Source organism: Pseudorca crassidens, chromosome 4, assembly GCF_039906515.1.
Source record: "Pseudorca crassidens isolate mPseCra1 chromosome 4, mPseCra1.hap1, whole genome shotgun sequence".
Taxonomy (NCBI): Eukaryota; Metazoa; Chordata; class Mammalia; order Artiodactyla; family Delphinidae; genus Pseudorca; species Pseudorca crassidens.
In genome coordinates, this window is record NC_090299.1 from 82,489,006 (window position 1) to 82,633,184 (window position 144,179).

The following is a 144,179-nucleotide window of genomic DNA, read 5'->3' on the forward strand; positions in this document are numbered from 1 at the left end:
ACACCCTGTTGGTAAGCCACTGATGTATACCCTCTCAAAATTCAATGTCTTCAGTAATACTGTGAAGATTTGGAGCACATTAAATGAAAATATGTAGTTCCCGATTGTCAATAAATGTTAGCTTATCGCGTTGTTTTGATTTTATCATAATACATGTTAATATATAGATGTGTTTTTTCTTTGTGAAATATATATAAATTATAGAGGTATATATTTCACAAAGGATTACTTTATTATATATAAATTATGCATATATGATTTTTTACCTGTTTGAAAAATAAATTACGAATAAAGAAAGTTGTGATTATGTTAGATTTTTGTGGGAAATGGAAGAATGAGAAGATGATTTACGCAAGTGGGTGGGTACAACTCTGTGTTTTGAGATGATGGAGATGGCAAAGCCCCAAGAGGAAACAATAATTATTCTTGTGAAACTGGAAAACTCTGAATAATTCTGTTAAATAAAGATATGCTAATTAGATGATGGAAACAGTAAATATAGGTGTGTATTGAATAAATAATTAGGGAAATAAGAATATAGATGTTGGAGCTGGAAAAGAGATGCCAAGAAGAAAAAGGTTGTTACAGTTCTCTACTTAATATAAACAATACTCCACATTGTTTTTTGTTTGTTTGTTTTTGCATCTTATCTAGACTGCAGGTGATTATGACCTACCGTCAAAGAAATGGAGCCTCAAAACTAAAAGAAACTCTGTTTTTACCTGTTATGGCTGGGAAATAAGAATTTCAGTGTCTTCTTTACTTTGGGCTGCTATAACAAAATACCATAATAGACTGAGTACCTTAGGGGGAAAAATATTTCTGCCAGTTCTAAAGGCTGGGATCAGGGTACCAGTGTCATAGGGTTCTGATGAAGATATTGAAAGGGATGAGGATGTCACAAAATTAGAAAACTGTGTGCAAAACTACATGAACAATATTAATCTTGCATGTTTTGAGTAAAAAAGAAAAAAAAACAAGAATAAATTACAGCAATTGTAAAATTAATCTATATTAGAAGTCATACTAGTTTTACTTTTGGGGAGGTTAGTAACTACAAGGTAGCAAGAAGGGGGGCTTCTGGGATGCTGGAACATTCTGTTTCTGAAATAATCTGACTATATGCAGATTATACTTAGAATAATGTATACTTTTTGCTATATATTTTATGTACAAAGGTGAATTTTAATATAAAGTAAAATAAAAAAGATCTTTAAGAGAGTTCATATTATAAAATGAAGAACATATACAGAAATTTGGCCATATAAAATCACTTGAAAAATTCAATACATTTTATGTTGATCAGTTATTATTTAAACGTAGGGAATATGAGAAAATATGTGTGGAGATTACACTAGAAAAAAAATGCAGGAACCAGTTCTTAAGGAATCTGTTGTGTTTAATAAAGTTGTTTAAAAATTTATAATCGATTATACTTGTTCATGGAAAACTATCTGGAAAGCATAAAACAGACAGGAAAAAAGTTTTTTTAATCCTCCTAGCCTAAAATCATTGTGAATATTTTGATATCATTTGTGGTATTCTTGCTTTTATATTATGATTTAATATGTAAATAAATTTCTTTTGTCTTCTTTGGTAGGTTTATTTTTTTATTATTTTAGTTTTGTAAAATACCTACAGGATAATTGTTTACCTATTTTTACATTTTATTTAATCTTTCATATGAGGATTTAATTATGCCAATTAAAATTCCTAGAATATGTATTTTAAAGGCTACAAATAACTCCATTATTTAGCTATAACATAAATTGATTTGTTGGATCCTTTATCCATTCAGTCCACACCTGATGTCTGCCTGAACATTATCATGCATACATATATACATTATCATGCCTGTCTCAATTGTTTCTAGATAAAATTCTTGATACTAAAATAGTGTTTGATGCACAGTGCTAAATTTGAATATACAGCTGACCCTTGAACAACATGGGTTTGGGCTGCATGGGGTCCACTTATACAGGGATATTTTCAATAGTAAATACTAGAGTACTACACAGTCTGTACTTGGTTGAATCCAGGGATGTGAAAGAACTGCAGATAAGGAGAGCTGACCATAAGTTATATGCAGAGTAACATCTACCTTTTTCAAAGGTCAACTGTGTATCATAATTTTAGGGTGTAATAAGTCTGATTGATTTTGGTGGGAAAATTATTGGAGATTTCTTTGGATCTAAAATCAGAATTTAAAATTTAATGAAGGTTGATGAATTTATTCTACCTCTGAACCTGCTGTAGCACTTTCTGTACTCAGTGTGTCCAGCTTTTTATGTAGCAGTCTCATATGGCTAATAAGATCAGGACAGTTTATCTTGATGGTTACACTGTTCAGACTGGTCAGTACATACAAAATTGTTTGTGTGGGGGACTCATCAGAATTGTATGGAGTGGTATCTTCCTCAAGACCAGTTTGTGTATCTGGAAAAATCAGGTTTTGGGTCCTTTCAGCCTTTTCAGAAAGATGCATTTGTGCAGGCTCATAGGCTTTGATAAAATCCTACATATTCTAACTAGGAATGTTGTTCTGGGGCATTTTTGGCAAATGTATGTATGTGAATGGGCATGGGAAGCTCTTACTAACCCTTTGAAGGAGGGGTTATTGACACTGAAGTGGTTTTTGGTCTGCTTACTCAGGGCAATAAAGGGGCTTCTTAAATAATACTTGAAATCTAGGCCCATCTTGCCCTCACTCCAATCCTTCCCTGTAAACTAGAATGTCCCATAGATGGTGGTGGGGATCCCATAAATTTTCTTCTCTCTATAGCAAAAGCAAAACCCAGAGCATTCATGACAACTAAATGTTTCTCCCCTTGGATATTACTGGATTCTTCTAAATGCATTCCTATGTCATCTCTTTACCCATAACAATTTGTCCAGATGAGATGGAATAATACATTTTAAAAAGCATATCAGATTACATTATAATATTTATTTGCCCTGAATAAAATTTTTCTTTCAGTTAGAATAAAATATAAATTCTCTACTATCCTCTTGGAAATTATCTTGATGCAATTTCATATGTGTCTCCTCCAACTCCTCGTTTTCTTGTATTCTATGACAAAATTGAATATTCTAAAATAAGATATCAAAGTAACATAGATCTAGACTGGTCTAAGAGCCATGCATGACATGTCCTTTCAATACCTCTCCAAATCCAGGATAAATGACTCTTTCTCTTACTCAGTATGTTCCAACTACACTGGGTGACTTGCTGGTCCTCAAGCACACCAAGGTTTTCCTGTCCCAGTGCCTTATATAAATCAGTTTTATTTGTCTGAAACATTCTTCCAGTAATCATTCACCTGGCTAAATACCCTAAAAGTGTCAGTTGAAAGGTCACCCAATTAGAGAGAAAATTCACAATCTCACCATCTGACTCATCCTGCCCCTCATATTACTCAGTCAAATAACATGAAAATACGTCTTCTATATTCTCAAGGAAACAAATCTGTTATGATTATATTCATTTTAAAAAATATTTCTGAGCATATTTTTCTTACATTTTTTAAGCACCATTATAGAACTACAGCTAAAAGCCAAAATCCCATTTTAGCAGGGAACTTCTGCCTCCAAAAATGCTTTTGTACATTTCCATGATCAAACCTCCTCTGAGGGAAAGCTAATTATAGGCTTCAATATGCACCTGGGTGAAAATTAACTTTTAAGCAGCCTTTAAAATGGTTTTTAATTATTATCATTATGCAAAAGCTGCATAAATGCCTTTAATTGTACTTATAAAGTAACATTTGCTGTAATCACCTCTAATATTCAGGAGCAACTACAACAGTTTTCTTTTTTATTAAAATAAAAATATAAGTAACCCTCATTATTGATTCACAGGTCATTTTATTTTATGAGCACAAATGTTATAAATGAAGTACAGCAACTGCTAAAATTTAACATGCATTGAATGATAGTTACTCAAAATTGAGCTTAAAATATCTTGAAAATATGTTTAATTACTGGAAGATGATTAAAGGTCAATATACAAGATATTCAGCTATAATGTTGAATTTTATGATTTGATTACCCCTCAGTATTAGGCATAATATCTTTTCATAGAGAAATATAATTGAACATGCACATTTAAAAAATAAGAATATATTTCATTTATTTTAAAAAAATTTAATGCTACCATATTTGTATTGTCTCTTTTAAGAAATGGTATTGCTTAAAATTTCTCTGTCTGTGTCTGCGTATGAGTTAGAGAATAATTTTCCACAAAACTCTTGCTAAAAGACAAAATGTGTTGAGTCTATTTTTATTTAAATTTAGCCAGAAATTAAAAAAAAACACACACATGCAAAAAAACCCAAAAACACCTTTAAAGTAGTAGCTTTAGGGAGAAATGATGAAGGGGTGGGGAAGTGAGGCAAGAGGCTGTGATAATACGGGGTGGTATAGCAGCTGATTCAACTTTTGTACTTTTGTTTTTCTTTTGATTTCTCTCCCTCTCTAGCACTTTTTATAAGAAATGTATAAAAGATGAAGATGTGGTATTTTAAAAGCACTGTTTTCAGTTTTCATTTTTGGATAGAAAAAAATCATTCTAGACAATTATTTAAAAATTAACTATCAATGCCTAAATTAATTTAACTATGATGCTTCTTTGTAATACTATATGTAATCACAAATCTAATATCTGTCAGAAAATTCTAATGTTAATTTATTAAATCTTGAATACTTATTTTCAAAAAATTTAAATACATTATTAGCTACCATCCTAATATTTAAACTAATATTTAATTTAAATTGAAGATGCAGAACTGTAGCTTGCCAGGCATCCTAATTGTTACATTAAATGATTTGGAGGCAGAAGCTAATATCTGTGTCCTGTGATTTTATTTTTCCACTCCTGCTTAAGATTATTTCCAGCATTTGTTTGGAATGGGACCTTTATTAGTAAAGATATAGTAAGTTCTACTTGGATGAGGGGCAGATTTATGTGAAAAACTCACTCCTTACTTGGTCCAGTCTACTTTGAGTACTTTCCTCCTGAAGACCCCTTAAACTGATTCACATATAAATATGTAGAAGAGAGTTACTAAACACAAAGTAAATGAATGGATAACTCAATCTATGAAGATATCATTGGACATTAATTCATATATCTATGCATTTTCCAGAAGAAATATTCATAGTATATTTTTATATACCAACCAGTAATGGTATATTTTCAGTTTTTTAACTTTTGAGGGTTTTGTTTCTTTTGATTATTAATGGTATGTTCTGCAAAAGTGATAGAAATGGAGAGCAAATGCATTCTAATATATTATCATGGAGAAATGGCCTGAGAGAAGACTGATCATGTGAACCAGGACATTTAATACAACCAGGGCAGATAATTTTTAACAGGCATATACAGGTTGAGGTAATATCCATTCCTTTATATCCCATGTAGCCCAAGGAATAAAAGAACAAAGACTAACTTTAATATTGTCTTCATACATGTTTTAATTAATTTCAATTAATGCTACTAACAATTCATTTTAAGAATTATGTTGTCTTTTAACTAAGTAAACTATCTAAAAAACAAGGCCTGCATTATTTATTCCCTTTTCTGCTCTCATCTACTGTTTGTCTACAGTTGACATTTAGTTCCTTTAACAAATCTATCAATAAATAGAGTATGAAAGTTTGAATGTTAAATGGCAGTATTTTAGTACTGTTTCCCAGTTGATATGGCCAATCATAGCATTTAACTTGTTCCTTTCCCATACTACAAGCCTTCTTTTGACCAATCCCATATTACTTTGATGATGATATCATGCATAGACATACCTCATTTAAATTAGAAATAAGACCTATTTGTCTTTCTCTATTGAAAGCAGGGAATTTATGAGTTGCTAATATCATCATAACCTTTACATTGACATAAAAATCACAATTGTTGAAAATACACACAAAAGAACTTTAGAATTTGATAATGTAATTGCATCTCATTTATAAGATGAGAGTAGTCACATTTTTCGGGAATATAGTATAATGAAACATATTTGGGATAGCCTATTACATCAACAAATAACTATGATTCCATACTATTTTGCTGAATGAATATTAGTGAATTAAACTTTGTTGTTGTCTTCCCGTGAGATATATTAATACTGTGCATTTGGGAATGATAAAGCTTTTAAATGGGTGCTTCTTTTATATCTTGAAAGTTGGTCACGTATATTAACAGTAAACACCCACAGAATGCATATAGACCTACCTTTACCAAGGATATTTTGTCATATATGTATATATCTAAATGCTTTAATGAGGATATATTGATATATGTATATCCATCTATCATCTATCTATCCATCTGTTTATCTAGATACATTTATATCTAATAATTGGAAAGGCTCTAGAAATTAACCAATGTAAATAATCCCAATTTAAATATGAATAAACTAAGATTTTAAAAAATATTTACCTAATATGTATTTAATTTTTGTAATATCATCCCTCTCCTTGTCAAAATATATATGCATATTTACATACACACTCATACACATACCACACTGACTTTGAGAAGACATAAGAATTTAAAAATATGAAAATAAAGCAAAAAATCTTTCCACTCTAAATCTCAAAGTTCCAATGCACTCTCTCTTCATCATCACATATAATCCATTTGAAATATATATATATATTTCTATATATATGCATATATAAATATGTATGTATAAATATATATTTCAATATAGTATATTCAAATGATTTAATAAGTAATGTCTAGAAAATATTTTGATTGTTATAATTTCAGAATGATATACAATGTATATGTTATGAGTAAGATTCATGGCTAATTAAAAATATTTAACTTTTAATATAGGAAATTGAACTACTGACATAAGACATTTGATATTTCTCAATAACATATTGAACAATAAAGAAAAAAATTAAATTACTATCAAAATAATATGTAAGATTCAAGTGATTTAAATGTTACAACTTTTTAAAATATTTACTTTTTAAAATTCAGATATTCTAAATGGTCTTAAGCAAATAGTTATGAAATATTTAATGCAGTAAGAACATTTCATTCAAGGATCAGTCTCTTGCAAACATACTGGATGCTATTTACCATTAGTTATATCGATAATTTCTACTTTTCATTTACCTCAAGTTTATTACTCTAAATTCAGCTAGAGTCTACCATTTTGTATTTTTACTCAAGCAAAAATACTGTTGTTTGTGAGTTTCTGGAGCATAATAGGCAACTATCCTTTATCAAGTTTGATTTAGTGAGTTTATATACTGCTTTCTGTATATGAGATAAGATCACTTATTTTTTCTTACAGTATAAATGGAATCATTGCTGATTTCCTATGCATATAAGAACTGAATTTCTTCAGATACATCTTATGTTTCTTTTGTGCCCACAAAGACATCTGGATACTCATCAGAAGTGTAAAAATCCCAACTAGAAGAAAAAAGAAATAATTGTTCTTTATTTCTTATTTTTATTATGGATGTAGCAAGCTATATTAGAAAAAAAATCATATATACTTCTTAAAATATTTCTCGTGTTGCATAGTTCTCTATCAATTTTCTTTACTCATGTATATTGCCTAGCATCATATACATTCAATCAATATTTATTGCATAGCTGAATAAACATAAAAAGTATATAGAGATCAAAATAAATCTATGTTTTTTACATCCCACTGCCACAAAATACTCCCAAATAAGGAATTTAAAAATATCCTTGAATTTTTCAATAATAGTTTTTCATATGTGTATAAAATACTTCTACACACACATACACACATACGACAAGCAGCATTAATTTTAATCCACATTTTTGTACAGTGGAACAAAGAATTGATGAAAAGGATATGACACATATCCCTTTAATACATGGAGTTCATTACAATTTAACTTCCTTGTGTGTTAAAATGACCAGCGTTCAATATTACACATTCATGCTCCCAGCTTTCCCTTCACAGATGCATATGAACACTGGAAGACACAGTACATGCAAGTCTGTGCACATGCACAAGAGAGGGTTTAAAATGAAGTGTATTATTATTACCACTCCTTTTTAACAAAAGCTTGTTGCTTAATAAATATATTTGGACTACATTTTCTAGCTTGGATTAAGCCACAATTATATAGAGATGCATAGTAAATAATGTTCCAATATATTTTAATACTGCTAAAAAAATCCAAACTAAAAATAAAGGCAAAAAATCCCTTTACAAACATGCCTAATTTTAGTACCATACAATCTGTTCTCAGAAATCACTTCTCCTAAAGGTGTATCTACTTCAATTAAATGTCAGTAAACACAGATCTCACCTGGCAATGTTTGCGTCATGACTGTGAAACTAATCCATGATCCAATCTGTTAGATTAAAACATAAATTAACAAATATTGATAGTCAGTCTAGAAATTTGTTCACTTGTGAAATTAAATAGGTAATTTAAAAACTAAACAGTAGGAAAATTCTAAGTAGAAGTAAATTTCCTAAAGACAATAATTTTGTTGTTAAATATAATAAAGTTATTAAACAATCCCATAAAACAGTATCATATTCATAAGAAAATGAGACATTATTCCAAAATTTTTGATAAAAAATAAAATCCTGAAGCTTCTCAAGACATTTTATATGATGATTATAAAATTTTCTTTAAATCTAGATAAATATATGCACATATATTCTATATTCTGCAGGGAAAATTGTGGTTGAACTATTCCAGTTTCCTATGCCTATAACTTAAATTGAAATCTATATAATCATCTATATCTTTGGCTATACCTATATCTACAGATAAAACATATACACATATTATCATATATATATTAATCTATAATACATGTAAGTACATAAACACATGTATTTAGTATATTATCAGATAAAGTTCAGTTACTTGCATACATAGCGAGCATACCTCATAGGTGTAGTTAGGACATGAAACCAGGAAAAACATCCACGTAAAGGGGTTATAATTTGGACTTGGAAAACAGGCATTATTTCCTTTTAAAAAGTAGAGTAAAATGTCAATGATGTTACATATTGCAAATTTGATCACATATTTATTGTATAATTCTAAATTCCCTAGAACAACTATATACCACATGAAATGTCATCATATATTTACAGAAACCTATTTCACAAATTACTCAGAAGAGACCCAGTTTCAAATGTTATAACCTTTTGACTGAAATAGAATCCCTATCATTTTCTGACCATGTCTACAGCTATGTTGCTGTAAAATTACAGAATACCACCATAATAATCAATTGTTTAAGTTTTAAAATCAAACAATATATAGATATTACTTTATCAAAGTAGAGCAGCAGTATTGCATACTGAGATTCATAAATGTGTTTTCACAATTGCATGCCTCTTCCTATTCTCCTTTTAGTGTCAAAGAATATATTTTTGGTTGAGAATATTAAATACCTCAAACCTCTTTCTATTAAATTACTGAAAATCCAAAGAGAAGTTCATAATTATGTCATTTATATCAGAAAAGTATGAAAATCGCTCATAGGAGGATTACAGTGAATATCAGTATAGTTAATATTCAGAAATACCATATAAATTATTTCTGCTCAGTAATCAGGATTGTTATTTACAACTCTCATTATACTTAGCATATTGTCACTTGATTTTTGTTAGCTACTTTTTGCCTTTCAAATTTTTTTGAGAAATATTTTGGATAACAAATTTATAATGATTTCAAGTTGAACTTTGAGCTATGACATTTTGTAAAAGTAAATATGAATTATAAAATTACTGTTTATTCTCCATAGCAAGATTTAATCAGATAACACATCAACTAATCTCTTTTAGTTGTAATTCTAAAGTCATAATGAAATGTCAGTATGTTGTTTTCAAAATTGTAACTATTGTTGAACTATCACAGTGAAAAATATATTAGGCAATGTGCAGATTTCATGCATTGCTCATTTCAAGATAAGGATAAATATGTACGCCATTTAATAGTACAGATTCTCTTGGTAACATTTATGTAAACATCTTTGTGTAGCCTCCATATATTCATCAAAAGAAAGATAATTGAGGAACCTACCCACGTTATAGTAAGTGACTTTCAGGTGCAGAATGTGCACACAAGGTAATTTGGGTTAAAGCCAGTTTATGACTGTTCAATTCCTGGAGGTAGTGGAATGATCAGGATCCACAAACACACATTTCTTCCAGATGTGGTTTGCAGATTAAATAACCAATGTGTCTTGTGACACAGAAAAACCTAGTTTTCTTTCCCAGTTTTTGGACTTAAACTAGTTAAACTCATTGATGGAAGAACAGTCTGGGACCCCAGGGAGAAAGACTGCAACATGGAAACAACTGTATACATATAAGGATTCTCACAATCATTCATTAAAATAACTTCACTAAACTATCTACGGTCATCTGTCTGGGGAACTGTATACTAGTGAGAGTAGACTATCCCTACATTTTAAGGACTGCTAAACACAGTTAGTCCACTGCTTCATAGGGGTTATTTCCCCAGACACTGAATGAATAATTGGAATATACATACTTTGTAGTTTGCATAATCCCATTGTGCATTGATTTACTGGCCTTTGGGGCAAGAGCTAGTGGGGAAATCCAAGTGGAAGCCTCTGAAATTGCACTCATTCTTTTGTAAATATAAACAGTCTGCCTCCCAATGAGAGATTAATGCTACATTTAAGATCTAAAGTATGTTTGTATGATATTCTCCATTATATCTCCATTTAATTCACTTCTTTAGGTCCTGCAGAAGCCAGATGTATTTAGGAGGGTGACAGTGGAGTACTGCAAACTTGATCACACATTATCCACCATTGCAATTTATTACCAGATATGATATCTTTACTAAAGCAGATTAACCCAAACTTGGGTCTATGGATATAGCCACTGAATTGACAAATGTATTTTCCATCTCTAGTAGAAAGGAAGGCCAGAATTGTTTACTTTTCTTTAAAATGGGAAATAGCATAGAGTTTCAGTTTTTGTTTTGTTTTGTTTTGTTTTTTCTTTAACTGTTTAATACTCACACCCTTTGCTAAAATATAGCTCAAGAAGACCCAGGTTGGTTGGGCATCTCACTGAAAATCACTAGATCAATAACATTATGCTATTCATACTGAATGAGTAAGAAGTGTTTAGTATGCTGGTGGCCTTACTAAGACATGTGTGGTCCACAGAAGGGGGGTTGCTAATAAACACTACAAAGATTTAGGGGCCAAATGATTGTGGGGCAACCTTTCCAAAACAGAGAAAATGTGTGACAAATTGAAACCCATATCATTAAGAAGGAAGCAAAGTGCCTTGTAGGCCTCTTCTAGTTTGGCAGGTATATTATACACCAGGGAAACCTCCTCTGAACTGCACACCATGGAGTACAAAAAGCTGTGAAAGTTTAGTAGGGCACAAGGCAGAAAATTGCAGCAGGTTCAAGTTTTACTGCAAGCACTCCTGCACTTGGACTTATAATCAGGTAGACTCTACATATTAAATTTATCAGTGGTGGAAAAACTTAATATGTGGAACTTATGGTTAGCCCCAATGGAATAATCACAATCCTGAACCTTGGTATTCTAGAGCAGGCCATGGCTTTGTAGCACAGAATTATATCTCTTTGACAAGATAGTCCTGGAATGCTATTGAATCCTGGTATAATTAAGACTCTACTTTAGGGACACCAAGTGACCATGTGGTCCTAACTGAGCACTATAAGCTGAGTTCTGTTAGATGTACCAAGTCATAAGGTTAGGTAAGACTAGTAATAATTCATTTTAAGATAGAAGTGATATATTCAGAATGAAACTGAAAATAGGCAATAGGATACAAACAAGCTGCATTACCAGGCATCCAGACATGTCACACACCACTGTTGAGCCAAAATGTCTCCTAACTCACATGCATGAAAACCTTAGGTATCCCTTCAGGCCAGCTGAAAAGGAGGAAGACCTTGAGCTTAGTTCAGGGATGAGTTGGCTGGCATGTGGGAGGAAGCCAAAATGCACAGCGGCTACAATAGAGTCACATTTAGGGGTCACACCCTAAAAGACAGTAGTGAGGGGTAAATTCTCCCAGTGGGCAGAGTCTCTGTAGTTGAACAAAATATATCCAATCTACATTATACATAAAATAACAGGCAGTGTCAAATGGACAAACTAGTAAGGATTGCAAGACTGCCCATGAATATGAGTGGTCATGAAATATGAAGATATGTGTACCACATGTTAATGCCCCAAAGGGAGCATCAATGATGGAAGAGACAAACAGGTAGAAAATTTGACTTAGCCAGTCACTGTCAGCCTGTTTCTGTAATGGATTACTTATTGCTAGTATGGGTGCATGAATGGAGTATGGTGGCAGGGATGGAAGCTATACTTGGCCTCAATAGCATGAGCTCCCACTTACCAGGGCAGATATAACTACTGCCGCTACCAAGTGTCTAAACTGTCACCAATAAAGAACACCAGTTAGACTGTAACAAGGCACCATTCTGCACAGATATGATCTAGTAACCTGATGGCAAGGTGATTTGTTGAACACCTTCTATTTTTAAAGAGGCAGCAATTCATATTTGCAGGAAATGACACATACTCTGTGAATGGATTTCCCTTTCCTTCCTTTAGGTCCTGAGTCAGTCCTATTATCTGAGGATTTACACAGTATTTGATCAATTAACACATCTCTTCCACAATACACTATTTGTTTGTTTGTTTGTTTTAACATCTTTATTGGAGTATAATTGCTTTACAATGGTGTGTTAGTTTCTGCTTTATAACAAAGTGAATCAGCTATACATATACATATATCCCCATATTCCCTCCTTCTTGCATCTCCCTCCCACCCTCCCTATCCCACCCCTCTAGGTGGTCACAAAGCACCAAGCTGATCTCCCTGTGCTATGCGCTGCTTCCCACTAGCTATCTATTTTACATTTGGTAGTATATATATGTCCATGCCACTTTCTCACTTCGTCCCAGCTTACACTTCCCCCTCCCTGTGTCCTCAAGCCCATTCATTATGTCTGAGTTTTTATTCCTGTCCTGTCCCTAGGTTCTTCATAACCATTTTTTTTTAAGATTCCATATATATGTGTTAGCATATGGTATTTGTTTTTCTCTTTCTGACTTACTTCACTCTGTATGACAGACTCTAGGTCCATCCACAATACACTGTTACTTTAAGAAATCCATTTTTCAAAAAGGAAGTACAGAAGTGGGCCCATAACCAAAGGAACAATTTCTCATATCAAATACAGCATCATCAAAAAGTTGCCAACCTCTTCCCTGGTGGCGCAGTGGTTGGGAGTCTGCCTGCCGATGCAGGGGACATGGGTTCGTGCCCCGGTCCGGGAAGATCCCACATGCCACGGAGTGGCTGGGCCCATGAGCCATGGCCGCTGAGCCTGCGCGTCCGGAGCCTGTGCTCCGCAACGGGATAGGCCACAACAGCGAGAGGCCCGCGCACCGCCAAAAAAAAAAAAAAAAAAGTTGCCAACCTGATGGATTAATTTGCTAATCTGTTGAAGGCACAGTTGAAATGCTGACTTAGGGTCAAAGTACACCTTTAAATCTATAAGATAAGGTTTATAATTGAATAGGAATCAACCCATGTCCCATGACAGAAAATTCTCCACTTGGAAACAAGGATCTTAAAACCTGAAGACCCCAGTGTTGTGGGGAATGAATCACTACTCTTGGCAGAGTAATTGATCCTATCATGAAAAGGAGGTAAACCTGCTGTTATACAGTGGGGTAAGAAGAGTATATTTTGCCTCTAGTATTTGGACATCTCTGGTATTCCCTTGACCCATGGACAGGGGCCATGTCCATGTCCTGATAAGGACCCTCAAGTGAGGGTCCATGTCATACCACAGATAATCCCTGAGTTGTTAAATGTGTCAGTTGAGGGTGAAGGGAATCTAGAAGTTTGTGGAGGAGGAAGATGGTACAAATCAGTTGTTAGACCAAGGCCATGTGCAGCAGTGAAGGCTGTGTAATTTCCCACAAATATGTCTCTTTCAAATTTCTTCTGGTAGCAGAAAGCTTTCACCTATTACACCCTCTGAAAGGATGGCCTTGACAAAAGAGAACTGCCTTATCCTAGATAATTTCCCCATTTCCAGGGAGCCCCAAATCCAACCTACCTTTTCTCTAGTCATTCCAACTTAGGGTAACTCAGAAGTGTTCTCCTAGTTTCAGATAACCCTAGAGAAATGACTGAGGCCATCCTTCAGACATCACAACTCAGTTTCCTACTAGGCACAATTCTTCCCTTTTTTTCAGTACTTTGTAATAAGCATTTTAAAAATGTGTTCTATATCAAATTGTGTTTTCTGGGGAACACATTTTGTGACATCTTGCTTAAACAGTCAATATAAAATGGTCCCCCAATCCATAATTCATGCCTAAAGCATATCTAAGGTACAGATATTACTACAAACTTGAATTAATATGTAAGTGGGGAAATAAAAATCCAAGAGCAACAGAGACTCATTTAGAGGTGACACAGGAACTGAGAGTTGGATAAGGATTTTATGTAGGGAAAAAGAGTGCACTGTGTATGCAGATATCAAGAATTCATGATCAGAAGAAGAGGGTTTACTCTGAGAAAACGTCTGAGACCTGAGGTTATCAGGACACTGGATACAGAGAACTGAAATGAAATGATTTGAGAGTAGTGAGTCCAGAGGTTTTCATATTAGAAGGCACTGCTTCTAAGAAAGGAGAAAATACTTTGAAGGCTTAGAGGGGAAGGGAAAGAAGGTAGTATTTCTGGGAATTAAGGAATTTAGAAAACAAAGGAGTGTATAGAGGATCAAAAGACACAATGAAACACCCCATCCCCTCCAGAGCACACTTTATTCTTTATAGACTTCACTTCAATCACCCCATCTGTAAAAACACTTGTTATTTCTCTTCAGGGACAATCTACACTCTTAAAATGAATATAAGTTGATCAGTATTCACATAAGGCTTTTATATGAATAAAAACAAAAGCCAGAACTTTTTCCAACTGATAAAAATAACTCCCCCAAAAATTAAAACAGAGAAAAAATTTAATGCATAGAAGCATTTGCAGATAACAAAGAATATAACTGTTAAGAAATCCCAGAACTCAAAATAGGTATGGACAAAACAGGAACAAAAAAATAGTTGATTCTTCTCAAGAATTAAATTGTAGGAAAAAATCACATTACTAATATGGTACATATTTTCAGTTTGCCTAAGGGTAGAATGTTCAGTAGAATAGGGGATATTAAGTAGATGAACAAAAACAGTGAAAAAAAATCTAAAAAGTTAAAAACAGAAAGTGATAGATATATAAAATAGAGGCAGATGTAACATGCGTGTAATGTAACCCCACCCTCTCCACACAGTCCACAATGTAACAAACCAAATTTTCAACTATAATACAAGAAAACTTTCTAGAATTAAAACAAAGACATGAGTCAACCTACTAGAAGATTACATCATGTCTCTGGGAAAATTGATCTGGAATTATCAAATCTAAGACACATCCTGCAAAACTCTGTACAAAATTAATAGACTTCAGTGATAAAGAAAAAGTATCTTGAGTCTAGAGGCAAAAGACCAAGCCAATTAATCAAGGAGGGAAGATTAGATTGGCTTCTGACTTGGCAAGAGCAACATACAAAGCAAGGTAAAGGGTGGAGTAAAAGCATACACACACACATAGAAAAGTCTTTCTCACATAAACATTTCCAAAGTTTGACTTTGAAAACGTGATGATTTAAAATTTTCATTTTCAAGTAATGGCTGCATATACCAGATAGATGAAGAAACTTGAGCAAAGTCACAGTTAGAGAGTCAGGGTCAAGACTAAAAGTTGTGATATTCATAACTTTGGCAATGTTAGCATTTTTGTAAAATTGTGTTGTGTTCTGCTTCTATACTTAAAAAAATCAGACTATCAGAAGTTTTTCATCTGGGCTTCACATACTTCCAAAGAGAAATCAGTAGATCTATGAATTTGGATTAGATAAAAATGGCATTTAACCTCTAAATAAAATGCAAGATTTACTTCAATACAAATGCAGACAACAAAACACAATACTATTTGCATTATTCTGTTAATTTTTTTCAGGCAGAGATATTTTCAAATAATATTACAGTTGTTTTAGATTTCCATATATATAATTTATGGTTATCAATATGGTACTGATCAAAGTGTTATGTAATGTAGGAATCAAAACATTTATGTTATATATAATATTACAGCTTTTATGTGTTCACAAATATTCTAATATAATAAATTTCTTTTGTAATTTTATGTGTTATAGAAAAAAATATTCTGGAAAGTGTTTCATATATTTCCCCAGCCTGCCAGAACTGTTCAAGACAAGAAAATGTTAAGAAATTCAGGTAGATTCAAATTAAAACAAACTTGAAGAGACAGACACAACTTTATATTTGCAACTAGATTGATAAAAACATGAAATCCAAATGTTGACCACTGCTATTGGAAATTACAGTTAAATTATGTACAATGTACAGTAAGCCATTGCGAATCCCTACCTATAATTTAACCTGAATGAGAGTATTGATTTACCAAAAATACCTTTAAATTATATAGACAGTGTAAATTTTTTCAAATCTTTTGGCAAACCAGTAAATTCAAAATGTTCTCCCAAACATTGCTATTTCACTGCCGTTGAATTTGTCAGAGAAAATTCACTTTTATTAGAAAAAGTTTAAGAAGTCATTTGAAATACAGTGGGATTGTAACATACTGTGCAAATTAGATTAAGAATTGAAAGTTAACCTAAGAAATGTGGATATTCATCAAAGGATTTCATACTTCTTTACTTCTTAATCATGTTTGTTTCTTCATATATTTAAATGAGAGAGACAGAGAGATTGTGTGTGTGTGTGTGTGTGTGTGTGTTTGTGTTTGTACATGCACACTTCACTTTAGAGAAACCATAATTAGGGAATATAATATAGTTCAAATATTTTGAAAACTTAGGCATAAAAGAGCAATAATTGGGGAATACTAATCTTAAATGTTTCCAACTATTGCTTTAAAAAATAACAATTAGCATAATTCACTCTAGAGGAGATTAAAAAAAGTGACTAACCTGTGTGATTGGGATGAGCCAACACTACATTGATGAAATGATTTCCAGCTTCACAAATCTGCAAAACATTTCAACCTTTTCAGTGTGATATACTTGTCTTTTTAAAAAATACATTTTTAGATATACAAATATCCATGTAACATATTGATTCTAAAGATCCAAAAATATACTATTACTCTAACTGTAAGAAGAAGAAATTTTGTATTTTAACAATGAAAGAAGCTGCTGTGGACATATGTAGAATCAAAGGAATGAGTTACATTGAGGTAGAGATTTTGAAGGTATTCTTGATCCCTTTTGATAGTTATGTTCAAATTGCCTCGTTAATCTGGTCCTGTTGATTATCTGCTTTGTATTTGATACAATAGGTAAATTTTCACAGCATGAAGACACAAGCCGTATCACTGAAAGATATATTTGGCATAGGTTTATATATTCCAGGTTTACTAACACAGTAGCAACCCTTCCACTGCAAGGGTAGTAGTATGGTTCCTGGTTGGTTTCAGCTCAGTTTAGAAAATGTATTGTAAGCAGTACTGCCCCACAAAGTCACTTGTTGCTTGTCTGTCACCTGACCCCTTAATCATGTACACTCCACTAGTTGTCCCTGTTTAGTAGACAACTATGACCCTCTAAGAAGCTTCAGGGTTAACAATATCTCCTGGGCTAATACTGTTTGAATTTGCAACATATAGCCTCTGAAGATAGGACTGTTTCCTTTGTCTGTCATATACACCTTACCTGATTCAATGCAAAGTATGTATTCAATATATAAATACTACGTTATTAATAGCAGGTTATGCTATCCAAAATATAAGCAACCCACAGATATTACCAAAATTTCTTTAGTTGTGAAGAACAAGATGGGCTAGATTTTAAAATTGCTATCACACAACAGTATGAATATACATAACACTACTGAACTGTACACTAAAAATGGTTAAGATAGTAAATGTTATGATATTTTTATTTTTACCACAATTAAAAGTAAAAGAAGCCACTAGGTAAAATGTTTTAAGTGAGAAAGAACATTAGAATGGTAAATGATAAAAATTCAAATAGACTTGTACCTGGATGCATATGGGTGGCTTAAAGTAAATTTTAAAATATTCATTTGTGCTTGATTTTATAAAAACTTTATTGACTACTTGTTGCTTCACAGTAGCATTCATTTGAAAAATGATTCAATAGTCCACTCTCTTCTTCAGAGTTATCATTAGGTGAATAAATAAGAAATATGAAATTTCCAGCTAACAGAATTGAAAAAAATCACAGTTTTTACATGGAAAAAATCATCATTTAAAAAATGTTTTGATTCAGAATGTAATGAAAGCATTTTTACTTCTTTCAGCACCCTTTGTACTCTCAGTTCGTTGAGATTACAATTTTATTTTTAATCAGTACGCCTAAACATTTAACAATGTACAATGTGGGGAATGTTAAATTTTAATAAACCACAAAGCACTTTGGTTAATATATTAGAAGTGACATATCATGCATCACATTGTACTCCACAGATTTTTCTGAAAATATTCCTGATTAAGTTCTACTGTTTTCAGGTTGAAAGACATGATTGTATCAGAATATATAAAATTTCAGCAGTAAGATTCTTATTGTTTAATACTAGGCACAGTAGCCCCTCCCCCTTATCTGCAGTTTCACTTTCTGTGGTTTCAGTTACCCACAGTCAATTGAGGTCCAAAAATATTAAATGGAAAATTACAGATATTAATTTGTATGTTTTAAATTGCCCTCCATCCTGAGCAGCATGATGAAATCTCAGGCCATTCTAATCTGTTCTGACATTCTCTTGCTGTGCTTAATTTATAAATTAAACTTAGCCATAGTTATGTATGTTAAGAAAAAATACATGATATATATAGGGTTCAGTACTATATGAGGTTTCAGACATTCAGTGAGAGCCTTGGAATGTATCCCCCACAGATAAGGGGAGATGGTTGTATTGTGACTCAGTCATAGCATGTTGGCATTGTAGCAAAGATGCCAGTGGCCAATGACCAAAACAAAAGTTCCAGGGAGACCAGCTTGAAGGGAGATGTATATCTTGCTCTTCCTAACAAGTTTCATCATGTTAAGCATTCTCTGCTTTAAATAGTGAAAGTGATGTGTCTTAGAAAAACAAACAACAGCAGACAAATGCCCTAATATAGAATTTGTAGCCATCAATCAAGTAGTCAGGCTGTCATATTATCAAACTAAAATACTTTTAGTTTCCACAGCAAAAACAAGTAACCTTTATTCTGTGATCTCATAATATTTTTAGAGGATGACCATAATCTATCTTTTTTCTGCATATGTTATCCCTACATTTTTATATGCATTATTATTAATTATTGGCAGTTCTAATATCTTATAACTTTATCATTTAAGCAATGTGATAATCATTTTACTAATTTATATGAAACAGAATCTGCTAAAATATTTCTAACACTCTTAAGCTTGAGTTTCGGCTATTTTTTCTCTATAATAATGATAATAACAATAATTATAATTTTGTTATATTTATTTTACCTTAATAAACATTTCAAAAATAAGGAAAATCTAGGCTAAATATATAATTACAAAAAGTTTCACCTGTAAAATACATCAACTCCTCTGATCTTGGGAAGTTAGTTTCTCTTTTTTTTTCTTTTTGGAGAGTTAGTTTCTACTTTAAGGGATAAGGTATATCACATACACTGAAATACTGTTTGATACTATAAGCCAATATACTGTCTCAGCATTCATTAAGTCATAACTTATGATAATTTATATTACTATGATCATAAAATTATAGAACTTTATTCTAATTCCTAATCTCTACTCTTTAATTATGAAACCCACTTATATGTGATTCCATTTGTTTATTCCATTTTTTAAAAAGGATAATATACATGTGTTTCAGAAGAAATATATTCAATATATTAATTATTGGTTTAACAGAAAGTGTATGAATACCAACCTATGATTTTTTTTCATTAAGACAATTTTTTTAGAGCAGTGTGAAGTACACAGCAAAATTGAGGAGAAGTTACAGAGATTTACAGACTCCCTGCCAATACATGCATAACCTCCTTCATTATCAACACCCACCATCAGACTGGTACATTTGTTACATTTGATGAACCTACATGGACACATCATTATCAACCGATGTGCACAGTTTACATTACAGTTTGCTTGGTGTTATACATTCTATGTTTGGACAAATGTGTGACATTTATCTATCATTATGGTATCATACAGAGTATTGTCACTGCCCTAAAAATCCTCTGTACTCCTCCTGTTCATCCTTCTCCCCCAACTTTTGGAAACCACTGACTTTTTTTTTTTACTGTTACCAGAGCTTTGGCTATTCCAGAATATCATAGAGTTGGAATCATACAGTATATAAGCTTTTTAGATTGGTTTAAATATACATTTAAGGTTCCTCCATATTTTTTTCATGGATTGATAGCTCTTTTTTTTTTTTAAACACTGAATACTATCCCATTGTCTGGATATACCACAATTTATCCATTCACCTACTGAAGGATATCTTTACTGCTTCCAAATTTTTCCAATTATGAATAAAGCTGCTGTAAACATCCCTGTGCAAGGCTTTGTATAGACATATGTTTTCAACTCCTCTGGGTAATACTAAGGAGCATGATTGCTGGATCACATGGTAAGAGTAAGTTTAGTTTTGTAAGAAATGTCAGTCTTTTTAAAATGGCAGTGCCATTTTCATCAGCGGTGAATGATAGTTCTCATTGTTCCACATCCTCACCAGCATTTGGTGTTACCAGTGTTTTGGATTTTGGCTATTCTATAGGTGTATAGTGGTATCATGTTGTCTTAATTTGCATTTCCCTGATGACAGATGATGTGGAGCATCTTTTCATATGCTTATTTGCCATCTGTATATCTTCTTTTGTGAAATATTGGTTAAGGTCTTGGTTAATCTTTTAATCAAGTTGTTTGTCTTACTGTTGAGTTTTAAGAGTTTTTTTTTTATATTTTGGATAACAGTATTTCATCAGATGTGTCATTTGCAAATTATTTTCTCAGTCTATGCTTGTCTTCTCATTCTCTTGACATTGTCTTTGCATAGCAGTGTTACATTTTAATAAATTAGCTTACCACTTATTGCTTTCATGGATTGTGTTTTGGTGTTGTATCTAAAAAGTCATTGCTATACCTAAAGTCATCTAGGTTTTCTCCTATGTTATCTTCTAAGGATGTTATAGTTTTGTGTTTCACATTTAGGTCTGTGATTCATTTTGAGTCAATTTTTGTGTTGAGTATAAGTTCTAGGCCTAGATTTTTTTTTTTTGGCATGTGAATGTCTAGTCATTTCAGCACCACTTATGACTGTCTTTGCTCCATCGTATTTTCTTTGCTTTAACCAATATACTTTTGAAAATGAAAAACTGAAAGATTTTTTAAAAAATTTCAGACATCATATTTATATTATTGTATGATATGAATGATAAATTTTACTAGTTCTTTTAGTAATTTATTTTTTGCATGAGACTAATAGTTTATTGCCTAAACTTTGCTATAGGAGAGGATATTTTCACTCATAAATTGTAACCCGAAGTCTGATTTTGGAATTGATTTAATGTTTAAAAATATTTTATTTCTCTGATCCATCTCATTACCACAATTTTGGGGATATCTGAATTGTTTTAATCCATAGAGCTTTCATGAAATATTGTATAACAAAAGAGTGTGCACATATAGCATAACAATATAGTATAAGAATAGCACAATAGAGTAGAATTTTTTAAATGAATATTATTTTTTTAAATAAATATATACTATGTAGTTAATTATTGTTAAAACACTTGTCATTATTTTGGGGATTCTTTTACATTAGCTTTGATATTATATATTTATATATAATTTATAATTATATATTTTGATAATTATATATCAAGATGATAATTTTTATGGTTATAGTAACTGCTGATTTTATTTTAAATCACTACTGTTATTAGGAGTAAGTCAGTTTTAGCTGAAAAACAACAATAATTATAACAAATTATAATGAAATAGCAAAATATAATATGTATTAATTTTATATCATTAATTTCTTAAAACTAGTTTTCTAAATAAGTTATTTAAGAAGTGAGCTCAAATTTAGGTATAAATGTTGATTCCTATTTATGTTATTATTTATGTCAGATATTTCAGGGGCTTTGAGAAGAAGTGAAAATGATGAGAAAACAGAGTCCTAGATTTTAAGTCTGCAGTAAGGAGTAAATGTAGATCATTTTATTCGTATCTCTCAAGAGTTGGCAGAGGATCAGAAAAAAATTGTCATGACCAAATCTGAGCAAATTGCTGAAAATATTTAACTGTGGTACATCTTTTTTTCCCCTCATTCATCTCATCCACAAATACTAAATACTCACAAGCACTTCACTAGCCTTTCTGTGGTTTCCACAGCAGGAACCCACTCTCCTCCACCCTTATTAAAAGCTATGATATATCATTCCCAGAATCCTCTCCCCTAATCAAAAATCATTGTACTATGTACAATGTCCTTTTCAGCTAAATGCTACAAGAGCAGGTGTGGCTTCTTGATAAGAGCCTAATTTATTATTTCTCTAAGAGTATTTGCATTTTAATAATGAGAAAACAAACTCAACCTAAATGAGTGAATAACTAATTGTGAGAATGAGGACACAGAGGTAAAACCACGGAGAAAAATTAATGTCACCACTTTTCAAACCATGTCTTATGCATTATTATCTATTCCTCCCATTTTGTACATTATTGAAGAGAGTAAGAAAAGCAAGAAAAAAAAAATATTTTCTGATGTAATGCTCAATGTACAAAGAATTGACAATCAGTTGCTTCTGGAGAGCAAAAATAAAGTTGAAAGAAAGAATGGATAAAGGAAACAAGATTATTATTTATGTAAAATATATATTGTTTTGCAATGGTAATTTTGGTGTTTTGTGGGTGAAGTTGGGTTCAGAGGATAATTAGGGGAATCATAGAAATATGAAGAGCCTGGATTATAGTGTGTCTCAACAATATTTGCAGCAGAAAAATCAAAATTACATCTAAAAGTTTTGTAGAGAGATATTCTAAAGTGCTTACAGAGTTGCATATAATTGATTTTCCATATTTGATTTTTTCCTTGTAGATTTTGTGATACCAGAATATATTCAAGGGAAATAAATTGTGTTGCAAGTCAAAAAGAATTTATGCAAAAAGAAGGGTGATAAAATACTTCTTAGAACATAGTTTAAACATGTTTAAACATGACATAGTTTAAACATGTCAAAACTCAGCAAAATCAGATTTTCCACAAAGAATCATTACCTAATTTTGGAATATATTATGTACACATTGTGAAGTGTCTTGTTTTGCTTGACATATTTTGTTTAGTGTATTAGGGAACTCAGAATATTAGTAGAAAGAAAATGGAGGGAGTAGAAGAAAAAGTTATAATTGTTAATGGTTAGTCTGCAAAAGGGATGATTCATCCATTAATAATTAAGAATTAACTGTAATCATATTCAGCACAGTTCTAACATATTATCTTCTTACCAAGTGGTAATCTGGCTCTACATAACTACAGAAGGTAAACCAACTTTAATGAATAATACTTTTCTTCTTCTGTGTTGAAAGAGTGTATAGATCAATAAATGAAGAACATGAAGTTTTGCAAACATAACATTTTATTAGCAAAAACATTAGCACTTGCAAATAGGATACATTTTCTGGTTGAATTTTATATTATACAAGATTGACCCATGAATTTCCCCTTTGTTTCTTCTATATAATTGATTCTACTATATACTGGTAATTTTAATATAAAATAATTTAAAATAGATTAGACTTAAAAACAGTTTGCTTATTTTTTCTAAACTGTTTGCACATATGTATTTGTGATAAACCTGAAACTCACACATATGTTTTCAGTTATTATGAATGAAAAATTTAACCTTGAACTATAGGGTGTTATGCTCATAAGAATATGGTAGGAATCTTCAATTTAGGTGATTATATACAAGCTCAGTAAACTCACTAGTTGTTATATTCTGTATTAGAATCAATTTCCTAAAATGTATATCTTACTATCATATTTTATTAGTAAAAGTTCAATGTGTCTTGCCTACATTAAGAAGTTCCAGGATTAGCAGGCCTTTTAATTATATTTACTTATTTTTATTCTTTTCCATTATAGTTTATTACAAGATATTGAACATATTTCCCCATGCTATACATTAGGGCCTTGTAGTTTATCTATTTTGTACACAGTAGCTTGCATCTGCCAATCCCAAGCTCCTAATTTATCCCTTCCCCCACCCCACTCTCCCCTTTTGTAACCATAAGTTTGTTTTCTAGGTCTGTGAGTCTGTTTCCGTTTTGTATCATATTTTAGATTCCACATAAAAGTGATATCATATGATATTTGTCTTTCTCTGTTTAACTTACTTCACTTAGTATGATAATCTCTAGGTCCATCCATGTTGCTGCAAATGGCACTATTTTATTTTTAATGACTGAGTGATATTCCATTTTATATACCACATCTTTGTTATCCATTCATCTGTCAATAGACACTTAGGTTGCTTCCATGTCTTAGCTATTGTAAATATGCCACTGTAAACATTGGGTGCATGTATCTTTTCGAATTAGAGTTTTCTCCAGATACATGCCCAGGAGTGGCATTGTTGGATCATATGGTACCTCTATTTTTAGTTTTTTAAGGAACCTCCATACTGTTTTCCCTAGTGGCTGCACTAATTTACATTCCTACCAACAGTGTAGGAGGATTCCCTTTTCTCCACACCCTCTCCAACATTTGTTATTTGTAGACTTTTGAATGATTGTCATTCTGAATGGTGTGAAGTGATACATAATTGTAGTTTTCATTTGTGTTTCTTTAATAATTAGCAATGTTGAGCATCTTTTCATGTGTTTTTTGGCCATCCGTATGTCTTCTTTGGAGAAATGTCTATTTAGGTCTTCTGCCCATTTTTTGATTGGGTTGTTTTTTGATTTTGTTGTCGTTGTTGTTATTGAGTTGTATGAGCTGTTTGTATATCTTGGAAATTAAGCCCTTGTCTGTTGCATTGTTTGCAAATATTTTCTCCCAGTACATAGGTTGTCTTTTCATTTGTTTATAGTTTCCTTCACTGTGCAAAAACCTATAAGTTTGATTAGGTCCTATTTGTTCATTCTTGCTTTTATTTATACTGCCTTTGGAGACTGACCTAAGAAAACTTTGCTACGAATTATGTCAGAGAATCTTTTGCCTATGTTCTCTTCTAGGAGTCTTATGGTGTCATGTTTTATATTTAAGTCTTAAAGCCATTTTGAGTTTATTTTTTGTGTGTGGTGTGAGGGAGTGTTCTAACTACAATGATTTACATGACACTGTCTAGCTTTCTCAACACCAGTTGCCAAAGAGACTTTCTTTTCTCTATTATACATTCTTGCCTCCTTTGTCGAAGATTAATTGACTGTAGGTGTGGGAGCTTATTTCTGGGTTCTCTGTTCTGTTCCATTGATCTATATGTCTGTTTTTGTGCCAGTACCATGCTGTTTTGATTACTGTAGCTTTGTAGTCTTGTCTGAAGTCTGGGAGGGTTATGCTAGAAGGCCTTTTAAATTTGTCATCACAATTTACAATTTTAACAGAGTCACAGTGGAACTTATGTTGCTTTGAAATGTGGAATTAAAGTTCTTACATTTACCTAGTATGTCTGTATTGGACATAGTCTATGCTACTATTACTTGGTATTTGTGTAGTTTGGTGCCTTGGCTCCTATAAGACAGCAACTGTGATAAAGTTTTCCTATTTGCCTAATTCTTCTTGTTATTATTTAATAAATGTTTTCCAGTGGATAATGTATAAAATAGCACTGACTAATAAAGGCATGTATGAGAAGGAAGAACTAGTATATTAATAAAAAGGGCATATTTTTAAAAAATCTTTAGGGGAAAATGTACATAGCAAACTATTAGAATTTTGATTATTTCCAATTATGTATCTTTTCACTTTTTAAGAAAAATATTATAACTATTATGACATATAGTGTTTTAAAAAGTTAAAATTTTTCTTTCACACCAGAGCCATGGATTTATAACCATATCACATTTGAGAAAAGGGAAGAAATCAAAAATATTATATAAAATGGGAGCTGTGTAAATATTTACAATGAAATAAATGACAGTAAATGAGTTGCAAAAAAAAGTAGGAGATATCTTAAGGAGGAAAAATAAAACAATCAGATATTAATCTAAATACATATCTGAATAAATAGCAAGTGTGTGGTTATTATTTTGTTCACTCATCAATTTATTCTTCCATTTGCTCACATTTACTGAGTAGTTAATACACAGAGAACATTAGACTTGGTTCAACATAGGTTAACAATGAAGGCATCAAAATAAATGAATTGCAAGATTGCTGACTATAAACAATATGCACACATGGAAAAGTAAAAGGCAGTGATATATTTACAAACTATTTGCTTTAAAATTCTAAATAAAATAATTTGTAATTTATTCAAGCAAGTGGTGAGTACACTTGTACAATACTAGGTGCTAAAAAGATAAAAGCATAACCTGCCCCTCTCAGAGCCAACACAGTAGTGGATGTTATTAACTAAATTATTAATTCTATACACATATATATCTATGTGTATTTACACACACATACACATAGAGGTTCATATGAGAGCTTTTTACAAAGTGTAGTGTATAATCTGTTCCTTGTATGAAATGGTGGGGTATAAGTTGTTCAGTACAAACTTCACAAAGGATCTTGTCATGTACGTGAGTCATGGGTGTTTATTAATGTATCAGGGACAGGAATAATGAAAGTTAATCTATCAAGGGCAAGAATGAGGGAAAACATGACTAAAGAATGAAATCATGGAGTTATATGGCATGTGGAGCTAAATATATATCTAATAAAATAATGCATTTCAGAAATAATAAAGAATATTTTGTAGTCAGATTGATTTGTATCAGATTCAGACAATGCATATGTGAAGTTAAATAGAATGATCTAAAGAACTGGACTGAGGACAATTAGTATAGAGCCCTGTTTCATTCACAAAAGTAGACTTTGTTTTCATTCAGAATTACTTAATAATTACGCCAGAGTTTTCTGCATAATCATCAGGTAGACTTGTAAAACTTTCTGCTTTTAGCAGTTTGTAAGTTGGTAAATGTGCAGACAATTGGAAGAATTACTGAGTTTAATTTTTCCCCCAAATTTTACTATATTTCAAATAATTCTAATCATCCTTTATAGATGAGTAGAACATTTTGATGAAAAGATTTAGAGAGCTAATGACTTGATTATGGGAAGTTATTTGATTTATTTAATTTAATGCCATTATGCATATAATATAAAAATAAATCATATTTTCTACATGACAAATCCTTAAATGCAATCTATTTGAATGCTTAATAATGTCACAACTAGAGCATGAATAGCAAATTATATAAATAATACATACCAGAAAATTGATAGTAGATACTGTGACTTGCCTGTTTCCAAATGCTAGAAAGCAGAAGAAGATGTTATGTAAACACTCATTTTTTGGATTGGCAAACTATAGATATAATTCAGGAAAGGTTTATTGGATATCACTACCCTCTAATAAACAGTACTATGTGATATGTGATATGTACTATCTGACCTTTTGGAATGACACTTTTGCAATCTAAAGAGATGACAATATTTTGCTTTCTATGTATACTTATCTTCTAGTGACCTAATGATATTTAGAATATAAATGGAGTCTATTTATAATTTTTATTATTAAACTATTTGAAAACAGATTTAATATACCTTGTTTGTCATTTTAAAAGCATATTAGTATGACCTAGTGTGTAATTGCACTCAATAATATCTCTTCTTTTTAAATGTTCAACAATAAAAAGAAAAATGCTAATAATAGTAATTTTTATTTTTGCATTGATGTTTTGCAACAGGCAATATTTTAAGTGTTTTATATATTTTCACCATAAAAACAAACACATGAAGCAAATATTATTGTTCTCACCTTACAGTAAAAAATTATACTTTATATAACTTGCCAAATCATATAAAGAGTAATGAACAAAATGGAATTTGAAACAGAGTTCTAAATTCACCTTGTTTATAGAGGAGAATTTGGAATATACAAAAATAATGAAAAATAAAATTATCTAATAAGCTCATTATCTGTATTAACAGTTGCATTTCTTCTAGTTTTATGTAAATTGCATTTATTTATATAAACACATCTACAAATAAAAATTAATGTAAATACTCATTTTGAATCGGGTTTTTTACATAAGAATATATTTAAAGACTTTTACGATATTATTAAATATTCGTGGTCAAAGGTATGATAGAAACTACATCACAATGTATAATGTGGCTAGTCTTAAAACATTAAATATTATCCAATTGCTGCATAATTAGAATTACTTTAATTTTATAAATAATAGTACTGTTTCAAACATCTTTCCATATAAATCTTTTATTTAAGTTCTATTTCCATGGGCTAGAAACTTAAGAGGGTAATATAGTTAAATTTTATATAAGTATTTATGCATGGATATATGTAAAACATGTACATGTATTGGATTTTTTTTTAATAAAGTACATATATATTATTATAAAATAAAATATATTAATGGAGACATTTTTGAAAGACATAAAAGTGTAAAGGGAAAATAAAATTCATCCATGGAAAACCAGTTAATATTCAGATTTTTCCCTTTGGAAATATACATATTTGTTATATACTTTTACCATATTTGATAGAATTATTTTTTAATCACTTAGTCCCTTAATATTATGTTATACACATTTTGCCATATAATTAAATATTTTTCTCTAGCTAAATCATAATAATTAGTTGGTATTCATCCCTATAGAGCATAATTTTTAAAAATTTGTATCTACTACTAGACTAAACTTCACTAATTCAACACTAGTTTTTAGTAATTTATATGGCAGGCTGTGTGACTGTGGATAAATTAATTATAAATAAACACAAATGCAGCCCTTATCTTAATAGAAATTATTTTCTGACAAGGAAACAAATACTCATCACACGCTAACAAATGAAAGCATGCAACTTTAATGTGTTACTGAGAAGGATCTATGCAATATTTAATATAAGAGCTAAAAAGAAAGATTTGTTGTAATCAGGGAGATCAGGGAGAACTTTGAGTACATGACTGAACTTTTATCTAAAAAAATGAATAGATATTAACACAGGGATGAGAGGGTTCAGAATATTTCATCAAGACTGTGAAGATATGCCTTGTTTCAATTTTTTCATGAGAAAAAATAATGATGTGGTATAAAGGTACTGGGCCAAACAGTGTAATTTTAAAGTATTTTTATATTTATTTCCAAAAAAAGTTACAGATAATATAATTTGAAATAAACTTTCTAGAAAAAATGTTAGATACCATTAAAACCTTATATAATGTTTTTATAATTTGTATAATATTTCACATTTAGATAGGCAAAAATATAGGTCATTTTTCCTTGACTGTTTTTGATACTAAATATTTTTGTATTAAACTTCCTGAACATATTCATTCCAGTTTATGGTTAATGGAATATTCCTGCCATTGGGCAGTCCAATTATGATAATATATTTTTCTTATTTATTTTAAATATTGTTCAAGTATGTAAAGTGACCTCTCTAATGGTATATGCGTTGGAAATACATACCAATATGTTGTTTTTCATTTAAGTACTTTGTGTGTGTAAATGTGCAAATGCTATTTATTTTGTGCAGTCAGATCTGTTGAGAATAGGGCTATAAAAAATGTGAAACTGTTAGTGTAGAGAATACAGAAAGAGGTGAAAAACAAACCCAATTGATGTAAGGGGCAAAGCACAATGTAAATTATGACAACATAAAAATAACGGAAAATTAATTATCATATCTGTAGTAAGGACAAAATATCCTGAATTAAACACTTGAGTATGTAAGTCAAAAGAACATATACAAAGTGAAAGCACAGAAAAATATGATGAAAAAATTAAACACGCATAAAAAATACAACCACTGTTTCTTCTAATTGTGAGGATGAAATGAAGGAAGATTACATTGTAAGCATTCAGGTTTTAAAGAAAATTTTCAAGGGAAATAATTTAAAAATTGGCTCAACTATTCTACAACTCTTAAGTACCTGAACTTAATGCAGCATATAATTTGAGTACAGTGTTTTAATATAAAGGAATTTTTAACTTGTTTAATTAGTATGTTTGTTTCATTTTCCTTAAATATGATTATTTAATAAGATTATAACTACTTGGCTAAAAAAGCTCTGATATGTACTGGTTACTCTTTTGTCACTTTGTCATTGTCTTTTCTGTAATGTATTTTTACTTTTAAATTCAATAGTTATTTAGGAATAGGTTTTTAAGTATCTAGTTTTAAAATTTTTATTTAAAATTTTTTTATACTTATCTATGTTTTCAGGTTTAGTTCATCTCATCTAAAGATAATGTAGTTTGTACCGTTTTTTTCTTTTTTTTGGATTCCACATATAAGCCTATTTACAAAACAGAAATAGAGTCACAGATGTAGAAAACATACTTATGGTTACCTAGGGGGAATGTGGGGAGGGATAAATTGGAAAATTGGGATTGACATATATACACTACTATATATAAAATACATAACTAATAAGAACATACTGTATAGCACAGAGAATTCTACTCAATACTCTAATGACCTATAAGGGAATAGAGTCTAAAAAAGTGTGGATACAGGTATATGTATAACTGATTCACTTTGCTGCACAGCAGAAACTAACACAACATTGTAAATCAACTATACTTCAATAAAATTAATTAAAAAATAAAGATAGTGTAGTTTGTACTAGTTCTACTTTGAAGGAACAGCATTGGATTTTTACAATCTAATATATAATCAAAAATTTTACTCTATAAATTCTAATCAAAGAGTTATAAAAGGGGAAGAACAATCTTTAAAAATCTTAGGCAGAGATAATGAATGCAAGGATCGAACTTTTTGTAGCATTTATGCAGAAAAGTGAAATTCTAAGGAAAAAATAAAACCTAACAAATGTCATAATCACATGACAACTTAGATCCCATTATTTGCCTGCAATGTGGGCTAATTATCCTAGGCCCCTCACCACTATTGCTATAGACTGAATGGTGCCTCTCAACATTTAGATGTTGAAACCACAATCTTCAATATAATGGTGTTTAGAGATGGACCTTTGGGAAGTAATTAAGTTTAGATGAGGTCATGAGGTTAGGGCCCTTTTGATGGGAATTAGTGTCCTTAATAGAAGAGATGCCAGAGAGCTTGCTTTCTCTCTCTCCACCACGTGAGCACACAGTGAGAAGGGAGCAATCTGCAAGTCAGGAAGAGAGTCCCCACCAGGGAACCCAATCTGCCAGCACCTTGATCTTGGACTTCCCAGACTCCACAATTGTTCCAGTTATTTGCTGGTTGTGAGTGAACTGAATAAGAGATGTGCAGTTATCAACCACCATCAGATGTCACTGACCATGATGTGCATCCATTATTTATAGAGTGATATGTGGACTAAAGAGCTAGCTGCAATTGTGAAATTACAATTAGGGTATGTGGTAACTGAATTTGAAGCATGGTTTTAGGGGCTGGTATTATTTAAATAAACCATAAAAACTGAAATCCATGCATATCAGAGCCATGCAAAGCATGCAGTGCATGTATATGATATTCACCCTCCAATTGGAATAGGTATTGTAATGCTCTATATATTTTCACATTATTTGAGTCCTACTTACATCATATTCATTTAAGAGTCTTAAGCACAGTAAAATTAAACTTTCAGAGCCTTATTTTCCTAATATATAATGGGGAATATTAACACCTACATAATAATATTGTTTCTAATTACAAAAGAAATAGCAATTTTACAGTTCTTGACAAACAATAAGTGTTCCATAAATATTTTGCATATATGACACAGTTAACCTCTATTATTTTGTATCAGATATATGAATGTAGCATTTTTCAGAGGCTCCTCTTTTTAAACATACTATGGATAAAAAATATCTTTTAAAAAATTTTTCTGTTCATGTTCTAAACTTAGAAGGTACATCTTCTGTTAAAATATTTTTAAAAATCAGCTAGAGTTTTGTGAGATCAGGGAATTTTCTCCTTCAATATTCATAGTTAATTTGTTAGTATTTAGAAGAGTTAAAGTTCTGAACATTGCAATCATTTACTGTGATTGCTGAACTAGATTTGCTGATTTTGGCAAAAACCCTGAATAATGTAATTCTCTGTGTCAGTGCTTCAAGAAAAGATATTAATTTATTTTAATGTCTTTAAGATTTATGTTATTTTATAAAATCTAAAATAAAGCTTGAATACATCATTTATATCCATTTATTTTCAAACTTTATAAACTAGAAATAGACCACAAAAAATAACTCTCAGGGGCTTCCCTGGTGGCGCAGTGGTTGAGCGTCCGCCTGCCAATGCAGGGGACACGGGTTCGTGCCCCAGTCCGGGAAGATCCCACATGTTGCGGAGCGGCTAGGCCCTTGGGCCATGGCCTCTGGACCTGCGTGTCCGGAGCCTGTGCTCTGCAACGGGAGAGGCCACAACAGTGAGAGGCCCGCGTACCGCAAAAAAACAAAAAACAAAAAACTCTCAGTTAAATATGAAATGTCAACACATAACAATAGGGCTCTGCTGTGTGTGCCTTGTGAGCTACAGTAAAAGCTGAGAAGAGAAAGGTCCACAGAAGATAAAAGAAATGTAATTCTTTGATCAGGACAGGTATGTTTCCCCCAAGATAAGGAGCTGAGGATTTAGATTTGGTTCCAGTGTGCAGTTCACTAAATTGCTTCATCTGAGTCAAGGGACAAGACATTTAATAAAGTTATAAATAGAGAACAATATGTCACAGGAAAAAAAAGCCTCTATTTTTTTCTTTTGAAGTTATATTTAAAATAATAATTTATTTATTTTAAAAATCCTGATGGTTGTACATGATTATGTGATTATATGGCATGTTTCTTTTTCATCTTTACTCTTTCATTTTACTGTCTGTCATTTTCAAGGTTTATAATCAACTTACATTTTTTGCTAGAGTTTCTATGGAAAGAAAATAAATCAAACTATGTCAGTCAAATTTGGTCTTTTAAGCCTACATAAAAATTTAATGGAGTATTATGAAAGCAATTTAAAATTGACATTATTTTCTTATTCCTCTATATGTGCCATGTCGTTCATTATCTCTATGTAGTTTAGAACAGAGTTTTGATGTTGGCAATTTAGTATGGGTATAGAAGAATAAATTCTACATACATGGTGGTGTATACCGTGGGTGATTAATGTAGTAGGCAATCCAAGAAGTGAATCCCCAATAAAAGGCACAACTCTACAAATAAAACACAATAAAAGTTAGGGAATATATATATATATATATATAATATATATATCACATCATTTGAAGTCACCCCATACATTTATATGCCACACTGCAGCATTTTGGTATAAAAAATGTTATAAATTTTCTAAGCTAGTTAAATGGAATGCTTCTTCATTCAGTAAAGTAGCATTTTAAAAGTACCTATTTGATATCACTAAGAAAATGCATTTCTTTGCTCAACACTTGTTAATATAAATGAGGATTTAGAGAAATGTAACAATATATTTTATGAAGATTTTTCAAGAATAGCTTTTGTCTATCAAGTAGTATATAGGAGTGAAGTAATAAAAATAATAAACAGCTATTTTCCAACAGTAAATGAGTAAAAGAATGAATTATTTAATCATTAGTAATAATGTTTCTTGATTGATTATAGAGGGAAATGGCCTCATTTTAGGTGTACTAGGCTATGTTGCTGATCTTACATGACGAATTTTAATAACTTCTCTCAAAAGAGAAGCTAGTCTAAATGATTTTTTGAGGTTTGTAAAAGTTCTAGAGTTTACTGTTTCATTATAATGACAACAATAGAATGTCTGCTTGTTGAAATTCTAAGAAAACAGATATTTGCTAAAACTCAGGAATATTTTAGTAAAGAAATAATTCATTCTGAAACTAAATTTTAAATTGGAAAAAAATTAAAATAAATTTTACTTTGAATTGGAAAACTGAATTACACCATGTTATCTAATGTACATTTCCATTTCAATGTTCCAGAACATTTCCCGTTTTCTTGATAGTTAATTGATGATTAATAACATTTGTATTTACCATTTTGGGGAAGAGCAAAGATATTGTCATTACACTGACACCAATCACAATTATAGGGTGTAGCATCATCATTTTAATCACACAAATGTATATTTATAAGAGGGTTTATATATGAGATTCTTCCTCTTCAAGTGGCACTTAATCTGAATTCAGTGCTAAGTATTTCCAAAATTAAAGGTGCCTAAAAGTATGTAACTTGTAACGTAAGGTCATGCCAAATATTTTATGTAATGTTATTGGTTGAGGGCAGTTCCAATGAACTAGATCGCTCAGGAAATGACATTTCAGGAGCGGAATGTTTAAGATATGCTGATAAAGCTGAATAGAAAAATCTAAGCTTGAGAGAAATAAACATGATTTAATGATGATGTAGATGATCCAATACATAAAATTTCTCAATAACAATTAAAATTACAAAACGTATCAGTTCCCACCTTTATCAAATTTTTCAAAGGTGTATGTCCTGCGGAAACCTTGTGAACAAATAAGGTTTCCAAAAGGTATCGGATATAGTGTATACAATGACAGAAGCAGGCCAAGCTAGAAAGAAAATAAAACACAAACACATTAAATTTCCTTCCAAAAAATCTGGGTCACCTTATATATAAGATGTTTTAATTTTTTTTTTTTTTTTTAGTTTACTACAACTTTCTTTTTCTTTTTTTCTTTTATTATTTTTTTATGTGGACCATTTTTAAAGTCTTTATTGACTTTGTTACAATATTGTTTCTGCTTTATGTTTTGGTTTTTTGGCCTCGAGGCATGTGGGAATCTCAGCTCCCTGGCCAGGGATTGAACCCACATCCCTTACATTGGAAGGCAAAGTCTTAACCATTGGACCACCAGGGAAGTCCCTTTTTCTTATTTTTGAAGTTACATCTTTTTTAAAATTAATTTTTACTGGAGTATAGTTGATTTACAATGTTGTGTTAGTTTCTGCTGTATAGCGAAGTGAATCAGTTATACATATACATATATTCACTGTTTTTTAGATTCCTTTCCCATATAGATCATTACAGAGTATTGAATAGAGTTCCCTGTGCTATACAGTAGGTTCTTATTAGTTATCTATTTTATACATAGTAGTGTGTATATGTCAATGCCAATCTTTCAATTTATCCTTCCCCCACTTTTCCCCCTTGGTAATCGTAAGTTTGTTTTCTCATCTGTGACTTTATTTCTGTTTTGTAAATAGGTTCATTTGTATGCTACAACTTTCTATTTATCAGGAAATATTGTTTCTGGTAACCAAAACACAAGTTTTTTTGATATTTTTATTTTCTAGAAAATTTCTAAATTTATTTAATAATAAAAGTACTGTAACAACAGTTTCTATAAATTTACTTCTGATGACTCTCAAAATATTTCATAACAACAGTCATTAACTGTATGTTTACATCTGCCCAAGGAATATATATATAAATATAATAATTGTAAATATGCTCATTTCAAAATGCCTTAAGACTGAAGCAGAAAATTTACAACTTTAAAAGTATTCAAAACATACTTACAATGCATTTGACATTTTATAATATCCAAAATACTTTTTTCATTGTCTGATTGTCCTTTAGCAAGTACCATAGACTGAAAAAGTTGGAATTTCCTTTCCTATGGAGTCAATGCAGCTTTTGTTTTGTTTAGTTTGTTTTATGTTTGGTCTTTGACTGCCTAACATATTGCAGTATTTTGTGTTGCTTTGTTTTTGTTGCTATTCTAACATATCACCTCTTCTTGTCATTTATATAACTAATATTTAAAAAGTAAATGTCAAATATGATTTATAGAAGCATGTTTTCTTGTTTATATTTAAAATATTTTCTATTAAAATATGCATCTATTTTATTATAAATAAACCTGTAAAACTTCAAAAACTATAATTGTTTTTCAAGAAAATCAATAAGGATCAAAGATCATATACTTAAATGTATAAAGGTTAAGCATAAAAATAAGCATTTCATTTACAATATGTAAAATCAAACATTGAGTCTACACTGTAAGTTTATATTAAACACAATGAATTAATGATTTCTGGTATTAATAAGAATGACTTTAGGGAAAACAAATAATTAATCAAACAAAAACAAACCAACCTGGCTAAATCATTAGGGAATAGATCATTATTCATTAATTCATAAAAATATAATTGTGCACCTATTATGGGAGAGACATGTTCTGTGTGATGTGTATATCTAAGAACAATAGACAAATTCTGAAAGAAGTGAGAAAACAAAGTGTAGATATTTGGGGACAGAGCTTTCTAGACAGTAAGAGAAGCAAAAACAAACATCCTGATATAGGAGGTTGCATGTGGGTTCAAAGGACTGGTAAGAGAATCAGCATCTCTCTTAACTTCTTGGTTCTTTTGAAGAATATTTATATAAATACTTGAGTAGTAGAATTTTCCATTTTGTAAGAAAGCAGAAAAATTATCTTATGCCCAGCAATGTAGCAGAGCACTGAATGAGAAATTTTAATTTAAACTATGATTAAATTAGTTCACATATTTAATTTATATTTCACCATTAGGGCATAGATATTAGCATAGCAGCTAGCTATGACTTAATATCTGGATATATACCACTTTGCACATTATTGGACTTTGCACTTACTAAGTTTGATTTCATTCCAAAATATTCTATTTAATTATGGTTGACCTCCCTTCAAACATCAACTCTTTCTCTTTCCAGTGCTAAACTAATTGAACATCCATAAATAGGCTTGGGTCTCTTTTTCCCAAATGTAATGTTTGAAAATATCTTATGTTTCATCAAGTAAGTTTCAAGGTATGAGGACTGTGAAAAAAGACACTTTATAGAGCTGCAAGGGAGGCAGTGTACCAGGTTTCTGTTGAGGAAGAATATGAAGGCAATGCTCAGATAAAAGGTTGACGATATAAGAAATTTGCTAACAGTGGACTTTGAATTGCAGAGGGCACAGTGGAAGGATTCCAGGAGTTGAGAAGGGCTCAGGAAAGGCAACAAAAAGAAGATTTTAGAGTTTTTTTTAGATGGAGTGTGGTATATGAGGGATGACCTGACCTCTACTAGACACTCAAATTTCAAAAGTAGTTTGTGTGTTTGTGTGTATCTCCTCTGAATGATTTAATATAAACTTCACATATTTGCTCCTTAGGAAGAATGTGGGACAGATACATTTATCACTGAGAAGTTATAAAACATGCTGTGTTTGTGTTTAAGAATAATAACCAACTGTCGGTCAATTCCTTTGAGAATGCTGCTGGGGGAAAAAAAAGTGTTCTTTTTTCATGCTGTGATATATATCTGGTACACATTATATGTTTGATCTAAAAAATGAGGGCAATTACATTCACCTATGAACACTCCATCCCAGACTTTCTAAATGAATTGGGCATTCTCTTAACTTAAGAAAAAGAAAGGTAGACTTTAACATTCCAAAAGGCCCTGAGCAACTTGCCAGATACTGACCTGACTATGATCCCTGAGATCCAATCTCCCCTTGCTTCTCTGTGCCTCTACTCTCCTAGCTTTCTGTCTGCTCCTACAAAGCATCAAACTGCTATGTACCACAGATAATTTCCATATGAAGATTCCTCAGATTTACTAGTTAAAATCTGACACGTCCCTTCAGAAAACAAAGAAAAATGTTCAAACATAACTTTCATAGAAAAGCCCATTTCAGAACTCACATCCAGATCAGGTTCCTCTGTTTTTATACTCTAAAAGTGCCTAATATAAAATAAATTTTCATGTAACTGGTTCATGTATTTATTCATACAGAACATTACTATTGAGTATTTTTTATAAATCAGGTAATGTGTTAAGCAGCAAAATTGACTGAGCACCAAAAGACACCCGTTATAGAAATTAAACTCTATAGAGGGAAAGACACAAATGACTATGTAAATATATAATTTTAAAGTAATAAACTGTATAAAGGAAAAACATTTTAGTAACGTATTTCTCATTGAAGGAATAGGAATGGCTAATACTAAGTAATATTGAGCTCTATTTGAAGTTTGAAAAAAATAAAGAAGAGGGAGGCAATGGAGGAAGAGGGATGGTGTGTAAGGGCATGGTAGGTGTCAGGACAAGGGTGGTAATTGTGGCTGGAGTACAGAATTAAGAATGAAGGAAAGACAAATCTGAGATGAGAAATCCAGGAGTCAAATTATTCTCTGTCTTCTAGCATCCTTATGACCTGAATTTTGCTTTTTAATTCACTTAGAGTTTAGTCATTTGTCCAGGTTCCTTTTTTTTTTTTTTAACAAATTTCTAACTCTACATGTCAATGTAGCATCTTGAATGATTATTCTTTCTCTTTAATTTGTTATTTGATATGAAGAGAGAAAGAGAGAGGGAGACTATTTCCACAATACGTGAAGAACTGTAGTTATATATTCTGCTTTGATAACTGTCCTGGTTAAAAGTAAAATTTAATTTTGTAATTTTTAAAACCTTTTTCTTCCAGTTTATTAGTTCAGTCATTATTTCTTTTCTACGCAATGTTGCCCATGTTTTTAGGGAAGTATTAATATTTTGAGTCCTATATATGGCCTCTCAACTTTGTAATATTAAGCTTTTCTCTTGTTGATTGTGATCATTATTAACTGAAATTACCTCTGCTTTAAGGTATACTTAAAGTATTAAGTATATTAAGTAATAGTTCCTGTTTATAAACTTAAAAGTTGGCATGCATACATTACTTCTTGTTATCTAAAATATATTACCCTAAAATTCAATCCACTATAATTGTGTTTACAAAAAATATTTATTAGCATAATGTCTGTACTAGTTTGTCTCCTCCTTAATCTATATGTTCCATGTATATGTATTACTTACTGTACTACTGGGTGACGTAATCTTCTAGAGCTCTCTTTCATGTCATATATATATGGGATCCTCAAATAAAAGAGGAGATATATTAGCAGAGGTCCTGTGTATTCAGCCAAAAATACCTAAAAAAAGAAGGTGATTTAGATTAAACAGTACATTTTATAGATATGATTAAGATTTACTTAGGACCATAATAAGCATGTCCACAGACTTAGCCTGCTACGTAAATTGGTGAAATGGACAGGTGAGCATCTATTCTTGAAAAAGAACTAAATTAAGTGCTATCACAAATAGCAAGAAGTCTTCCTTGGAAGAATTAGCCAAGTGTTAAGGAAAAGGACAATCATAAATGGTTAATTTAACTAAAAATATTGAACATAATGATTTCTTCATAAATAGTACACTGGAATTTTTATTTAATCAAACAATCATAAATGCATTTCTCATGTCTCTCCAGCCCCATACAAATGAATCTTCTGTGTTAACTGTCTTTGTCATTGAATGGAATGGGAAATAGTTTCTCTTTCTTTCTTTTAATCTTTTTATGGCCATGTCATTTTGAACTCAATGGATTTGACACTTATTCAGATTGAAATAATTTACTTCTCATTTTTGGAAATTTTAGATTAATTCTAATGAGTCTGAGTGAGTAGTTTTATAAGATTGACTTCTGAATTCTGGAGCTAAGTGGCAACCATGTATGTGGAGAGAGATATCCAATCTACAGAGACACAATCATAAAAATTGGAAAGATAATTGAAAATGAGACCTTGTGATTGCAGAAAGATAATTGACTTGTTTTCTAATAGTTTTCTGAATCTGGTGACTGTCAATTATTTGGTTTTGTTTTGATGCTAAAACCAGGTTAAAGTCACATTCTGAAAATTTCAGGCAAAAAAGCAAAAATAATTTCCTCTATGGGTGTTCAAAGAGAAGAGAAAGAATACAAACATGACAATGATTAATTCGACTGCCGTTACTACTTTGCTTTGTCTTTGCCAATTTTTATCATTTTTCTAAGGTAGGAAACTTGAAATTGTACATATTTTGCCCAAAAATACAGGTGTTCACATTGATTATTAATTATGCTCTTATCTCTGGTGAGAATTTTGTATAGCTACATGGTTAAAATATATGATATATGAACATACATATATAATTACATATATATGTATATATACATACGTGTAAATTGCTATTTATACATGCAGGTTTCTTCAGTTATACTTTTTCTAAATGATATTTATTCTCATGAGGCAAGAAAGACGTCTATGTGAGGATAAGAACAGTGCAACGTCCAATAAATTCAGTATTAAAGCAACATTTTTACTGAGAGAAGAGACTATATTAATTTATGGCATACAACATTCCTGATTATTCAGATATGGAATAAAAATGTTTATCACTTTTTTTTTTTTTTTTTTTTTTCGGTACGCGGGCCTCTCACTGTTGTGGCTTCTCCCATTGCGGAGCACAGGCTCCGGACACGCAGGCTCAGCGGCCATGGCTCACGGGCCTAGCGGCTCCGCGGCATGTGGGATCTCCCCGGACCGGGGCACGAACCCGTGTCCCCTGCATCGGCAGGCGGACTCTTAACCACTGCACCACCAGGGAAGCCCTGTTTACCACTTTTGAATATCTGATAATATAATCTAGTTAATAATACTCTAGAACAATTAGGATAGTGATTGTTTTATTACAACAAAAAGTTTAAAATATCTATTTCAATGCCTCTGACCTAGTCAAGTCAATTTTGAGCAAGTTCTATTGTAATATGTCAGAAATGAAAAATGTTGTAAACAATAGTTAACCTGACCAAATGTCACTCTTTATTAAGTTAGTAAAAATGTTATCACAAATATGAAACTTTTTTGGATCAGAGAAAATTAAACTACAATCTTGTCTCCATCATCTCCTAAAAAAAATTAGGGGAGCCTGCTAGCTTACAATAATATGTTCTAGAAGACCCAGCATTTTATCACAAATATTGTTCATGCTGAAACATGGGGGTTAAAAGAGTACCGAAGTATGAAGGATACATCCGGACCTGAAAGAACTGGAGGATAATAACAAATAACTTTTAGACAATGCATCTTTCAAGCAAAATGTCTATTTGGGTGCAGATAGAAGGAATAGAGATGTTTGATTATATTTAGGAAGTAATCAGAAAATAGATTTAGAGTAAAGAAAAACAAGAGCCATGCAGAGAAATATTAATAAAACAGACTTCTGAAACAGGAATTGCTCTTCTTCTACCAAAAAAGAGTAAAAACAAGACTAAAGCCAAAGTAAACATACAAACATATGTATTTACAGGTATACAGCCTAAGCAAAGCAGGTGAATTTACAAAGACTGGGAATTCCATAATCTAAAAGTTTAATAGAGAGTCTATATTCAAAATAAGCAGATGCACTTTCTTTTTACTTTGAAGATATATACTACTTTTAAATTCCAATTTATTTCTGACATCAAGTTATTTTCATGCATCTCCTTATAGAAAGTTCTCTGTTTTAAACTTAGGTGTTGCTTTAAATGTAAAATCCATTATTTCTACTAGGCAAGCTATGTAATTGGGATTTTTGGAGCTTCTGTGGAATATTCAAATTGGTATATATCTAAATTGAAAAGGAAGAAGGCAATAAGCTGTTTAGAGAATATAAATTGAAACATTCCGCTGCAATTGTTGTGAACTGATTAAGACCCTTGTACTTAGACTGCACTTAATGTATTTCATTCTCCCTTAATTTTTTTTTTAGTCCTGTCATTATTAGGGTGGTGTTGGCTTTACTTATTTTCTAAAATAGCAATTGACAGTCAAAAGCAAAATAAATTGCACATTTCACAGTTGTTGGAAATTGCTGACAAAAATAAAGTAGTGCCAACCTTAATTTTCCAAAGATAGGAGAGCTACTAAGTAAAATTACAAAAACATTTCCCAGTAGTAATATCACTTTTTACTCAGTGAATACTATTGAAGGTAATATGATACTAGAAGGGTTTTCTTAAAAGAAAAAAAAACTATTATATGTATAACATATAATGGAGAATTCTATTCCCATGTTATTCAAACAAACCATCCTAATGAGATCAGCAAGAAAAATTGATCGAAATGTTTTTCAGCCTCCAAAGAGCTACTGAGTCACTGAAGAATTAGAAGGTCAAGATGTTTTAAATGGAGCTCCAGAGAAGTGATTGACCTGGGATATGAAGCTTGGTAACAGCCTGATAAAAAGACCAAAACTTTTGAGGGTGCTTGAGAATGGAAGTACAAAAATTATTGCTTGGTATCTTTCAAAGACAGAGGTGGCTCTATAAAATCTCCAGGATTTGGGCTGGGATCTAGAAGAGTTACAACTTAGGAGTGAAGATGAGGCAGAAATAGATCTGTCTTCATAGATACTGAAGCTCAGTCTGAAATCATTTTAATCATGGATTGGAATGAGATGACCTGTACACAATAGTGCCATTAGTCCATCTGCAGAATGATAGATTATCTTTGAAAGACAATAACATCATCCTAGGCCTCAAGTTATCTTTAAATTTATTCACATAAATTTTCCCACACTAAGTCAGAAATATGAAGGTATACAAGGAGTGAAGATATTATGACCATAACGAAGGACATTGAAAACAGGAGAACTAAAGATTCACATAACAGAATTATCAGTTAGATTTAGAAAACAATCTTTTAATGTTCAAAGAAAAATAAAAGATTGAGAATTGAGGCAGATATTTGAAAACTCTGAAAAGTATGAAAACGTAATATAAATCCCAGAAGGAGAATACAAAGAGAATAACAGACAATCAAAAGATGACAAGATTATGCTAATTTTTCAAATTAAATATATATCAAACCATAGACTCAGATAACACATAAACCCAAAGCAGGATAAATAAAACCACAGTCATAGCTATGTACACCATAATCAAACTTCTGATAATCAAACAAAAGTAGAATTTTAAATAAGCCAGGGAAAAGACTTAAGGAGTACAGTAGACTTTTCAACAAAAACAATGGGAGTCAGAAGTCAAAATAATGCAGTTTTGTGAAGTAAGGACAAAAATAACTGCCAACATGTATTTTTTTCTGCAAAAATATTCTCAAAGAATAGAAGTTAAATAAGTTCAATAAATACATTTTAAGATGAACAATAATTGAGAGAACTCATCAAAGACAGAACCAGAATAAAGCATTAAAAGTGTTTTTAAGGAAGAAGGAAAATGATACCAGATGTAAGCTCAGTATTAGAAGGAAAAACGAAATTGCAGTGAAAAGGATAAATTTAAATAAAGATTGGCCACGTGATATTATAGTAGTGGATTTTAACTTTAAAGTATATAATTAAAATATATCACAGTAATAGAAAATTCAGGAGGAGCCTAAATACCTTAAAGGTATTCAACTCTCTGTGAAGTATTTTCACATTAATAAACAAACAATTTTTACTAGTATTTAATATTTTAAAGATGCACATTATAATCTCTTGGGTAATCACTAGAGTTAGTGAAAAATAAGATATAACTACCAAAATACCAGAGAGGCTAATAGAAAAGATAGTATGACAATTAATCCATATGGAGTAAGAAAAAAAAAATAGCCAACAATAGATTATAGGACACATGAGGCAAATTAAAAATAAACATTAAGTTTGACAATTAAAAAATAGATAATTCTTTATAATAAAAAACTATGATTAAAACGTAAAATATTAAACTATTAAACCATTAGAAGAACTCATAAAAGAAAAACTCCTGGCAAAAGTTTCTTACATATGATAGTGAAGGCAAGATCCTTAAAAGAAAACATTACTAAATTAGGTTGCATTAAAATTGAAAACTTTTTGTACAGCAACAAAAGTCCTGTTAAGGGCTTCCCTGGTGGTGCAGTGGTTGAGGGTCTGCCTGCCGATGCAGCGGACACGGGTTCGTGCCCTGGTCCGGGAAGATCCCACATGCCGCGGAGCGGCTGGGCCCGTGAGCCATGGCCGCTGAGCCTGCGCGTCCGGAGCCTGTGCTCCACAACGGGAGAGGCCACAACAGTGAGAGGCCCACTTCAAATAAAAAAAAAAAAAAAAAAAAAAAAAAGTCCTGTTAAGAGGGTGAAAAGACTAGTTAAAACTGAGAGAAAATATTTGCAAACCACGTATCAGACAAAGAACTTGTATGTGGAATATAAATGTTACTCTTAAAACTCAACAGTGGTCCCAGAGAAATAAAAAACTATGTTCATACCAACACCTACACTCAGATAGGTAGTAGCTTTATTTGTAACAGCAAAATACTGACAACTAGTCAAATGTCTGTCAATGGGTGAATAATTAAACAAACCCTGTTACATACATACAACTGAGTACCACTCACCAATAAAAAGAAGCTAAGTATTGATATACATGCAACAGCCAGTATGGATCCCAAGGGCACTATGCTTAGAGAAAAATAAATGTCAATCAAAAAATATTTGATTCTGTTTATATAGCAATTGCCACATGACAGAAATATAGAGTTGAAAAACAGATTGGTGGTTGCCCCAGGATAGGAAAAAGAGTGTGTGAATACAGAGGGGTAATATGAGGGAGTTCCTTTGTGGGAATGAATAATTCTGTATCTGATTTTGGTGGTGAATACATGAATCTATGCAAGAGATAAGTTGCATAGGACTATATACACACATGAATGAATATAAAAATAGTGAAAACTGAATAAGATCTTTAGTTAATAGGATTTGTGTGATGGGGATTATTATATTATTATAATAAACCTTTCTCCTAAGTCTTCCAATAAGTTCCATGAGGCAAGAGTTTTCTCAATATTCTGTAACAAACTCTTATTTCATGAAAATTATTAAAATCTTAATTTTGACTTTGCTAAATTGAAGAGATTATTTCTTACAAAGAGAATACTTAAGATAGGGCTTCCCTGGTGGCGCAGTGGTTGAGAGTCCGCCTGCCGATGCAAGGGACACGAGTTCGTGCCCCGGTCCGGGAAGATCCCACATGCCGCAGAGCGGCTAGGCCCGTGAGCCACGGCCGCTGAGCCTGCGCGTCCGGAGCCTGTTCTCCGCAACGGGAGAGGCCATAGCAGTGAGAGGCCCGCGTACCGCAAAAAAAAAAAAAAAAAAAAAAGAATACTTAAGATAATGCTTTTATTATAGGAGTACATTTTAATATTTTATGAATGTGCAAGAACGTTATGTGTGGTAAAAATATTGCTTTTATTGTATAATTTGGTTGATATAAAGTGGGTGTGACTGCAATATAATGTGTATATTTTTAGCATTTAATAGGACTGACTCATTTGGAGCAAAAGAGTGTGTGAACCATAGGGTTGATTTTAAAATATCCAGCCTATTTTCAGAGTTCTCTTTGTCACCTAAATGACTTTCTTCCCAAATAAGCTATAATTTTCTAGTACAATTATCATAGAATTCTACCTTAGCACTTTTTCTCCTCAGTGCTTATCCAAATGCTGCAGCTGGAATTTCTTATGAACTCACAGTTATTGTCACTCACTCTGATATTATTTCTGTAGACAGAATTCCCTTTTCATTATAAATGTGGACAAAGACTCTGTGAATATTTTAACCTTCGAAAATCAAAATCTGCTAGACTAAAATCTCTTTTAGCAAAGGTCTGTAGATATCACATTTAAACACTAAGCCCTTTGCTTATTTGATGCATGTATTAGTAGGTTGTTTTGTAAACATTATGATATACTTCACAAGGATTCAGAATACTATAAACTCAGTTTTTAGTGCAACAAATTAGTACTCAGAGGCTCAGAAAATCTTGGAAACTAAAGGAACCATTTAACCAAACACACTAAAAGAATTATCTAAATCAGGAAGATAATGTATGTTAAAGGAGAAATTGCTGGAAAAGTAAAGCATGTGACAACATTTTGATTAATGAATGTAAACTGGAATTTCTCCTTTTGAGAATTAAATAACAATGTATAAATTATCATGTGTCTGTAATAATTTTAAAAATTGATTGTTTAACTATAAAGGGAAAACTCAAAGCACTATGCTGGCAAAAGAAAGCCATTTTGAATAGAAAATATTGAAAGTAACCATATCACAAATATTAAATAGAAGGTAATCAGAAAAAAGCTTTTAAAATCTGAACAATATAAAAATAGGTTTAATTTAATTGAATAATAGAATGATTGCACTAGTCAAAATTATTTATCAGATTAACTCCTTAACTGCCTGTCACTAAATATCACATAGCTTCATAGCTTCTTTCTACTGAAGATATTCCATCTATTCCATTACTCATGAATATGTCAATACTTGTGAAGTAGTGTCAAGTATTTTATGTTTCTTAGTCCTCCTGTTTTTTAATATGGTCTTCATTCTTCTAATGTTATTGGATTCAGTTGCCACCACTTTGAAAACACCTCCTTCAAGAAAGTCAAAAGAATGCCCCACCCTTCACAACACAAAGAAGTCTTACTACTTCACTCTCAGTCTTTAAAATGTCCTCCCCACTGCCTTGGAACATTTTTTATTGAATATTCTCTCTCCACTCTTTCCAAACAAATGGGTCTTCATTATCCCAAGGCTCTTAGAAGGAAAAGTTGAAGAAACACTATGTAACTGACAAAGCATAGGGAAAGCAGAAAGCCATCGGTCATAAGATAGATTGACATTTAAAAAGGGATTTATCCTCCTTCCAACCATGTATTTTCATTTCTCCAATTCTTGAATGGAAATTTGGCCACTGATCATAGTAAGAATGGAAAATTTAAAATACCTTTAGTGCAATATTTTGTTTCGCTATGAATTTATTTGACAGAAAATGTCCTCTATGTCAACAAATTATGTCAAAATGTGGGACATGTTTATTGCATTTCAAATCGATACTTACTGTAGTCCAACTGACTTGTTGACCTAGGTCTGTAAAATAAAGTGTGACAATGGAGGAAGATGCAACACTTTGAATGGTTATGTAGTCCTTCAAAAAGGGCCCACCTTAAACGACAAGGAAATATCATTTTAATACAATTTCAAGGCATAATGGTAAATAATTTTAATGCGAAACCAGTGAAAGCTAAGGATGAATTTTACATAGAAATTGCAATTTACAGTAAATCTTTAAAGTAAGATAACGTGAATAAACCCATTTTATAAAATATATCTGGCAAATTTTCAAATACACAGTGGTTTCCCAATGCTATTTAAACAAAGTACAGACTACCACTAGCTACTATCATATTGTGTTCTGAGAAAATGTAATATTAGGTGATATCATAATCAACTATGATACAAGGTATTTTTAAAGTATAATTTTGTGTGTCAGTAGATACACATATCCGTTCTATAAATGATTTTATTATAAGATAAATTATTTGGAGTAGAATGATTTTAAAAGTCATTGCAAAGCACCTGGGGATAGGCATGATTCACCTTTTTAAAAGATGGTTATGGGTGCTGTGTGGTAACTGGGAAGAAAGGGAGCAAGATTACTTAGGAGGAAGTCAAAATTCGTCAATCAGGGTATGAGGTTTGTTTGGATTAACATGGCACTGGTGGAAATGTTAAAATTTCATCAATCCCAGACATATTTTGAACTTAGAGCAGGTTCAACTTGAGAGAAAAGGATTCAGTGAGATACAGGCAGTGCTTATATTTTTGACCTGAGCACTTACGTGCATTGTACTCTCATTAACTGTCATGAAGAAGATTGAGGAAAGAGTGGGATTTGGGGTGAAAATGAAAATTTCGGTTAGGGTGTATTTAGTGTGTGATATCTATTAGACCTGCAAGTGGGAGCTGTCAAGTAGGCAGTTGGGTAGCTCTGTAGATGATTTAAAAGTCATTAACAGTTAAAGCCATGGGGCATGAAGAGACTATTTATGCATTCAGTTTGAAAAGGAAAGATAGAAACTAAGACTGAGATTTCTAGCACTCCAGGCTTTTGAAGTAAGAAGACATATATACCGCAAAGATTACTGAGAAGGAATTTCTCATTAAATAGGAGGAAAATAAACAGAACATGTCAAAAGATGTGTAAGGGAAATGTTCTGTTCTTAAAAATAAACACTAGGTAAGTCTGGCAAATGTGTCCTGAAGAATATGTACAAAGATGTCCTTTTTAGCACTGTTTGTAATAGCAAAACATTGTAAAAAATCTTGTGTTCATAAATGAGATATGGATAACTATATTTTGTTTTATTTTTTTTAATAAATTTTTTTTAATTTATTCTGTACAGTATACTGTACAGAAAGAAAAATGAGTAGATTAGAGCCATATGTACCAACACGGATGTATCTCACAAGTATAATGCTATTAGTGTTGCTGTTGTTGTTTTTATTTATATTGTAGTTTATGTTAATCTATTTGTGATTTATATTATCTCCAGTCATGTACAGGTTTCATTTTATTCTCTATTATTGAAAGAAAGAGTAAGATGTTAATTTATGACTATCATTAGATGATTTTCAAAATCCAAGACATAGATTTACAATTATAGGTATTTTAACGTAACATAAAAATATAAAATTGTTATATATTAATTTTGATAAATACAACATGAATATAATAGGCTATCACTTCCTTGATTAGGTTTTGATATATGGCTTCAAAAGAGATCATCTAGGTGGGCCTGAGTTAATAACAAATTCTTTAAATCTGCATGAAGGAGTCAGAAAGAGGGATGCAGAGCTTCAATATATTGATACTAGTTTTACAGACTAGGGTTCTGGCCTCCTTAATCAGTAGTAATTTATCAGAGGCCAGACAAGAAATTCAGGTGAGGTTTTATTGGGACTCCTGCTACAGCAGGGGGAAGAGAGAACAAACAAAAGATTTCCTTGCATGCCCGCTCCCTGAGGCGAGGGAGTGCTTGTTCCTTATATGGGGTGAGGGTAGGGGTGTGTCCAGAGATAGGGCCAGAGGGGTGGCTTAGGTGTTTTGCCCACCTCTTAGGTGGTGTTGTGTGCAGGGGGCATGCGCAGCACCCTGCTCTTGCTCCCGACCCCCCCGGAATATGTGGGCCCAGGAGACCATGCCTAATGGAAGCCCATCCATCTATATGATACTTTGACCATTTAAGACCACTGAATTTTCTGCCTGAATTAACTCAAGTAATACATTTTTGGGGGGCATTTTCTCCCAAGAATGGGCCAGACACTAAGGTGCATACTTCTAACCTTACGGGTTTGTCAAGGCTGTTTTATAATGGGTATGGATGGTTGGAGTCAGGGATGGGAAGAGAAGGACCAACTCTACCCATGCTTCAACTTTCTGTTGAACAAATCTAATGGTTCTAAGAATTAGAAATTCAACACTGTACTTCCAGGACATTATGAAGTATATTAATCGCAGTAATAAGAGAGAGCACATTTTAGTTACCAGTTTGTATGACAGATTTATTGCAATAATGACTGCAATTATTCACCATTACCATAACACCATTTGCAATATAACTTTTAGTTCCTTCTATTAAGAGTTGGTGTCTATTTTCCCACCCCTTGAATATAGGCTAGCCTAGTGTCTTGCTTTGACAAATAGAATGTGGGACAAGGGATCATATCCCAGTTCTAAGCCTGAATCTCATGAATTCTTGAGTGCTTGTGCTCATTTATTTGCACCTCTGACGCCACCATGATAACAAGCCCAGAATATTCTGATGAAGCATAGAGCAGAGAGGAGTGACTGTAGTCGTGGCCATCTTAAAAAGGTCAGTCTTCAACAATCCGCCAGTTGACTGTAGCTATTTGAGTGAGATTAGCCAAGCAAAGCCAAGTTCAGCCCAGCTCAGCAGAAGCACTGAGCTAAATAAACCTTTGCTATTTTTCACATAAAAATCAATTGCTTACTCTTTTATTTGTGTTTTAGCAGTCTTTTGTGTCAGGAAACTGTAAAGGACTCTAAATTCACATGGCATCATTACTTATAGTGCAATCATTCTGGCAAATGTATTCTGGCAGCAACTATAATGTAAATATTCATGCCTTGCTTTGTTTTGGTGTTAAGTCTTTTTCCTTAGTATTAATAGTTACAACTATGTTCAATGAAGCATCTACCACATACAAATCATTATAGCATTTTATAAACATAATCCTATTTAATACTTACAAACCTTCCCACCCCCCCCCCACACACAAAAAAAATGTTAGGTTCTTTATTAGCTCTACTTTATAAAAGAAGACTCTAAAGATAAGTAGAAGAGTCAGGTTTAAAATTCTGCATTACTGCAAATAACCTCTTCTTTGCACCATGTCCTGCTTGTATTACTAAATGCATTGATTCGTTTTTTAAAATATGCCATCATATTCCTATCAAAGAACACTTGGAGGGTTATACTTTATTCAGATCACACCCTGGAACACTTAACCAGGTATATAAGTGAGGGGAAAGTAAAAAGTCACATTCACCAGAAAGGGTGAAGTAACAGAAATCCCCCAGTCCCATATAGTGTCCTTCAAATTGAAGTTACACTTGACATTGATGCCTGTGGCATTCTCAGTTTTTTTTATATAAGAGTCAAGTTCAGAAAACAAAACCACTATTTCATTTTATGTTATTTCAGTATCCGTGTGTTGAAAGGTATTTATGTGCCTGGCACATACTATGCCCTGCAGAGGCAAAAATAAACAAGACAATGATTCTCTTTTAAACTCTAGCCAGATGGGAATTTGTCTTGAACAATTGAGTTTGGAAAAATGTGAGACCTTAAGAAAGTGTGACTTTTAAGAATGATGTGGATTCCTATGTTTTCAACATAGACATCTCATAGAAAGATGGAATATTTAAGATAACAATGAAAACAGAATATCTTAGAGAAATCCAAGAAAATCATCATTTGTCCTTAAGTGAATGTGATATCTAAGAAATGATACACTGAATATTAGGAAAAGCAAAAACTGCAGAAAAATAAAATTCAGTTCACAATTGAATGGAAAAATTTAGATATTGAAATTCCTTAATAGATGCCTCTTGTAGACTTACTATCATGGACCTGAACTGAGTAGCCCCCCCAAATTTACATTCTACCCACAGTTTTTATTTAACAAGTCCAAATTTAAGGTCATGTTGATGCAATGTCAAAAACAATGATTCTAAACAGGATTCGCTTTAGTGTGTACATTTATAAATTTTCTGAATGGAGAATAGGGTTTGAAATTTTGAAATACTTGAGGGTTATTAATGGATACAATACTTTTCCCTATAATTCATTCATTCTGTTCCTCCTTACCTCCCTTATTCTGTTTTTAAATAGAAAAAAAAAGGAAACAGAGCTAAGCTGTGTCCCTGAGTATATATCAGGAAGCAGTAGATTGCAGGAATATAGCAGTAAAAGCTTTTGATACAGATGTTAGTTCAGATCCTGTCTCCAATACACACTGACAGTGAATGTGTGAAATTTATTTCTGTAAGACTAAAATTCCTTGCCCATAAAAGGGGAACATTACCTTTTTGGGAGGATCAAATGAGATAATATATTTAAAGTATTTATTACAATACCTGCCATTTAGTAAGTGATAAATAAATATTATCTATTGAGACAGCAAAGGGACTCAATTAAATAAATAGATTCGTGAAATTGGTTCTTACCACGTTCTAGCTGCAGGCCCACTCGAGAAGGGTACCACTTTGGACCTATTCAATGAAAAATAACATTTAATTGTAAGCACAGGTGTAAACACATTTTATTTATTTATTTTTTAAATAAATACATTTATTTATTTATTTATTTATGGCTTCATTGGGTCTTCATTACTTCTTAGGGGCTTTCTCTAGCTGTGGTGAGAGCGGGCTACTCTTCGTTGAGGTGTGCGGGCTTCTAATTGCGTTGGCTTCTCTTGCAGAGCACAGGCTCTAGGCATGCAGGCTTCAGTAGTTGTGGTACGTGGGCTCAGTAGTTGTGGCTTGCGGGCTCTAGAGAGCAGGCTTAGTAGTTTTAGTGCACGGGCTCTGCGGCATGTGGGATCTTCCCACACCAGGGCTTGAACTGTGCCCCCCTGCATTGGCAGGCGGATTCTTAACCACTGTGCCACCAGGAAGCCCTAAACACATTTTAAAAGCAATAGTTTCCATTGGAAGACAGATTAGATCTCAGGAAGTGAATAAAAATTATCATTCAGTGCCAGAAATGGAGATAGTGGTTATCCTTTGCAGGGTGCTGAGAAGCACTGTGGATAGTTCTGGAAGAAAGCATGATGGGAGCTTTAGGAGTGGTGTTTTTCTGCTTTTTGATCTGAGGACTTTTTAAGTAGTTGCATTCAATTTGTGGACATGTTCTAAAATAAGTGACCTATGACTTGTGTGCTTTTCGAAAATTATTCTTCAAAAAATAATCTTAAACATCTTCATTTAAAACTGGAGAACTCTGACTTCATTTAAGATTTATTTAACATTAGCATGTGAAAGTGAGTTATTTTCTCTATCAGGAGTAAGACACTCTATCAGAATAATATATACCATCGACTTTTAGTATTATGGGCATATTAATTATAGCAGAATCATCACTTTAGTATCTTCTACTTATACTACTATTAGTAATACATAGATTACTAAAAATTCTGTCTGGTTAGGAAAATCAAAATACCTTTATTACACACTGCCATAAAAAAAATGTTGGTTCACAATTACCAGAATATAATTATTTTCTCTTAAAATGAATTCTATGTTACTATTTTAAAGTCTCTATTGAAAATTTAATTCTTAACTTTGAAGTACAATTTTAAGCACATTCAGTTAATAAAAAATAAAAGAAGAAATCATCAAAAGAATATTCCACAGTTGTTATTGCATTCTCAAAACATTACTTTCTAAAGTGTCAGAGTAATTAATGATAACATGGCATAACTAGACTATTGGGATCAATTATTTCTAAATTTACTGCAAAAAGACAACTATACATGCAAGTTCTCATGGACAAAAAACTCATAAGTCAAAACTTGTAATCACAAGTTAAAAGCTATTTAGGATTATATCTAAACAAAATTTAGTAATAGCAAGGCAAATGAGGAAGACACAGACATTTAACTCTGACATTTGATTCTTTTTAATTAGAAAATATGCAGGTAAAGAGACTTTATTTTTGTTTTGTATTTACTAATAATTGTTATTATTTATATAGCCATTTGTTGTTCTGAAATGCATGTTAACATCATCTGTTGAAAAGCATTTATAAATAGCTATCTTTATTATTCATACTGAAAATCTGCTGCCAAAGAAGCATAATGGAAACAAATGCAAAGAGATGTCTACAGTTTTAATTGTTTCCAATTATGGATATTGAAGAAAAGACAAAACTTATAACATTCCATTTATATTTGACAAATAGTCATTGAGCACTTATGATTAGTGTGCATAAGCTGTCAAGTTCTGTCCATTTTAACAATATTCATGTAAAACATCATTTTTAATAGCACTTTATGATGCCTTTAATGGTGGAAATGCCAACGCAAAACTTACTCTATCATTTTAGGCAAATAGATATGTCTATGAACTAGATGAATCAATACTGGCTGAATCCACAATGATCAGTCAGAGGAGTCAGAAGCTCTAAACACCTTCAGGGAAAACCATGTCCTTCCAACTCTCTCAACAAGGATAAACTATAAATCTACTTATGAAATAAACCCGGCACTTAATGGTTGTGATCTTTGAATACTGTGTCCTAGTGAAAGAGAATTAATAACTGCCTATTAAAGCTATAGATTAGTTTCAGTCATCTTTTCAAAGAGCAAAGCATACATTTTCTGAAATGCTCTGTGATTGTTGGGGTGAGATGGAATAGGCTGGAAGAACAGCAGAGAAAAAGACAGTTTATAAGGGATAAAGGACCCATGTTGTACAAGGTTTTTTAGCATATATGAATGGTCTAGAATATTATTTATAATGCTGAGTACATTTGAATTTGGACAACTGGCTCACAGCTGAATTATGACTGTGTAGTAGATCTAATGCATCTGCCAGTATCTTAAATTACTTAAGGTATTGAACTTGACTTGTGTAACTCCTGTCATATTCTAGGCATGACTTCGCGTTCTATCCTTGATGAATGGAAGTGTTCATATCACTATGTAGTAACATCCTAAATAAGTAATGTCTGCATGTAATTCAAATATATTTATTTTAGTAAGATAGGGTTTTCTAAACTGCTTGTGACCCATTAGTAAGTTGAAAAATAGAATTAATGTTATTCTCAGCATTATATAAAGGAGTAGAATAGAATAAAGCAGAAATGGATTGTCATGGCACTGGATGTCATATATTAGGATAAACTCTGGATAGACAGGTTCAGTATTGTTTCTTGAATTTTTGTTTCAATAACTTAAATTGTATAGATACATTTGTGTTTTTATAAGATTAATGTTCATTCTTTATTCTGAATAATATGGATCTAATATATATATATTGTATTTTATTATAAAATAAAATACATTTCCTAAAGCTCTGTATTATAGAGTTTTTTATAAAAATTGGCATCAGTGATTGAATTAAATCCTGTAAGATAAATAAAACAGATTTAAAGGTTTGAACATTTTCTTTCTTCAAAAAGATTTGTTTTAAAATTTTGAAACATAAAGGAAGAGGGCAATAATATAATTATATTGGACATAAATCATCTAAAATATATTATAAGCTACATACACTCAAGTACATATGCCAAGATGTACCTAAGAACATGTTGACTGCCATCATTTTATTATGATTGGAATTCCTCTTATAGAATATTGATCAACAGTATAAATGTTAACTGAAATGCACCATTCATATTTCCAGGTATTCAATTTTAGAAATGACAAAAGTCAGCAATAGAGAAATATTTTATTCTTGACTCACTGATGGCATGTGTTCTATCTTTGTGTATATGAAAATATAGAGCCAATTAGTAGTTACAACATACAGACTAAAGCATGCATAGATTAAATTATTTAGTGTGGTATAGTTTATAAGGTATTAAAATTATTCTTGTTAGTTCTTGATTACACATGGTATTGAATACTTAAATGAAACATATGTGTCATATTAATACTGAAAGAGGAGAAATTTAGAAGAAAAAGTACTATAGGAACTTTTCAGAAATAATTAGTATCCTTCATGGCCTAGAACTTGACTCCCTTACATAAGACTCTAGGTAAAACTTGCCCCCTAACCTCTACCATTTTCTTGATCACCAGTCCTACTAGGAGGGAGAAATTCTGAGAACAGTTAAGGATTAATTAAAGAAACCACTTAATTAACATGGTGGAATATTCATAGCGGACAACAGAGACGTTTGGGGAAAGAAAGCAGTGATTTATTTTTGTTGTTTACATCTTGGGTTCTTTGTGGCTGGTGCGGTGAGATGGGATGAAGAGTAAAGAGAAATAGAATGCAGTTCTTAAGAATATGCTATGCAGAGCTGGCTGTGTTCAAGAATTTAGCATAAGTAAGATAAAACAATGTTGTACAAGTTTCTATGCGGCTCAGTTCAGTGCCTCAAAATTCCATAACTGCATGTAGGAGAAAACAAGTGAATTTGTCTGGGTTGTTCACTGTGACCTACCACTAGATACAAGTGTTGCAGTCAGAGTTAATCTGGGAGATGACAGTTCCAGAGAGGAAGAAGCAAAGAAGGCCCATATTTTCTAAATAATTGATATATACAGGATATTAGGAAATACATTTGAAATGTTCAGAAAAATAAATATGTGACATGTCAACAAAACCTTTAGGTAATAAAGCCTCAAAAATGTAGCATCATAAATTTAAAGTGTATTAATTGTTATTTTCAATAACCCATTTGAAAAGTGAACTATATATAATTAATGTGTTTATATGTAATATAAATATGTTATATATTAACTTTTTTCAAATACAAGTACATATAAAAGGACTATGTGTATATATGTATAAAACAATGCAGATTCATTTTAAGGTTAAAAATATAAAAAAATGGAAAAAATAGTTATATGAATAGATGACTAACAAGACATTAATACAAAAGAACCATTTAGAATTCTATCTGGAATAATAAAGTCTGGCATAATGTGAATATGTACTAAAAGTTAATATAATGCAAAATCTCTTAATGATATTCCCTATATGAAAATTAATAAAGGAAGGATATCATCAATATTTGATGAAGAGGTTTTCATGGTAAATTTCTGAGCATAGAACACTGCATTTCACCTTCAATAGACTTTTTTCTTACCCCAGAAAATGACAGTAATACTATAAATGCTAAAATAAACATAATTAGAAGACCATTAAAATCCTATAGGAAAGAAACATTTTTTTAAAAAATCTCTAAAACTTATGAAATCAACTTGATTTAATCTAAAATGATTTCCTGAAATGAACTAAAATAACTGCAAGTGTAATTGAAAAACAATTGTGAACCAGTAGCTGCTAAGTGCATTTCAAATGGCATCCCATTTCAAGATAACCTTGTAAGGCAAGCAAATAAAACCAGAGTGTAATGAGAAATAAATTAAAGGAACTATAAGCATGAGGTAAAATAAAGAAATTAATTTTCCAGAAGAGGGATGGTAGTAGTCTCCTGTGCTTAAATTCTATGACACCAGATCTGAGTTTTGAACATACATCTATACACAGCACTTTGAAGAAAAGATAACAGGCAAGAGGCCATTTGTTGAAAACATCAAGCATGATGATTGGTCTTGAAATGCTGCTTTTCATGAGGTGATTCTGAAACATTGTATATATTTTATCTAAAGAAAAAGATTTAGGGGAAAATGAAAGTAATTTTTAAATACTGAAAAATTATTAAGCAGAATAAAAACAAGGACTATTAAAAACACCTTTAGGGTTAACTGGAAGAAAGAGTATTTGTGCAAGGTAAGAATTTCACTGAAAGTGGTTAACCACTGGCTTCCTCTCATAGATATGTGTAATGTGAATATTTAAAAGGTAATGTAGCATAAATTCCTCTATTTTGTGGGGAGGTGGACTGAAAAACTTTTAAGATACATATCACTTCTCAAAAAAGCATTTATTAATAATTCTGTATTATTAAAAAATGAATATCTGAAACTTTGTATCAGGTTTTGTCAATCATCCTAATAATATATATTTTTAATCCTTGCTTAAGGTAAATTAAATTAAGAAAAATAATTGGCATAATAAGCATAAACTATATAACATGCATAATGCTTGTATGTATAATAAGCAGACATAAAATTTTTCATCATAGAATATTCATACTGTAAAATTCTTCAAAATATATCTACTATTAATCATAACAATGAAAAAGATAAGGCCAAGTATGATGAAATTATTTGCCTAAATTAAATCAATGATTTAATGGTTAAGTCTGGTCTAGCACCCAAGACTCTCAATTCTCAATTTACTAAACTTTCTAATATACCGTGTTTTATTTTTTTTCTGATTCTTTTAAATCAGTAAATAGCATGTCAAAGAGTAGTAAAAGGAAAGCAATAAGTGAAGGACAGGAAAATGAATATATGTAGCCACTCTTATTCCTCAATCCCTTGATTGTTCTAAGCCTTAACTGGGACTTTTATTTTATTTATTTATTTCTTATTGACATATAGTTGATGTACAATATTATATACAAATGTACAATATAGTGATTTGCAATTTTTAAAGGTTGTACTCTATTGATAGTTATTATAAAATGTTGGCTATATTCCCTGTGTTGTACAATAAATCCTTGTAGCTTATTTTATATATAATAGTTTGTACCTCTTAATCCTCTACCGCTATGTTGATCCTCTCCCTTTCTGTCTCCCCACTGGTAACCACTAGTTTGCTCTCCATATCTGTGAGTCTGCTTCCTTTTAGTTATATTTACTACTTTGTTGTATGTTTTTAGATTCCACAGATAAGTGATATCATACAGTACTTTTCTTTCTCTGTTTGGCTTATTTCACTTAGCATAATACCCTCCAATTCCATCCATGTTGCTGCATATGGCAAATTTTCATTCGTTTCTATAGATGAGTATTAGTCCATTGCATATATCTATATCACATCTTCTTTATCCATTCATTTGTTGATGGACACTTAGGTTGCTTGCATATCTTGGCAACTGTAAATAATGCTGCTATAAATTTTGAAGTAAATTCTTGTTTCCTCTTATCTTTTTTTCTGTTATGCATATTAATGTCTTTGAAATTGAAACATTTCAGTAGCAAATTTAAAGGACAAAAGAATCATGTCAGTTATAAATGGTTTAAATGGCATATCACTGTTTGTATTGCATAATCTGTGGACTCTCTCTGGATGGAAACTTATTGCAAGTTTGCCAAATATATGATCATTTACCTGTGTCTTTTTTTTTTTTTTTTTTTGCGGTACACGGGCCTCTCACTGTTGTGGCCTCTCCCGCTGCAGAGCACAGGCTCTGAATGTGCAGGCTCAGCAGCCATGGCTCACGGGTCCAGCCGCTCCGTGGCATGTGGGATCTTCCCGGACCAGGGCACGAACCCACATCCCCTGCATCGGCAGGTGGACTCTCAACCACTGTGCCACCAGGGAAGCCCTATCTGTGTCTTCTTGTTTATGCAGGAATTGAAATGCACTGCAATGTTATAAATTATATTTAATACATACTAAGTGCCCACTTATACACGATAAGAATCTATATGGCATGATTACCATTCTTCAGTATTTTATAAATTAAAAAGAACAACTGATGACTCAGAATGATGCACATAACATATTTTACAATGTCATTTTTAAGAGACATTGGAATTCAGAGAAGCCTGAAGTGACTGAATACTGGAAAAGCATGGGAGTATTTCATGGGCAGAGACTTTATTAACACATAATATATAACTAATTAGAAGAAAATAGGAAAGGTCAGGTGAGAAATATATGTGGAAAATTAAAAAGATACATTGAATCATTTACCTTCCAATATGTGTGTATATCTTCAATACATGCACTGAAGTAAATGTAACTTTGTAGAAAATATGTTATTTCCCTAAAAATAACAAATTAAAATAGCAGATAACAAAGCTGATGGATTCCATTTAGGGATAAATAGTTTTGTGACTTTCCATAGTCAATGATTGCATTTGGTTGGAAACTATATTTCCATGATCATGATTCAGTGTATTCACACTGATAATAAATAAATCTTCCAAGGTATGTTTATGATATGAATAGTCAAATTAATATACTCAATCATCAGTACTTTTTAAAATTAACATTTGAAATGCAGCATATAATACAATAAATGATCAAAGACCAAGATTAAGTCCAGAGAGCATCAGATATGTAAAGTGTCTCATAAACTTAATCACCTAAATTTATTAAAAAATGAGTAAAGATGTAAAATAAGGAATCAAAAACATGAGAAAAGTATATGGCACTATAAACATTTAGAGTTTTATTTGATAAAATACCAAATAAAATTTATAGAAAACAAACAGTTAATTTTATAGTAATAAAAATGTAATGGAATGATGGTATAGTCAATACTACGAGGCAGAAGAGAGAATTTGTCAATTGGAAGATGAACCAGAAGAAATTACTCAAGAAGAAGAAAATTAAAAGGAATAAGAGAATATAAAAAACATTAAAAGAAATAGAAAATTGAATGATAATCCATACATTAGACATCCTTAAGCATATGCAAAGAATTCCATTAAGTGCAATAGTAAACTATATGTTCTACCCAATTCTTCCTATTGAGGACAACTAAGAAAGTATGGCAAAATATTTTATCAAAATCTTCATAGAGTTAATAACAAAAATGAAGTATTATGAAGCTAATATCTGGGAGAAAGGGAATCCCAGAAAGCTGAGCCCAGCAACTGAAGCCACATTCCTCTCAGGATATCTGCTTATATTGAAAGAGACAGCTGAGCAAGGCTTTCCACAGACTCACAAGCCTGAGAAAACAGAAAAGCAGATTTTATTCTCAATCAAGAAGGAAAAGTCCTAGTAAAAGCCCACTTTTTCAACCGGTATCACAAAATAAGGACAAATCAGAAACACAAGTTCTCACAAAGAATGAAGCTGAATTTTGAATCATCTTAATACTTGTTTGGATTCAAGGGATCTGTAAGTTCCAAAGTCCAGCCCTACTGCCTGAAGAAGCAAAAGTAAATCTCTGGAGACATACAATTTTATCCAGTCTTTAATTACCTCACATTTTTTGATATTTTCAAATTTCATGAAGGGCAATTAGACTGAGAACAGATTTCAAAATGATGGCAACAAGAGATATTGTTCAAATAGCTTCCAAATGGAGTATTTTTTAAAGGAAATATAAAATAGTAACATTATTAGTTAGACTGACAAATCTTACCATTAATAGACCCTTGTTGTCTGTTAGTAGATGAACATCCAAAGGATCAACTTTGAGAAAAAGAAATTGATTCTAGGACTGAGATGAGATAAACTAAACAATATTGAGCAAAGAAACTAGCACATAAGTAGATGTTTTATATAAGGTAGCAGAATATCTATATAATTTGAATATATAAATTAATAATGATAAATAAGTAATAATTTACATTCATATACAAAAACAAAATACTGGACAGCAATAATGTACAAAGTGGAAAGTATTCTTTGGATTTAAGCATTCTGAATACCTTATAAAATTTAAGAAGGATGTAAAAAGTAGTAGTTAATCTCAGATTTTGATAAAACGTTTTTAAAATTTTTTGAGCAGTTTTATTAGTAAAATTTTGTACATCTGGGAATCCAAACTTTTTCTTAATAATGGCAAACTATTTTCCTTATTCTGGCATCCAGAGATGTACACAACTTTCTCCTTTCCTGTCCAGCAAAAGCCCTGCTCCAATGGGAAGTTCTCATGTGTACAAAACAGAATTAAGGGACAGGAAATATTGACCAGGCCATGGAATGCTAAATAGGAAACACGGTAGCATTACAGAATGTCCTGTGTACGTTGAATTATCACTTTAGCTACATTGCTTTAGTAGTACTTTTATACTCTTTCCAAACAGTAAAAGCCTAAAAGCCTGAACAAATGGGCAAACACATGATTTCTGTTTCTTTTCTCATTGGAAATAAACACCAAGTATCATACAAAACCCTTCCTTGATGTACTACAATACTTTCTGGTGATTTAATATTGTTGAATCAGTTGTTTTATTTGTGAGAAATGATTCCTTCCTTATAGTACTTCACTAGAAATAAATGAACCATTTTATTCCCTGTACACCATAAATGCCGCCTACGCAATTAAGTGAAAACACTAAAATGGAATCAAGGAAACCAGTAAAAATATGTGTGATAGTGTTTATGTATCTGAAAAATAAGAGGACAATTTCCTATCTTATACCCAATAACAACAAGTTTTAACACTCAAACCAGCATCAACCAATGTGTATAAATTTTGCTGACCTTGAAAAGAAAATGCATCTGCTAGAGAGTTTGCTATTACAAAGTTCTCAAGTAAGAAAGACAAAGTGTTATAATGCTGTATAATCTGCAACCACAAGGCAAGCCTTCTGTAGGAAAACAGACATGGTTCTAAAAATATTTAAAAGCTGCATAAACAAATATTCAGAATTATAAAATAAAGAGTATGAAAGCAAGAGACATAAAGTAACAAGCCAATTTCACAGTAAAATACAGGGCACAAAGCAAGAAAATGTGGGACAGGAAGAAGAGCATACAGAGCACAACTGAACTATTTCTTTGTCTTCCCTGGTTTAAGTTTATAACCAGTTTGTTCACGTAATTACCCACCATACTTCTAAGGAACCACCAGGATTGATCATCATGCCTATACTCCCATTTACTTTAGATATCATTTAGTTGTTCAAGTGTCTCAGAGCATCCAATATCAGAGTGATACTTCTCCCAATTTGGCTTTGTACAACAACTAATCAGACCTAACTGTCCACCTATCCATGTTTTCTCAGACTCCTCCAATGTACTTCAGGGCATTTATAGTCTGTCATCAGCAACAACTTTCAAATCAACAACTTCCACTCAAAAAATCCCTCAATCTTCTTACTTTAATGTAAAACTTTTCTGCATCTTCTTCAACTGGTATTTATTCTTTATGCCAAACCCAATTGTGTGCCTAGAAGTATATTAGGAATCCTCCTTGCTGTTAAATCCAAAACATTTTTCCCCATTCTCCTCAGGTAATGCCTGTCAACACACTTTACTACTTAACATTATTTCTTCTTGTTGACATCTATGATCCACAGGTATTTCCATCTAAGTCACTGAGGACTTAACTCAGAGCAACCTCTCTACCACTATTCATTTACCATTGTACCATTGTAGGTGATTTTAATATCACTTAAATTCCCTGTCCTTTAGTGCCTTGATCTACTCATCCAAATATTCTCTGTCTACTCTCTCACTCTTTCCCAGAGTCTCATGCTCACCAATAAATGCATTGCCTCCAAAACACATATTTCCAACCTCCTACTTCCTCATCATCACTACCATTCCTTCCTATTTAATTAAGTTAGTATTTCTAGCTCGGATAATTTTTGATTCTCCAAGGACTTCCCAAAAATTATCTTACTATTTTCACTATGATAAATTTTTTATTTTTCCCACATTTAAATTTTTCTCTAGGCTCAATTCTAGTATCCATAATTGTAATCACACCTAATCAATGATCTTAACTACTTCACTACTTAGAAAATGCGAAACCTTGTTGTATTCAACTATTCCATTCTCTGTGTCTGAATCTGAGTTTTTGAATGGTTTTCCTCTGATGCTATCACTTCCCTGGTTTCCCTTATACTATCAGAATGAGCAGACCCCAGTACTACTTCCCAGTTACTTTTTCCCATTACCTTGCTTTTTGATCTTTCTATCTGAAATGATTTTATGTAGCTATTAAGATGCTTAGTATACATTCCTCCTTACTGTTGTGAAACATCATGAGGATAGGTAGCTATAGTCATTTGTATTACCACTATATAAGGAGATTAGAAGATTACCTGGCACAGAGGAATGTGTGAATTTATAAGATTTGAATAAACACATGGCCTCTTATTGAAGAATAATTGGCAGAAGATATGCACCATAGTTTTAATAAAATGTAATATCAGTTATTTATAATAAATCCTTTTCCCTGTATAATGAATCAGTGTCTTGTTACTAGTTAATTGCAAAGTCTGTGGACATTGACTGGGTTTAAATCCTGAGACTATAATCTACTAGTTGTCTTATTTATCTTGAGCAAGTTACCTTTCTGAATCCTATTTTTCTCGTATGTTAAGCAAAATTTTTTGAAAACAAATAGAGGAGGGATAACAAAGTTATCTAACTCTTAGGGATGTTTTGAGACTTAAACGAGATAATGCATGCAAATAATCAAAAACTCTTAACAACTAATTGAAAGATGTGATGTGTGTAAGAAAGATTTGTGACTGCTGAAATTAACAAAGATAAGGGGGAAATAGATTGTAATCATTTCCAAGACAGAGTGCATGGGCAAATTGAGCCAGGTAAGAAATAAATACTGTGATACAGTGTCTATTTGCCTACATCTTCTTCATGTGTTCATGTTATTTACTTTGCAGTAAGTTACTGTTTCTCAGTGGTGCAAAGTGATCATGCTCATAAAAAATGTGTAAGAACAATTGTAAATTTCACACTATGCTAATATAATTCTCCTATTTATCAATCATATATGAACTCACTAGAGTTACAGAAACTAATAGAGCAAATAAATAATAGAGTATGAATAATGTCACAGTCAAAACACAGTTGCTCTTCAACAGGGACAAAACCAAGGAAACATTCCTCACCCCACACCTCAAATTATACATTAAGTAGATTTTTCTTTGCCGCCACCAAGATGAACATACACACATACACGCAGAGTATGAGGACATTATGAGAATCTTCTGTGCCATAAGAAGCTTGAACCTGATGCTGGAGGTAGTTAGGTAGTAAGGACAAGATACTAGAGTAGGTCAATATATGAGAAAATGTATCCAACAGGAGTCTATGCAGGTATCTAGATTAAAAATTACAGATTAAAAATTACAAAGACTTAAACTGTGGTTATGAGAATTACGGTGATTTGCAGATTTCAAATATACCAATGGTATCAAATTGGTAATTTTTTCAGTAGTAGTCACTTATTTATTAATCAGAGGCCCCTTTCAGAAAATCGCATTGTAATTTCTGAACACAATCTAAGAATTTTAATATGGCTTTATGTACACATGCCTGCACAGCCAGACCTATATACAAACAAACACAAATAGTTGCTCTTATAATTGAGATATTTCACCTTTTTTGGGATTAGGAAAGTTTACATTAATTTGTCATTCCCCAAACCCAATAGCTTCAAATATAAACAAAATGCTTAGGATATATATGACTTCTCATTATCAAACTACTACAATTACTGAGAAATCCAAACACAGTTTTCAGCTAAGGCAGATAAACAGTTCATAAGGTGAAAATCTTCCATGTCAATAAACCCTAGAACTTTTTAAATGACATTTTTATATCACAAGATGATTTAATATGAAGTACATTTTATTATATATTGTCCCAAAGATTACTTCTTTTCAGTTTTCACCAATTGTTAAGACTTGGAAAAAACCTTGAATGTTTCCAGATTGAGTCTATTCCCCCAGGTATGTGTGTCAAAATTCTAATGAATTGCTCTTAGGTGTCTGCAATATGTACAAGATATTGAGATGCCAGATTGGCTGTTTAATATACAGTTGAAAGTTCTAAGAAGGAGACAGTTTTGATTTCTTTTATTCATTAGTGATATTTTCTAAGCCATGGGAATTGTTGAGAACATAACATAAGAGAAAGAAATGTAGAATTAAAAGGGGAAATTGTTGAAAATAGAATCTGAGAAGTAATGAATATTTAAGAGTCCAAAAAATGATGAGCGGTCCTCAAAGGAGTCTGGGAACAAGAAGTTTTAGAGATGACAAAAGTCATATATAATGTCTTAAAATCAAATGGGCAGAGAGTTAAAATCAACAAACAAATGAACACAATCAAAGAGAAGAATGGTGTATTAGGTCAAATGCAACTGAGAGTTCAAGTTACACATGACCAAAAATGATCCATTGCCTCAGCAAAACAGAAACTGCCAGTGACCTTAGACAGGTCTTTGGCATGCTGACAAAGAAAACTATTTTGAAGTGACTGCTAAGTGATGGACAGAAGAAGGAGTGATGGTATTGCTAGAAGTGGTTTGTAAGTTGAGATATTCTTTTTTATTTATTATTTTAAAATTTTTATTTATTTATTTATTTTATATAGCAGGTTCTTATTAGTTATCTATTTTATACAGATATTCTTTTTTTTAAACACCTTTATTGGAATATAATTGCTTTACAATGGTGTGTTAGTTTCTGCTTTATAACAAAGTGAATCAGTTATACATATACATATGTTCCCATATCTCTTCCCTCTTGCATCTCCCTCCCTCCCACCCTCCCTATCCTACCCCTCTAGGGTGGGACAAAGCACCAAGCTGATCTCCCTGTGCTATGCAGCTGCTTCCCACTAGCTATCTATTTTACGTTTGGTAATGTATATATGTCCATGCCACTCTCTCACTTTGTCACACCTTACCCTTCCCCCTCCCCATATCCTCAAGTCCATTCTCTAGTAGGTCTGTGTCTTTATTCCTGTCTTGCCCCAGGTTCTTCATGACCTTTTTTTTTTTTTTTCTCTTAGATTCCATATATACGTGTTAGCATATGGTATTTGTTTTTCTCTTTCTGACTTACTTCACTATGTATGACAGACTCTAGGTCCATCCACCTCACTACAAATAACTCAATTTTGTTTCTTTTTATGGCTGAGTAATATACCATTGTATATATGTGCCACATCTTCTTTATCCATTCATGTTGATGGACACTTAGGTTGCTTCCATGTCCTGGCTATTGTAAATAGAGCTGCAATGAACATTTTGGTACATGACTCTTTTTGAATTATGGTTTTCTCAGGGTATATGCCCAGTAGTGGAATTGCTGGGTCATATGGTAGTTCTATTTGTAGTTTTTTAAGGAACCTCCATACTGTTCTCCATAGTGGCTGTATCAATTTACATTCCCACCAGCAGTGCAAGAGTGTTCCCTTTTCTCCATACCCTCTCCAGCATTTATTGTTTCTAGATTTTTTGATGATGGCCATTCTGACAGTTGTGAGATGATATCTCATTGTAGTTTTGATTTGCATTTCTCTAATGATTACTGATGTTGAGCATTCTTTCATGTGTTTGTTGGCAATCTGTATATCTTCTTTGGAGAAATGTCTATTTAGGTCTTCTGCCCATTTTTGGATTGGGTTGTTTGTTTTTTTTGATATTGAGCTGCATGAGCTGCTTGTAAATTTTGGAGATTAATCCTTTGTCAGTTGATTCATCAGATACTCTTGATAAAAGAATAAAGAGGAAGCATCTGAAGATATAAGGAGAATGAGAGTAAAGGAATAAATCTCATTTATTTAAACGATATGGAGAGAGGATTGCACAGTGGAGCTAAGAATTTGATATGGATCAACCAGAAAGAGAGCAATTTAGGTAAAGTACAAAAAAAAAAAATCAATGTTAAGCTAGATGATAAATCCAAAGACAGGTGGTGTTCTAGAGACTGTGTATCTCCCTGAGTTCCAGAAACTGGAAGTCCTGAAGCAAAAGAGAGAGATGTTTAGAATAATAGATGGTCAAGAGATTTGTTCAGAGTTTCAAATATTGAAATTAACTTCTAACTAATGACAAATCTCATGGTATTGATAAGGGGGTAAGTAGCTAAAGCAGAGTGGAAGTGAAAATAGCAGAAAATCAAGGAGTTCTGGGACTAGCATACTGGATGGTTATTATTTTAGGTGTAATTTTCAATGAAATGCCAGAACTTCGAATGAAGGTGAAATTTTAGTCAGATTCTAGAGCCATCAAAGAAAATAGAGAAAGGTTATGTAGGTAAGTACAAAATAAAGAGGAATGAAGTGTAGTAAACTAGAATAACATGAATCTTACAGAAGGTGAAGTTTTATGTGAAAGAAAATTTAATGACTTAAATTTTAAAAGTTAACTAGATGAATGATGTACTGTGGATTATGACAAAATATAGGAATTTTACTTGATGAACATACAGTCAACCTCAAATTATACTATAGATATGTCTATCTAAAATATTCTTTTTAGATTAAATCATTTTACTTTTGACTCTCCTACATTACTTAGGTACAGCCCAGAAATGACCAAGATAGGCTTTTAGACTCAAGTGATACTGTAATAGGGAATTAAGATATTCTCTTGTTAAGAACATATAGATACAACAAGTAGTAACGTGTTAATCATAATATATGTGTATTATATATACATTATTTGGGGTTTCTGAAAATCTTTTGTCTATACTAAATAAGTTAGCCAGGAAAGATTGCTTAATTCATACAAATGCATTTCATAATTTTCTGAAAAGACTTTAGAACACCTCTATACTTTCCCAGCTCTATGGTGGAAAAGGTAAATATTTTAACAATATTTTCAATTGATGATACACCTTGCCCTAACATCTAATCATACACACACACACACACACACACACACCCTAAGTTCTGTATATTAAAATGCACAGAATACTTATATAATACCACATAATGCTACCCTATAATCATTTAGATGGTACTATGAATAAAAACTGTTTCAGTGTGGCTTTATTTGACAGTTTATTCTAACTCATTTCAAGAGAGAACTAGTACTCATTAAAATATATGGTGAGGGATTCCCTGGCGGCGCAGTTGTTGGGAATCCGCCTGCCAATGCAGGGGACATTGGTTCGAGCCCTGGTTCAGGAAGATCCCACATGCCGCAGAGCAACTGAGCCCATGCACCACAACTGCTGAGCCAGTGCTCTGGAGCCCACAAGCTAGAGCCTGCTTGCTGCAGCTACTGAAGCCCGTGCTCCTAGAGCCTGTGCTTCGCAACAGGAGAGGCCACCTCAATGAGAGGCCCCTGCACCACAGCAAAGAGTGGCCCCTGCTCGCCACAACTAGAGAAAGCCTGTGTGCAGCAATGAAGACCCAATGCAGCCAAAAATAAATTAAATAAATAAATTTATTTTAAAAAATAAAATAAACTATATGGTGAAAAGATAAGAGTGCTATTCAGGGTGATATTTGGTAACTATTAAAAATAAAATATTACTGATTTATATAAATATTGGGATTATAATTTTGTAAAGCATTATGCCCCTGAAAATGTTTAGAATTCAAATTTATGAACCCTAAAAATAAATGAAAGGGATGTCAAGAAGTTATCTTCTGAGAATTATGAATGAAAGAAGAGAGAAATCATGATACAAAATAAATGACCATGGGAACATTTTTAAAGTAGAAGTAATTCTCTAAGATTTAAATTTCTAAGATTTAGATATTTAAAAAAGAAAATATATAAAATATCTATATGAGAGAAAACAGCTCTATAAATTTATTAATAATATGTGAGTAGAAGCTAAAATTTTAAAAATGACAAAGACAATTGAAATGGTGAGAATCCTATATCCATTCCTTATACCAGGATATATTCCAGATACCAAAAATATTTTATGTAAAAAACAAAACCATAACTTACAAGTGTAAAAATAAAACATCAGTAACATTTTTAAAGTTTGGAGGATGAAAAAAATAATTCTAAGCTACATAAAACAGAAAATATGAAATATGTAATTGGCAAATTTAGATTTATAAGATTTATTTTTTCCAGAAGAAAATAAAAAACAGTGACTGTGGCCTGTACACCAATTAGTAAAGACATATATTATTAAGGCAATAAAAACATCTGAATAAACAAAAATGTGGGTAAAGACCTTAAATGGGCAATATCCAGAAAAAATACATATAAATCACAAACAAGGGTATGAAAAACTTCTCTAGTGATCCAATACATGGAATCTAATACTAAATGAAATTGTTTTTCCAATCCTTAATTACTAAAAATTGATATCTGTGAATATCCAGGGTTATTGAGAAAAGGGAAAAAAGACATTCTGAAGTATTGTTTTGAGTCTGTAAATTAGGAGGGTAAATTTTGCAATAATATATTACATCAATAATGAATACATCAATGCATAGTACATGGTAAATGTTCAATAAATATTTTTCAACATTCAACAAATATTGCTGAATAAACAAACATAATATTGCTTTATTATGGAAACAGTTAGGTATGTATCCAGAGAATGTGTATTGCTCATCCAAGCAAATGTATATCTCCAGTAATTTTTTTTTTTTTTTTTTTTTGCGGTACGCGGGCCTCTCACTGTTGTGGCCTCTCGCGTTGTGGAGCACAGGCTCCAGACGCGCAGGCTCAGCAGCCGTGGCTCACGAGTCCAGCTGCTCCGTGGCATGTGGGATCTTCCCGGACCAGGGCACGAACCCGTGTCCCCTGCATTGGCAGGCGGACTCTCAACCACTGCGCCACCAGGGAAGCCCACGGGAAGTTTTTTTTAAGTTTCCTGAAATCTTAAAAAAAGATCCACATAGTTTTAGGCAGAATGTCACCTGGACTTGTATAATTCTTTATTTTTCATCTCAGTTTTCAAAGCAAGGTTTAATTCTTCTGTGAGACCTTTGTGAGAAGATGAGAATGACTAGAGTGTGGTGTATAGAGACATGAGTATGAAAATCACTGAAGCTCTCCAGGAGAGACTTCAAGATACAAACAAGAATGATAATTACAAGTGTTAATGAATAAATAAATGGAGATAAAGAAAGACTAGTGGAGGATTTGCAGCTGAGGGCTTTTCACCATTTTGGTACATGAAATAAGAAGAGGAGAAATAGGTCAAAGTATATATTTGTATGTGTATGCATATATATAATTTATAATTTTATCTCTTTTTCATGAAAACCATTGCTCTTTCCCTTTTGCCTTAACAGCTAATATTATGACTGTAGTTTCCTCCCCTTTCCACCTCTTCACCAGTCTGATTGTTATGGTGTCACCAAGGTAATCTAAAATATGACTCATAACAAAGCAGAACTGAAAAATTATGAGCCTTAGAAGAGCATAAGATAGTCATTTTATAGGACAAGAAAAATCAGAGTAAAGAAAGTTCTAAAATAGAGCTAAGAAAAATGTTACACTAACACAAGTCAGAGAAATAGGAGGAAGACAAGAAATCAAGTTTAGTCAGAACACCTAAGAGAAGAAAGGATAGAGATAAACGACATGTAGAGAGAATTTTCCCCGCAGGAAACCTAGTCTTCTGATAAGAGTTATATATATATATATATTATTTTCTTTTCTTTACAAGATTAACAATTCCTATTATAACTCCAGGGCCTAAAAATAAACATCATCCAAAACATCTTAATAAAAAATGATTTGGTGTCAAAAAGTAAAGAAGTAACTGTAAAAACCTTACTGTTACAAAACTGTAGTTATAAAACAACTGTAGATATAAAACTACATATATAATATATATTTTTATGTTAAAATAATTTATGAATTTGAATAAAGTATTCAATATTGGTCAATCTTAAAATATGCTAAAAACATGAAATATTAAGGCAATCAACACATAATTTTTTTTACCATTATATATACAGTCACATATTGTTAGATTTAGCAATATTTTTTTATTTCCTTTCACCGTTTGGCAAATGCATTAAGCATAATGTCCAATTTAATTCACTTCTAGATATTTCTCTGTAATGTGATACAGAAAAAAATGTTTTTGTGTTTCTGTACTTTGTAAAACCTGAAGACCAATACGTCTTTGAAATACACTATAATAAATACAAGATCTTCTGAATCTTATTTTTCTTTAAGTGATGGGTATACTTTTAAAGTAAAGGTAATTTTGAAAAAGTAGAAAAAGTTACAATTTATTTAAAGCTGATAAAGTTTAGAACTGTGCTTCAAAAAGTGAATAAAATAATAGGGGTCAAGAAATCCTTAAGTCTTGATACAGGTATTAAAACTAACCATATTATCATCATATTTTCAACTGTCCAGTTCTGAAACTGTATGTTACTAGGATTTTTCACAAGCTATTACACCTCACTTTCCTAATTACTAGAAAAGGCTCTAGACCACATAAATGTAGAACTGGTTCTAAAATTTTAAGTCACTGTATAATTATGTCTATATGTAGATACAAACTAACATAAAAATAGTCATAATATCACACATCAAGGTGACGGCACATTCTTTCTAAACATACATTAGCTTTTGACTAACTTCCTTGTTTCCAGACAGTGATAGAAATAATATATTCTTACATTGTCATTATTAACTTAAATGAAATAATTTTGTTGTATCTTTCTGCTTTATAGCAAAAAAGTCTTTTTTAAATGTCTTCGCACTTATTACTACAATCTAAACTTTCTGAAACTTTACTAGATAAAATTACTAAGTCTTTCAAAGGATGGAAATTCAATTGCTAGCTTAACAAAACAAATGCATTTAGAATGTAAATAAACTGGAAATACTTGAAATAACCAGGGTAACATCTTTCACATATGTACTAAGGTAGAAATTTTGAGTTTTCAATAATTTAGAAAATATTGGCATAAATATACAGAGAATTTAATTACCAAGCTAAAAGTTAGAGAATTAATCCACAAGAGATCTCTGCACTTCACTTGTTTTATTCTTTTTTCTCTACTATAATGCATTTCTGGTTCTCTTCTGCATATCCAAATCCTACATGTCCTTATGGCAAAATATCAAAACTCACCTGCCTCAAGAATTTTAAACTGGCTAAGCATATTTCAAATAATTCTGTTTCATCCTGTATCTGCTTTATGTTCCTATTAAAAATTCTAAATAGAGCTTTCCCCAAATATTTATAAATTTTATATACATTGACTACTTGGGTTTTATTTTTATATTCTTTATATATATATATATATATATATATAAAATCTTCATGAGCAATTTTTTGAAGGCTAATAAGATGTCTTCTATCTTCATTTGATTATTCATTATGCCTAGCATAATGTCATATACACAAAAAGTATTCAGCAAATAGTCTACATTTTTCCTGAAAGAAAATAATGAAAATAATAAAACAGTTCTACCAATTTTACTCTCAAGTATTGTTAAACAATTTGATGTATTAAATTGTGAGCTTTAACTATTTTCAGAAAAGAAATGTTGTTCAACTAAATCCAAAAGTATTAAAAATGCTCCTTAGCAAAATCCACAGAACGTACAACACCAAAAATGAATCCTAATGTAAACTGTGGACTTTGGGTAATTATGATGTGTCAATGTAAGTTTGGGGGGTGTACAAATGTACGACTCTGTATGCTTGTGGTGGAGAATGCTGTACCCCTGTGGGGCAGGTGTATATGGGAACTCTGTATTTTCTGCATAATTTTTCTGTGAATCTAAAACTGCTCTAAAAATTTAGTTACTTAAAAATTGTTACCTAATAATTATAGACATTATCACTATGTTAACAATTATAGCTAAACTAATTGAAAAGTTGTAAAAATAAAAGAAATCTCATATAATTATTTCCCGATAAATAGTAACAGGAGATCTCTTAATGAGATCTCTTAAATCTAGCTATTAAAATTAAATAACAATTTAAATGCATTGTTTAAAGAATTTCTATGTGGAAGATATTTGACCAGTATAAATACTGAAGTAAAAATTTGCTCTATATTTGCTTAAATGTAAAGAAATATCTTATATTGATTAATGCCTTTCACATATAGGAAGTTTCTTGTTAGTATGAAAAAAGTTCAAATAAAAAACTGAAAGAGTGTTGAAGATTAAAATGTGAATTAGAAAGTTAGATATGAAAATGTTCACAATGAAGAAGTGTTTAGAATAGAATAGAATATTTCTGAGTTCCATGTAAAAATATGATTTCCACACACTCTTTCCAGCGTAATATTGAACTTATTCTTACAGGTAAATCTTAAGCAATTTGAGAAAAAAAAGACTGTAATATAAATTCAAAATTGTGTATAAAACTTACATGCTTTGTGAAATTTTTGTTTCACGTCATGAATAGTAGATTTTTGTGTCACCTGAAAAATAAAATAGAATTATAAGGAAAAAGTGTTCATTTGTTTGCTACATATTTGTTTAAGAAGAAAACATAATTTAATATATTCAAAATGTAAAATAAGTACAAAATAGCCAGCTTGTTTTGTTTAGCTCTTTAGGCACTACTGCTTTGACAACCTTGAAAATTTTCATCAGTATAGCTTTTTCCAAAGTTTTATATTTGTATATAATAATAATAGTATAATCATGTGAGTCCATCCAAATTTTTATCTCAAAATATACTTTTGAATTTTCTCTGCCCATATTATTAAATTTCTGGTTTCCAAATTGATGAGACTATCAATTAAAAGTATGAGTAAATGCAAAAAGAGAAAAAATATATAGTAAAAGAGTTTATCAGAGGAGGCCAGGGATATAAAATTGATTTACATGGACAAAAGAGGGAAATGTTTACTTCAAAATATTATAAGAAAAAAATATATATCCTATCTAAACCCTGTAGTTAGTTATGTTTTTAAAACTTCCATCCAAAAATATAATAGGTCCATCAAGAATCTATGTTAGATACCTTTTTTTTGGAATCTTTAAGTATATTATTGTTATTTGATCCTAATCTACTAAAATTACCTCTTTCTAATGTTAGAAAAGTGCATAAGGGAAAAATATTTCTTCATCTAAATAGGAAAATTCATGATAAGAGTTTTATCCAAACACCTCAAGCCATCACAGTACTTTTTGACTTTCTGATTTTGTTCATATCAAACTTGCCAACTGAAATTCCCCTCTGCCTCTGATTCTTCACTGGCTTATGAAAAACCCAACAATCCTTCAAAGTCTACATCAAAGACATTTTCATGATCATGCAAGTCAAATTTATTTCCTTTCTCTAAACATGTATAGAATATTGCATACATTATTTTATTTTTTGCTACACTAAAAATCTTCTTATGGCTATTTTGGAGGACAAAATGAAAAAAAAGTGCATAAAGGGATGCCACATAATAATACTCCAGGCAGTTCTTATTAACATTATTATATTATATTTAATATTGTATTATGTATCAAAAGCATGATGATGAATTCATTTCTTTTACTATATTCCACTCCCTCCCATAACCAAGTGTGTGATATACCATTCAGAATTTTTTTCTTATTTTTTCTATTTATATAGTTTACTAACAAGAAAGTTCTAAGATTTGGGCAATGAAAAATGATATTAATTTCCAGTTATGTTATGCTTTAAATAACAAAAGAACCCTAAATTATTCTGTTACTATGAAATTTTAAATTGTTCATAGCACTGTCCTTTTCTGGAATATGTTAGGAAATATTTGAAAAAGTTTTTAGAGAGGGTAATATATATTTATTTGTGTGAACATGTCATATTTCATTTTAATTTTGATTATTGCATTTGATATTTGAATTATATTTTTAAAAGGGGATGATTTGTTTTAACAATGTTCATTGCTTTATCTCACTGTTACTTAATCACGAAGCAGTATTATATGTTGTGTCCTCTGACAGGGATGCCTAAAATCCATGTGCTATCTCTACAGTAACAAATACCGGTCCATCAGTCTTTTCAAGGGCCATCTAATTTTTAAAAAATAATAATTTTCATAATTAACAACCCCTCTGTTAGGATTTGCTATATGCTTAACTTCTGCTTTATGAGGGCACATAATCTTGTGCTTACGCGCTGGCAGTTCCAACAATCTATCAGGTTCTTGAAAACAATGATCTTCTGTATTGCAGTTTGTGTCTCAACATGTAGCACACCACATAGCATATAAGGAAGTGTTAAGTCACTTTTGTTGAAGTCAAAAGTAAAGCTGTGAATGCAAAGTCACATGAAAACAGAAGCTCCTTGATCTGATATGAAGTGTTTCACAAGTAGATTACTATGGAAAAGCTGTATGTTTTTTTCCCAAACCAGCATACATTAAATGACAATATTCTAATTTATATATGCATATTTTTTCCTGAATTTACAAACTTTCAAGACTAAGATTATGTTCTCCTGAAAATACCTACATGTGGGAAGTGGGTTGTTATTAAAAGCTTTCTCACAAAGTTTTAAATTATTTTTTATTTTTTTAAATTACATTGGACTTTCACTTGTTAAAATGTTGATTTTGCATAAATCTTTGAGAACTGACCTTTCTGGAGCAATTTTAGTCAAATACAGCAGAAAAGAATATAATTAACCATTAAATGATTCAGACAGCGTTGCTCAATTAGCCACAAGACTATGCTTGATCAACTCTTTCAGTACTTTAGCTGTACTCAGAACACAAATAGAGGAAAAGATGATAATTAACAGAGCATATAGGACTTTCTGATTACTAAATTGATGACTCTGTAGCTTCATCAAGAAGTTTATTCGTAATAACTTCTACTTTTTAGCCAGTTTTACCTCTTAAAAAGGACAAACTATCATTACAATAATGTATTCACTTTTATATATCACCATTAATTGTGCAGATGGAAGAAATAAGTATTCCGTCATCTGAAATCCTGAAATTCTCTTCATTAATGTTTCCTTCTAATTAGAGGAAATTAATCTTAAAATGTTAAGTACACAAGGTAAATGATGTTTGAAACAGAAATTTACCTCTGAATTTCAACTGATCGTAGTTGAATTTTGGGTCATCATTACTTTATTCAACACTTAAGTTGATGGACTTAGATAAAGCTTTTCACATTCAAGTGAAATTTAGGATTTGCTTGAATTTGCCCCCTGTGAAGATACTGCAGTATTTCACAAAAAACTTTTTTTTTTGCACTATTACTAATTTTTAAAACTATATTTTAGCCACTTTCTCAGGAACTCCTTAAAATGAACAGATATCTCCAGAATACTGTTTGTCCTGCTTAGAGAAATGAACATTAAATAGTAAGGAAAAATAACAACTTGAAATTTGTTTGACAGAGTAATTGCAAAGTGCAAACCAAAAATTGTTAATGAACTTTGTAAAAAAATGTGTTTACTAAAGACACAGAGAGACTATATAGTATACATAAAACAAAAAGACACATAGAATATATAGTTGCATATACATTACTCAGAATGGACAGGAAGTTTTCTGAGTAAAAATATATTATTTTACTAGTGAATAACCTTCAGATTGTAACTAAGATACAAATAAGCAATCTATATGAAAACATTCTTATAAATTCAGAACATGTTTGATATTTTATAGAATATCAAGAATTTTTGCTATGAATGAAATTGACATGATACTATAGATATGCAGAAATATCAGTTTTAATAAGGTTTAAACATTTTAAATTTAACTGGATTTCATTTACTATTTAAGAAATTAGATAATTGTTTTTTAGCCTATCAATTTTATTTCTTTATATACTACACTGGATTATTTAAAATGAGTTGTTGTTATGTCAAAATACTATATGTACGTATATACACATATTTTTCAATTTTTAGTATCATAACAAATGGTTCTTTATATGTTGCAATAACACATTTAGTCAATTCATTTTTAATTCAAAAAGAAAATAAACATTAATAAATTCTTTATAATTTTTACCATAGAAATTTTCAAAAATATATTCTTCTGAAATAATATGCTTTTTTTAAAATAAAAAACAAAAGATACTTTATTATTATCCTAAAGTTTCATAACTGGAAAAAATCTATTTGCACATTGTTTTAATATAACATTACCCTGATGATATTGGTTTTATTTTATTTATTTAATTTTTAAAACATCTTTATTGGAGTATAGTTGCTTTACAATGTTGTGTTAGTTTCTTCTGTATAACAAAGTGAATCAGCTATATGTATACATATATCCCCATATCCCCTCCCTCTTGCATCTGCCTCCCACCCTTCCTATCCCACCCCTCTAGGTTGTCACAAAGCACAGATCTGATCTCCCTGTGCTATTCAGCTGCTTCCCACTACCTTGAATAATAAGCTTTTAAATAAATACTTTACTCCCCAGTAAATTATGTGTAAATATAAATTTTATTTAGGAGTATAGCCTAGATATTATTTATTTTCTTATTACATATACATATATATCATATAAATATTATAAATATGAGTAGAGGGAAAATATGGTGAAAAATATGACTGAATATCTGATTTTATTATATGTAATTTTTGTATAGTTATATTATTTCAACATTGCAGACATAAATAAAATCTCAGTAGCCACTCTAAAACTAATATTTAATTTTTATAATCCTTCAATAAAATTAAATGTCCTTTAGTGACTAGAATATTTATTTATAGTATTTATTGCAAAGCCATTTCATTTCTATTCAATATGAAAATGGTAGTCTTTATATAATATGTATTAAATAAATGGTTATTTCTATACACTTGTTTTCTGTCTTATAACTTGAAATTCTAACATATGGAAAATATGAAAGAAAATTTAACATTGCAACTAGAGTTTGATACCCTATCAAAATAAAGAAAAAAAAGAAATATGTTTTATTAAAGTAGAAAATAATTCTGGTTTTATAGAACACACAATTTTCCATGGTGAATGGTCTTTCTGGAATATTTTTTAGGATGTATGATTTATAAACTAGGCGAGGATATTTTAGGACTAGAGAGGATCATGAAGACCACAGAATTAAAAGCATATATTTAAGAATAAAATAAAGCCTGGTGAAATGTATGATTACTTCTTAGATGACTTTGATTATGCTTTCCTATTGCAGGTTTGTGATGTCAAGAAAATAATCCTTGCATTCAGGAAAGTTTAGACTTAATACATGATATTAAAACATGATATTACTGAAATAAGGAAGCTCAAATCCTATTTAAATGAAGTGGTTTCTGTATAAATACTGAAGGACTATTTCAAATAAAATAGTGTTACCTATGGGCAAACTAATAAGTAATCATTAAGAAAACAATCTGTTAAAAACACTATGATAAGTTTTACTTTTTCTTTTCCAATTGTATTCCTTTTATTTCTTTTTCTTCTCTGATTGCCGTGACTAGGACTTCCAAAATTATGTTAAATTAGAGTGGCAAGAGTGGACATCCTTGTATTGTTCCTGATCTTACAGGAAATGCTTTCAGTTTTTCACCACTGAGAATGATGTTTGCTGTGGGTTTGTCATATATAGCCTTTATTATGTTGACATAGGTTCCCTCTATGCTCACTTTCTGGAGAGTTTTTATCATAAATTGGTGTTGAATTTTGCCAAAAACTTTTTCTGCATCTATTGAGATGATCATATGGTTTTTATTCTTTAATTTCTTAATATGGTGTATCACATTGATTGAGTTGTGTACACTGAAGAATCCTTGCATCCCTCGGATAAATCCCACTTGATCATGGTGATCATGTATGATCCTTTTCATGGTTGTTGGATTCTGTTTGCTAGTATTTTGTTGAGGATTTTTGCATCTATATTCATCAGTGATATTGGTCTGTAATATTCTTTTTTTGTAGTATCTTTGTCTGGTTTTGGTATCAGGGTGATGTGGCCTCATAGAATGAATTCGGGAGGGTTCCTCCCTCTGCAATTTTTTGGAAGAGTTTGAGAGGGATGGGTGTTAGCCCTTCTCAAAAGGTTTGATAGAATTTGCCTGTGAAGTCATCTGGTCCTGGACTTTTGTTTGTTGGAAGATTTTTAATCACAGCTTCAATTTTGTTACTTGTGATTGGTCTGTTCATATTTTCTGTTTCTTCCTGGTTCAGTCTTGGAAGGTTATACCTTTCTAAGAATTTGTCCATTTCTTCCAGGTTGTCCATTTTATTGGCATAGAGTTGTTTGTAGTAGTCTCTTATGATGCTTTGTATTTCTGTGGTGTCCGTTGTAATGTCTCCTTTTTCATTTCTAATTTTATTGATTGGAGTCCTCTCCCTCTTTTTCTTGATGAGTCTGGCTAAAGGATTACCAATTTTGTTTATCTTCTCAAAGAACCAGCTTTTAGTTTTATTGATCTTGCCTACTGTTTTCTTTGTTTCTATTTCATTTATTTCAGCTGTGATCTTTATGAATTCTTTCCTTCTATAACTTCGGGTTTTGTTTGTTCTTCTTTCTCTAGTTCCTTTAGGTGTAAGGTTAGATTGTTTATGTGAGATTTTTCTTGTTTCTTGATGTAGGCATATATAGCTATAAACTTCCCTCTTAGAACTGCTTTTGCTGCATCCCATAGATTTTGGATCATTGTGTTTTAATTGTAATTTGTCTCTAGGTATTTTTTGATTTCCTCTTTGATTTCTTCAGTGATCTCTTGGTTATTTAGCACTGTACTTAGTCTCCGCATTTTTGTGTTTTTTACATTTTTTCCCCTGTAATTGCTTTCTAATTTCATAGCGTTGTGGTCAGAAAAGATGCTTGATATGATGTCAGTTTTCTTACATTTACCAAGGTTTGATTTGTGACCCAGGATGTACTCTATCCTGGAGAATGTTTTGTGTGCACTTGAGAAGAAAGTGTAATCTGCTGTTTTTGGATGAAATGTCCTATAAATATCAATTAAATCTATCTGGTCTATTTAGTCATTTAAAGCTTGTGTTTCCTTATTAATTTTCTGTCTGGATGATCTGTCCATTGGTGTAAGTGAGATGTTAAAGTCCGTCACTATTACTGTGTTACTGTTGATTTCCTCTTTTATAGCTGTTGGTAGTTGCCTTATGTATTGAGGTGCTCCTATGATGGGTGCATATATATTTATAATTGTTATATCTTCTTCTTGGATTGATCCCTTGATCATTATGTAGTGTCCTTTCTTGTTTCTGGATGACATGATACTATACATAGAAAATTCTAAATGTCACCAGAAAACTACTAGAGCTAATCAATGAATTTGGTAAAGTTGCAGGATACAAAATTAATGCACAGAAATCTCTTGCATTCCTATACACTAATGATGAAAAATCTGAAAGAGAAATTAAGGAAACACTCTCATTAACCATTGCAACAAAAAGAATAAAATACCCAGGAATAAACCTACCTAAGGAGGGAAAAGACTTGTACTCAGAAAAGTGTAAGACACTGATGAAAGAAATCAAAGATGACACACACAGATGGAGAGATACACCATTTTCTTGGATTGGAAGAATCAATATTTTGAAAATGACTATACTACCCAAAGCAATCTACAGATTCAATGCAATCCCTATCAAATTACCAGTGGCATTCTTTACAGAACTAGAACAAAATATCTTAAAATTTGTATGGAGACACAAAAGACCTCAAATAGCCAAAGCAGTCTTGAGGGAAAAAAAACGGAGCTGGAGGAATCAGACTCCCTGACTTCAAACTATACTACAGTGCTACAGTAATCAAGACAATATGGTACTGGCACAGAAACAGAAATATAGATCAATGGAACAGGATAGAAAGCTCAGAGATAAACCTATGCACCTATGGTCAACTAATCTATGACAAAGGAGGCACGGATATACAATGGAGAAAAGACAGTCTCTTCAATAAATAGTGCTGGGAAAACTGGACAGCTACATGTAAAAGAATGAAACTAGAACACTCCCTAACACCGTATGCAAAAATAAACTCAAAATGGATTAAAGACCTAAATGTAAGACTGGACACTATACAACTCTTAGAGGAATACATAGGAAGAACACTCTTTGACATAAATCACAGCAAGAGCTTTTTTGATCCACCTCCTAGAGTAATGGAAATAAAAACAAAAATAAACAAATGGGATCTAATAAAACTTAAAAGCTCTTATGAACAAAGGAAACTACAAACAAGACGAAAAGACAACCCTCAGAATGGGAGAAAATATTTGCAAACAAATCAATAAACAAAGGATTAATCTCCAAAATATATAAATAGCTCATGCAGCTCAATATTAAAAAAAACAAACAACCCAATCAAAAAATAGGCAGAAGATGTAAATAGACATTTCTCCAAAAAAGACATACAGATGGCCAAGAAGCTCATGAAAATCTGCTCAACATCACTAATTATTAGAGAAATGCAATTCAAAACTACAATTAGGTATCATCTCAAACCAGTTAGAATGAGCATCATCAGAAAATCTACAATAAACAAATGCTAGAGAGGGTGTGGAGAAAAGGGAACCCTCTTGCACTGTTGGTGGGAATGTAAATTGATACAGCTACTATGCAGAACAGCATGGAGGTTCCTTAAAAAACTATAAATAGAATTACCATATGACCCAGCAATCCCACTACTGGGCATATACCCTGCGAAAACCATAATTCAAAAACAGTCATGTACCACAATGGTCATTGAAGCATCATTTACATTAGCCAGGACATGGAAACAACTTAAATGCCCATCGACAGACAAATGGGTAAAGAAGAAGTGGTACATATATACAATGGAATATTACTCAGCCATAAAAAGGAATGAAATTGGGTCATTTGTAGAGACATGGATGGATCTAGAGACTCATACAGAGTGACGTATGTCAGAAAGAGAAAAACAAATATTGTATATTAACACATATATGTGGAACCTAGAAAAATGGTACAGATGAACCAATTTTCAGGGCAGAAATAGAACACAGATGTAGAGAACAAACGTATGGACACCAAGATCGGAAAGCGGTGGGGGTGGTGGAGGTGGTGTGATGAATTGGGAGATTGGGATTGACATAGATACACTACTATGTACAAAATAAATAACTAGTAAGAAAAAATTATATGTTTATTTAAACCGAAGTACAATTCTGACAAACTTTTTGATAGCAACAATAATTAAGTTCTGTAATATGTCAGCTTAAATATAATTCCCAAGGCCCTTAGTTAACTTTAAAATCTAGTATGAATGGTAAGTATAATTTTGGATATCTGGGTAATTTCTAAGTAATATAGGAGGCTCAAACATTGGTCATGAGGTGTAGTCTATATCTAGCTTTGCTTCTTATTTTTATATATCATGAAGTAGGTAGATCTTTGTGTCAGTCAAATTACCACTAAGAAGGTATAAAATGTATGTGTGTAGCAGTGGGGGTTATTTCATGTGTTCTTATAAACTCTTTTGGTTTGTGTGAAATTGTGATTTATATTAAGAAATATATATTTTGTCTTCCTTTTGTTTCTGGCTCCTAAAACCCTTGGAACTTCCTAAGTGATGAGCGTAATAAAGGTGTCTTTTGTTATGTTAAAAAGAAAAAAAACCCTGTAGTGATCAAATGACAATCATATTCCTTTCCAAATAGTCACACATATTATTACATGAAAATTAACTATATGAAGAAAATAGTTAACAAATGAATGATATTCTACTACCTATTGATTAATCATTCAGCTTCATAATCATAGGGAAAAGACTTAATGTATCTATGCATAATCCAAATTAATTTATATTCATTTCTTTGAAAAAGATGATTTTTCCATAAGTAAAAAAATTCTACATCAATAATACTGTTCATCAAAATATAAATGCAGATAAAGGGGAAATAAAAAGTCCATGTGATATATTTTAAATCTAGTTTGAATTTTCTTTTTTTTTTTTTTTTTTTTTTGGGTAGAAAGGAAAGTTGTTTTTAATCAGAATTCTGGCAATCTGGGGAGATGGTGGACTCAGTGTCCAGTTTGAATTTTCTTAATTGCAGTTTGTAAAATGTTTCAGGGCCATATTTAAGTGATATAATTGCCTAATGATAATCAGAATAAAAAGTCTTGGAAGAAGTAAGCATTTATAGTCCATTGAAAAATTATTGCTTAAAACATAATTGGTTTCTATTTATTGATTTGCAGTGACAATGACAAGAACATTTACCAAAGTTGCTTTGCTTTTAGTTGTAAATGGAAAAGGTGATGTTTATGAATACTTCAATTATAAGTGCCATGAAATATATTTTGAATAAAGGCTCAAATATAGTGAAAATAGCAATGAAAGTGATAATAATAATGGGCTCAGTATTAGTAGTATCTATAATCTGTTTTGTATATATGTACATATGTATATAATATTTATTAGTAATAAAAGTATATGTTATTCTATACTATTGTGGTGATTGTAAAATTGGCCACAATATTTTGCAGATCCTCCCATCAAGAACTAGAGTTTATTTCCCTGGACATTATATTTAAGCTAGCCTTATTATTTGATTTAACCAAAAGCATGTGTTGAAAGTGAGGCTGTGCAAGTCATGAATCTAAGACTCGACAGGTCATGTATTTCTATTCTTTCTGCCAACATCCTCACATAAAGAAGCCCGAGTTAGCTTCCCCAGTGATGACAGACACATGGCCCTGTTGCACCCTTTCCTAGAGCTCACTCCCAGATCAATCACCCAGCTACCTGGCAGCGGGCTTGAGCCCAGCAGACATCAGCAGATCTGCTGAACAACTATAAGCTAAACCAAATAACAGAGTAATGAGATAAATAAATGGCCTTTATTTTAAGTTGCTAAGTTCTTGAGTATTTTCTCTCAAGTGGTAAAGAACTATTAAAAACATTAATCATGTAAGGAGGACAAGGAAAAGAAATTTATCGCTCAACCATTTCATTGTACAGATTACAAACAAATTCAGAAGGGTGATGTTTACTTTTTAAAATTGTACAGGTTTGTAAATCACCTGCGATGTTAACTCTGTTGTGTAATTAATTTTTGGCTTTTTTCTACTGACGATGTTAAAGAGATATGTCAATTAACTTTAAAAAAATACACTCAAATGTCAAATTCTATATGCAAAAATGAAACTAACATGGTACCACTGTGAAATATGTCATATGTTTAGTTTTATAATAAATCTGAAACTATTCATGACTCCATAAATATTTAACCTTAATATTCAAGATACCTAGTATTTGCTTTTGAAAGATGCACAATGCAGTTAAACTGAATTTCAGCAAAAACCAAAACAACACAAAACAAAAAACAGTAACAAAAAATATAACCAAAATCTTATACTGCATAAGATCTTAAAATGTGAGGTTTTTTTTCCCCCTGGTGATTCAAGGAAATCCACAGTTTAAGATTCATAGTATCTCTTGGGAAAAGAGTTATTATGGGTGGCCAGTTTTCTAGAAATGTAGGATTTTACCTACCTCTTTATGCATCAAATATTTAAATCCATCCACTTTGAATAATTTTCTTTCTAAAATATATTTATTGCCCTACCAAAAGAAGGATAATTTTAATGGTTCTTAGAAACTGAATATCTGTGGCATATTAGTTATTTTAGCAAATATTTGTTCTATTCATCATTTCCACTTCTCTAGAAAGTGATGCTGGTTGTGTTGGACTTGGCTCTTTGGCTTGCTTTGTACAATGGAATGTGGACAGATGAGGCAATGTCAATTTCATGCCTTAGGTCCTAAAAGGCATTATGAGCTTTCACGTGACCATCTGGGAGCTACTGAATTCTACCATGACAAGTACATGTTCTGGAAGCTGGCTCTCATTTCTTAACTTTTCCCTTCATTCTCTTGCTACAGTGTCACTTCTCTTTTTTGCTTATAAACCAGGCATCCAGTATTGTTTCAACTAAGTAAATCTGTGAGTAGAATTTGAATGAGAAATTGGGGCTCCATATATGATTAAAGTGAATGAAGTTTGGAATATGAATTTTGGAATAAATAACTTCATTGCAAAGAGTCTGCTTACTCTGGTAGATTTATAATTGCTCAAAATACTTGTTGTCCTTCCGAGGACAGGCCTTCTAGAGGGAATAATCGGTATCTCTACCATGTTGAACTCAGCCCTGACACAGATTGACCAGTGAAATATGAGAGGAAAACAAATGTTTAATGTCCAAGCAGAAGCTTTACAAGCCAGAGTGTAGCTCACCAACTGCCATGGACTGAATGTTTGTGTGTCCCCAAATCCAAATGCTGAAATCCTAACCCACAATGTTATGTTATTAGGAGCTGGGGGTCTTTGGGAGGTAATTATGTCATGAGGGTGGAGCTTTCATGATGGAGTTAGTGCCCTTATGAAAGAAACTCCAGAGAGCGTTTAGTCTTCTAAATAAAATAAGAGAATGGCAGTCTGCAACCCAAAAGGGGATCCTAACCAGAACCTGACCATGCTGGCACCCTGATCTTGGACTTCAAGCCTCCAGAACTGAGAAGTAAACTTCTGTTGTTTAAAAGCCACCCCGTCTATGTCACTTTTTATAGTAGTCGAAACTAAGATGCCTCCTGTCTGTTCACTCTACTTGGAAACTGACATGATAATGACAATGACAAGAGCTGCTTCATCAACCTGGTTACAGAACAGAGAGCTCAGAGCACAGCCACAGCTCATCCACACTGGCATGCCACGAGTGAGAATTAAACCTTTGTTATTGTCCATCATTGATTATTTGGAGTCATTGCTTAATCTAGACTGAAAGTCACTCTTACTTGTTTTATAAAATAAATTTTACTTGTTCAAAAATTTGTGGGACTTTTTTTTAGATAACTAGATTAAACCTATTGATGTGGAAGGACTCCATATCTTATAACCTTGATAGATTTTATATGACTTCCAAAACATCAGAGATCACTTCAAATTTTGAAGTGATGGTCATAAACTTCTTTTTAGCTACTTCAAGATTTATGTTACAGTTTTTAAAATGTGGAGAATGTGAAATGAGTTTCAAGAAAAAAATAATTAGGGAGGAAAACCAACTTTAGAACGTTTATATTATTAATTAATTGTTTGACATCAAACCACAGAGATAGATGCTACAATTATTTCTGCATCACTGGCTCACTGCCTTCATAAATGCTACTACAGAGTGCCAGCCACTGAAAGTGATTGCATTACTTTTCAAATTTCACTGTGTATTGCATGTTCATGGACAAATTCATCAACAATTAAACAAATTCTGAGTATATTTCATCTTAGAACAATGAAACATTTATTATTTAATATGCCTGAAAATCTAAAAAATGTTTGATGATTAAGTGAGCCATGAAGCTTCAATACCTTCATTACATCATTTTACATTACGTCCTGGGTAAAAATAAGACATGCTTTATCTGTAAAGCTGATCTAATGCATTCTCATGACTTTGAATGCCATGTATTTTCATACCCTCAGGTGTATATCTCCAGCACTAACTTGTTTTCATAGCTGCAAACTTATATATACAACTAGATATTTAATACATTTACATGGATATCTGACAGTGATCACAAATTTAAACATCCAGAACTGAATGCTATGTGGGTTAAGCCAATAACTGTTTCTATTCTATTAATGACACTAATATTCAAAGAGTTTTTCAAACTAGAATCTTTTTTATAAATGATGAATTTTCAACTTTGTTATCTGAGAAATTTCAGAGTTCTATTGATCCAACCTCCTATATTTAGAATCATCCCCCTTCTGCTGCCTATTTTATTCAATATCTCCTACTAGATATACACTAAGTACTCATTAAATATTCACTGAAGAAATTAATATCCAGTGAATAGGTGGAGCACTAATATAGTCAATTTATTGAATTATCTTCTTTGTATAATAAGATATTTTATTAACCTGTTTTACAGTTTTCTGTGTTTATTAAAATATTTTATTTAAAATTTGTTTCAGGTTTATTGAGGTAAAATTAAAAATTAAATGATAAGATACTTAAAATGTACAACACGATGACTTGATATACGTATACATTACCCCAGTGAGTTAATTAACACATCCATCACCATACATATTTACTTTTTTGGTTTTGATGAGAACATTTAAGTTGTACTCTCAGCAAATTTCAATTATACAATACAGTGGTGTCAGCTATAGTCATCATGTTATACAATAGATCCTCTGGCCTTATTCATCTTATAACTGAAATTTCATACCCTTTTAACAACCTCTCTTTATTTCCTCCAACCCCCAGCCAACAGCAGTCACTTTTCTACTCTCTGATTCTATGAGTTTAACTTAAAAACAAAATCCACATATAAGTGATACCATGCAGTATTAATTTTTCTGTCTGACATTTCTTTTAGCATAATGCCCTTTAGTTTCATTCATACTGTTGCAAATAACAGAATCTCCTTCTTTTTAAAGGCTGAATAATATTTCATTGAATATATATACAATGAATATATATATATACACACAATATATTTACATATTTTCTTTATCCATTCATCTGTAGATGGACACTTAGGTTGTTTCCATAATACTGGAAATAATACTTTGTAAATAATACTGCTTTGTAACTAATACTTGGCTTCTGTAAATAATACTGCTATAATCATGGAAGTACAGATATCTCTGAGATAATGATTTCACTTCCATTGGATATATACACAAAAGTTCGATTATTGGATTATATGGTAGTTCTATTTTCCATTTCTTGAGGAATATCCATACTGTTTTCCATAGTGTCTGTGCCAATTTGCATTCCCACCAACTAGTGCACAAAGGTTCCCTTTTCTTCACATCCTGGCCAACACATATTATCTCTTGTTGTTTTGATGATAGCCATTGTAACAGGTTTGAGGTGATATTGTGGTTTTGATTTTCATTTTCCTGATGACTAGTGATTTTGAAAATCTTTTCATGTACCTGTTGGCCACCTGTATGTCTTTGGGAAAAAAGTCTATTTAGATCCTTTGTTTATTTTAAAGTTGGGTTATTTATTCTTTTGCTATTGAGGTATATGAGTTCCTTATATATTTTGGATAATAACCCCTTGTTGGATATATGGTTTGCAAATTTTTCTCCCATTTCATAGGTTGTCTTTACATTTTATTGATGGTTTTCTTTACCATGAAGAAGTTTTTAGTTTGAGTAATCCTGCCTTACTGTAATCCTACAGTTTTAAATAGAAAAGGAAACATTACACATATACATGTATATATATACATATATATATGTATAACTGTTTTTCCTCTCTCTCTTTCTCTTTGTTATATTTTTCTAATGATGAAAGGATCACTAATATTGAAATGACAGAATCATGACTCTCATCTTTAATTCAAGTTTCATTGAATGCACCTGTCAGAATAGTTTAGGTTGTGTTGCAAAACTCATTGGTTTGAAACAACATATGCTATGTTTTCACATGCACTACATGTATATCACAGGTTGACTGATGCAACTACTCTGCATTTTCCTTAGTCTAGGATCTATATTGACATAGCAGACAACATATGGAAATTGCTTGTTTCCAAGGCAAAAGTTAGGGGGAAAAATGGTAGTGAAATTAGATTAGGTTTTTAAAGCTTCCCTCAGGAAATAAATACATGTCTTTCACTCTCATTTCACAGAACAAAATCCGTTACTTTGAAGAGGTAGGCAAGTTTAATTCTACCATGTTTCTGTGTGAAAACAAGAAAAAATCTTAATAAACAGCACCAATATTTACCAGAGTTTAATATTTACCTTCTGATCAAATAGTTGGTCCCCTATCCTTTACTCATGAGTATCCTTTACTCACCCCTATCATTTACTCAAAATACAACACCATGTCCTCACAGAAGCAATGAAAAATTCTTTTCAATTATGGTATCAATCTCAATGTCCAAGATGTCTGAATGATGTGAGGTATTATGTACTTATGCAACTCAGAGACCTATGAACTAAAAGACAAGGTATCTGCTCTCCAAGAGCCCACTTCCTACCCATGGATGTTGAGAAACTAAAAATGCTTTTAATGCTTCTAAAGTCAGTGTCCAAAATGATTAAAATTTTATTATCTAGAATATTCTAGAAGGCCATAAAACCAGGCACTATTTCCATCGTTTCTCTGTGTGTCTTAAGTAAGAATACACAATGCATGTTATTTTACTCTCATGATAGATAGATATAGGTATGTAGATATAATGTTACATATATATTTCAAACATTATTTTATACATGCTAGAGAGAGAGAGAGAGAGAGAAGAGAGGGAGGGAGGAGAGAAGAGAGGGAGGCCAGAAAATTTAGTTTTTTTCAGGTTGGGGAGACAGAATATGAAATATAATTCATTTTCCCTGCTTTACATAAGACATAGGCTTTCCATCATTGACCAAGAAAGACATTAGTTTCCTAAGCACATGACAGAAATAAAATATAGTCAGCTCATCAGCTATTGAATAAATATAAAATCAACTATTTTGTTACATGAATTACAAAGTTACCTCTATCACCAGTGTGATCTTATATATAGTGTCCATAAAATCATGATCGCAAATAATAATCAAAATTCCTTCCCCACTGCATATGTCAGGCAGTTTAGTCTCTGTTCCTCATGGTCCAGAAGTGGTAGCTATTAGGCACGATAACATTATCGTTCTCCTCATTGTTGTACAGTTAACATTTTTTTGAAACTTTTATCAGTTTCTTTTGAAACTAGAAAAATTAGTCTTCAGTAGTTATGCAGGGCATAGGCTTCTAGAGTACACTCATCTCACAGACTTAAATGTAGAAAAGGCAAGCACAGAATTCGTAGTTCCAATTGACAGTTTTAAATGTAAAATGTTTTCATTAAATACACCACAACATAAGAATAAAAAGTATTTTACAGGTAAGGAATTCTACCTCTGGACATATGTTTTCTGGCTTCTGTAAATTGAACAGACTCTAGGTGACAAAGTGATAATGCAATAACAAAACTATTTCACCTGCAATAACAAATGCCAAATTCTATTTCACCTGGCAATATTGTGGAAACTCTGTGGGCTATAACTACATCTGATAGAAATAGTATATTTTTAGTATATATAGTATAGTTACTCTGTTTTGCTACATATACTGTGGGTGTTCAGTGAAGAATCATGTAGAGTGTAGATCAGTCCATATGTTAGAGATGATGGTAATTTAAACTTGGATGGGTACAGTTCAGTAAGGAGATATATTGTGTATAGAATGAAGTGATTTACTGATTGATTGCATGTAGTAAAAACAGGGAGAGATTCTAGAGAGTCAGCAGCTTGATAAACTGGCTCAGGTGAGACTTTCTCCATCAGTTCATTAAAGAATTATATTCATAGGTGAATTCTCTATTGATGAGGACACTTTGATCATGTTGCAAACACTTGCTGATTGTTGGCCTCTTCAACCTCCCAAATGAATAACTTTGAGGCAATAAGCACATATGGAAAAATGGCACATTCCATCACATACACATTATGCATCATTTTAGTGAAAAGTAGTATGTGTAAATAGAAGAGCCATAATCAGGCAAAGAGGAAATGAGTGTGTTTCTATACAGAAGTAAAGCTAACCTTTGAGTCCAGATTTTTTTTCTATTATAATACAGAACAGCCTCAATATCAGTTAACTAGAAAATTAGGTATTTTAGCCAAATTGTACTTACGTACTTAAACTGACATGGAGCATTAAGTTATTGAATTCTATTATCAACAAAGGCCTAGGAAGACATTATGTCTATACGATGCCAGAAATGCCAACTGAAAAGTAAAAGCAAACAAGTAAATTTATGGATCTATTTATTTATAATTACAAAAAACCTATTTGATTTCTTTCTTCCCAGTTTGAAATAAAGCCAGTTTTATTTTAGCAATCAACACCTCAGGGTTTGTGGCTATTCTTGCTGTTTGTGTTCTTATCATGTCAAGAGTTAAAAGAATTCTACATAAAATAGCTCTTTAGATAGAAATAGTTTCTCAGGGATTTTAGAGTGAGAGCTTTTTGAAACTTTTCTATCTATAAAAAAGTAGTAGCCTATATCTGAATGATTGCCTCAGGATTCTATGTTAAAGTTGTGATTAAATTAAATTCAGACTATTACAGGATTTTATTAAATAAAGTTTATGAGAAGCAGATAATAAATATATATTTAATGGCACACAGATCAGTATTGACAAGTAAAGGGCTCAGTTAGGCAGTAATTCATCAAATGTCTTCTAAAAGGATATTACTAACTACCTCACATTTTGATTTTTTTTAAAAAAATCAAATAACCAATAATTACAATTCAGAGACACCCAACATGAAGTAATATTACATGGTTATTTGGGAGGCAGTAAAAATGTGTAATGAGAAAAAAAACTACAATAAGAAAAAAAGGAGAGGTAATAATTCAGTCTTTTTACAATATGATGTTAGAATGATGAGTTTATAAGAAGGCAGAAGTACAGCATTCCTTGGTTTAAGAGTAAGATCAATTCTGAAATATATGTTAGCTAGATGTAGTAGGCAGTTCAAAATAAATCTGTCTAAAAGAGAACTAACCTCTCATAGGAAAATAAATGTGTGTGACATTCATAGGCTTCATAGGCTTTATGTGGTGACAGACTGGTGGGCTCAGTTTACTTAGTTGAATCCCAGTAGATCAACAGGGATTGAAAATTATTTAATGACTGTCAGTTTAAAAATTCACTAATAAAATATAGTATACTAATGGTGAAAAGTGTACACATTTGAAGTTCTTAAGTAGGTAGGGAGTTCATCTTTGCCTTCCTTCCTAAATTCTCCAGAGGTGTGCTTATAGCAATATGCTTTCAGTTAAAGCCTGAAAGGCCGAGGATGTAAGGCATTTAGAGGAGATAATTTCTACTTTAGGAGATTGCCCTTTACTGTTAGAGCCATCCCCAGGATGATCGTTCAGTGTGCTGGGACTCCTTATAACAGGAAGAGATTTCTAAAGCCACTTTCTTCAATAGAAGAAAAAAAATCATCCATCTGTGCTCAGCACTTTGTTCTTACCTCTACTTTAGCTTAGGTTATATCATCTTGTGTTGGACTATTTACATGTAATTATCCATTACAATATGGTGAACATTGGAAGAGGAGGGAACAGATTTTGTGTGGTTTGGATTGGTTTCTATGCTGATGTTCCTAGTGTCTATTAAAGGGCCTACCAACTAGAAGGCTGGTATTCTTCAATGTATATGAAGAAAAACAGGGAAAAACGAAAGTAGGAAGGAGGGGAGGAGAGAAATGGAAGGCAGGTGCTGTTCTAGGATTATGCCCCTGCAAGACGTTCTTGTAGCTACTTGATAATAGTCAATTGAAATCATTTTAAGGGTAATATTACTTCAAACAATGATTGCCTCAAAACCTTTGAGCTCATATCATGTAGCCATGCAAATAACATAGCTTTACATAGCTTTTACAGCAGAAAGTAAAATGCAAGTACATCTTCTTAGCTTAACTGTAAATAAAAACAGTTTTCTTAGATGGTGATACAATTGGAAAGTGGAAAAATATAGACATAATTTAGTTGATTATATGTAATACTATATATTAGTTTTGTAAATTCCCCTCATGAATAGTTTTCTAGAGTATATTTGTTTTTTTCTCTACTATTAAATTGACATGCAATGTTTGTATATCCATTGGTATCTTTCATGGTATAACATAGTATAAGTAACCAATGCATATTATTTGGAGTATGAGAGTAGGATACAGAATTCTAGAAACTGATACTACAAAGATGGGTCCCTGTGACTATGTTTTCTAATTCTAATGCTTCCTAATCATTTCAGAAAGGGATAATAATAGCTATCATTTTTAAATGCCTAAATTTTTATAGTCATAATAGAAAAGTATCAATTCAGTTATTTTCCCACTTTAATGGAATAATAATATTTTAAAATATATTGCCACTATCTAAAATACAATGTTCATTAGCAGAAAAATAACCATGTGGCAGACAAGGTGTTACATTTTGCATACAAATATAAAATCCTTAGATACTCCTGGAAGATAGATATTTACCCTACTTTGATTTGTAATTTACCCTACTTGGAAAACCAAGACTCAGAGTAGTTAAGTAATATGTTAAGGTGATAAGACTTTAATGATTTGCAAAGCTCAAGTGCAGACACAAATATGTCTGACTTCAGAGCATACACATTTTTACTACATTGTCTCTCATCACATTATATATTTGGACTATATATTGTGACCAAATCTATATAATAGGTCTACATTTTCTGAGAGAAATATAAGTCAGAGCAGATAATATTAAACACTGATTTTTTTGAAGTTAGAACCACATGCTGTATTACAGAATTCTCAAGTATATATAAAAGAGAGGTTGACATTGGAGATCCTCTGGGTTCATATAAAATGATTACATTACTTACCTCTTTTGGGAGGAACTATTTATTTTAATTTCTTAATTATTAATGATGCAAAAATTTGAGCATATTTTGTCTTTATTATTAAAAGGAATTTAAAATATTTTTAATTTCTAGGTTTGACTATTAAATAATGCTATTTTATATTTATATATATAAAATAGAATGTGTAAGATCCTTCCTACCTCTGTCCTGAAACACATTGTATTGGAAGTCAGATGCCCTAATCATGAAATTAAATAGAACATGAGGATCTTGGCTAATGGAGGTCATTAATCTTTCACATTATACTGTATAATAGTTAAGAGCAAGGCACAGAATGTGTATTAGCCAGGTTCAAAGCTTGGTTCTAACACACACTAAGTTCTTTTCGAGTCTCTGTGCCACCTTTTTTTCATCTACACAGGGGAAGAATAATAATATCTAAATCCTTTTGTAGAAAAAGATAATAAGGGGCAGAGGTATTAGACCATATCCAAGGAAAAAGAAAAAACAGGCCAGAGTTATATTAAAATTGTAGTCTATGTAAATCCAAAGGTCATAAATTTTCAATTATATCATTCTGCATCATAAGAAATAGGATGAAGGGGATGGGGGTGGAGAGGAGAAAAAAGGGGACAGGCATGGGAAGAAGAGAGCAACAAAACAGAGGAGGAAACGAGGAATAAAAAACAGAAGAGAAGGAGAAAGGAGTAATGGAAGAGAAAGAAGATATTGTTACTTGCTTACACATGAAATTCTGAAAACTGCCATTAGGCCATTTTAAGGCAGGTGCTATTCTCATTTTACAGATGAGCAAATTAAGGCATAAATATGCTAAATCGCATGTACAAGGTGAAGTATTAAAAGTGGCAAACTCAGACATTAAGAATTCTCAAATTTTCTAACCGAAGTATTAAAAGTACAGTTTTTATGAAATCTTACTACCCTATTATTCTCTCTACAGTTTTCTGGTGAACATTGGTATTTTTATCATTAAAAGGATAGGAGAATTTTTGAGTACTTTATTTTATTCATAAGAAGCCTTTAAAAAACTTTTGAGAATTTTTACTTAGCGTATATAGGTGATAGAGGGCTCTTGAGGTCAAGTTCCTTGAAGAAAAGATTAAAGAAAAAAGAATGTGATGATATTGGAAATGTTTATCAACCCTAACATTTTAGAGTTCTTTCCTTGCTCTTGAATCATCCACTTGTCACTAGATAAGCTTCTGACATTTTAAAAAATAGAAGTGAGACAGGAATAGTTAGCAACTGGAAATTATTCCATTTTACACTGTTAAATTTTTAAAATGTATTTTTCATATACATTTTTGATGTTCCAAAAAATAATTAAGGTGATATTTAACAATATTTTTAAAAAATATGCTCTCCATTTTCATCATTCTTTATAGTTATATTATTTTAATTATTCATGGGAAATAACTACATCAGTTAAATATTCCCATCTGCATTTCCTTCTTTATGAAGGGCTTGTTAGCCTTTGTAATCAGAACATGACTATTTGTTAGTAAATTATACACAGTACAAAGTTGAATTCTATACATTTTTGTTGGGAGCAAGCCGAGAGGAATTTGGGCATTCAGTAGAATGATTTAATTAAATGTCCTTTTCTGTGAATATATTTACATTTGTTTGATTGATAATTAGATTTAGAAAATAGTAAAAAGTACTTTCAAATATTATACTCCTCCATCCAAAAACTGTCACTGCTAAACATGAGTGCATTATCAAATCCATATATCCCTTGAACAGGCATCGATTTATTCAGTAAATATTGGTTAAACCCTTTCTTTGGGCCAAGCACTGTTTTAAATGTTGGAGATACAGGAATGAAAATACCCAAAGCCCTGATTTTGTGAAACTGGAATAATAGGGGTAGACCAAATAATAACCAAAATGAAAAAAAGGAAAATAAGCAGTATGTTAAATAGTGATAAGTGTTAGCAAAGAAGTAGAACAGGGAAGAGTAATAGAGGATACTGGCAGATTTTGCAATTTTACACAGGTAAAGGGCCCCAAGGAAAAAGTGACAGGTAAGTAAAGACCTAAAGGAAGACACTGACTAGTTCTGAGTAGGGAATGATATTATCTGACATGATTTTAACAGGCTAGTTCTGGTTGCTATGTAGAGAATATATTGAATGTACTAAGGACAGAGCAGAGGAAAGATTTAGAAGTGCGGGCATTAGAGGTGGTGAAAATTTGTCAGTCTGGATATATTTGAAAGTATCAAAGAAGATGGATTGTATGTGGGCTGTGAGATTAAGAGATGAGTCATGATGCCTCTAAGTGTTTGGTTTGAGCTATTTGAAAGATGTAGTTGCTACTTGTTGATTTGGAAAACTCTGTGGAAAATTTTTTTGGGAAGACCAAGCGCTCAGTTTTAGATACACCAAGTTTGAAATGCCTAGTAAACATCCAAGTAGATGGATAGATAGATGGATGAATACACAGATACATAGATAAATACACAGATAGATACATACATAGATAAATGGATTTGTATTTCAGGGGAAAAGAATAAGCTGTAGTTGTATGTTTATGAGTCATCAATATGCAGATGATATTTAAAGCTATAGGACTCCATAAAGTAAATGACTAAAGATGTGGAAAAGTCCTGATGACTGAGTTGGTGACAGTCCACACCTAATAAGTCAGATAATGAAGAAGCAGCAGGAGAAAAGGGAGAAGCCAATGATATGGGTTTTTAAAAAATGTGTGTGTTATTCTGGAACTCAAAGGGCAAACATGTTTTCAGGAGAAGGATGTGCTTAGCAGTGGCAGATGTTGACCATATACTAAGTAAGTGAAGCATGAGAACCGACCTTTGGATTTAGCAAGGTATTTATTACTGCCTCACTGGTGACCTCAGCAAGTTCATATTCTGAGAAGTGATAGAGGCAAATGCCTGAATACAGTGGGTTCAGTATAGAATGAGAAGAGGAAAATGTGTACAGACAACATGAACACAATGAAAGTAAGGAGAGAAATGGGATAGAAGCTGGAGAAGATAATAAAGGCAGTAGAAGGATTTGTGGTTCTTTGGGGTGTGTGTTTGTGTGTGTGTGTAAGTAAAAGAACATGATTCAATATGTTTTCTTTAATCCAAGGAATTCATTTAATGGTTTTGTCTTATGAATATCTTGAGTAAATACTTTGTCCATTCTGAAGTTAAAGTTATAATATCTAGATGCAAACAAAATTTCTGAGATCAGCATATATTACTAAAATACATACATCCTACTCATATTTGAAAATTCATATCTAACATAAGCATTATACCAGATCATGTCAATAGGCAATTGTCAAGAAGTCAAATTTACAGACTGTGCCAGTATCACGAGTTTCATCACTTATTTTTTCTTGGATTTGTATGCAGATTAAATTTCTCTTTCCAAGTGATTATTAAATTAAAAAAATTAGTTTCCCTATTACGTTCAAGACACTATGCTAAATGTGTTACATATCTTACTCTTCACTATAGGCTTACAAAATAGATTTTATTAACCTATGTTCTAAATAAGAGTCCTGGGGATCAGCAATTCAGTGACTTTCCCAAGCCTTTGATAAATATGACTGATGTAGCAGGGATTCAGTCCAGGTATACTTAGTTCCAAAATATATGACCTTCAACCTTGACTACTTTATAACATTATAGTTACTGAAAGACAGGGACTAATTTATAAGCAACACTTCTTTTGTATACTGGGTAGAACCAAGTCTAATGAGAGGCAATTAACATGACCTTACTCTTAATATAGCTGTTAATTTGTCCAAGAAAAAAACAATATATTGGACAAATTGGACAAACAAAATGTTTCTCATGTTTACAATCATTAAGCAAAAAAAAAAGTAAACTAATCCAGATTATTTTTTCTTTTAAATGTCTTGCCATTATTATGAGACACTATTATGAGACATTATTTATGAGACAGTTTTAAATTACAAAGCTAAAACAAGACAAAACAAAATTTGTGCTGCTGACAAGTCAGAGATTTGGATGCAGTAGGTTGCACATCAGATGGTGTTGATTGTGCAATAAAGTCTGTGAGGAATCCAAAATTAATCTCTAGCTAGTCTACTGAGTTTCCCTAAAGGTTTGCCACTGGAGATGCAATTACCAGGACTCTTACAGTTCAAGTGTAACCAAATCCTTACCTCGAAAGAATGATGGCTTTCTGCATGCTTAAATTTTGTGCAGTTTAATTAATACCTAAAAATGTAAAGCTCCATGTCTTAGCTTCAAATAAAATCTCAAAAACAGAAATGTTAAATGTACTAGGACAATAATTAGTAGCCCAACATTTTCTCATTACTTTAAAGAGATTTTGTGTCAACATTTAGACACATATCAGAAAAGACACAACCAGCCTCATTTTAGAATTTTGGTCTTTGGAAATCCTTGACCAGTATAATATCTATTCCACTTATTGTTTTATTCCCCTTCATTTCATTGTATTTTCCTTCTAAGTTTTAAATTTTCAGTAGTGAGAAACTGCAAACATCAACAACCTCTGGATGATAATTTTATTTTTAAAATTCTATGGATGTAGAAAAAAAACTTATGGTTACCAGGGGATAAGGCGGGGGGGGGATAAATTGGGAGATTGGGATTGACATATACACACTACTATTTATAAAATAGATAACTAATAAGAACCTGCTTTGTAGCACAGGGAACTCTATTCAATACTCTGTAATGGCCTATATGGGAAAATAATCTAAATAAAAAAGAGTGGATATATGTATATGTATAACTGATTCACATTGCTGTACACCTGAAACTAACAAAACATTGTAAATCAGCTATACTTCAATTAAAAAAAAAGTCTTATTCCTGTATGATATAAAAATACATTTTACTGAGATACTTAAATGGTAACATGCCTGAAGTTTATAATTTAAAGGTCTATTATACATAATTCATATTTATCATTTATACATGGCCCCAGTGGTACTATAGAAAAGAATATGATTTCGAGTTGCAAAGAAATGGTTTTGAATTTCATATTTGCCACATATGACCTACATGAACTTGTAAAAGGTCTGTATTTTTCATTTCCATATGTAAATAAAAGTTAATATTACACGAGTAATAGGCTGGTCATAGTGTTATAATTACTAAATAAGAAAGTATTATTATCTTCTTGGCAATTAAAAGCAAGTAAACAATTTCTTCTCTTTTCCTCTTATCTAGAAACACAGCTAGAGCATAGATAAATGGAATCAGTGATTGAACTTTGATTTTAGAACAACAGAAAAAAACTTATTCAACCTGTCTGTAAAGCAAAATAAAGATATGTCTTATTAAAAATGTCAATCTTTCTCATAATAAATTGAAATACTAATGTTTTTTCAAACTTTAGGAAAACTGAAAATGACTGGAATATTGTACATACACATGTATATCTACAATACACACATATATTTGTTTTTTTAATTTTGTAACCTAGGAAGTATATATCTTATCTTTCCTTAGTAAAACATTGATATGTGATATGAATATAGAGGAACAGCATATTAAGCAAGACTTTTTTTTAGGAACTTAAACATTGTAGTTTTGAAATGAGTTAACTTTTCATAAAAAGTGAAATGGTTATATTTCAAGACAGTTAAATCAATTATAAATAATTTTCAAATGACTAGATTTTATCACATGTGCTAAATATTACTTTTAATAACTTTGGGGCCTTTTGCTTGCTGTTTTCTACAAACACTATTAAGACTGAAAATTTGAATATGCAAGGAAGTGCATGAATAGAAAGACATTTTGTCATGTAGGCTGAGAAGGTGAGCACTAAAATTTTACCTGCTGCCAATGGCCAATGTTAGGAGGAAAACCAAAACCTAATAATTATTAGCTACCATTTAAATTGAGTATGAAAATTCAATGAATATTTTCTACTGAAACAAAGTATATAAAGTATACTTTAAAGTATATTATAAAGTATCCATCCCACTCATCTTAAAATTAATATTAAAATCCAGAAATACATTTTGGTATTGCCTTATCAGCATTAAGCAAGTGATCAGTAATCTTTGGGGCAAAAAAGAGAATTTTAAATAAATAAATGAAACTCACCTTGTCCACAATACATATCTGCTTTCTGGTTTGAGCATCAAGTATTTCAATCTCAAAGTGAGTAGTTTTTGAATGTTTAACTGCTGGAGTTGATCTTAGAGGGCCTGCTGAGAGTATAAATTGCGACAAAGAGTGAAAATTTCTCAGGTCATTCTTCAGTATGGACCGTGTAGCTCCTGGGGAAGTTAATTCTCTCTTGCGTTCTGAAGCAAGGAACTTGTGCCTTTTGAACATTGTGTGAACTACCAGGAGAATCTGTCTTGTCAACAGGAGACACTTGCAAGTGTGTTCCCTTCAAACAAGTTAAATACTGCTGGTGAAACCTGGAAAGGTCAAGTGGCATGCAATTCCAAGAGTTCAGTTTTATTTAGCAGGCTTGAAAACAATGACTGATCTCTTTCTATATATAACACACTATTGTGAATTGCTGCAATGTAGATTACTTGACCAGCATTGGAATTATTTCTAGCTTTCTCCTTTTATCTCTGCTTCTTAATATGGCCAGTAGTATCTGAAATTCCAAAGTAAGATAAGAATAGACAAGAGTTTTATCTCTGAATTCTGGATACACTAATCTTTAAACACATATATTATTATTCACACATTCACATGTAGATGTATTTAAAATTAGCTTATTGCTATCTTATAGTTAGATTTTAAAATACCTAGTACATTATTACATAACAACATTTTTTGGTAAATGCTGCCTAGGATAAAGATTTGTGCCATGTTTTGAATGCACACATATACATCTGATAGAAAGCAGACAAGTTCTTCATTCCATACAGGGAGTAGAAAAATGGCAAATCATCTATGAGATTGGAATATATAGAGAGGAACTTTATAATTTAAGGAAAAGGAAGTAAACCTTATTTTAACATTTTTATGCACATTACATCATAAGGAGATCATTAAGTTTATATACAAAATCAGTACTAAACATCACATTTATCACAAAACTAGGTTATGGCAAATTCAAATAATCTCAGAATGAACACTGAAAAGTGATAAACAAATTAGAAAGAAGGATTTGTGAAAGATTCCTGGTACTCTGAGACCTGTAAATCTGATGAAGGAACAACTGACAAAAATCCAAACTGCAGTGTCACTGATTCAAAGGAATATTACAGGAAAATATTCTGGGATGTTATTTTCAATGAAAACATGAAAAGGGAAATGGCTACAACAGTAGATGGGGGAATCTAAATACCTACATTAAACTAATCTTTACTTTTATAATTAAATAAAATAATGTAGTTTTAAAAATTTGGACTACACATTATGTGCTGGAGATTCACTTACACATTGTTCAGTTATCATTTTCCTACTCTAGACCACCAGCACACTCAATATTTATTATTAAAAATAGAAGACGGATGTATGTGTATATATACTTGCATGCGCACACACACACACACACACACACACACACACAGTCAATTTTATCACCCCAGTTGTTCAGAACTTTAAACTTGGGATTACCCTTAACATTTCCCTTTCTCCCACACCTAAGATCTAATCCATCAGAAATCCAGAACACAATCTTGTCACCATCTCCATAGCTAACTTCAAAGCATCAATCTCACCTGTATTGCTTTTCCAAACTGATCTCCCTTTGTCAATATTGTTCAATTTATAGTCTCTTTATAAGGCAGCAGCTAGTGATCAATCCTTATATTAAAACAGGTAATGCAATTATCTGCTTAACGCACTGTTTGGGGATTCCTATTTTATGTAATGAAAAAGCCAAATTTCTCTGTAAACGTCTACAAGGCTCTGCATCATCAGCATTTTTTTTTTTTTTTTTTTGCGGTACGCGGACCTCTCACTGTTGTGGCCTCTCCCATTGCGGAGCACAGGCTCCGGACTCGCAGGCTCAGTGGCCATGGCTCACGGGCCCAGCCGCTCCGCAGCATGTGGGATCTTCCCGGACCGGCGGGCTTTCACCACTGAGCCACCAGGGAAGCCCCATCAGCGTTTTTTAATATCTCTGATCTCATCCTCTAATCTATCCACAGTGCTCAGAACAGTGTCTGGCACACAGCAGGTGCCTAATACATATGTATTAAACAAATAATCAACTAATAAATAATCGATCAATAAATGTATCTTAACGGTGTAGGCAGAATGATGTAAATTAATTGCATGCTGAGGTAAACTACTAGCACATTATAGCAAGGTAACATAACTGTGCAACCCATATAATATAATCTTCAGAGATAGTTTCTATTTAAAAAAAAAAAGAAGAGAATAGTTGAAGGACACAGGTGCCAAACTGCAAGAGCTCCCATTGCCAACACTGGAATAATTCAAGTAAGAACATAAATACTGATGATAATATATTCTAACTCAAAGAACAGTGTAAATATCTGTGAGTCCATACTGTTATAAATAAGTGATTGAATAAATAATAGATAAATTGGGACAAGGGGTGAAATTTTCATATACAAGAATTGCAAATTATATATAAAAATCTCCCCTTGGATGTGGGTTTCATTTAAGTAACACAATGAATGGAAGTGGAAAATAGAAGCTTTATGGTGGAAAAACCTGGCAGGCAAACAGCATTTTAACCTAGAGGCCAAGTCTAACATCACCACGAAGAGTCATGCTGATATCATGTACCAACTGATATCATGAGGTGAGGGCACTTCACCTCTGGGGTATTCTTCCAGAAGTTTATTACCTCAGTCTAACCATGAGAAAATATCAGACAAACACAAATTGAGGGATGTTCTACAAAAATACCTAATATTCTCTCAAACTGTCAAGAATATAAAAAATGAGGAAAAATTGAGATACTGTGGCAGATCAAAAGAGACTATGTAAAGACATGAATAAAAATGCAATGTGGTATCCTGATTGTTTTCTGGAAGAGAAAATAAATGAATAGAAAATCCAGTAAAATAAGAATAACATCTGAAGTTTAATTAATAGTATTATACCAATATTAATTTCTGAGTTTTGACCAAGGTTATGCAAGATGTTAAGATAGGGGAAACTGAGTAAAAACTACACAAAAAACTTTCTTTTCAATGTTTTTGTAAAATTATTCTAAAGTAAAAGGTATGAAGTAAACATATACTGACACATGCAAAAAAAATGGCATTATTTAAAAGGAGAAAATTGTAGATTTTTGTCTGCTGGTCACCTAAGTTAAAAATTTTGGAAGAGAATAAAAAACATTTCAGATATTATGCTATTTATTGTTTCATTTTGTATTTTGAAGTAGCTTTAAAAATAAAATGTTTTATATATGCTAAGGTGTTCTTTTAAGATTATTGCTAAATACATCATAATGAAATTAATACCATGAATTACTATTTGTTTAATACTAGACCTGGCATACCACTTTAAACTAGATTGCAGTTTAAATATATTTATAATAGAAAATTATTATAAAACAATGTAGCATAAAACAGGAATCTTTATTCCAATTGCATTTACTTACAGTAAAATGTGAAGAGGGGGGCTTACAATATCATTTTTCTTTATCCTCATATTTTTCATTTTTTTGACAGAAAGCATATCATTTCAATTTATTTTCCATTTGAAGTGCTACTTCTTATGAGATCATTTAAAATAATTAATAGACATTTTTAGAGCAGTTTTAGTTCAAACAAAAATTGGGCAATTAAAAGTGCGGAGTTTCCATATATTTATTCTCTTCCTTCCCAATACACTATACATCCTATTATTAATATCTTGCATTAATGTGAAAACATTTGTTACAATTGATGAAACAATATTGATAGATATTTATGAATTAAAGTCCATACTTCATTTTAGACTTTAGTCTTGGTGTTTTAGGACTAAACTAAACTAAAGTTCTATGACTTTTGACAAATGGATAAATTCATGTATCCACCATGATAGCATCATACAGAATAGTTTCACTGACCTGAGAATGTCCTGTGCTCTACCTTTTCATCCCTCTCTGCACTCCTTCTGAATTCATGGCAAACACTGATATTTTCACTGTCTTTGTAGTTTTGCCTTTTCCAGAATATCATTAGTTGGAATCATACAGTATGTAATGTTTTCAGACTGGCTTCTTTCACTTAACAATATGCATTTAAAATTAGAGCTTTTTTAAAAATCACTGAATAATACCCCATTATATGAATGTACCACAGTTTACTTATTCATTCATCTATTGAAGGACATCTTCGTTGTTGCCATGAACATTTGTGTTCAGGTTTATGTATGAGTATAATTTCAATTTATTTGGGTAAAGAACTAAGAGTGTGATTGCTTAATTGAACGGTAGGCCTATGTTTAGCTTTGTATGAAACTGTCAGACTGCCTTCCAAAATGGTTGTACCATTTTGCATTCCTACCAGCAGTGAATGAGAGTTCCTGTTGTGCCACATCCTCCACAATGTTTGGTATTATCACTGTTGCTGGAATTTGGCCATTCTAATAAGTGTGTTGTGGTATCTCATTGTTTAAATATGCAATTCTCTAATGAAAAATGATGTAGAGCATCTTTTCTTATGCTTATTTGCCATCTGTACATCTTTGGTGAGGTGTCTGTCCAGATCTCTTGTCCATATTGTAATTGCTTTTTTTTCCCCTGCTGTTGATTTTTGAGAGTTCTTTTGTATTTTGGATATAAGTCCTTTATCATATATGTGTTTTCCACATCCCTTCTACCTGTTTGTCTTGTTTTCTAATTCTCTTAAGAGTATCTTTTGCAGAGCAAGGGTTTTAAATTTTAATGAATCCAACTTACCACTTTTTCTCATTCATGGACTGGGCTTTTGGTGTGTTGTTTTCTATAAATTGTATTGTTTTGCATTTTACATTTATGTCTATGATCCATTTTGAGTTAATGTATGTGAAAGATAAAAGGTCTGTGAATAGATTCATTTTCTTTTTGCATGTGGGTTTCGAGCTGTCCCAGTACCATTTGTTGGAAAGACTATCCTTTCTCCATTGACCTGCCTATAATTGCTTGATTATACTTGTGTGGGTCTATTTTTGTGTGGCTGTCTATTCTGTTCCACTGATCTATCTGTCTACTCGTTTGCCAACACCACATCATCCTTATTATGGTAACTTCATAATAAGTCTTAATGTCTGGTAATGTTGGCCCTCCGACTTTGTTCTTCTTCAATATTGAGGGTCTTCTGTTTCTTAGTTCAGTTTTTATGATAGATATGCCATGTATTTCCAAAATTGCATTGTGGATTTTCTAATTCATAGTCTCTTAAATTTGAACATCTCCATGTTAACAATGAATATTCTTATAAAATTATAATATTGGGAATTTACAGAATTGATACACTTTTGCTATGAATCAATGACAAAGATGTAAAAAGAAAGGACATTATGCCCATCATTGGATAAATTGTTCTCAGCCATTTTTCTAGAGAGTAGTTCATTTCTCTGTATTTACATTTTTTGTTGATACTTTAGTCAAGTAATGGAGATTGTAATTATCCAAACATATTTGTGATATTTAACCACCACAGCATAAAATTCATGAGGCAAAGATCAGATCTAATTTTGTCCATCACTCTACCTTCAAGGCATAGTATAATTCCTGGCATATACTAAGTCCTCAACATTGTTTGTTGAATGAATAAATCATCATGTGAATAAATTTTCCTCTTTAAGTTGAGATACTAATCAATGACATCACAATAAGGTAGTCACTGGACTCCTTTGATAATAGAAAGAACTTCATGATAAGACCTATGTCTTTAATCTGTACTGTCTCCTGAGTAAATCCTCAAGGACACTAAACCTGGAGTTAGTTGGGTGAAAAAGAAAGAAATAGGAAGCCAAAGACCAACCACTTGTCATGGATATTTTTTGGTAAATGTTCATAAGAAAATTTTATATATAAGGTACAAAGAATTCGATTTTAGGAAGTTAAGGTGGGAGCAGAATATTAAAATAAACATCAAATCATACTGTACTTGGACCTAGGCAAATATATAAGCAAGTAATATGTGTCTAGCAAATAACATATTTAGTAGAAATAGTATGGGTTCAAGAAGTTCCTTGTAATATTTAAATGGCTATGTGATGTCAAGCTTTCCATTAGCAGTCACATTTTGATAACATTATGCATTTTGCAAGACTCTTATGATATATAGTCAGACAATGCATATAAAGTAAATAGAGAAGTTTCTGAAAAATGGAGGGTGTTCAATATACACATACAACATACATTTTCAGTGTTGGTTTGCAAAATCAGATTTATACCTCCCAAAATCAGATCTATGCTTTTCTTTCCCATCACCCTACTCAAGCATTCAGATTATTCCTCTTCTCTACTTTTCTAAATCTAAATGGTTACAGTCACTGGAAAGTGAAATTTACTCATAATTACCACACTGATGGGTGGACAGATTTCTAACCTAGTTCAATTGACTCCTTAAAATATCTGCAAGTATATTTATCAACCTCTTCCTCTATAAAGTTTATATAGTCTTATTTTTTTCTCTAATTTTCTCAATTTTAATGACACCAATGAACTATGAAATGGGCTCTGAATAGGCAGGCTAAAGGCAGATAGAAAGGATTTCACTAATATGAAAATAAATTATTTTCTGAGTCTCCAGAGGATATGAGTTTTCCCAAAAGAATATTTTATATCCTGATTTATTACACAAGCTTCTTAAAGTCCTGAAACTACTAAGTGGTTAAAACCACTGATGTTAACATTTGAACTAATAGATAATCATTGAAACATTTTATATAATAATTGAGTATTTATTTTGGTTATATGAAATAAATTACTTGTAATAAAGGAAAGGATTAAGAGAGAAACAGGTGTTCTTACCATGACAAAGTTTCAGTTTTACATTTTTGACCAACATTAGGATAGTTGATCTAAAACAGTCATCAATAAGAAATAATGATGAATAAATTAATTCAGATTATAGATAAATAATAGTTCTATCTAAAAAGACTGAAACGTAGGGGAAAGAACTCTGGAGTTAAATTCAGAGCTGTAGATTCTTGGTCTAACCCTGCCAATGTCTGCTGTGTGATACTGGATAAACTGGGAAATCTCTCTTAATACTGGTTGTATCATTCATAAAATGAACGCATGCTCAGAATGATATCTAATGATCCTTCGAACTATAATATCCAAGTAATATTTAAAAGTTTGTTTCCTGTTTAAAATCACCTGTAATAAAAAATACAAATAGAAATAAGATCTGCATAGTAGTCTTGCCCTCACAAAGTTATTGTACCGTTAAAATAATGTTTGTGAAAATGAACCGTGAAATCCTATACATTATTAGTAATTAATAAATTAGACTGGAATGGAAGTCTCTGTATTTCACTAAGACTATGGTGAAACTAAATGGTTTCCTGAAAAGTGAATCAATTGAATGGAGATTTAATCATTGTTTTAAATTGAGGAAAGCATAGTCTCATCTTGTGTGTACAAGGTTCAAGTTTCTTGTAAAATTAAAATATCTGTAGAAAAGTAAAAGTAAAAAGGAGGAGGAACTTACTTCATATTCAGTTTCAAGCAGACCATGTATTTCTATTTAACTTGTCTCTATTTTTTTTTTTTAATTTTGAGTTCAGTATTTACCAAAATGTTTTCTTTGGGCCATTTACATAAATTACAAACTCACCACAAACCATGTAATCTCAGTCTTTAACTCAGCTCTGCCTTCTTCATTTATCCTTGATTGCACACAATGTTTTCATTAAGGCAGTTGGCTATGCCCTCTCCTGTGTTCTCTGATTCATCCCTGGAGAGTTTCCAGACATTCAGGCTTGCCCTTCCCAGAGTCTGCCATGTGATTGCAGTTGTTCTCTGATGTGTGTTGGCAAGTGCTGTCCTTTATTTTGGGAGCTGAGGCCATGCCTATTCCTCCTCTGTAAGGGATTTGTTGCCATGAACTGTATGGACTATAGAGTTTCTTTCTCAATGTTGAAAGAAAAACTTGAAAAAAAAAATCCAAATACTCGGGGTCTATATATATTTAGAAACAAACACATACACTTTCTAGGCAGTTTTATCTCTACTTTGGTAAGTTGTGAGGAAATCATGGTCAAACAAAAAGTTTTCCATTTGAGAAATAAGAACTCAGCTGTATTATGTACAGCTTCTTTCTTCATTGGGCTTGGGGGATTGAGGCCAGCACATTTTTTGGTTTCATAGATATTCAAGAAAACTTAAAAACATCAGAAAGATAAGAATGAGACAGTACAAACAGAGTGAGGGTATTAACTCTTCATCCTCATAATTTAAAAGTCAGTAATATTATTTTTATTTAGGTTTTTCATGCACATTTCAAATAATTTAAGTAGCATGACCTGAGATGTTTGAGGTGCATTTTCAAGTTGAGGGAGAGAGGTTGACTAGCGCTATTTGAAACATTATCTTGTCTGGTGATTCTCTGGAGTTGTAATGTTGTTTTCATTTTTATACATTTTATGCCACAAGATTTGCATAATCTATTTAGAAAACAGCAGAAGTTATGCTTGTAGTGAAGTATTTGGTATTCACAGAATAATAGTCAGTGACCATGTGAGGCATATTATGGTTCAGGCAATATACTCAGTGCTTATCCACATAGCAACTGTATAATATAGTTTTTATTATAGATGCAGAAAGAGGCACGGAGAATTTAAGTAACTTCACCAAAGTGAATAGTCAAAAAGTGGCATAGGGCTTCCCTGGTGGCGCAGTGGTTTAGAGTCCGCCTGCCGATGCAGGGGACACGGGTTCGTGCCCCGGTCTGGGAGGATCCCACGTGCTGCAGAGCAACTGGGTCCATGAACCATGGCTGCTGAGCCTGTGCTCCGTTGGCAACGGGAGAGGCCACAACAGTGAGAGGCCCGCGTACTGCAAAGGAAAAAAAAAAAAAAAAAGTGACATAGTCACAAACCAGTCCAAGTTCTTAATCACTTTCCAGCATCACATTTTATGACCACATACATACACATACAGAGCTAAATACGTATGTAGGGATCTATTATTTGTCATTGCATAGTTAAAGTCATTCAATAAGCTACATGTATACACTATCAAAATATAAATGTGGCTGCAAAATGATCAACACACATTTTGCAATGGCAAACACACAATATCATCTATGTGTGAGTATATCTGTGCTTACAAATGCATGTGTGTGTGTGTGTGTGTGTGTGTGTGTGATATCTTAGAACAATTGGTGCTGCTCTTTGGGGAGCTTGCTCTTAACGAAATAACAAACATAATGTCCCTTGACATATATATAGGCTTATGCTTCTCTGACTTCAATTCACTCTAAATTTGACGCATGAGTCAGTTTTCCTGCCATTCCTACATCCTAGCCATTCTGGAATTTACTTGGGCCATAGTGATACCTAGAGTTACACAATTTTCTTAAGGACTAAAATAGGCCATCACAGGATCCTTCTGTTTACTATATAATGAAATTAAACTGCACCATACTCAGAGCCATGTTATTTTGTCTTTTGATTTGGTATATTATGCAGTTTCTCTAAAGGAATTGTATTTTCTTTAAATATCAGTATTTATCTTAACCTGTTTTTGAAAGGATACAGCACAATACCTAGTGTGTAGTATAGAAGGTGCTCAAAAAAATTTAATGAATGTACAAATGAATGGCAATATAAAAATTATGCTTAAGATGGTATAAAATAATGGGTAAGATATAGTTTTATGTTAATAAGTACAGTGAATATCAATATTTGGTTAGATTGTGTGTGGGACCAGAATATTCCTTTGATTATATTAGCAAAGAAACATCCAGTCAAGAATAGTCATACTCTGTAGAGAACAATGTATGGATATCAAGGGGGGGAAGGAGGAGGTGGGATGGATTGGGAGATTGGGATTGACATATATACACTACTATGTATAAAATAGATAACTAATGAGAACTAACTGTATAGCACAGGGAACTCTACTCAATGCTCTGTGGTGACCTAAATAGGAAGGAAAACCATAAAAGAGGGGATATATGTATATGTATAGCTGATTCTTTGCTGTACAATGAAACTAACACAATATTGTAAAGCAACTGTACCTCAGTAAAAAAAAAAAAAGAAAAGAAAAGAAAACAGAAGAGTCATACTCAAACTCTGTCATTTCTGTCTCCTGGTAGAATGTACTGACAATAGATGAATTAAGAAATATCATATATCAGAAAGATATAAAATTCAGGATTTTTATTGTATCTCCTTTCTTATTGGTCTATGCAATTACATAAATAGTGAAGAATGACAATTCTTTACAGTAGAATAGCAAGTAATAAGGAATAAGAGAACCACAAAAACACCATTTTGCTATCATCATATTAAAATTTTTCTGGCAAGAATCTTCAATGGACAATGAAACATGATATTTACATAGTTTCAACGTGTCTATCAAATAATCACAGATTAAAGAGGGAAAGTGGTAATGTTTCATTGAAGAAATCTGGGAGCCATCACCATAAGTGATCTATATTAACATCAACAAAATACCATAAACTGATATCTTGTATCTCCTGATATGATATACTGAGAAGGCTATATTAATTCTGTAGTACTCTTTCCATAAATAATTGTTCACTTTAATCATAAAGAAATATCAGATAAAAATAAATAAGACATCTGAACTAAATTCCTCAAAATTACAATGTAAAATAATTACTAAATAGCTGTTTCAGATGAAGAAAAACTAAAGAAACATGAAAAATAATTAGTATTTACTTCTCAATTGGATGCAGGATAAGGTAGAAATTAGTGTAATGCTATAAAGGATGAATCTGAGATAAATGAAGACACATTGAACTGTATATTAAATAATATCTTTGTAAAAATAGTTAATGTTCTAAGTTGAATAATTTTTAACAAAATTATTTAAGAAAGTGTACTTGGGAAATAAATGCTGAATTATTTAGGAAGAAAGCGCCTTGATGTTTGGAACTAAATCTCAAATAGTTTTAGGAAAATAAAATGTATTTATACAAGTCAAAAAATGGTAAATCTTCGTTAAGGATGTTCTTTATATTATTATTGTTACTCTTTAACCTTGTAACTACTTAAAAATAAGAAGTACTTCTGGTATAAATGAAAAAGTCTCAAACTATATGACTCAAAAGAGATGAAGAATAAATATATAAGGCTACAAGCTTTTAATTTAAAATGTATTTCTCATTTGCAATGAGATTAAATGGAAAAAAATAGTAGGGATCTGGAGTTTTCCTCCAGGTATCCATGGCATCTTGCAATTTTTAACCTCCTAGTAAGTGTATTAGTAGCTTTGTTTCCTGGCTTGTCTTCAGAGCAATGAGTTTCACTGTTATGACATTACATCATTTATATTTTAGTGGAGTCTACACATAATGGGCACTTTAGAATAAAGTATAGAAATGAGTGATTACCATAAAATTACTATGAAATTTACATTGCACCAATACCTTATAACAGGAACTGTGAAAAATGCCATAAATTGTTTTTCTTCTAATTTAGTTATTTCTCTTGACTCTTTTCTTCTGTCTGTAAACAGTAAATCTGCAGGATGATTTTATAAACACTCTAAAGTTGGTTCTAAATATCACATAGGTCATCAGCTAAGTGATGAATATTAATGTGCTTATTATTTCACTTCTGATTGATATAACACAATTTAAAATCTTTCTATAAACAAGTATGTGTCTGTTAACATTATTTTACATCTATTCAAGTTTATGTAACAAACCAGTATTATGTCTATTAACTTTCTTGTTAATAAATCTTATTATTATGCCTGTCGACCTTAAAAGCAGTTAAACTGAATACATTACTGAAAATTAAACTAAAATTTTTGAAGGTTAAATGCTAATGAAAAAGGAAAGTGCATATGTGTATATATGTAAATGTGATAATATTCATATATATAAAACTATGTATAAAATGAGTTCTTAATAATAAAAGTTAACAGAAGATTATGTGTTATAAAATCATTTCTCTTCTGCCCAATATGTATAGTAAGAGACTGTTTGGAAAGGGCTAATCCGTACATTTTGCCACCCACTCCTGACCCATCTGTATTTAACTGGACATATCTGAGTGTCTGGAACTTTCTCATTTTTCTTATTCTTCTAGCACTTTTACCCCACCCTTCTCTCTCTCAGCTGTTGAATTTTCTTCACATACCAATAAGAAAATATAAGCAGTGGTAAGACAAGTTCCACATCTGTCAATAAACCTGCCTCTGTGCCCATATATTCCTACTTCTTTGCACTCATATTGCAAGACTGACCTTCTCCCACCTAAGGACAGAGCCTCCAATTGTACACAAATTCCCATTTCCTTTTGCTGGTTAAGAACATTGTTCCAGCAATTAGTCCTTTGTTTTCTGTATCACCAGTTTTAATTCTTCTTACAGTATCATTAATATTAGCTTATAAATGTCATAATATCACTGATATTAAAAAATAAACAACTTCTCTTTACCCCATGTCTTCTTCCATCTAGTTCCCTTTTATTTCTATGTTCCTCTCTATATAGAAACCCTTACAAATTTTATCTGAAATCCTTGTCCCATTTCCTTTCCTCTTCTTACAAATCAAATTTTCAATTCTGTCTTCAGTTTTCAAACCAGTCTGCAGTGTTTAACCGACTAAGTCACAATCTCTAAAACATTTTCAGCCTTTGACCTCTGAGACTCCATCTCCCCTCATTCTTTCTTTATCACTTGCATAGTCTCCCAAGGATTTCTTTCTAGAATTCCTCCTGAACCCCTAAACGCTGCTGCTCTTCCCTTATGTTAGTCCCAAAACTCTTGCTTTCTCCACATAACAATCACTCTCTAAATAATACTATTCTGTTTTATGGCTTTTTCTTTAATCAACAAATATTCACTTAGCACCTGCTACGTTCCAGACACTATGCTGTGTGATAGTGTTACTTCAAAAACTCCTCGGATCTTTCTGGGTATTGTCTGAAACTGGCCCCCTTACACAGAGGGTAGGGAGAAACCTAAGAAAAAGGTAGCCACTCCAGATTGGCAGGGGTAACTTTTAAAAAGCAAGGGAATTTACTTATGAGGTTTGTCTTGGGCAGCCAAAAGACAAGTAGATTTCTTCACCTGCCCACCAGAACCTTAAAAGTTTATTTAGAGCCTAACTGGGTTCAGTCACAGTCACATACCAGTACGGATAGCTTCACATTTCTATTTCAAGGCTGCATGCTTGGAGCAGCTTCTGGGAGCAGGGAAGGCAAGCTGAAAGCATATTCAAAGGACAAGGAGGGGGTGGGGAGCCTCCAATTGCCCAGGTCCAGCTCACGGGTCAATTGGTGGTCACATCGTTTTGATGGCCTGCTTCAACAGGTAGAGATATATCAATGAACAAAATAAACAAGCAGCCTGCCTCCTGGAGTGCACATTCTGTTGGGTAGAGAGACCTGTAATATACAGCAAATTATACAGTGTAGTAGAAGGTGGTAAATATTAAGGAGAAAAATAAATCAGTGCTAAGAAAAGTTGGGTAGGTGGTATTTGAGCAAAGGCATGAAGAAAGTGGAATAGTGAGCAATGGATTCTCAGGAAGTCATATACTTTTAAATGCAGCCTATGCATGGGGAAAAAAATCACAGCTCCAGCTCTGGTCTGTACCATAAACACCACACTCCCATGTCCAATTACTTACTTATATCTCATGTGGATAAATAATCTAAGAGACATCTCAAGTATGGCATGTCTAAAAACAAAACAAAATTTGAAAATCCTGATTTTCTCCAACAAACATTCTCCCTGCAGTTATTTACATTTCAGTAAATGGCAATTCTAGTTTTTCTGACCAGCATTCATGTATCAACCTTCTCTCTCTCCTTTCTCACAACCCATAGCCAGTCCAACAGCAAATGCTGTTGAGTTTATTGTTTAAAAATAGCTGGAATCTGAGCATTTTCACAACCTTCACAGAAAATGCTGTGAAGACATCATATCGCTCAAGACATCATCATCTCTCATTTTGAATATGGCAATAGCCTCCAAACTCCTATTCCTTCTTCTAATCTTGTTTCTCAAAAGCCAAGCCCTGAGTAAACCAAATCTATCTTATCATCTCCCTAAAAAGTAAATGCAAAGATAATGTACACTGCAGAGTCTTGTACTGCTGGAACCCCAATCTCTTGTCTTTTCCCACTGTTCTCTTTGCTCACTCTGCTCCATCACTCTGGTTCAGCTGTTTCTGGAAAACATCAAGCATCTCTCCCCTGAGATTTGCAACTTGTCTTCACTCTCCTTGGAGTCCAATTACTCAGATAATTTGCAAGACCACTTAAAATTTTTTTTCCAGGTCTCTGCTTAAATATCATCATTTTAAAGAGGATGTTCTTAACCATTCTGTCTCTATTGGCCACAAGTCTGGGTCCTTATCCTCCATCATTTCTTCTGAGCACATATCATCATTTGACACATTAAGAATGTATCTTAAATATTCTCCTCCTACTTCCACTAGAATATAAGCTCCACAGAGTAAGAAGTAATCTGTTTGTTTACCATTGTATATTCAACACCAAGAATAATTGTCAGGCATATAGTAGGTATAAGAAAAATATTTATTAAATGTATCTTGAATAAGTTAAACATGAAACAAAGCAGACAGTCTAAATGTACTGCAGATCATTGTAGCTGAAAGTAGTCTTAAGATTTAGTAGTTTTGTAGCTATCAAAACCAAAATGTACAAGATACACAATAATGTATGTATATGTAAATATACATGTATTTGCCTCTGCATTTAGAAAAATGTTTAGACCAGAAGCTTTTCTTAAAAGAATTTCTAGGATTTCTTTTCTTGTTTCTTCAGGTAGACTACATTATGCAAGTATACTATAGAATAAGTAATATTTCTTAGTTGCCAATCTAAATAGATATCTTGAATTTTCCATGTAGTAAGTGAGAAAAAGAGTGGAGGTAGACCATCCCAGTTTTGAGAACAGACACAAACACTGGCTAGCTAATGTGTTCAGCAATAGTTTAAATTTTTTAAAAGTGCTTATACGTCACAATTCTTTAAAAAATGTTTTCAGTAATCATGAAATTGTTCTTTAAACAAAGTTATGCATATTTTATTTAATGCGCTATCTCACAGCCTCTCATTTCCCCCTAATCCACATCATAATTATACAAAGTATTTTTTGTCAAATTTCTAAATATACATTTTTCTCATAAAAATCGACCTGTGTCATTCAGTGTTTCATATTCTCCACATCAATGCTTACTAGTTTGGCAAAACTAAATGATCTATTAATCCAGTTACTCTGATAAAGAATAATCTTGAATAGAATATTGACATAGAAATTTAGAATCAATAGAGAATGGAAAATAAATACACTACCTGGCATAATAAGGAACACATGGGTATATGAAACTTTTCCCACAGCACTAAAAAAAAGACTGCTTACCTTTTGCAGAGCGACAATATATTTTTAGGGTAAAAACTAATGTGTACTGATGGCTGCTTCAGTAGATTCAGATTTGGGATTTTCTCTTAAATGTTACTTTCCCTTATGTGCTCAGCCTGTAATGGATTTATGGTTCATACTGGTGTGACATTACATAAAGTGTTAAAGTTTTACATCAGTAAAACAACATATTTATCACACATGCATGCTGCTCAGACTCACATATTCACTCTATACCACTTTTCATTTCAACTTGTTATAAAGTCTGGCTAATTTTTAAGACATGCTCTTTAGATTACTAAAGCAATTAATATCCATTTATACTGTTTGTAATAAATTTGTAAATTCTATGTCTGAAGAGGTTTCCGGAAAGACACTTCAAAGTTATAGGATCTTACTCTTCTAGTTCAAATCTGATTAAGAAAAAACTAAACTCATTTTAAAATACAGTTGAATCATCATATTTGATTGTACATTCGTTTCACTGAATGCATATTTTTGAAAAATTGAAAAATAATTTTGTTTGATTTTCTACTTAATAATTACATACTTTAATTGAAGATCCAATGCCAAAATGAAACAAATAAATTGACATTTTTAATAGTTCTTTGGCACTATCATTAGTCATAATCTTATACTGTTTGTGGCAGGTCATGTTGGATGTTGAAAACTCCATTGTGTGGAATAGCTCCTGGCACACTGAGTTATTTGAATTGTGTCATCATTAGTTTAGCAAATAAGTCATTTGCTATGAGATAATGTTTGCTTTTATTATAGAAGAACAGAGAAGTACCAACTATATTCCTGATTCAAATTACATTAATACTACTTCAATTTGTACTTCAGAAAAGCATACAGGTTGATTTTGGAAAACAAACAGCAAATAAATTATCACATTTTGTGTAATGCCACTCATACACTTTCTAATAATCTGAGCTGCTCCTCAAAACAATCATGTGTGATAGGGTTTTTGTGTGTGTGTGCTTTTAAAGGTTTTTAAATTTTCATTAAATAGAACTGGGTACAGCAAAACCTTAACTGGTGGTTAAGCAATTTGACAAAGTTATAAAAAGGGCACATCTGGGCTTGACTCCAAGTCTTCTGAGGAAAATTTAAATGACTGTCTGATACAAAGTATTTCAACCCCAAAGTTTGTTCAGGAGAAAATATGAAGATAAACGAAAATATTTATAAGCAAAAGGGAGGTTTCCTTGTATGATGGAGACATATATTAAAACCTTAACCCTAATAGGCTCCAATCTTTGTGCATGTTTATATAGGTGTAGTGGGTACTCTGTCTATATAAAAGAAAATATACATAAACATGTGATTGTACATTTGAGTTTCAATCATTTTATTTCTGAAATGTATTGTGAGTACAAAATGCTCCACATAATATAGTTTTAAAGTCTATTAAAAAAACAAAACTGAAGTATCATGGCATAAAATTAAAAACTAATATTTAAAGTTCTTTTTATGCCCCTCCACAAAATCATCTTGCTTTCTCTTTCAGTTAACCCTTTCCTTAATTTTGGCTTATTTATTCCTAAAAAAAATAGTATTGTTTGGGGTTTTGAGAACCAATTTTTGATATCTATATAAGCAGTGCTCATTCTTCTGTGATTTGCATTTTCTCCCAAATATACTTTCTTTGAAACTTAGATATATTCATGCATGCAGTGAGAGGGGATTCCAATAGAAGAATATAGTCACCAATCATTAGACATGACATGGTCAGATCATATCGTTCCATGTTTTGGCATATAGTAAAATTTATTTAATTGTGTTTGTACATAATTTTTTATTATATGTTTGTCAGGGTTTTTGTTTCCAATTTTTTATTTTGCAAACAATTCTGCAACAAAAATGTAAGAACATGACTTTGGTACACACATTAGCTGTGCTGTACACCCAGAAATACATGTGCATACATGTTCAATTGTATTGGGAAATAAAAATTGTTTTCCAAAGTTGTTGCATACACTTTCAGTAGAGTGCATAAAATTTCCATTGCCCTACAAGCTTTTCTGCACTTGATATTATCACCAGCCTCATTTTTTCCAACACAATATGTGTAAAATGTTTTTTGACTGCAATTTTAATTTCCATTTTCTAGATTACTCATATGGTCAAGCATGTCATCATAGATTTTTGGATGATATGCTTTTCCTTGTTCAATACAGTCAACTCAAGATTTTTGTTTATATATTTATTTATATATTGAATTGTTTGCTCATTCAAATAATTTGTATAGGCTTTTTACAGTTCTGTATTTAAATTTTATTGCTTATGTATATTGTTAATATACAAATTTTTGAATTGTCATTTCTCCCTCTCTGTAGTATATTTAATAAACACAAATTCTTAATTTCAAGGTAGTATAATTTGTTGGTTTTTTCTTTGCCTAACTGCTTTTGGATCTTTAAGAAAACTTTCTATTTACTAAAATGGTAAAGCTTTTCCTCTATATTTTCTTCTAAAGGTTTTCAAAATTTTCCTTCCAAATATAACTACATAATTCATTAGAATTGAAAATTTATGTTGTAATGAAGGGTTCATATTTTTTCCCACATGAATAACAAATGGACACAGCACCATTGATTTAATGGGCCACTATTGCCTTGCTAATTTGCAACACCAGATCTCTCTCTATATGAAGTTTCCGTATAAATCTCATTCCAGGGTCTCTATTTGGTGCAACTGGTGAAATTGCCCATTCCTGTACCATTATTATAGTATTTTTATTACTATAAGGAGCCATAATATGAACTAGGACAAATCCTCCCATTTGGTTGTTCAGCAGGTATATCTTGTATATGTTTGGATTCTTTCTCTTTTATATTAATTTTAGATATATGTTATCACATTCCTTGGAAAATTGTGTAGATTTTGACTGTGATTACAATTTGGAGAAACTAATATTTTATTACCTTTAATAACTTTGTATGATTTATATTCTTTCTCTGAATTGTCTGCAAATAACAATATTTTGAATCTTTACATTGTCTTTTTTTCTTATTCTGCTGGTTAGGACTTGTAACTCATTTTTAAAAAGAAATGATGAGAAGATGTCAGCAAGAATGATGAAATAAGAGACTTCTGATTTTCTCTCCTCTTACAGACACACTGAATAAACTACTACACAGGGGTCAATTCCCTCTGACCGAAATACGAAAATTAATTGAGTGACTCCTATACATTCAGTGACTGAGAAAATACCCACACTGAAAAGAGTAGGAAAATCTGAGAAACACCCACACCATACAACACAGCCCCTGGTACAGAGTTTTCTATTCAGGATGGAACCCTCAACTCTCAGCTTCTCCCAGAGATGCACATTTAGCACCCCAACTTTTAAGGCTGCTATTTGAGAAACTGGCTCCCAAATTACCCACCTCTGAGAGCTGATGAGTCTCAGCATTTGCAAGTCTCCCGGACCACGTGAAACAAAGAGGCAGCTTTGTTTCACCCCCAACCCAACCCTGACCAGCTCAGAAGGAGCAGGTGAAAACTCAAGGCTCCCAGTTTTTCCCTGAATGGGGTTTCACTGCATACTTTCCCAGCTGAGGGTCAAACTTCTAATCAGCTTGCATCTGGGAGCTGACTGGGATCCTCTGGGAGCTTGAAAGGGCTTTACTTGCCCTGTCTTCTCCTCCCAGCTTGCTCCAACAATAAAACAGTCTCCAGTTTCTCCCTAGAAGAAAGTGTCCACCATCTTGTGCCCCAATTTCTAAGGCTGCCACTCAAGAGACTGGCTCCTAAATCACCTAGTTCTAGGAGCTGATGGAGTTCTGCAGTTTCATGTCCTCAAGAACACAAAGACAAAGGGCAGTTTTATATGGATGCACAACCACCCCAGTGGTTATTCCCTCTGGCTCAGCAAAGAGCTAGTAGGCAAAATAACCAGTTCCCAGTTTCTGCCTGAGAAGAGCTAGACTGCCTATAGAACATCCCAGCTTTCACAGCTGCTGCCTGAAAGGCTTCCAATCAGCCCCTATCTGGGAGGTGACAGGGCAGGCTATTAGAAGTCCTCTGGAAATGGGAATGGGAATGTGGAAATTTCCCCACCTTTGGGTCACTGACTGGACTTGACATATTCTAATCTCCTGGGGGCCACTAAGAACAGAGGTAGGGATTTGGAAAAACACAAAGACTTTAGAGGTGCCAGAATCTCAGACCAGATTGAGGACTTTTCCATCTATATTCATCAGAAATATTGGCCTATAGTTTTCTTTTCTTGTAGTGTCCTCATCTGACTTTGATATCAAGGAAATGCTGGCCTTGTAAAATAAGTTGAGAAATATTCTTCTCTATTCAATTCTTTGGAAGAATTTGAGAAGGATTGACATTAATTTTTCTTTAAAAGTTTGGTAGCATTCTCCAGTGAAGCTATTTGTTTCTGGACTTTTCTTTTTTGGAAAATTTTCTAGTGCTACTTCGATCTCTTTACTTGTCTGTTCAGATTTTCTATTTTATCATGACTCATTATTGGAGGGTTGTATATTTCCAGAAATTTCTTCTAGGTTAGTTGGTATATAATTATTCATAGTAATCTCTTATGATTCTTCATATATCTGTTGTATCAGTTATAATGTCTCCTCTTTCATTTCTGATTTTATTTATTTCAGTGTTTGCTCATTGGTTTTCTTAGTCTAGCTAAAATCTTGACAATTTTGTTTATCTTTTCAAAAAACCAAACTCAGTTTGTTGATTTTTTTCTACTGCCTTTCTACTTTCTATTTTTGCTCATCTTTGTTATTTCTTCATTCTACTAACTTTGGGCTTAGTTTGTTCTTTTTCTAGTTGCTTAGTTTGTTCCTTTTTCTAATTCCTAGTTGGCTTGCTTATTGGAAATCTTTCTTTTTTCTTAATATAGACATTTATTGCCATAAGCTTCACTCATAGAACTGCTGTTGCTGCATTCTATAAGTTTTGGGCTGTTGCATTTCTATTTTTGTTTGTCTCGAGACACTCTTTGATTTCTCTTTTGATGTCTTCTTTGACCCATTGTTTGTTCAGGACTCTCAAGTGTCCAGATTTGTCACTGCAGCCCCATGCAACCACCAGAAGCTCTGTTGTTTTCTTTTTCCACCAGCAGTAGTCCTCTGCCTGGACTGAACAAATCACTTTTATATTTTAAGTTGTTTTACTGATTGTTCTCAGTGTAAGGATTAGCCTGCCACAGACTGTCGTATCCTATTTTGAACAAGGAAACTGAAATCTGATTTTCAAAATCAACTCTGATAATAGTTTTCTTTAACTGGAGTGTTAAGACCATTTACATTTATCACATATCTCTCATATGCCAATACGATGAATACGGATTCATTTCTATTTTTTTATATGTTTCTTACCCATTCTGTCTTTAACCACTTTCTTAGATTGTTTTCTAATGCATTCTTTGTTTTCCTTTGTGTTACACTATTTTTTCCTATTCCTTTTTTTGGGGGAATTTTACACATATTTATATTCATTAATGGTTTATCTTAAAATTTTGGTACTCACATTCAACTTAATAATGTGAATCCTATTTGATAGATTTTCTCAGTTCTGAAGTGATATAATGAACTTTAGATTATTTTGTGTGATTAACACATGCTGTTGTTATTCAGCATGTTTATTTTATATTGATTTATTTATCCCACATATTTGGTATTATTATGCAGTATTGCTGTAAAAAATGATTGTCTCGATTTTCCAAACATTTACTATTTCCTTTGATTACCATTTTTTTCCCTCAGATTTCTTAGATGATTTTTCTTTTTCCTTGGATCTCATCCTTCAGTTTTCTACAGAGATGTTCTGTTGGAACTAACCCAGTATGATACTGTATATCTGGAAATATTTCCCCCTTTTCTTCTCAAGAGAGAGTTTCATTAGGTGTGCAATTGATATCAGTTGTTTGAAGCTATTATTTTGTTGTTTATGCAACCATTGTTACTACTAAGATATCAACTGGCCCTCTATTTTCATTTTTTTCTAAGTAGTCTATCTATCCCATCCAACACCTCTTTTTCCCTTTTAGGATGCTCTAAAGATACCCTCTTTATCTTTGGTTCTGATTTCACTAAAATATATCTGGCTGGGAATTTCTTTTTACTTATCATCCTTTGGAGTCACTAGGTTAACAGAGTGTGAGAATTGGTGTCATTCAATTACGTATGTCTTGGTCATTTTGTCTTCAAAAATTCACTTTAGGATTAGCTTTTTTGAAAATAGTGTGAATTTTTATTTACAATTATAGTTCAGGTTCATTTTAGAAAATTTGTGGTATATGAAAAATTCAGAAAAACACTTTTAAACACAACTCCAAGAAATGATAACATCTTAGTATAAGCAACTATTTTGTTTTTGCTTTACTAAGATATAAAAAGTATACATAGAAAAGTTAATATAAATGAGTTTCATAGACTATTTCTCAAGATAATTAATATTCTTCTACAACATAAATTTGGTGACTCTATGGTATTATATATATAAACCAATTTAACCAATCATCTAGCTTTCAAATATTTAAGTTGTTCCCATCTCTCCATTCTTATGCTCAGTTTTTAGGATATGATAGTGAAATAAATGTGGAAAAATTTTTGTCTGCAGAAACCTTGCAATCTACTTGGTGAAAACAAGCACTAAATAACATAGTAGTAAGTATATAGTATTTTTTTTAATGTGATGAATGTTGAGGAAAAAAACATATGAAGTGGGAAAGGTGAATACAGATTATTAGGGCTTGCTGTGTGAAATATTAGCATGTCCAGGAAAGGTTTCTCTGAGAAAGTGTTTTGATTAACATATGAATAAGAAACCAGTCATACAGATACCTGGAAGATCATGCTAGGAAGAGAAAACAGCAAGTACAGAGTCTCAAAGTGGCAACATGCCATGAGTAGGAAGCCAGAATGCTGGATTGAAGGAGGCATTGGAGAGCATGGGATGACATCAGATGGTACCAGAGGGTCAGGTCATGCTGGATTTTAGGGGTCGTAGTGAGGATTTACCTTTTACTGGGAAAGAAATGAGAAGTCTTTGGGGATTCTGAGGAGAGAAGTGGTATGATCTGAATTAATAGTATCATTTTGACTACTTTGTTGAGGATAGACTAAAGAGTGGACAACAGTGAGACCAGTTAGGAGGTTGCTTTAATGTTCTAGGCCAAAGATGATGGACTTATACTGGAGAGGCAGTAGTGGGGATAATTTGGTCCCCAGATCAAATTCTGGAGCAAGACACAAACGGGAGTTGCTGGTAGGTTTATTATAAACAACTAAGACTGCAGAAGGAGATATGTTAGGAGAGGGGCAGAGACTATCAGGAGGTCATATTTATAGGTAAATATTGTGAATATTTCTACTCTTTTATTTATAAGTCCCTGAACATGAAATGTATATAAAAATATATGTACATTTTAAATATTTTTCTATCTACTGTCAAATAATTTTCCAGTGTGGTTTTTACTAATTTATGCATTTGAGCAGTGCATGCAACTATTTCCCTTCACACTCTAAAATACTAATATTGCTATTTTTAATTGCTGTAAATATTGATTTAATGTGCTCTTTAATTAGAACAAACAAACTTAATTTAAAACACTTTAGTCAAAATACCACAAGATTTGACTTCTTCCTACTTCCTCTTTTATTCTTTTATATTATTCGCTGTCCATATTTTTAGTCTGTTTCATAAATAGTGGTACTGACATTTGTAATTTCTTGCCCTTAGGACATTTGAATACTCTTACAAGTTTTGGGAATTCCCATTATGCCCCTTGGACATGGCAATCTGAAAGGGGAATGTTCTTATTTTCATTTTTTGCCAGACAAGATATTGGTAGCCTAGGCTTATGTAAGTAGTCTTTCTTGCCAACAACTTAGTTTCTTGATTGAATGACTCCATTGAAAAGAGAGAGGAAACTGTAATATTCAAAGGTGTCTAGCAAGGGCAACGACATCCATTGGTAGTGGTGATGCACAGGAGTGGGGAAGTGCCTTGACTGACTGTTCTTAATTATTAATTTCCACAGACATGCTAGATTTGTTCCTATATAAAATCTATTTCTCCAGGCTTTAGTGACCCTTTCTCATCCTCCGTACCTTTAAAATAATTCCACTTTTTTTCTTACTTCTGCCAGAGCTGAATTCTGTTGCTTGTAAGCTAGAACCCTGATGGGAACTGACTACAGTATCCCATTAGGCTCAAAATGGTTCTTGCATATTGCTGTTGTTTGGTACTTTAATGGGGCAAAGCTATTTGTATTCATTAGAAATCCTCTTGGTGAGAGCATTGCATGAACCGTTATGCAATATTTTTGTTAAGCCACTTGGAACTGAGACTGAGACCCTCACTAAATGATTAACATAAGATAAAACAAAAATTATGTTACTCCTAAGAAAGAAAATATGAGACAGAGGGAGAGATTGCTGCCAGTGAGATGGCATAAGGCTATGGAGCTGAACAATTTAATTTTTTCTTATTAAAAACAAAACAAAAGAAAAATTAAATATTAATGTTACTATCAAAATTGGAAATACAGGGCAAGTAGGAGTTGGTACCTATCATAGCAATGTGATTATATAATGACTCAAGATGATTATTCAGAGGTAGACTTATAAGCATATTATTAATAAATACACAAGTAATCCTAAAATAAATTATGAACCCATAATGTATTATATTTAAGTACGACTTTTCAAGATTTTTGTTTTAGTCACTTATACTCTTTGTTACCATAACAATAACTGAAGCATATCAGAATTAAGTCTTTTCTTTTGGTAGGTTATTTTGTTTAGATTCCTTGTGTGCATTCCACTATCTTTTCAATTATAATTTACTCATTTTGAATTCTTATTTTGAGAGATATATGGCATATGGATAAAAGTTTGGTTAAAAATTGGAATTGGGTGGTATAATCCCTATGGATCAGAGTATAGCATTCTGTTTTCAAAAAAATATTTCCTCTCAGTATAAAAATATCAAATTTTGTATTAATAAGTACTGCTTCAATTGCAAGTGACTGAAACCAACTTTAACTGTGAAAAACAAAAGGAAAAGGGAGGAAAGGGAGATTTATGGTTGGGATACTAGAATATTTCATGAATAAGGGAGAGTTAAGCAAAAAACCTCTGGTCCAGCAAACCTGCAACAGGGAATTTGATAGCCACAATTAGGGCTAGAGAGCCTTTGTTTGGGTTTTTCCATTGACCTGTGATCTCTACTCCTTGCTGCAGATCTGTTTAATTTTACTTTATTTCTATACATTAGCTTCCTATATGTGAAGAAAATTGAGCTAAACTTTGGCTGGTGATATTCAGAGATTTAGACAGTTTAAGAAACAAACTTCTACCAGACATAGTACACAACAAACAACTTTATGCCTCAGATGTACAATCTAAAAGTTGAAGGTCCCAGCAGTGCCATCCTGAACTTGGAATGTATACCCTTCAGAGGTAGTTTCTGACACAACATTTTGATCTTCCTCTTCCTCCACAGAGAAATACTTCTCAATCAAGTTTAATGAAGCTTTGTACACAGACTCATTTTCATGGTTTTGTAGAGCTTCAATTTTGTCCAAATCTCCACATTCTTCAATACTTATACTAAGTTTCTCAGTTTCACCTAGTTTCTCAGCAGTCTGAGAGATATTTTAGATGGCATCCAGAATAACCAGAATAATTTTAGTGTCTTTTGCAGTTAGGAGGTTTATCAACAGTTCTATTATGCCACAATGAACAAGGTATACGATCTGCTCAACTGTTCCACCCCTTGTGTAGTTGGTCACAGCCCATACAGCTTCCTTTTGTGTCCTAAAGTCGGCCTTAGAGAGAACGCCAACAAGGAATGGGACTAATCCATGATTTACTACTTGATGTATCTGGTCCTGGTGGCCAGCTGTCATGTTTGACATTGTCCACGTAGCTTCCTTCTGAATATTAGTTTTGGAGTTTGTTAGCAGGCTGGGAAAGATGACAAGTACTCCTACATCTATTACAACCTGAGTCTGTTCATCTGTCCCAGTGACAATATTCCCTATGGCTCTTAGCACGAGAGTCACAATTGGCAATTCAGTAGCACCTGAAAGCTTCACAAGTTGGGGTACAACCCCAGTTTTCACAACCATTTCAATCCATTCATTTGGACCATTGGTAAGGTAGGAAATAGCCCAGCAGGCACCAGCTAAAATTTCTGGATCATGGTGATGCAGGAGACGAACTAAAGTAGGAAGAATTTGCTCAACAACATCTAAGGCGGGTTGCAGTATTCTTGTTGCGACAAAGATTTGAAAGTGTCCAGGTAAGATTATGTAAGTAACCACATGCTAAAAATGACAAGTCAGGAACCGCCAAAAGTGCCAACAGTGGGTCAACTGCACCATGCTTGATAACCAAGTCTTGGAAGACCGAGCCATCACCTGCAATGTTTCCTAGAGTCCGTACAGCTTGTTCACTGATGTGAGCGTGGGGAGATGCCAACAGGGAAATGAATACTGGGATAGCACCTCCATCTACCACAGCCTTGGTCTGTTCTGATGTCGCAGAAGCAATGTTAGTGAGGGCCCAAGCAGATTCAAACTGAATGGGACTACAATCAGCTCTGCCCAAGAAGGACACAAATTTTGGAATCAAACCAGCCCGGATTATGCTGACTATAGGGGGCTGTTTTTCCCTGGAAAGCAGTTTCCTAGCAGCTTGAGTAGCTTGGAGCTGGCTTTCCAAATTGTTGCTATTTATGCCTTTGACAATGTCATCAACAGACCGATTTACAGTGCCCTGGTTGTTGCGGTTTTCCTGCAGTGGAAAGCAGCATCATCTGGAAAAGAGCTGACATTTCTCCTTTTCAGCATCTGGTCACCCTTCTTAGCTTTCCTGAGCTCCACATTAACTTCTATTCGGCGCCGCCTCATTTCTGGACTGTCTTTCCCCTTGTTCTTGAATCTTTTAAGGCGGGCAGATGGTGAATTACCATTCTCATTGGTTGACATTGTTATGAGACAAAGGGAGAAAGCTACACAGCCTGCTCAAGCTTCCACAGGAGGTGGTGCAGGACGCACAGGCTACGGATCAACTGCGCTCAAATCGTCCACCATGGTCGGCCTGAGGACAGTGTCTTGGCTATTTTAAATAGTGCTGCTATGAATACTGAGGTTCATATATCTTTTAAAATTATGATTTTCTCTGGATATATTCCCAGGAGTGGGATTGCTGGATCATATGGCAGTTCAATTTTTAGTGTTTTAAGGAACCTCCATACTATTCTCCCTGATGGTTGTACCAATTTTCATTCCCACCAACAATGTAGGAGGGCTCCCTTTGCTCAACACCCTCTCCAGCATTTATTCTTTGTAGACTTTTTGATGATGGCCGTTCTGACCGGTGTGAATACCTCATTGTAGTTTTGATTTGCATTTCTCAGATAATTAGTGATGCTGAGCATTTTTCATGTGCTTTTTAGTTATCTGTATGTCTTCTTTGGAGAAATGTCCATTTAGATCTTCTGTCCGTTTATAGGTTGGGTTGCTTGGTTTTTTTGACAAACAGCTGCATGAGCTGTTTGTATATTTTGGAAATTTATCCCTTGTTGGTCACTTTGTTTGCAAATATTTTCTCCCATTCTGTGGGTTGTCTTTTCATTTTGTTTATGATTTCCTTTGCTTTGCAGAAGCTTTTAAATTTATTTAGGTCCCATTTGTTCATTTTTGTTTTTATTTTCATTACTCTAGGAGGTGGATCAAAAAAGATAATGCTGTGATTTATGTCAAAGAGTGTTCTGCCTGAGTTTTTCTCTAAGAGTTTATAATGTCTGGCCTTATATTTAGGTCTTTGGTCCATTTCAAGTTTATTTTTGTGCATGGTGTTAGTGTTCTAATTTTAATTTTTTACATGTAGCTGTCCAGTTTTCCCAGCACCGCTTACTGAAGATACTCTCTTTTCTCCATTGTGTATTCTTGCCTCCTTTGTTGTAGATTAGTTGAACATAGAAAGGAAAAATATATTCTAATACTCAACAAAAGAAATACTCATTTTAGATTTCAACAGAAAGTCATCCGTATTTTTTAGTTAATGAGTAAAACCATTTGTATATGTAAACTTCTTCACATATTTTTAACATCTTTATTGGAGTATAATTGCTTTAAAATGGTGTGTTAGTTTCTGCTTTATAACAAAGTGAATCAGCTATACATATACATATATCCCCATATCTCCTCCCTCTAGCGTCTCCGTCCACCCTCCCTATCCCACACCTCTACGTGGTCACAAGGCACCGAGCTGATCTTCCTGTGCTATGCGGCTGCTTCCCAGTAGCTATCTATTTTACGTTTGGTAGTGTATATATGTCCATGCCACTCTCTCACTTTGTCCCAGCTTACACTTCCCCTTCCCCGTATCCTCAAGTCCATTCTCTAGTAGGTCTGCATCTTTATTCCTGTATTGCCCTTAGGTTCTTCATGACCATTTTTTCTTTTTTATAGATTCCACATATATATGTTAGCATACAGTATTTGTTTTTCTCTTTCTGATTTACTTCACTCTGAATGACAGTCTCTAGGTCCATCCACCTCACTACAAAAAACTCAGTTTCATTCCTTTTTATGGCTGAGTAATATTTCATTGTATATATGTGCCACATCTTCTTTATCCATTCATCTGTTGATGGACATTTAGGTTGCGTCCTGGCTACTGTAAATAGAGCTGCAATGAACATGGTGGTACATGACTCTTTTTGAATTATGGTTTTCTCAGGGTATGTGCCCAGTAGTGGGATTGCTAGGTCGTATGGTAGTTCTATTTTTAGTATTTTAATGAACCTCCATACTGTTATCCATAGTGGCTGTATCAATTTACATTCCCAACAATAGTGCAAGAGAGATCCCTTTTCTCCACACCCTCTCCAGCATTTATTGTTTGTACATTTTTTGATGATGGCCATTCTGACCAGTGTGAGATAATACCTCATTGTAGTTTTGATTTGCATTTCTCTAATGATTAATGATGTTAAGCATTCTTTCATGTGTTTGCTGGCAATCTGTATATCTTCTTTGGAGAAATGTCTATTTAGGTCTTCTGCCCATTTTTGGATTAGGTTGTTTGTTTTTTTGATATTGAGCTGCATGAGCTTCTTGTAAATTTTGGAGATTAATCCTTTGTCAGTTACTTTGTTTGCAAATATTTTCTCCCATTCTGAGGGTTGTCTTTTTGTCTTGTTTATGGTTTGCTTTGCTGTGCAAAAGCTTTTGAGTTTGATTAGGTCCCATTTGTTTATTTTTGTTTTTATTTCCATTTCTTGAAGAGGTGGCTGAAAAATGATCTTGCTGTGATTTATGTCATAGAGTGTTCTGCCTATGTTTTCCTCTACGAGTTTGATGGTGTCTGGCCTTACATTTAGGTCTTTAATCCATTTTGAGTTTATTTTTGTGTATGGTGTTAGGGAGTGTTCTAATTTCATTCTTTTACATGTAGCTGTCCAGTTTTCCCAGCACCACTTATTGAAGAAGCTGTCTTTTCTCCATTGTATATTCTTGCCTCCTTTATCAAAGATGAGGTGATCATGTGTGTGTGGGTTTATCTCTCAGCTTTCTATCCTGTTCCATTGATATATATTTCTGTTTCTGTTCCAGTGTCTTGATTACTGTAGCTTTGTAGTATAGTCTGAAGTCTGGCAACCTGATTCCTCCAGCTCTGTTTTTCGTTCTCAAGATGGCTTTGGCTATTTGGGGTCTTTTGTGTACCATACAAATTGTGAAAATTTTTGTGCTAGTTCTGTGAAAAATGTCAGTGGTAATTTGATAGGGATTGCATTGAATCTGTAGATTGCTTTGGGTAGGAGAGTCATTTTCACAATGTTGATTCTTCCAACCCAAGAACATGGTATATCTCTCCATCTATTTATATCACCTTTAATTTCTTTCATCAGTGTCTTATAATTTTCTGCATACACGTATTTAGTCTCCTTAGGTAGGTTTATTCCTAGATATTTTATTCCTTCTGTTGCAATGGTAAATTTGAGTGTTTTCTTAATTTCACTTTCAGATTTTTCATCATTAGTGTATAGGAATGCAAGAGATTTCTGTGTATTAATTTTGTATCCTGCTACATTACCAAATTCATTGATTAGCTCTAGTAGTTTTCTGGTAGCATCTTTAGGATTCTCTACGTATAGTATCATGTCATCTGCAAACAGTGACAGCTTTACTTCTTCTTTTCCAATTTGGATCCCTTTTATTTCTTTTTCTTCTCTGATTGTTGTGGCTAAAACTTCCAAAACTATGTTGAATAATAGCGGTGACAGTAGGCAACCTTGTATTGTCCCTGATCTTACTGGAAATGACTTCAGTTTTTCACCATTGAGGACGATGTTGGCTGTGGGTTTGTCATATATGACCTTTATTATGTTGAGGAAAGTTCCCTCTATGCCTACTTTCTGCAGGGTTTTTATCATAAATGGGTGTTGAATTTTGTCAAAAGCTTTCTCTGCATCTCTAGAGATGAGCATATGGTTTTTCTCCTTCAATTTGTTAATAGCATATATCACATTGATGGAGTTGCGTATATTGAAGAAACCTTGCATTCCTGGGATAAACCCCACTTGATCATAGTGTATGATCCTTTTAATGTGCTGTTGGATGCTGTTTGCTAGTATTTTGTTGAGGATTTTTACATCCATGTTCATCAGTGATACTGGCCTGTAGTTTTCTTTCTTTGTGACATCTTTGTCTGGTTTTCGTATCAGGGTGATGGTGGCCTCGTAGAATGAGTTTGGGAGTTTTCCTCCCTCTGCTGTATTTTGGAAGAGTTTGAGGATAGGTGTTAGCTCTTCTCTAAATGTTTGATATAATTCGCCTGTGAACTTCTTCACATTTTATTCTCTTATTTGAGTGGCCAGGAACTCACTCATTTGGGTTCAGCCAAACTTCAGGTTATTAACATAAACTGCCAGGTTCCTCACACAATTGTTAAATTATGTAAGTTTATTCATTATGTGTTCATGTACTTTTGTTCCAAGTGTTTGATGGAAATATATGATTAAATCTTAAGGGAATAAAGGAGATTAATTCTATACCAGAAATGAGCAAACTTTAAAAAAGAAATCAACACAAAAACAAAACAATCCCAACAACAATGCCTTATAATTAGTATCCTTTTTTGGAATAGAAAAGATCATGTAAATATTTATGTTTAGAATTACATATTATATCCTTAGAATTAGAATTTATGGTTCTGAGATACAGAGGAAAACAAACTATCGAACAAAAACATTTTGCTTCACTTAGGTTTAACAATTATATTTTGTAGCACTAGTGGCTGATTCAGATTGTGGATATAAAGTGATTTAAATTAAGACCTCAAGAAATTGGAGATTAGAATTTCTTTGGTAAATATCACAGCTCTGTAATATATTCTCTTGTCTCACAATGAAGAAAGGTATTGAATTATTTTCTCTCTCAAGTCAGGTTCAGTCAAGTGGCTTTATGAAAGACCAGACAAATTTTGATATTTGTCCCCTGCAGTCTGCTTACAGAGCCAGGATGGGTAGTTTCATGAAGACTTTGTGAAGGACAGAACCAGGAGAGCTATATTCATGAGGAATCCTCCCAGAGTTTGTTGGGGCACAAAATTATGAGATCTTTCTCTCAGGGACTAAAAATGGGGATGGAGACCAGATATTTTTAAATCTTTCTCAACTGACTGCCTTGAGGAGGCGTGGACCCTCTCAGAAGAGTTACAGGAGGGATTTTAAGTGGCCATATGGTGCAAGTATGACTTCTCTTAAGTGAAATACAGATGAGGGATCCCCAGTAGAGAACAGTCTCTGAAAAGTCCACAAAGCTTTCCACAAGAAATAGTTTGATTACCCACTAAACTTAGAGGATGTCAATGATAGATCATGATAGTACTAGTCAATGATAGATCATGATAGTACTAGTCAACTAGACCTGACCTGGCTACTGCTACAACACTGGAATACTCATAAACCATGTTTAGCAAGTTGGAGAGATTGTGAGGAAAAGAAGCATAAGACTAGGGAAAATTAGAAAGAAAATCAATTGTACTCACTTCAGGTGTCCTGTTAGAGCAGGTTAGGTCAGAAGGAGAATATAAGTTGAACTTGAAATATGATTCAGAAATATGATTCAGAGTTTGCCTATTATGTAGTATATTATTAGTCAGGTTTCTCCAGAGAAACAGAACAATAGGATGTGCATGTGTGTGTATATGTGTGTATATGTAGATAGATGGATAGATAGATACAGATAGGTTGATAGATACAGAGATAGATATATAGAGAGAGATTTTAAGAAATTGGCTCATGTGATTGTAGAGGCTGCCAAATCCAAAATCTTCAGGCCAAGCTAGCAGACTAGAGATCCAGGGAAGACTTGCAGTATGAGTCCAAAGGCAGTCAGCTGGTAGAATTCCCTTTTCCTTTAGGGAGCTCAGTCTCTTTTGCATTAAAGCCTTCAACTGATTGGATTAGGCTGTCAACTGAAAACAATGTACCACATGAACTGTGAGCTTCAGTTTTATTTGGGAACCTTACTGAGGACTATAGCCTGGGAGAAGCCTCTCAGATAGCTCTGAGGAACTGCTCTGAAGAGATAGGGAGGGGCTAGTATATACATATGAATTTTTTGGCTGGGTCATACATGTAGTCAAGCATAAAAATATTACTTCTAATCACAATGAACAGATACCTCAAGTCAATCATTTTAGTGCTTTTTTAAGTATTGGAAGATACAAGAATCTGAGGTCATTGAAATTCTTTTTTGGAATTTGAATCTGAACTATCTGAACTATTTAGGGGTCCCTATATGCAAAACACAGAACACTTCATCTTGAATTCCTTTCAGGGTATACTGTATGACAGGAACTACAATGGCTAATGACTTGATGGCAAGCAACATTCTTTGTTTTACAAGACCCACACACATGATGAAGGGTAGTCTGCTCTACTCAAAGTCTACTGGCTTAAATGTTAATCTTATCTAAAAATAATACATTCAAAGAAAAATCTAGACTGGCATTTGACCAAATATCTATGTATCATGGCCTAGCCAAGTTGACACATAAAATTAATCATTACATATAGGCAGATATTTTAATCATTAAAATAAATGTATTTTGAACTAAGTATAATTAGATAATTTTACTATATAAAAGTAAAAAGAAAAGTCATGGGATTAACCTTTCATCAATGAGATTAGAAAAATTAGCTCTATATGCAAAATCTGTTGGGGGAAATAATTATTTTGCTTAAATCAAGTCTTAAGATAATACAATGTAAGAATGGTAGCAAAGTGAAGAAAACTCCCTCTTTCTTTCTCTCTCTCTCGGCTATTACTGATACAAATTAGGGAAAAATAAACTCTTATCTTCTTCAGGAAAAATAGTCTCATATTCAATCTAAATTCCATTCTGATGAACCTAAAAAACAGTCAATTAAAAGTCATGAGAACCAATTTAACCATTTTACATTTTTTTACTCTACTCTCCTAGTTTCCTAGTTTTGTTTCTTCAAATTCTTCGTCTTTTCAGACTCAGGAACTACTTCCATCTGCAAGTTATCAATAGATAAACATGCTGACATTTCTTAGTGAAAATAGAATCAATCAAAAGAGATATTCCACACATTCCTTCTACCCATGAATTAGTAAATTTTGCTTTCATCTAAATTGTTTTAACTACTGTTAGGATGGGGTAAACTCTTATACTCCTTTCTAAAACCAACCTCCTTTGTAAACTAGATCTCATCCCTTCTTGCATAACAAAGGTAGTGCTCCAGGTAGTTTACCCTTCCTCATCCATCATTTTGTTTCTCAAGTGTATCATTCTTAGAACAAATTCTATAGATATAATAGCAAAAGATTCTATAACATCTCTTATTTACAAAAAAATATATATATATATTGTCTTGACCTCACATTCCCCTTCAGTAACTATCTCATTTTCCCTTCTTTCTTGAAACCAAACTCCTAAATAAACATAGCCTTACTCACTGACTCCATTTCTTTACCTCTAATTATTTCCTAAACTCACTCTAATCAGACTTTCATACCTACCAGTTCAAAGAAACCTTTTATCAAGGTCACAAGTAGAACAATCTTTGACTCTCTCTTTTTCTTTCACCCCACATCCAAGTCATGTTAATAGCCAATACGTTTTTTCCTTAAAATTTACACACACACACACACACACACACACACACACACACACACATAAACACATATACAATCAAATCATGCCCTGCACTGTAGCACAATCTAATCTATGTCACTTGGACTATTTCAGTATTCTCTTAAGTGTTCTCCCTGCTTCCAACATGCAGTCTCCATACAGGCGAAACTATGGTCGGGTGCTAAGCAACTTATTCTGATAAAGAGGGAGTAGAGTGACATGAGGAAACTTCCCCAGGCTGCGCATGCCCAGACTACACAGGCTTATAACCTATAGTAAACCCAAACTCATTATACCATCACTATAATAAAATCTGCATGTGGTTTTGCCCCTTCCCCCGCCCGTGGCCTTTTCTTAGTGAATCAAGGGTAAGGGCATGCACAATAATGAACTTGTTACGTAACTCTGGACTGTCAATCGAATAATGATCCCCTGTCGCTCACCCATGATCGCACCCCACCTCCTCGATGAACATTTCTTATAAATGCCCTTAAGCCTGTACAGGAGGGCTAGTTTCACTTAACAGAAACAGCCCGCTCTCCCTCTGAGAGTGTAACCATGCTTTAATAAACTTTGCTTTGCGCTTAAGCCCGAAGTGGTAGTCTGCAATTCTTTGCTTGCTATCACAAGGACCGAGATTGCTGGTCTGCGTCTTCTGTTGACCTCCTGGATCGGAGCTATTTGATACAACGCACGCCAACCCTGTAACATCTCCAGTGGTCTATAGAGCTACATGTAATCTCCCCACCACATATATGGTTCTCTAACTTCATTTTCAACCTTCATCTCTGTAGTTTATTCTCTTCCAGTACTATTTACTTCCTTTATGGGCACCAAACACACCAAGGATGTTCCTATTTCAAGTCCTCTGCACTTGCTTTTTCCTCTCCCTGAAACCTCCCCATGCCTCCATGTGGGAGATGCTCACTCTGACACTTCTTTCTGTTATCTGAACTATTGTGACTTTGTCACAGAGGCTCTGCCTGATCACTCTCTATAAAATAGTCAGACTTACCCAAGATGCCCTGTCCCTCTTACCAGGCATCACATAACTATAGAGTACACATGATTTATTTGTTTATTTCTTACTCCACCTGAATGTGAGACCCAGGATGTCAAGAACTTTATCTGTTTTGTGGAATGACTTAGTCCCTGCACCAAGAATATTACCTAACACTCAGTAGATGTTCAATAAATATTGTCAAAATAATGGACAGATGGATAAATTAATGGACAAATGATAATTATATTGTGGTATCAGAGATTAGAACCTTTATACTGTTCCACAGACCAAACATGAAGGAGTAATTTCTTCTAAAAACACTTGTGCATTTGAAACGGAGGATATTATCCCAATTACAGGATAAAGCTCAAGGATAAAGCAAGATTCCAGATAAAAGCTGGTTTACTATGGCTTTATGCATACAGATCTTAGCCTCACAGGCTTACCAGTGCTGGGCCAGGAGACAAATTATTTTAAGCTTTGAGGTAGCATAGAAATAGCAAAGAGAGTTAGTGGGACTGAAGTGGGCAGAGGGCTTGCAGCAAGGGAAATTCCATTGAGATCTTCATGGATAGATGATGGAGGTGAAGGAGTTGGGCACAAGAGGTGATGGATTTCTCAGAGAATCTCTTCAGGAGTTAATAGTATTAAGAAGAGCTGAGACACTTTTTCTTCCAGTTTTGGCACAATAAAACAATTTTTCCAAGATATAGGATGAAATGAGTGGTGACTGACTTTACATTTTCTTCCTTTTCTCACTGTTAAATTTCAAAACTCTTCAGAGTTCAGAGGCATGGTTTGTGGGGATGTTTCTAATTGGCTTAATGGAAGCCTCAAAAATCTGTTTATAGATGTAGTGTTAATAGATTTTATGAAAGTATAAAGATATCCATTTAAAACTACTATTTATATTTTATCTCATGACAACTAGTATATATCTGTTGCTCAATTTGCTTTTTGATAGAGTTTGCTTAAGTTAAAAATATTACCCTTTATACTAGGGAATGATTTGGTATTTCCTTGTTTGTCCCCTTTCTAAACCCAGTGATTATTTTTTTTGTAATAAACTTAGAATTAGTCATATATATGTCACTTAATTATTTTGATAAAGAATTGAAATTATAATTATTATCAAGCACAGAATCCTCTGCAGGTTTGAATGAGAGACATTAGATCAAGCTATCCCAAAGATAAAGAAAAAAATTTGCAGGAGTTTAGAAGACAATCAACCTGAAATACATATGTCCTTACAAATATTATATTTTTCCACAAAAATAAGATGGATAGGTAGGGTTTTTTTTGTTTAGCTAAACAGTTAGCTATTTTACTCACATACATGTAGTTGATTGAATAGGGAATATTACTATAATTTTCACCAGATATTTTTCAGTATGATTAAATATATGAAGTAATACAGCTCCCTCAGCTTTATAAATAGTATTTTCTCAATTATACTGAAAACAAGGGAGTTATAAACATATCACACCATTCTAGCCATTCTTTAGGGATAGCAAGGCTGTCATCTTGAAAACTAAACAGGATTTTATACAGAGTAGTTTGATTTCATAACAGCAGAGACTAATGGAACATTTTAGGAATGAAATCTGTCTAAATAAATGAGCTTCTTCATCTTCAAATCTACACAAAAACCCCAGCCCATATCAGACAAAAATTAAAGTTGTGTGTAGGGGGAAGGGAAGATTATGATTCATTCCATTTTCATTGATTAATAGATTTCTCATTTTTGCCAGGAGATAGCTGCAAAATTGCAATCTATATGAGTAATTAATTGGATAGTCTTGTTATTTTTCTATCTAACAGGAATGAGTAAGTGACACCGAAGTTTAGGTGGGATAAATAGACTTCTTTTTATCATCTTGCTAACATTTCCCCACTATTTTCTTTTCAATTAACATGTAAATGAAAGTAGCCTCCCTAGTGCTACAAAACAGATTTTATAACAGAAAAGAAAGGGATTTTGCACATATCTGGTGTGCATTAGAAACACTGTAATTTTTATAACTTAGAGAAAATAAAGGTGATATTATATATTCCCCATTTTAATACAAAGATCTAAGAGCAGATCAATAAAATTGACTTATGTTACATTCATTTAGAAATATTATAATATAGAAATATTCTGACTATTTTCTTTCATTTAATAGAATTATATAGAGCATTTTAATCTAAAATATTTTCTTGAAAACTTTGTTGATGAAGTGTTGATAGAAAATTGCTGTTACAATATATGGTAAGTATTTGCTGATTTAATTTATAAAGGACACTTTATAAAAATATTTGATGAGGAGGCTCCATAGAAAATCAACTAGCTAATAATAATTTATTGTATTTAATCATTTTCCATTAAAAGATATACCTGGGGCCTGTGTATAAATGTGTTTTATTATACTCATTTATTATACTTTGTCAGTTTCTCATATTAAATATACACACAAGATATAACATAGTATTGTAGGTCAATTATACTTCAAAATCAAACACACAAACTCATGGGAAAAGAGATCATATTTGTGGTTATCAGAAGCGTGGGGGAAGAGGAGGGGGAATTGGATGAAGGTGGTCAAAAGGTCAAATTTCCAGTTATAAGACAAATAAGTACTAGGGATGTAATGTACAATATAATAAATATAATTACTTCTGTATGTTATATATGAAAGTTGTTAAGAGAGTAAATCCTGAGTTCTCATTACAAGGAAAAAATAATTTTCTTTCTTTTTCTTTCATTTTGTATCTGTATGAGATGATGGATGTTCACTAAACTTACTGAGGTACTCATTTCATGATATATGTAAATCACATCACTATGCTGTACTCCTTAAACTTATACAGTTCTGTATGTCAATTATATCTTAATAAAACTGGAAGAAAAAAATATATGTACTACAGATCTATAGTTAGTATACATATTCTATGTTATAATTACCAGTATTCTAGGGTTACTTGGCTAGACACAGTTGAAAATCATTTGTCAAGATTAAGATGAATCTTTAAGTGGAAACTTTAAAAAATACTCTTTTTGAAATATTAACAGTAAATATATATTTATAATAAATATATCTATTAATGAAATGTACCCAACAAACAAAACCAAAATCTGATGATGCTTGATGTTCTTGAGAATGAATCAAACCTACTTTTTTATTTTTAATATTTTCCAGGTTGCATGACCTACACCTATATGCATTAATATGTGTAGAAATTATAAAAAACTTGGGGCCATATTTAAAAGGATGAAGATGCTAAAGGATGAATACTTATTTGTAACAAAACTGAATCACAAGACTAGCCAAAACATTAAAACAAATTATGGCTATAAATACAGTAGTAGATGTTCTGAGGTTAGAGATCTAGATTAAAAATTGGAACAATGGGGGTCTGGATTTATTTTATGCCTGAGCCACACTACCAAATAACAGACCCTAAATAAATATGTTTCAAAAGTGAATGGATGAAAGCTTGCAGATTTATTTTCTCATATATTAATGTATAATAAAATTCCAAAATCATATTATTTTATACCTGCTATTTTTTCCTGTTAATAGTTGTGGGAGCTAATAAAATATGTATAGGATACATTTGTAAATGTTGAAAAACAGATTTAATCCATAAACCACTTCTATTATTTGTTAAAAAAAAACACTCAAGTTAACATGTTGAAGTTGATATATGCAGCAGATTTACCATAAGAATTTTCTTGTATTACAGGTGGGCTATACAAAATATAAAAAGAAATAATAAGAAAATTTTGTGTCACGTATTGGAAAGTCACTGAGGGACTATTAGGACTGTGGATAAGGGCTCTGGCATTAATATTCTCAAACATAAATATAACAAAAAAGAGATCTGAACAGTACTTGACTAAAAAGCATCCTGGGACTTTTCATTTAGACAAGCAAAGAAGAGGAAACATTCAAATATAGAAAGAATTGAGGTTTTAGGAACTGGACCAACTCTTGGACTGACCCTTATGCTGTATAAGTCTTAATTCCATTTTGTCACCTTTTGATTTTGTACTTTCGATTGATTTTTTTGTGCTTGATTTATATCCAATAGGTTTAATACAGTAGAGAATAACGGACATTATGGCTAGCAGTCAATATGAGAAGTAAGACAGATGGCAGTACAATTCATTGTGGTGATAAAAAACATAACTGAGATAAGGATCCAACTTAAAATTAAAGTAGTTTGAGACTATGGGCATGGGGAGAAAGACAGGGAGAGCCAAGCAGGCTTCCAGGATCAAATAAAGAAGGCTGGGGTTCAGGGCAAGGTTCTATTGTTAAGGAAAAGTAGAACATAAATCAGAAAAAAACTAGCGGGTATAAGAAATAGATCATAAGAAACATACCATTAACCTTCAGCGAGAAGAAGAGGAATCATTTAAAAAATATGTCAAAAAGAACTTCATCCAGAATGTTAAAGACATAATGGACCGTGTAGGATGTTGGGGTCAAATCTACTCTTCTGAATATTCCTTCCCAGTTTATTTTCCAAGATTAGCTACAGTAACAAATATTTTTCATCCTGTATTTCATTACTTATAAAGTAAGAACATTATGAGACAATCTGTATTCATCTTAGTATTTCCCTTTATACCTGCCTCCATATTAGTAGTTTCCAAACCCTATCTCATATCACTGCCTCTATGGTGACTCTGTGTCACCTCTGGGAGAAAGGCCAGGGTCAACTGAGCAGAACTCTAGACAGCCAGCCAAATGCTTTAGTCAGAGCAGCCCTGCATTTATCTGCTTAGCATCCTTGATTAAGAAAAGTAGAGAAATTCACCTGTGTATGAAGATTTAAGTATTGTTATTTAACAAGCAGAATATTTTTTGTTTTTGTTTTTTTTTGTGGTACGCGGGCCTCTCACTGTTGTGGCCTCTCCCATTGCTGAGCACAGGCTCCAGATGTGCAGGCTCAGCGGCCATGGCTCACGGGCCCAGCCGCTCCGCGGCATGTGGGATCTTCCCAGACCGGGGCACGAACCCGTGTCCCCTGCATCGGCAGGCTGACTCTCAACGACTGTGCCACCAGGGAAGCCCCTAAGCAGAATATTTGAATTCAGGGTATATTTGGTGATATTAATTGACAGTAGCCTTCTTTTTTTAAACTAACAGGAGTCAGAAATTTTGTAAGACTGTGAGTTTTCATACAGCATCAGGAAGGAACCTTGTTCAATGAACACATTTAATGGGACAAGAAAAGAAAAAAAAATACTTTGTTTTAAATTACAGCCAATAAAAATTGTCTGTGTTAATATGTAGCTATATTACACTAGATAATTTTCATTCTTAAAAACTTTTTCTAAAATTAGTGGCAAAAACCCTTAAATGGCCTAAAAGACCCTTATCTGTTCCTTGCTCTCTCCGTAGCTTGATTGTGTGTTGTACTGACATTGATACCTATATGCCAGCCAGGCTGTCTTCTTTCCCTTTTTTCAAAGGTACCATCTTCAAAATGTGGCTTCAGAAGTCACCCCGGTGACCATGTATGGCTCTTGAGACATTTAGATATGTGATCTAACCTTCACACAAACACACACACAGAAACACATATACTTCTGCTGGGGTGATAAGCAAGTTAATGCATCCCATCAGGGGGATTGACATTTGGCTCCACCTACCTGCTAATTACAAAGAATAAGATTATGGTTTTAGTAAAATATTTAAATTAAGAAAAAACCCTGCTATATGGGTTTATTTTCAAGTGTGAGGTGTGCACACTCAAAAGATCAGTAGTAAAGCTTTAAACCTTTCGGAATTGATTTTGAAATAAGCAGTGCAATCAGTTTAAATTGTGGTTGTTAATAAATGACGACCACAATGACCACTATTATTTGTTATTTTAGAGGAAGAAAATGCTTCTAAGGATGGAGATGTGTCTATATCATAAGGAATTAAAAGAAAAAAAGCGGAAAAAAATTTGATTACTATTAGAAATGCAGTCAAAATGAATGTCTTTCAGGAAAGAAGTATCAGTATCAGGCTACAGCAAAAATTGAGAAAGCATGAAAGAAACTCAACATATGTCTCTCAAAGGATATTAAAAGAGGAGATAAATGTAATGGATGTTACAGCTGCCCAGATGTTACTTAAAACAATCATGTGATAATCAAAGATCAGACTATATCATTTAAAGAATTTGGAAAATATTTAGAGGACAGACAAAATTGTCTAAAGTAATGGAGAGTAAGTGCCACAAGAGTCCAATGTTTCTTATTTATTTAAATTATCTGTTTATGTCATCCATTCTGGGATCGTATACAACTTAACAAACCCTAATATACCCTCAATTTCTTTTATATTTTTTCAATGATTTGATATTAATTTTAATTTATAATATATTGCTTTCTAAATATCAGCTTTAACATCATCATCAATCAAACCACAGCTTTCACTATTTTAATGATATTTTAAAATTCCTGCTTTGATTTGAACTATGATAGCTATGATTAAAGTTTCCGTTAATGGATTATCATAGACATTTTGGCAATAAGAGAATAAAAGTGTATATATTGGCAATTTTATGTAATTTTTATATTATAAAAAACTAATAAATGATGATTAAAGGGAGGCCATCAATAAGGAAATTATTTAGATAGGTTCATGCTAGCCTTCTATTTTTTCCTGAAAATATTTATAAAAGTAAATGGACAAATGTCACCAATTGTGAATGAAAAAAGTATGATACCCAGATTTACTAAATTCAAGTTGCCTTTATACAATGCCAGGTGAAAGGAAATGTTACTGTTTATTTTTTCTTCAAATAAGTATTAAGAACTTATACTACACATGTGTTATCTTTAAAAATGTTAATATAACATACAATCACAATCTTATACCTTACCCAGTTACTCCTAATTAACTCCCTAGGCCACTAAGTTATAATATAAGATTGCTGGAATTTTATAGGGCAATTAAGAACATTAGGTAATAACAAAGGCAAAAGGTATAAATGTAACATCTTATTACTTAAGGTAACACTACTTGCTGTAACATCCCATAATAACACCACAGTAGAAGAAAAATAACTTCTTTCTAATAGAATAAAGTCTCCATACTTGACTATCCTGATTTATATAGATTAACAGCAAATAAATATGAACTCAAAGTGTTCAGGTTAAAAAAGATAATGCATGGGCTAATAAGCACCATCAATAAGAGTCAGCAGAAACAGCAAAGATCAGAAATAGATAAAAGAAGACATAGATATTCAATTACCACATATTCAAATACCACAATTAACACATAAAACAAGTTGAAAAGAGATAACTATAAAAATAGATAAAGGATCATCTTAAAATATGAGCAATGAAACAAGAGACCTTAAAAGTTAATAGATTACTTTGTAAAGAACGAAGTAGAATTTCTAGGCATTATACTTACATATTTCACAATTAGTAATTTGATGAATGTCTAAAACAACAGAGTAGATTTAAGAAAATTAAGAATTAAAGTATAGATTTAAATCAGTCAATAATCACAAGAAATATAAAATGTAGAAGTGAAATTAGATAATTAAACCTAAGTAAGTACTATTTGAGAAAAAAATCACCTGAAAAATAAGGATATAGATAGGTTGAAAATAATATAAGGCTAATAAAACAATATGGAAGGGAAATACTAAAAATTAAGAAAATATGTGAAGTTATGTTAACATGAAAAATATAATGAAAATCATTATTAAGAAAAAATGGGTACCTAAATAATATGAAATGCTTAATTCAACTATTATAAATAATGATTAAAATATGCATGCACCTAATAATACAGCATCAAGATCAGGATTATGAAGATAGATTGACAAATTCACTGTCACAGTGGGAGATTTGATATTTGTTGATATTTGAATGTTAGTTAAAATATTAACAAGGATAGTGTAAATTTGAACTTGATAGTAAGATCAGGTACACACAAATCTAGTTATATACATATAAAATTTACTAAGAACAATTAGAGAGCATGTATCCCTCTCAAGAACACATGGAACATTTGGAAAAAGTGTTGATTTATTTAAAGAAAAAAAAAGCTATGGATACAAATCATGTTTTCAAACTTTTCAAAGAATAAGTACCATCTCATGATGTTTTCTGACTACAACATAAATAATATTGAGAGCAATGGGTAAAAATGTTTACTTTTTAAAATCTACTTTATCTCATGAAGAAAATTACTAAAAAATAATGACTGACATTCAAGAAAACAGACATGAACAGCTAAAACATATTAATACATAGGAAGATTCCATGCAATAAATATGTAGATTTTTCCAAAACCCATCTATAAAAACCATGCAACTTCAATTAAAAACCCCAACAGAAATTTTATATGCAAGCTAAAATGCTGATTTAAAATCTCTATAGAAAAGCAAAAGTCTAAGTGCAGGAAAGAATTTCCTGATAAATGAAAAGCCTGGAAAACTGCCCTACCATATACTACAGTATATTAACAGTAGTAATTAACTCTATGCCATTAGCACCAGATCACCTAAACAGATTAGTTAAAGAGTGCATGGAGTCGAGAAGCAGACCCACACATAGTAATAGTACATGATGCAAAGGCACTGCAGAGAAGTGAGTAGAGCATAGCTATGTAATAAATAATGCTAAGATAACTGGTTACTGTCTGAAGAAAAATGTTGATAGCTACTGAACAATATACACAAAAATTATTTCATATTAGTTAAAACCTAGATGTGAAAAGCATTCTTACTTAAGTTTATAGATTATATAAAAAACTATCTTTGTTATTTCAGATAGAAAAAATTTTCAAATAAATATTGCAAACATGTACTACTTGTGTGTTATTGTGAAAAAAGTAGCTATAACATAACAGACAATATAATATTCACAATCCATGACAATGAGACAAAAAATTATATAACATAAATATAAGATGGATATATCACATAAAACTTTATCAAATACAAGACAAAATGTGAAAAATAATGCTACTTATATATAAGAAAAACTATATGTAATCAATAAAAAATAATGAAATAAAAAATAAGAAATGAAATTCAAAGAGGAGGCATGTATGATCTACACATATAGGAAAAGATGTTCAATATCACTACTTATCAAGGATATACAAATTATAGAAACAATTATATACTGTTTAAGGCCAAGAAAATTGCCAAAAATTAATATTTATAATCTTAACTGCTGGTAGGAGTGTTGAGAAATAGGAAATAGAATATAATTTTTTGTGTTTTTGTTTTTTATTTATATTTAACATCTTTATTGGAGTATAATTGCTTTACAATGGTGTGTTAGTTTCTGCTTTATAACAAAGTGAATCAGTTATACATATACATATGTTCCCATATCTCTCCCTCTTGTGTCTCCCTCCCTCCCACCCTCCCTATATCACCCCTCCAGGCAGTCAAAAGCACCGATCTCCCTGTGCTATGCGGCTGCTTACCACTACCTATCTACCTTACATTTGGTAGTGTATATATGTCCATGCCTGTCTCTCACTTTGTTACAGTTTACCCTTCCCCCTCCCCATATCCTCAAGTCCATTCTCTAGTAGGTCTCTGTCTTTATTCCTGTCTTACCCCTAGGTTCTTCATGACATTTTTTTTCTTAAATTCCATATATATGTTTTACCATATGGTATTTGTCTTTCTCTTTCTGACTTACTTCACTCTGTATGACAGACTCTAGGTCTAGCCAGCTCATTACAAATAGCTCAATTTAGTTTCTTTTTATGGCTGAGTAATATTCCATTGTATATATGTGCCACATCTTATTAATCAATTTATCTGATGATAGACACTTAGGTTGTTTCCATCTCTGGGCTATTGTAAATAGAGCTGCAATGAACATTTTGTTACATGACTCTTTTTGAATTATGGTTTTCTCAGGGTATATGCCCAGTAGTGGAATTGCTGGGTCATATGGTAGTTCTATTTTTAGTTTTTTAAGGAACCTTCATACTGTTCTCCACAGTGGCTGTATCAATTTACATTCCCACCAACAGTGCAAGAGGGTTCCCTTTTCTCCACACCCTCTCCAGCGTTTATTGTTTCTAGATTTTTTGATGATGGCCATTCCGACTGGTGTGAGATGATATCTCATTGTAGTTTTGATTTGCATTGCTCTAATGGTTAATGAAGTTGAGCATTCTTTCATGTGTTTGCTGGCAACCTGTATATCTTCTTTGGAGAAATGTCTATTTAGGTCTTCTGCCCATTTTTGGATTGGGTTGTTTGTTTCTTTGTTATTGAGCTGCATGAGCTGCTTGTAAATTTTGGAGATTAATCCTTTGTCAGTTGCTTCATTTGCAAATATTTTCTCCCATTCTGAGGGTTGTCTTTTGCTCTTGTTTATGGTTTCCTTTGCTGTGCAAAAGCTTTGAAGTTTCATTAGATCCCATTTGTTTATTTTTGTTTTTATTTTCATTTCTCTAGGAGGTGGGTCAAAAAGGATCTTGCTGTGAGTTATGTCATAGAGTGTTCTGCCTGTGTTTTCCTCTAAAAGTTTGATAGTTTCTGGACTTACATTTAGGTCTTTAATCCATTTTGAGTTTATTTTTGTGTATGGTGTTAAGGAGTATCTAATCTCATACTTTTACATGTACCTGTCCAGTTTTCCCAGCACCACTTATTGAAGAGGCTGT

At 32.4% G+C, this 144,179-nt stretch overlaps 1 protein-coding gene and 1 pseudogene across 1 annotated transcript; both read right to left on the reverse strand.

Moving 5' to 3' along the window:
* Positions 1-5,454: 5,454 nt before the first annotated feature.
* TECRL (trans-2,3-enoyl-CoA reductase like) lies at positions 5,455-99,320 on the reverse strand. Its single transcript, XM_067736159.1, has 12 exons — positions 99,003-99,320; positions 72,980-73,031; positions 51,672-51,716; positions 46,980-47,083; positions 39,117-39,232; positions 34,731-34,836; positions 33,402-33,474; positions 27,564-27,607; positions 17,086-17,143; positions 8,902-8,987; positions 8,308-8,353; positions 5,455-7,429 (listed from the first exon to the last, which is right to left on the reverse strand). The coding sequence occupies exons 1-12, from the start codon at positions 99,234-99,236 to the stop codon at positions 7,302-7,304; spliced, it is 1,092 nt and encodes a 363-aa protein (XP_067592260.1). The 5' UTR covers positions 99,237-99,320; the 3' UTR covers positions 5,455-7,301.
* Positions 99,321-123,718: 24,398 nt separating this feature from the next.
* On the reverse strand, positions 123,719-125,447 carry LOC137223182 (importin subunit alpha-1 pseudogene; annotated as a pseudogene).
* Positions 125,448-144,179: the final 18,732 nt, after the last annotated feature.

Coding starts and splice junctions, on each gene's coding strand:
- TECRL (XM_067736159.1), bottom strand. CDS start 99,236: ATGTTCAAAAGGCACAAGTTCCTTGCTTCAGAACGCAAGAGAGAATTA. Junction 33,475..34,730: donor CTTTGAAAAATTTGATAAAG/GTGGGAACTGAT, acceptor TTTTATTTGTAG/AGTTGTGCCTTTTATTGGGG. Junction 7,430..8,307: donor CATGACGCAAACATTGCCAG/GTGAGATCTGTG, acceptor TTTTTCTTCTAG/TTGGGATTTTTACACTTCTG.